This window comes from Acinonyx jubatus, chromosome B2 (genome assembly GCF_027475565.1).
Source record: "Acinonyx jubatus isolate Ajub_Pintada_27869175 chromosome B2, VMU_Ajub_asm_v1.0, whole genome shotgun sequence".
NCBI classification, from domain to species: Eukaryota; Metazoa; Chordata; class Mammalia; order Carnivora; family Felidae; genus Acinonyx; species Acinonyx jubatus.
In genome coordinates, this window is record NC_069385.1 from 21,946,907 (window position 1) to 22,091,085 (window position 144,179).

Consider the following 144,179-nt stretch of genomic DNA (forward strand, 5'->3'; position numbering starts at 1 on the left):
CACTATTTGTTGAACAGACTGTCTTTTTCCCATTGCCTACTCTTGCCTCCTTTGTCATAGATTAATTGACCAAATATTCATGGGTTTATTTCGGGGCTTTTTATTCTGTTCCACTGATCTATGTGTCTGTTTTTGTGCCAGTGCCAAACTGTTTTGATTGCATACCATTGTCCTAATACCCTTTAATTTGAGTTAGATGCTTCAACATCCAGTTTATTTTTAAACCCATTCTTTGTCTCAATTAGATTATTAAGAAATAGAGATTTTCATTATTATTTAAATTAGTGATCATAAAATGTTATCACTAAACACCATCAGCACTAGGATATTTTTCTCATCTAAAGGTAAGAATGAAAAGCCATCTGTTTGCTTACATTGGGGATTACCAAATACTTTCTGAACAGTTTTACATACCTAGGCCTGCTATTCTTCTGGATTCCAAAGAACAGACTGGCTGTGCAGGTGTGAAGTCAACCCCAAAATTGACTCTCTCCCAAAATTGTTTGTGGTGAGGCTTTTTCGGACAGCTTTGGGTCAAAGTTACCACAAAGACATGTGAGTTGACAGGGAACATGGCACAAGGAGCAGGGGGAAGGGAGCTTGTATTGGCTGTACCTCCTATTTCCCAGTGAACCGGAAGTCAACTACTGAGAAGTCTCTGGGGGAATTTTGCCAAAGACTCGTATCTTGCTTTCAGTGGGGCTCTTTACTCCCTCTCCTTTTTTGCACCTCATCTTTTGTTTTCCAACTTTATTATTAGAGACAAATTTTGTTTTAGGGAGTGGTGTCTCAACCTCATGTCATTATGAGAAGCACTTTACATGTGTTACCTCATTTAATTCATTTTATCTAATGTCCCCATTCCTAGTTTAGTTCTTCATTCTTTACGTGTTCAGCCTCTATCTTGTTTGCCTTCCAGTGTCTTTATTTTATATTTCCTTTAAAAAATATTATTATTTTTCTGTCCTTTAGAATTTATACTTATTTCTAGTTTAGTTGAGAATTGTTTTTACAGCTGTGTTCATATTTTTATTTTACTTTACATATTGTAGCTTCTCATTTTTGTTTTGTAATTAAATGTGGTCATTGGATCTTCTAACAGATTGTTTTAATTACATTTGTATTTTAACCCTTATATTTTAATTTCAACATTTTCGTTTATTTTTCTCTCTTTCTTGTGTTATTTTACTTCAAGTTTTTCACTGTCCTTAGGAATATTTATTTTCCTTTGCGTTTTTGGCTAGTAAGAAATATGGCCTCGGGAAGAGGCAGTGAAGAAAGAAAGGACACATCCTCAGTCTCCATGGGCTTCACATCAAGGAGAGGGACAATCTTACAAAAGGCAGGGTCTTCCAGCAGCCGCTCAGGATGAGGGCTCAGACTAGATTGGTTAGATATTACAGGGCAGAACAAGCTTAGAAAGTGTCCAACAACGGTACATCCAAAGTATACATAACATATGTGTTGGGTGACCATATAATTTGTCATCCAAACCCAGACACTTGTGAAAATGAAAGAAGGAGCCATTAAAGATGATGCTGGGCGGGGGGGGGGGGGGGGGCTGTGTCGCTCCATCAGTTAAGTGTCCGACTCTTGATTTCAACTCGTCATGATTTCACGGTTAGTAAATTCGATCCCTACGTTGGGATCTGTGCTGACAGTGTGGAGCCTGCTTGGGATTCTCTTTCTCTTGCCCCTCTACCCCTCTTCTGCACTCTTTCTCTCAAAATTAAATAAATAAACTTATTAAAAAAAAAAAAAAAAACAGAAACATGATACTGGGACACCAGGCCTGCAGAAGCTATCCTGAGTAGCTGACATATGTAAAAAAAATATGTGTGAAAGTTCAAACCAAAATAATTAATATCAGCTCTGCACCTGATAGATATTTACTGAATGATCAACCACATTAATATGAGAAATTACACCAGTTTAAATGTAAATAAAAATCTAGGGATGTCTGGGTGGATGAGTCGGTTAAGCTTTCAACTCATGATTTGGGCTTAGGTCATGATCTTAGAGTTCATGAGACTGAACCCTGTGACGGGCTCTGTGCTGATGGCATCGAGCCTGCTTGGGAATCTCTACTCTCTCTGCCCCTCTTTTGCTCTCTCTCTCCAAAAATTAAATAAACTTTAAAAAAATGTAAATCAAAGAAACAGTTCCTGATATGCGAAACACTTTCTTGCTGGGTCAATTAAGAAAGTCCAGACAGGAAATTGTAGCAGCTCTAACACCATGCCTCAAGTATCCGGTGCACATTTTGGATTACACTAACCACAAAATAGCCCACAAATACTAATCTCTCTTTCCTCCTCTTCTTAGTACTGGCAACAATTTAAATTTCATTTCACTGGGTTGTGAACAGTGAAGGTGATCCTGATGTTTGCCTCTGGATCTGGGAGGATAACGATCCCATTAGCTGAAGAAGGCCCATGGGAAGAAGAACAGAAGGCAGAGTCTGAGGAACCCGTGGGACATCCACGAAGAGAGGGCAAGTAGACAAGAAGATATTAAAATCTGGAGCTCAGGTGACAGATCTAGACTAACGGTGCAGATTATTGAGTGAATGGCTTTGGCAAATGTCCCAGGGTCACGTGGTGCAGGATGGACTTGCGGGCAAAGGTGGGGCCCCACGAAGATGCCCCTGTCCTCTTGCACCACCCCATAGTGTAGTCTGCAGGATGCATCGGATACAGTATGAGCCGAGCCCTACTGCGCACACACACACACACACACACACACTCAAACACAATACTTTTCAAAGGTGAGAATGAGAGCGGTCTGGCAAGCAAGAGAACAAGAGTCTAGCTTGGGTGCCAGCTGCTGGAGGGGTGGCGCGGGGGGCGGGGGAGTTGCCTACTCACGCCAACAGCACTGGGGTCCCTTGGGTCAGACTGAGCCTGTGCACTTGCTCCTTGTTAGACAAATTAAAGGGAGCTGCTGGAGCCACCGGTGGTCAGTCTTCTCTCCAGAAGGTTTGGAAATTATTACCATAAGATAGCAAAACCTTGGGATGGATGAGACAGCCCCCAAAGAATGTACAGAGAAGAGAGACTCAAGGGCAGAATTCTTGGCCATTTCACATGTCAGCGTGTGGGCTAACTCAGCTGACCCAGTATCCTGAGACATACGAGGTAACTGTGTTTTTGTGCTACCAGGCACTGGGGAGCAATAACTTCCCTCCCCCTTTTCCTCAGTTGCCTTAACCACAGGCATGATTTATTAGAGCTGTGTGGTGGGCAGGTGCAGGGGTGGAGAAGGCCAATACCGTCAAGCAGCCCACATGGGGTGTGTGGCCTTTGGCAAATTGTTGCCTCTTTCTCTTGCCAAAGAAATCAAAGGGGTTGGTAATATAAATCTAAATGCATGAATTTTCACTTTTATTTCTGCAATACATTTGAAGGAGGTAACTCAGTTGTTCAGTTGCTACGTGACGTACCTTTAATTCCATGAGCTTTCATCTGAGGCATAAACCACAAGTATCGACTTTAAGACTTTGTGAAAATTTGGGGCGCCTGGGTGGCTCAGTCGGCTAAGTGTCTGACTCTTGCTTTTGGCTCAGGTAACGATCTCATGTTTGGTGAGTTCGAGCCCCACGGTGGGGTCTGTGCTGACAGTGCTTGGGATTCTCTGTCTCCCTCCCTCACTGCCCCTCCCCTCCCCCCCCCACTCTCTCTGTCTCTCTCAAAACAAATAAATAAAACTTAAAAGAAAAGATATAATCTTTAAAAAAAAAAGAGATACTTTGTGAAAGTTTTGAAAATGGAAATATATGTTTCAATGTTTCTTCTGAGTAAAATAGTAGACCAAACGAAGAAACAACAGGCTAAATGGCTTTAATAGTATCCTTCTGTTTTATTTTTTGTTAAAGAATAATGCAAGAGTAAGATGAAGACAGGGTTGGCACTTTTATTCTATCAAACTGTGAGAATGGGCTTTTCATTTTATTTTATTTTTTTATCTTTATTTTTTGTTAACGTTTATTCACTTTTTGAGAGACAGAGACAGAGTGTGAGCAGGGCAGGGGGCAGAGAGAGAGGGAGACACAGAATTGGAAGCAGGCTCCAGGCTCTGAGCTGTCAGCACAGAGCCCGATGGGGGGCTCGAACTCACGGACTGCAAGACCTGAGCCGAAGTCGGACGCTTAAGCGACTGAGCCACCCAGGCGCCCCGAGAATGGGCTTTTTGTAAAAAAGAAAAAAGGAACAGGAAAAGAAATTAATATGCAAATGAATATAAAGGCTTTGAATTATCAGAAATCTGCAAAGACTTTTAGGTGTTAAGACAAATTTCTGAAATTTTCATCCCATTTATCACACTGAAGTTAAGCCCAAACAAATTATATTAGAGGGTACCATAATACACAATTTTCCCATGTTGTACTCACCAGGCATACACAGAGGGAAAAAAAGGAAAGCCTACCAACCTCCAGTTTTAACCACTGCCAGCCAAGCAAGTCCTTGATGCAGAATTTCTCTTTGTTAGCACATCGGTGAAAGTGAATTGGGTTAGTTCACAGGAAAGTCTACTTTTAGTATTTGCAGCCTCCCCCGTCTAACTTTTGGTCCCCTTCTGACATGTCTGCTAATTCCATTCTGCACTTCTGGATGTCCAGGGTTAACTTGCTTTCTGACCGACCTTCCATCTAGACAGAGGTCATCCTTTCTCCCTTTCTTTTTATTTTAAATGTAAAACTCATTCACACTACTAGATTATTCCTTCCAAAAATATGTCCCGTAAGCCTCTTGTTTTCTTATCAAGGAGGAAAAGGTTGCTCATCACCACATTCCCAACGTCCAGTGTGTTCAGCCAGTCCATTTTTATGTGGCACTGAAACTCTTCACGGTGTGAAGAGAGGCAACTTTTGCTAATTAAGCTTTGTGGAAATGAGAGAACCCTTTGCAGCGCGCCGTCCAATATTGATCATGGCCAATGCAGGGTGTCAAACACAAGAAGTTTCCCTCGTGATGAGTCTGTAACATTAAGAGAACAGGCACTTTCATTTCCCAGACAGTTTTTACTCTCTCCTGGAGGAGTGCATGTTTTAACACCTGCCCCTGCGTCCCACTTCTTGTTTGACAGGTTTCTTCCATGAACCGGATTACAAAATGAGACGAAGATTACGAAGAGAAACGCTGTTACCTCATCGCTGCCCTTTTAAGGGTGCGTTAGACCAGGGTAAACCGTAGGGCAGGGCCAAAGAACGAGCCAGTTGAACATTCCTAGCGGCAAGAGAAATTCCTCTCTTTGTCACATGGTGGTTAAATAATTTCCTTTTATCTAGGGGTGGCATTCCTTGTATATCCTCTCTACCCCTGGAGGCTCTCTTCTTGATTGCTCCCCAACTGTATTTGGAAAGAGCTCGAGCACCAGCGGCTGTCGGCTGGAAGGCACCTCAGCCCCGCAACCGCAGGCCTAGATCTGCGAGGTGGGCTTCAGCAAGGGCAGAGTGGGGGCCTTGCAGCCTGGCCGAGCTCTCGGATAAAAGGAAGGGTAGTTTAGGGTCATTGCAGTCTCTTCTCGCTCTTCAACTCTGCAGGGAAAGGAGAGGCTCACAGTTATTTCTCTCACAATGTACGCGTAGTTGGACATTTTTTGTACTGGATAAGCATTATAGATCCCTAAGGAGTCTGTATGTATGTCTCCTAAAATACTTAGAATGGACTGAGCCATTTCAAGGTATCCTCATATATAGAGAGATTCAGTGGCTGAGGACAGTTCAGGGCTGATGACCAAAGCCATCACCCTGAAGCAGCCTTCAATGACCAGGAATCAGGAACTGGGTATTTTGTTTCAATTACCCTGCTAGAAACCACAGTGGAGAGGAAGGTGTACAGGTGAAACTCGAGCCAATACATTTTGTCACAAAATTTAAAAAATACTATTTGTTTTCTATGGCTGAAAGAATAAAAAGAAAATAATGCCTTCCAAAGAAAACTTACTTTTACAAGTTTCTTTGCATCCAGCCAGAATCTGTACCTTGAATAAGGCTCTGCCTCAAAATGTTCAGTCCTGGCCACAGTTTGCCATCCATCCCGCTGCCTTCACTCCCTGTGACTCAGACCTTCATTCTCTCTCTGCGCAGCCCTTTCAGATTGACCATTATCTTGGATGATCTGCTTCCTCCCATGTAGTTTTTTTCCAATCCCATTGCCTCCCCCTCCCCACCAAGTCCTACCCCTACTCTGAGGACACTGCGCCTCCACGGTGGGCCCAGCACCTTGCTCGCAGCACTGTGGGCAGGGGGGACTAGATATTGGGCTTTATGCTATAAAATAAATGCAGTTTTTAAAAGTAGACGCAAATTCATTCGTAACAGAAAGCAAATTCTGAATATTTCTATTTCTGCATTTAAACTACAAGCACTTGAATACCTATGAAGCCAGATACTATGCAAAACACTAAGATCAAAACACAAATAAGATGACATGGTCTGCTCTTAAAAATCAAAAAGCAAGGGCGCCTGGATGTCTCAGTTGGTTAAGCATCCAGCTCTTGGTTTCAGCTCAGGTCATGATCTCATGGTTCATGAGATCCAGTCCCACATTGAGCTCTGTGCTGACAGTGAGGAGCCTCCTTGGGAATTCTCTCTCTCCCTCTCTCTCTCTCTCTGCCCCTTTCTGGCTCACTCTCTCTCTCCTTCAAAATATATAAATAAACTTAAAAAAAATCAAAAAGCAGTCTAGCAGAGGAAGCACAGGCTGCTTGGTGAAGAGAGGGACAACATTGGCCAGAAGAATGCCCCTCTGTGAGCACACCAGCATAATGAGGGATGGGCGCTGAAAACCATCCATTTCTGCAGAGCCCCTCTGCCCGCTCCATGACTAAGTACTGCAGGGACACCGAGGCAGGCGTGATTTTCTCTGTTCCTCTCTAACACATTTCCCCATATAAAAGTTTTGCATGTGTAATCCCTCCCTGGAGTCAGTTTCTCAGAGCATCACACTTACACAGGGGGCAAGTCCTGGGAAGTGGTCCAGGCAGAGAAACAACCCGCAGCAACAGTCAGAGCTGGAGAAGAGAGTGGATATAATGAAGGGTGAGAAGGTGAGGCTAAAGAAGCAGCTCGGGCCTGAATACTTATCCCAACAGCAAAGCACAACCATCAGAGAGTTTTAAGCAGACTAAGGACATGAACGGATGAATGCATAAACAAAAATGTGGTCTACGTAGACCATGGAGTATTATTCAGCCATGAAAAGGAAGGAAATTCTGGCACAGGCTACAACGTGGAGGAACCTTGAGGATGTTATGCTAGGAGAAACTATCCATTCACAAAAAGACAAATGAGGTATGTTGAGTGGTCAAACTCATAGAGACAGAAAGCAGAACCGTGGTTGCCAGGGATTGAGGGAAAGGGAATGGGGATACGTTGTTTAACGGGTACAGAGTTTCAGTTTTGCAAGATGAGAAGAGTTCTGGAGACTAGATGCACAACAACATACGTATACTTCCCACTGCTGAAACTATATACTTTAAAATGGTGAAAGTGGTAAATTTTGGGTTAGGGATATTTTGCCACAATTAAAAAAAAAAAAAAACCCAACATAGTAATGACAAAAAGAGAGAGAGAGAGAGAGAGGAAAAAAAGAAAAAGAAAAAGCACTATGGCTATAGTGTACAGACTGGATTAGGAAGGCAAGACTGGAAGCTAGAGACCAGTTAGAAGCTGCTAAAGTAACTGAGGCAAGAGGGGACGGCTGTCTGATCTGGGCAAGTGGTGGTGTGCATAAGTGAAGTGTGTGGCTTCCAAGAGAGCCAAAGTGGGAGAGAGACAGGCTGCTTCAGCAAGGGTGCTGGCTTGGGCAGTGGGTAGAAAGTGATCGATGATGCCACCCGCTGCCTGCATGATAGGGTGAACAGGAAGAGGTGGGGGTCAGGGAGCGGGGAAGATGGCAGGATCCGTAGCATTAGAAGCTCCAGTCGGACATCTAACTGCTGATGTTTGCTAGGTGGTTGGACGTACAGACTCAAGCCTCAGCTGAAAAGTCGGGGCTGGAGATACAGATCTGTAAACCCCTAGCGCTTAGAAAGGTGGTATTTGAGACCCTCGGAGTGAAAGAAATAGCTCCGGGAATTTGGCCTTGGATGCAGACTCAGCAATGACAGCTGGGAAGGAGAGACACCTGTGAAGGAGACTAAAAAGGGAGAGCCAAAGGTAGAAGAAAAAATGCAGAGCCAGAAGGCCAAGAAAGAGCTTCTTTTACTAATGTTACGGAGATCAGTCAAGGAAAATGATTCTTCTCTTCATGCAGTTTGTACTTCTAGGCTGACATCGAAATGAACATGCACAGAGAAGCTTAGTAATATGAGAGTAAGAAATAGACCCTTGCAAATACGTAACTGTCAAATATTAGAGGACTGAATTCTTAGTTCCCACCTCTTAGAAAAAAATGAAGTGTTAGTAATACTACTTCACAAGATTATCATGAAAAAAAAAGTAAACGGAAAGGTGTTATACTGATGGATATTATGTCTATCTGTTGTGGGATGGGACCACTTTTGAGCAAAGTGTGGTTGGATTCAGACTCGTGCCAGAAGTGTACATAAATTGAAGGTCAGGGGGGAAAAGTCAGCCAGGAAGGCTTGCAGACGAACAGCAGTCAGGTTGTGAAGTCAGAGCAAGCCGCTGAACAGAAACTAGACGATCAGATAGGAATGCATGAATAGTGGAGAGTTAGGCAAGGTGTAAAACCCACACACACAGTGGACAAAACAAGGAAACAGCGGGGGATTGAGTGTAGAACAGATATGAGGCACCATCTGTCTCCCAAGAACGCCTAGAAAACAAGCACTGCTCATCCTCAGCCAGTGAGCTTTGTGGTAGGTGTGGATACTCACTCCTTCTTTCCCTGCCTCCTTCCATAATACATTTATAGTGGCTTAGAAGAAATTCCCATATCTGTAGGAGATATCAGGAAAAGGGGACACATAACTGGAGACCACACTGATGGAGGAGTGTAAAGATCCTGACACAGAAATTTAGAAACACATGCATTACATGTCTGTTCCTGTTAAATGGCTCTTAGCGCTCTCCCGTTTGGGATAGCAAAACTAAGCACATGCGAAGCACTGGGCCCATCTGAAAACACAGAGATAAGGATATATCTAATTTTCATGCTCTGTTATTTGTATCCACTAGAGAATATTATGAGATGCTTGGATGCAGAAGAAAGGATATGTCTAAAGAGTTGGCTATAAGGCCTTGAAAATGTATAGATACAGATTCGGAAAAGTGAAAAAGGTCCAAGAAGTGGCTTAAAGATGCTTTTAATTAAAATGGGATATAAAAATACTTTCAAAATACCAACAATGAGAAAATGATGGTGTTGGGGAGTTGTTTCCTACTCCTCACTTTTCAAGATATCATTGGTTTTAAAGCATCGTATGTAGTCTCACCCAGATCATCAGGTCAGAAAGCTGTTTCTCACCAGTATACACGTAATCTTTACAACAAAAGCTTCTAGTGTATATCAGGACGTCACATCCATCCTTTATAACAAATGTTGGCAATAAAGATGCTCAATAGTCATATGATGGTGAGTTTGCATTCCAGATCCTACTCATTTCCCATTTCTAATAGCCCCTTTGTATTAATTGCAAGGTCTTTAATTCTTGCTATCAAAAGCAAGTTAACTGTTACTTTGATGGCAACTGGATGTTTCAAACCATTATCCTGACTACAAATGAGTGAACTGCATGCTGCACTTAGAGGCACCTTGCATATTTCAAAGAGAGGTGTAGAAATATGTCTTATGATGGAAAATAGAGTGGTGGGATTTATACATAAAATCCAAGACTACAGCTGCCCTTCTTTTATTATTTTTAACCTACACACAATCTTCAGTAGTTTCCTGTCAAGATAGAAACTTTACATTGTAAAGCTGGAAACATATGTGCATGTGACGTTCAACTATAAAGCACCGGGACTGCTTTTCATTAAGTATGAAGCACTGGTACAAGAACAGAGTTTTCTTTCAAGGCCATTACCTTGAAAGGCCATAAATTTCCTCCCATGATGTCACGGTGCAAACGCTTTTGAGTTATTGATCAGCTTTTAAAAAATTCAAACTTATGTTATCCTGGATACTAAGGCATCCTAGTGAGCATCTCTCCTATTTCTGGTATTTCTGGAGTTGTCACCACCTATAATCTGTGGCCGTGACTGTAAGGTTTGTCATTTGGCTGGTAAGGAGGTGTCAGCGCATATGTTAAAATAGCTTTAGAAAAAGATTTCCACCTTCAGCCGCTGGAGGATCTGTTGCTCTTTGTGATTGGTTCTTTCATTTTATACATTAAATGGTGTGAGTGGATGAAAATTAGCAGCTTTGCCACAAAGTTTTCTTCTTGCCCAAGGCCAGCATTCAGAGTTCACCAAGAGAGCATCATGGGATTGGGTAAAGCGAACTCTATGCACCTGTTGGTGGCACTGGAGCACCCTTTCCAAGGGAAAAGGCCAGCATTGCATACACTGTTGGGCATGGCAGTCAGAGCCACGAAGGGCTGCAGGGAAACAGGACAGGATGTGGGGAAAGCCAACAAATCCCTTCCCTTTAGTCTGTTGTGACCTGGCCTCCACAAGCGAACGCTTTCTGGGGCTTTCTGACTCATAGCTTGGGAAGATCAGGGGAAAGCACTTGCCACACTGAGCAGAGCAGCTGCTTCCTGCTTAACTGTTTTTCGAGTGGAACATCTACTACTTTTTCAGAAAGTGTTTCGATATAAGAAGGAATATAAATGCATTGTGAAAATGGTGTTTTGTTGTAGGAAAAAAAGCCCTAATATTCAAAAAAGATAGGTCTTAGTTTCTTTATTCCATTTTATTAAAGACTATCAACAGAAAAATACAGTTATTTCCCCTCAGAAGCGAAAAACTATTAATTTACTAAGTCAGTATCAGCTCTCCTAGTCTACCAGAAAGTTATATCATAACAATAATTAACATAAATAGAGTTTATTTTGTACAACAACTGTATGAAGTAGCTCCTATGATGTCCATTTTACAGATGAGGAAACTGAAGCACAAGGAGGTTAAGTAATGTGCCCAAGTCTTAACAGCTAGTGTGCGACAGGGTCAGGATTTAAACTGAGTGAGTGGGGTCATGAATCAGTGCTCTTAACTACTATGTGATACTCAGAGAGTTACTAATAAGCAGGAAGAAAAATTCTTACCTTGTCATAAGCAACAGTTCACTAATCTCTTAGTATATGAAACTGTATTTTTTACCTAATTTTCCAATGTGAAATTTGGGGAATTAAAAAAGACACACAGCCTGCAAACTCGTTTACTTTTATGACTAGTTCTAGGCAAAGGAAATGCTTTGTGGGTTTAAACAAGTCAAATTCATGAACTATTCTGTCTTGAGAAAACTAGCTGGTGGTTTGTATTCATAATATCGCATCTTTACAATGAAAGAGCAATGGAGCTGTGTGAAGACTTTTTTCCCTTAGGGAAAGGAAATTCAGTTAAAGGTGAAACATATCCCTGGGTGAGCTGAGAAAGAAAGTTGGAGGCATCTGAGAGGAACCCAGCGGAACTTGGTTTCCACAATTCTCGTATTTAACCACGAAATTAAAATTAGGCGCAGGGCTAGATTTTCACGGGCATCTGCAGGTTAGTCAGTGAGTTTCAAAGAGTTCACACACTCTTCTTTCTATTCCTTTAAAAATTTCACTGTCTGCAGGACCTGAGAGTTTTGGTTGCTGAGTAAACTTGCTCCTGTATTAAATAATGACGTAAAAACAGTTAAGAGTTGACTCCGAAGAGAAACAGGAAATATGGCAAATGTGGGTAAGGGCATTACAAAGTTTGCCAACAAAACCAAACTTCTAAAACGTGACGATTTGCTAAGCTATTTTAAGTAACTCAGGAGAGAAAGCTAGACACCCACAAACTAATTCTTTTTCATTTTGTCCCCTTTGAATCAGAGTTCCAGCCAGATGTTGCAGCCTAATGCAGCCAATAGAAGAGTTCTTAAGAATAATAATTGAAAAAGTAAGATTTAAACGGTCAAGGTACAAACACACAAAGGGGTTATTATAATGTAATGTTTATTAAACTAAATTGAAAAAAAGATTATTTTATTTTAAGTTACTCCATTTCAGTACACAAAAGAAATGGTCCACAGTAAAACAAAAGTAATAGTTTCAAGAATGTTGTTTTATTACCTGTAGTTCTATATGCATTTTAGCCTTTGATGCCTGTCTCTACCACCATAACCAACGCAGAGGGGTTCAAAAGAAAACTGTGACACAAACTAGACCACCGAGATGGGAGTCAGGTAAACTCAAGCAAGCAAACCAATACCAACGACTAGTAAAAGTGCTGCTCTGGATATTTATAGACCATATTTACAAAAGTCAAGTTAAACTAATTGGTCATTGTGTATATGCATTAATATTAGTCCTTTACATTTATATATTTATGTGTATTTGTATTATCAAGTAAAAAGATACGTTTTCAATTATTTATGAAAAATATATAAAATGTGAGTGATACATACTTCCATTTGAGTGCCTGTTCAAAACTCAGTGCTTAAAAATATCCAAAATATATCCTGACAAGAGATATTAAAAGTGAAAAACATAAGGAAATAATGAGTGTTAAATATGATTTTAATAAGTAGGGAAGGTGGACAGAAAGAAGATATACATCTAGGCAGGAACCACACAGGATAAACCAGATGAAGAATCAGAAATGAAAGATGTACGGTTTTCCCCAAGATCGATGTCCTGTGAAACTGGACAGAACCAAGGGACTTTCAGGATAAGGTAAATGAATTTTAAGTTTCGACAATGAGTTCATGCCATCACCAGCCGCATCACCAGCGGATGCAGAACCGACTTCCTCCTAGAGTTTCATTAGGAAGCGTTCGTGCCTTGGACATTTAGCCTACACGGTAAGCTGCAACGTCAGTTCCTTATTTCCTTCCGTTAAGAGGAAAAGCGTGCCATGTGCCATATAATGACCTCACCCAACTTCAGTAGGGATCTGCTTTACTGAAGAAACACTGGATGGCATCAGCCATCCTCCCAAACACAAGCTGGGCTGGAATTCTCGCACCTCAAGATTTTTTCTTCCTCTGAGGACAGAGGTCCAGAAGGATTGGGGCAACTCACTCCGGTGCAGAGGGCCCCCAAATCTCCCCCAGTGTGCTTCCCAGCCATTTCGGTCGGCGGTGTGGTGTGGTGGCCGGGGCCGACCTGCTAGTTGAGGCAGGGGCAGCAGAAGCAGCAGACGGTCCGGCAGGGCTTTTTCTTCGTGTGCTGCACGGCCTTGCGCACCTGCACCTTGGCCTGGCCGGTGTAGTCGACGGTCTTCTGCACGTTGAGCTCGATGACGTTCACCGTGTCGGCCTGCTCTTCCACCAGCACGGCCATCTGCAAGAAGAGCTCATGCACGTCGCGGATGCGGCTCTCCAGCCGCAGCAGCTCGCGGTGGCGGCTCTCGATCTCGTTGAGGGCCGCCCGCGCGCCCTTCACGTCGGCCAGCAGGTTCTCGGAGAAGACATCCCACTTGCCCTGCTCGAACATGTCCTCGATCTGGTCGCCGGAGACGTCCTTGCCCATGATCTCCAGCTGGCGCTGGATGCGGATCTTGCAGTTGTCGCGCTGCTTCATCTCGGCCTGGTTGTACTCGTACATGGCGCGCTGGAAGGTGCGCATGAGGGCGCTGTACTGCGCGCGCGCGATGCGCGCCACCGCCGAGTGCGCGCCGTGCTGGGCCTCGGCCTCCTCGCTCAGTGCCTTCATCGCGCACAGCTTGCGGTGGATGTTCTCGCCCCGCGCCTTGATGTCCTTGGCGATCGTGTTGGTGTCCCGCTTGATGCTGCTGAGGCGCCGCATGGACGTGAGGAAGCGGGCGTTCTGCTTCCCCAGCCGCTTCACGTCGTTCATCAGCTGCTGGTTTTCATCCTGAAGGTCCTGGATGTTTCCGTACAAGGACTGCAGGATGTGGTCCGTCTCGAACACGATGTCCTCATGGGGCGGGTCAAATTCGTCGTCCCCGTCTGGGAACTGCTGGTCATAGTTCTTGGTTACCTCCAGAAGTTCGGCCAGCCGGTCCTTCATTTTGCCTGCAAGTAGAGACTGGGGTTAAATTCCTCCAGAGGAGTCCAATATTTGCATCGAGAGAACTGAAGCTTAAAATAAAGAAATGTTCTGCACAGCACTTCCAATTCTTTATCGCTGGGTGTAGGTAACTAACACACTAAAGGAGGTAAATATTCTCTGACATGTTGCTTACAAGTAAAGGACTAGTATGACAGAGAGGCATGAACACAGTCATACTTTATAGCCCATAAAGCATGTGCAGTTCATTATTACAGGTGCCCAGAACTCAATCAGCAATTTACAATTTTAGATTGCATTGAGAACCAATCACTTTTTCTTGCTTTATGTTTTCCAATAATTGCAAATCAAAACAGACAGAGAATAAGGAAAAATAAGAAGAAAAGATTTGGAAGGATAAAAATGTTTAAATAAGGGCAATCAAGGTTACTTACAAGGCTGTGGGGCTAGCTCTAAGTGCCCTCTGGTTTTTTGTTTGTTTGATGTTTGTTTGTTGCCTTTTTCAGCACCAGGAAGCATCCCCAATCCCATACATCATGACGATTCTTAAAACAGTTACCATATAAATCATGACTTAAATTTTTTTCTCTTAAAAATGCTATAAAAGTAAAACATACTTGAGTAAAACAACAAAATAAAGACTAAAATATAATAAGGCAGTACAGAATTTGAGAGTTGAAATTCCCTTGCTCCTCTGTTCATTGATACATACTTCAGTTTGTTTGGGAGGAAAAAATCTGAGAATATATTCTGATGGAAGATATTAAAAGTGAAGAGACAAGGAAGCAGTTAAGTGTTTAATGTAAGTTTAATAAGTAGAGAGGTGAGCAGAAAGACGACACACATCTAGACAGCAATCACATAGCGTAACCAGATGAAGAGTCAGAAATGAAAGACATTCAGTTTTCCCCAAGGTCCTTAGTGGTTAAGCGTCATTAACACAACTACTTAACATTTTTTTATATGGGAAATTTCAATCATGCATAACCCTCGTAGCAATAATATAACACACTCCCATTTAACGATCACACAGTAGCAATATTTGCCACTTTAAATGGCTTTTTGAAACAAGTCAGCAGCTCAGGCAGAATTTCCATGTTCTCATAGGGTGGTTCTGATTATCTTTCTACTTAGCAAGTTAAAATAATGTTCTCTATGTCCACGTTTTTTTCCAGGGAGTGAAAAATTTTAATTTTTAGTTGCATGTATATATGCCAAAATAATGAACATTTTCCCCTCATGAACAAGATTTTGTGGCTACAAAGATTCTTTCTGCTGTATAATCTGCAGAAAAGAAGGAAAACATAGTAGCATGTAATGTATACTCCATCTCTGAGGCATCTTGATCTCAAATTAAAAGCTTCTCCCAAATTGAAGTAATTAATTTTATTTCGCCATGGAATGCTGACAAGTTGGATTTAGTGATAAATGGGAAATGGGTGAAATATTAACCATAGCCTCTCATCTTCCATAAGCATTATTTACACAAATTAAGCAGAAGTTTTATTCCAAGATGGTGATTTTTTTTAATTTTTTTTTAACGTTTATTTATTTTTGAGACAGAGAGAGACAGAGCATGAACGGGGGAGGGGCAGAGACAGAGGGAGGAACAGAATCGGAAGCAGGCCCCAGCCTCCGAGCCATCAGCCCAGAGCCCGACGCACGGCTGGAACTCGCAGACCGCGAGATCGTGACCTGAGCCAAAGTTGGACGCTCAACCGACTGAGCCACCCAGGCGCCCCTAAGATGGTGATTTTTAATATAACAAATTATCCTGCTTAAAATGCCATTTCTGCTATCTGGTGACAAAAGTCAATACCCGATCTCCCCAGTGATAGGGGAGTGACTCTTCCAGAGGCAGGACTGAGGGGCAGAAAAAAGACCTAGGCTGAACCAAAATGATGCCATCCCATAGTTTGAATTTCCTAATATTCAAATATTTCCTCACTTTGAACAAAATTTAAAAACAAACCACAAATTGGGGGAAACTGTAATATATGGCAGGTAATGGGTTAACCTACTTAATACATTAAAACCTTCTGCCATAACCAAACAAAACCAAACCACTTGCCCAGACAAAGAAAATGAAAAGGCAACTCCTACAGGAAGAAATATAAATGCTCGAGAACATAAGAGGCGCTGATATGTATCAGGTGCTTACTGTAATGCCAAGTACTTTCTAGGCACTTGTCACATGATACTCTCTTCACTCTTCATACAGACTCCATGAACTAAGTGTTGTCATTATCAGAGATGGTAAGTGAGCACAGGGAGATTAAGGAACCTACCCTTGGGTGCCAGGAAGTGAACAGCTGGGCCCCAGAGCAGTCCCACTTAACCACTCCATGAAACTTCTTCAGGAAATATATAAAAGTGAATCAGGATGGACTTTACTACTAAACAAGGAAATGCAAATTAAACCACTGAGATTTTTTTCCCCACCAAGTTGGCAGGATTTAAAAACAAAAAAATGATGATGATGTTTAAAAATTGGTGAGGATTCTGGGAACTCCGAAAAAATGCTGGTAGGAGAGAAAATTGATAGAATCTTTCTGGAGGGGAGGTTAGCAATTGTATCAAAAGCTTTTAAAATGTGTATTTGTTTTGTCACATATACATTTATTCTAAGGCTACATGCAAGAGTGTGTGAAGCTCATTGCTGCAAGTATCCCCCTCACCATGCAGTTTTTACGGAAATTCAGAAATATTTTAAATGTGTAAAAATGAGCTATTGGCTGATAAACGGTGGCAGTTCAGGAGGCTGTCTAACAGTATGGGAGTGTAAATACCATCTCAGGTAGACAAGGTAGGTAAAGGGAAGAGCCTGTGCACAACCACGCACACATCCTGAAACAAAGACTTAAGTAATATATGTCAAAATGTTAATAGTTGTTTTCTTTGAATTGTGGCATCATGAAAGACTTTAATTACTCCCTTGTGCTTTTCTGTGTTTTCCAAAATTTTTACGATGCCCGTGTAGATTTTATAATTAAATAAAATCCCACAAGACTATAAATATTATTTGCTTGAAGGATTAATTCCTTAAGGTCCTTCTTTAAGACACATGCATTGCAATCAGTTAACACCTGATGTGACCTGGGAAAAGTGCTCCAGCTAGAAGGTGTGGAGTTAAGATGTATCTATCTGCTTAAGTTAGTATCTAATACAGTCCACTATGCAACAGGTAGACAGTACAGAGAATGGATGAATTTTGATGACCAAGGTAATAATAGGTGTCATCCTTGCTTTCTGGCCAAAAATTGGTTGGCACTACTGTAGAAGGTAATTGGGTGGTTAAGGTAAAGCAACACACACCACAACATCAGGAATCTGTTTGTTGGTTTCCCACTAGTCCTAGACAGGTCCCATGCTCTGTATTACTACCCTAAAGCCAGCAAAAAGCTACTGGGGGGGAATCATCTCATTCATAATATGAAGAGAAAAACACACTTTGATCACACAGAAAATGGCCTTGGAGGAAGATGTTTAGAGGTAGTCATTCCTTCTCAAGACCTCAAAACCATAAAGGCATGGATTCTAAATCAAGTGAAGGCCTGAGTTCATCTGAACGCTCAAGTCCATAATCAGGTAAGGAGACAGAAAGAAACAGTGTGGAGAATTAAAGATTCTCTATGGGGGTGTAGACAAGAAGGTGGTCTTTACCTTGCCTTCCTGCCCACCTGGCCTGACCCAACCCACCCCAGATGAGTTACTCCCACTGACCCAGAGGTCTTCTGCCAGGGAGCAAGCATTAGGAAAACTACAAGGAAGTCAACCAAAATCCTAGCAGAGAACACAAGCAGTAACCTGTTTGACATTGGCCATAGCAACTTCTTATTAGATATGACTCCTGAGGCAGAGAAACTAAAGCAACAATTACCTATTGGGACTTCATAAAAATAAAAATCTTCTGCACAGCAAAGGAAAGAAACAACAAAACTAGAAGGCAACCTTTGGAAGGAGAGAAGATATTTGGAAATGACATATCCGGTAAAGGGTTAGTATCCAAAGCATACAAAGAACTTATAAAACTGAACACCCAAAAAGCAAATAACCCAGTTTAAAATAGGAAGAAGATATGAATAGACATCTTTCCAAAGAAGACATACAGACGGTTAATAGACACAAAGAAAGATGCTAATCACTCATCATTAGGGAAATACAAATGAAAACTACAATGAGATATCACCTCACACTAGTCAGAATGGCTAAAAGCAACAACACAGGACACAACAGGTATAGGTGGGGATGCAGAGAAAGGGGAACCCTTCTACACTGTTGGTGGGAATGCAAACTGGTGTAGTCGCTCTGGAAAACAGTATGGAGGTGCCCGAAAAAAGTTAAAAATAGAACTACCCTATGATCCAGCAATCGCACTACTAGGTATTTACCCAAAGAATGCAAAAATGCTGATTTGAAGGCATACATGTACCCCAATGTTTATAGCAGCACAATCAACAATAGCCAAATTATGGAAAGAGCCCACGTATCCATCGACTGGTGAATGGATAAAAAAGATGTGGCCTATGTACACAGTGGAGCATTACTCAGCCATCAAAAAGAATGAAATCTTGCCTTTTGCAACAACGTGAATGGAGCTAGAGAGTATTATGCTAAACAAAACAAGTCAGAGAAAAACAAATATCATGTTATTTCCCTCATATGTGAAATTTAAGAAACAAAATAGATGAACGTGGGGTGGGCGGAAAGAGAGAGGCAAACCAGGAAACAGCTTCTTAACGATAGACAACAGAGGGTTGGAGGGAAGGTGGGCAGGGGGATGGGTAAAACAGGTGATGGGTATTAAGGAGGGCACTTGTGATGAGCAGTGGGTGGCAAACATAAGTGATGAATCACTAAATTCTACACCTGAAACTAATATTACACTGAGTATGTTAACTGACTCGAATTCAAATAAAAACTTGGAAAAATTAAAAAGAAAAAAGAAATTTAAAAAACACAAAAATACGGGGCACCTTGGTGGCTCAGTCAGTTGAGCATCCGACTCTGGCCCAGACCATGATTTCACGATTAGTGAGTTCGAGCCCCACAGGGGGCTCTCTGCTGTCAGCACAGAACCCGCTTCAGACCTTCTGTCCCCCTCTCTCTCTGCCCCTTCGCCACTCATATGCTTCCTCTCTCTCTCTCAAAACCGATAAATAAAAAAAAAAATTAGAAAAAAACAAAAATAGAAAAAAATGTCAACCAAGAAGCTATTTCTAAGACTGTCCCCCAAAAGGTTAAAATGTATTCCTTGCTGCAGTCACACCAAAATATAGAAGCAGGTACGGAAAGAACTTCAAACTAACCTACACATCCAGTGGCTTGATTCTGTACTGTGAGATCCTAAAAATGAAACTAAGGAAAACAAGAAGGGAAAATCAAACAACTCTATTGACTGTCCTATCTCGCTGTGACGAAGAATAACGTAATAAATTTTAGTAAACTGTATTCATAAAGTTGCTAAAATAATGCTAAAATGTGCTTTGATTCACAAAGAGATGAAGAATTCAAAAGAAATTTTATGACCAACTACCAGAAATCTGCTTATGTCTTCTAACTTTTTCAGGCATGCATATCATCTGTCTGGAGAACAAGATCCCACAGGGAAGGAAGGGGAAGTTTCCTAAGCCTTCTTTCATTGGGCAATTAGACAGAACTTATGTACAAAAATATATAGGAACAGAGAAGTGGTGGTAGCTCAGTAGTTCTCACACTTTAGGAAGCGATAGACTCTTCTGGAGAGCCACAAACAGTACAGATGCCTGGTCCCCTGGAGTTTCTGACTCAGTACACTTAGGGTGATCTCCAGGTGATGCCAGTGCACACCCAAACTTGTGACCCATTCCATAGATAATTATCATGGCAGTTTTTTATTCATGAATATAATGCAGTTCTGGACAACTTAGAATAGCAGGTCGGGGGCAATCTTGAACAAACTCAATAGGGAAAGATTCAGAAAGACAGGAAATGAAAGATTCAGAAGGTAGGTCTCTGCATACCTCCGAAGGTCAATGAGTGGGGGGGTATAATACATACATAGTCTGTATACTCGATGCTACAAAGAACTACTATGAAAGTTCCTACTCGCCTGTAAGGGAACCGTTGTAAACACAACACATGGTCATATTTCTGTAAACACAACATGGTTATATTTCTGATCATAAAAGAAAAACTTTACGCCTACTTATTCTAAGGGGAACAAGAACAAACCCATTCATACATGGTTACAGCTAAATTGTATAACCCACCCAAATTCACATATTGAAGCCCTAACCCCAGCACCTCAGATGCAATTGTATTTGGAGATAAGAACTTTAAAGAGGGAGTCAATTTAAAAGGGCTCTATAGGGGTGCCTGGGTGGCTCAGTCGGTGTCTGACTTCAGCTCAAGTCCTGATCTCAGGACTATACACAGTTTGTAGGTTCAAGCCCCACATTGGGCTCTGTGCTGACAGCTCAGAGCCTGGACCTGCTCTGGATTCTGTGCCTCCCTCTCTCTTTGCCCTTCCCCTGCTTGTGCTCTATCTCTCTCTCTCAAAAATAAAAACATTAAAAAAATTTTTTTAAGGTCTTTATATAATCTATACATTATACATTAAGCAATACATACATTAAGCAAATTTCGCCTATTACCAGAAAACAAAACCTTTCTTTGTTTCACAGCAATATGTTAAAGTATCTTTGCAAGCAGTGAGAAACTTCAGACATGGGGATACACAATTCCATGCAGGGCAATGTACCAACCATGTGAGGTTTATTATGAAACTCAACTTGTAGATTTCAGGAGGGGAACAAACCCAAAAGCACAGAAGGGCCGTCCTTTCTGTATTTATGACAAAGAAATGTTTTAGAGATTTTATTTCTCTTTACTTGAGTTCAGAAAGTTTAGGATTCTTGTTTCAATAGGAACTAAATAAAACACATTTAGAGAGAGAGACACATACGCACACATAGGCTTTGTATACAGTTATAGCTATTAACGAAACTAAAAAGATCCTGCCCCAAGATAGATGTTCCAAATGAGGACTTTTGAGTAATGACTCCTTACCGCAATAATGAAGTGCCCGTGGTCTTATTTTCAGATTGTACACTCTATAGCTCCTAAGTCCTGGTTTTAGAGCAATTTTTTAAGTCTTGTAAACATAAAGTGACGATTACAAATCAGAATGTGTCTTTATGCCTAGGCCCACCACTGCTCCATATGGCACCTTCATGAGCCTTTGCGCAGGGACCCTATGACATCCTCGTGAATGCTAGAAGAGTGCCCCCTTCTCTGAGCGATGCAGCCCTACACCAGGGCACAGCATCTGGCAAACTGGGCATGGGATGGATTTCTAGTCTCTCTCTGTGGCGAATCATCTGGGTATGGGGTGCAGTCTGCACAGCCCTGTATGGTTACCTTGAACACTCCTTTCTTGGCCACCTTGTGCAGTCCCTCCTGTCCAAGCGGCACCACAGACATCTGGTGGGGCCAGGAGTCCCATAGGTCCTATGTCACAGTAAGTTAGCAGTCACCTTTCCGGACACACCATAGGAACACAACCCTTAACCAGCAACAAGTGTACTTTCCCAAACAGGTGGATTCAGATCCACAAATAATTTCACTCAAACGAGTAAAACCTGGTATTCTGCTCTGTTTCCTGATTTAAAAAAAAAATGGCACATCTAAGAGGTAAAGATCATTCTCTGAACTTCTGAAAATTATAGGCTAAAATAGAAAGAGTTCCTAAAAGGTCTTATCTTTTTGCTGCTGCTCTAAAACAAAAAGTTGCGTTGCATCCAAAGTGCATTGGCAAGAACACAATTATTTAATTTCTTGGGGTTCACTCAAAGCACAATTTCAGAGTCTGAGGAGTGGGAGTCAAGATGGATTACAATTATAAAACTCTGAGGCTAGAAGAAATAATAATAAATGTCGTGTTTCCTCTCTAAAGCAAAGCCAAGAGTTTTTCCAAAGCATTTTGGGAGAATCTAATCTAAAAGAGCAGATAGTCTCTACTTTTCAATCACTCTACTCATTTGATGCTCCCTGAAATCTTTGCTTTTCAGTTCCATCATACTTTTTGGCCAGTGTCTGAAGCGAGGGCAGTCTGATATGCATGGCCAATAAACAACCAGTGGGGATTTTACTTACAGCAATATGCTTTTGAATGCATTCTGCAGATACACACTGTACATCAAAGCAGCCACTCCTGTATTCAAATCTGCATCTGCATTCTGCTCTGTGGCTAACATTTATCAGGTATTTGTAGAGTGCCCAACACAGCACCAAGCACCGTGCAATCCCTTTGAGGCCCTATTGTCATCCCTGTTTTTACAGGTGAGGAGGAAACTTGAGGCCTAATGAGTTAAACAACTTGCTTAAAATCACAAATTTCATAAATGTGGAGCTGAGGCCTGAATCCAGAAAATGTGACCACAAAAGCTACACTAGCTTCTTTTTCCAGAGACTTATAGTGAACGCTTTGAAATCTTTAATCTTCTGGGAACTGTTTCCTGTCTTAGTGCGTTTGAACTGCTATCACATACCACAAACAGGGTGGCTTATAAACAACAGAAATTTATTTTTCACAGCTTTGGAGGCTGGAAGTCTGAGATCAGGGGGCCATCAAGGCTCCTGGTGTGGCCTGCTTCCCGGTTCGTAAATGGCTGTCTTCTCGCTGAGTCCTCACAATACAGTAGGGCCAAGCAAACTCTCTGGGGCTAATTTTATAAGGGCATTAATCCCATTCATTAAGACCTCATCCTCATGACCTAACTGCCTTCCAAAGTCCCACTGGGGATTAGGATTTCAACATGTGAATTTTGAAGGACACGAGCATTCAGACCGTATCCCCTTCCCTAGTTGAGGTTTTGTAGCTGCAACAATTATCCGCATCTAATAACCTAGATCTGAATGAACACATGAAAATCTTTTCACCATTAGAACCATCACCTTCTTTCTCATAATAATTTCCTTACATCAAGAGTTTCCCCAACAACACTGCAATGTTTGGCTATTAGAGCCTCTGTTACTCTATCAGGCAAGAGTAACTCATCACAACTTGCCAAAAGTCCACGGAATTAACATTCGTAGATAATTCTCTTATAACTGATTCACTGTAGTTAGGACTGACCTAAGTGCTTGAAACAACAAAGCACTGATACTTGGAAATACGAGTTTTACAGTCAGGAGCACGAAAGTGATAACAGAGGAAAACCTAACGAATGAGTTTGGTAAGGGAGGGAGTGAAGAGAAGAGCACTCCAGGATCAAGGTTCAAATCACCTATACAAGTTTTTCCAGTCTTATCTGTATTAACATTTACAAACAAAAACAGCTGCTGTATCCCATGATTGATTTGGCTTTGGCCCTGGAATGTGAACCAAACTTGTGCCTAGGAAAGACAAAAGAAAACATCAAGGGGAATAAATGTAGGAAGAAAACATCAAGGGGAATAAATGTTGAGTCCAATATATCTTTGATTAAACTTTCATATTTTATAACTATTCCATGGGGTATTTTTTAAAAAAGGAAAACCGATCGAGTTTTTGAGAATCATTAATGACCTTTTCTTTCCCAACTCATAATGTCGGTTAAAGGACAATCTCACAGAATTTTTACATGTTTTTTTCATATTCTCTTTCTCGTAGACAAAGTCCTATGAGCCACTGATTCTAATCCTGTTGGCTGTTTACTCCTCTTCAATTCTTCAAGGAAACAAACTGTTATTTTTAGTTGACAGTTTTTACACCCGCACAGAAAAATCTCAGCTATCCAACATCATCAATGCAGGTTTTTCCATGTAAGTGATTTACTTAATTGAAACTCTCCCTTCAAATGTGAAAGGTGCTCACTCATTTTTTTGTTGGAAATCCTCTTCTAACATGCGTTGATAGGGGTGTCTAGGTGGTTCAGTCCACTGAGCATCTGACTTGGGCTTGGGTCATGAGGTCATGATCTCAGTTTGTGGGTTCGAGCCCCGCGTCTGGCTCTGGGCTGATGTCTCAGAGCCTGGAGCCTGTTTGGGATTCTGTGTCTCCTGTCTCTCTACCCCTCCTCTACTTGCGTGCTCGCGTGTGCGCACTTTCTCAAAAATAAATATACATTTGTAAAAAATACATTGATGTATTTCATTCCTTGAAAGAGGATACTGGATACAATTTATTGATAACTCAGCTTGTCATTACTAACATTGAACTCTGTGGTGATACACTTTCATTTGTTTCCAAATGTTTCTCTTGCCTCAGGGTTAAAATGTCAAACCTTTCCTCAGATATTTCCATATATATACTGCCACTGATATTCCTCTCATTCCCTTTACAGGTTGTAGCAGAAATTTGGTAAGAAATTAGATAAAAGCCAAGCATTTATCAACGGTAAGCTGCACGTGGGTCAGCAGCCCTCTGGAAGCAAACCTACTAAGTAAAGAAAGGAAGGAAAAACTAATGTCAGTGACAAACTGAGTGTCCAATATGAGTCAGCCTGTGTACCAGACAACTGATACGCAGTCCATCAACAATCTTCACAATAACTTTGTGAAGAAGGTAACAAAATTTTCAGTTGACTAGGAACTGGATCCCAGAAAAGTTAAGTTCCTTATCCAATTCAGCCCATCAGTAAGTTAAGAAGGCTGGGATTTAAGCCCACATCTGTCCAGATCCTATGTTCATGTTCTGTTCACTCAATCCTGTGCTGAAGCTGTGTGAAAATAAAGGAAGGGAAGGAAAAATAAGATAAAAACAGAGAGGGAGGCAAACCATAAGAGACTCTTAATACAGAGAACAACCTGAGGGTTCTTGAAGGCGGAGGGGGGTGGTTAAATGGGTGATGGGCATTAAGGATGAGAGCTGGGTATCATACGTAAGGGATGGATCATTGGGTTCTACTCCTGAGGCCAAGACTACACTGTATGTTAACTAACTTGAATTTAAATAAATAAATAAAAAGGGGTTGAGGGAGGGTATGTGGTATAAGTGTTGTTAAGAAGAAACATTTGTCATCACTTGGACATTTCCCTCCCTGTAGACATCTCTCTCCACCTCTGCCAGCCAAGAGGCACAGAGTTGCTTATCCAGTTGGTGAATCTGGAAGGAGAAGCTGCCCATGGGCTTTTCTTCCTTCTTCCTTTTGAAAGTCGGCTTACCACCGAGAACCGAGAACTGGTGTTCTCTTTTGCTCTGCTCCTGGGTGGGAGCGCAGAGGTCAGCTGCTGCGGAGCGCAAGTCCATCTAAGTCTAGGTTCAAGGACATACAGCAGAGTTCCCCACCAATGAAGCCACTTCCTCCAACCTGGTCTTTATTGATAACAGAAGTAACACTTTGGCCTCTGGGTGCTTTTTCCTTCTATTTCCATTGGTATGGAAATCAGATGGATAAAGGGAAGTGATTTGTGTTTCCTCCTCAATCAACCCCATAATTATGTCAGATAAAATCAGAGAAGCAGAAAAAGACTTTAGTGACTATCTTGCACCATACCTTAGTTTTAAAGATAAGGAAAGAAACGCTCATTGTATTTAAGTAACCTACAAATAATGGTGAAGAGATGGCTGTTAGCAAGGGGGGAAAACTCTTATGGAATAGACATTTCCATTGATAGCAAAAAGATTCTACCATATATAAAGTATTTTCATGAGCCTGGCATATGCTGGAACCTCGATAAAGGAAACTTGATAAATAATTGCTATTAATTTTACTAATTTAATACCACATAGTCATCATTTCCATGAGGTGATGACCGTCCGTTCACATGCTATTTTCCTGACCCGACCTCCCAAGTGCCCCATTCTTTCTCCAAATTTGTACATATTCTTTGTGGAAGATTGAAACAAAAATTCACTGCACATTCTGTGCAGCTCTTCCAGTCAAGATGTATAGACTATTTCTCAACTCCTCAAATTTGTGGCTATGGGACTTGCTTTGGCCACTGGGACAAGAGCAAATATGATGATGTAAGTAGCATCTTGGAAAGCATTGTGCAAAAGGGCTTTGCCATGGGGAGCCCCAGTGCAACACAGCAAAAACTACCTGATACAGAAACTGGTACCTAGAAGTAGCACACTGCGATAACAAAAACCTAAAACATTCAGCAATGGCTCTGGGACCAGGCAGTGGGTGAAAAGCAGTGAGGTAGCATTTAGCAAAAACTGGGAAAATGGCATGCAAAATGTTAGTGGAGGTGGGGAAGGTGATGAGGAAACTGCAGCAGTCAGGGGAAAGACAGCACACATTACGACATAGCAGCAAGACAATGGGCAAAGCCACTGCCTGTGGCAGCACAAAAGATCGAAAATGCACACAGTGAATGTTGGATCCAGCTGCAAAGCTCTCCAGGCAGAAGGCTGAAAATGTTCGTTGAGTGCTTCTAGCTGCATATAAGGTTCTGCAAGGGAGACATGAGCTTAAAAAAACAAAAAACCAAGAAAACAGAGTGATCTAATTAGTAAGCATTATGTAGAGAAAACAGAGAAGAGCCAGAATTCATGAGTTTGGAAAATAAAACCGTTTACCTCTAGTCTCTTCAACTGGAAGAAAAGATTTTTATAGTAAGAAGTGGCTTCAGAGTAAAGACCTTTGTAAAATTAAAAATTTTTTTTTCAACGTTTATTTATTTTTGGGACAGAGAGAGACAGAGCATGAACGGGGGAGGGGCAGAGAGAGAGGGAGACACAGAATCGGAAACAGGCTCCAGGCTCTGAGCCATCAGCCCAGAGCCTGATGCGGGGCTCGAACTCCCGGACCGCGAGATCGTGACCTGGCTGAAGTCGGACGCTTAACCGACTGCGCCACCCAGGCGCCCCTAGACCTTTGTAAAATTTAATGTGGTGCCTAGAAGGCCTTCTCAGCTGGGCAAGAGAAGGGCTCTGAGACTCCCAAAGGTGTTATTACCTCATGGCAGCCTGACACTCAGCCCAAAGTAAACAGAGATCTGTCTTGAAAACAAATGGGGAAGTGATTTTAGGGGCATGGACTCTATGGGATTCTTGGGAAATCCAGGTTGGTTTTTTTTTTTTAAACGTTTATTTATTTTTGAGACAGAGCATGAGTGGGGGAGGGTCAGAGAGAGAGAGGGAGACACAGAATCTATAACAGGCTCCAGGCTCTGCACTGTCAGCACAGAGCCCGATGCGGGACTCAAACTCACAGACCATGAGATCATGACCTGAGCCGAAGTGAGACACTTAACCAACTGAGCCACCCAGGCACCTCATGGGAAATCCAGGTTTTAAAGAGAGTTTTACTGATAAATACAGAAACAAGACAGAGATCATTCAGAGGAAAGAGGCCTCTGGGTGCCTGCTTTTCTATGAACAGAAAGTAGGCTAAAGAATCTATTTAGAAGCAGAAATAAGCCATTTCTCATGGGAAAAGAGGAATGTTTCAGAAGGTGGAGCCAAGAGCAGGGGAGAAAATAGGTATCAGTGAACTAGTCCTGAGAAGCAGAACTGGGTCTTAATCAACCACCCCCTGGCCTAGGAATGGAGGGACCTAGCAACATGGACCCGGACAGAATTGCCGTGGAACTGTGATTGTTGTGTATCCTGTTAATGTGCTTCTGGTTTTGTTTTAACGGATTACGTATTTTGGTTGTCCTTTCCCTATTTCATCATTATAGGTTAGGTGTGTATGGGGAAACATTGAAAGATCTGTACCTGCAGGGGTCCCATCTGTGTCCAGATTAATGCAGATCATGGATAAGTCTCGACTTAGAAGCTGATGCCATAATATGAGACTTCTGGGAATCCCAGGGTGAAGGGGAGCATAGGAGAAACATGAACAAACTTTGCCAGAGGCAGACTACACATGATTGTACAAAAAGGGCCACAAATTCTTAGCTGTACTTCTCAGCAAGAAGTTGCGTCTATTTCTCTACCTTTTGAATGTGGACTTGGCCATGAGACTTGCTCTGATCAAGAAGACAGTAGAACGTGGCAAAGAGAAAGAATGAAATATGGCCCTTTGTAGCAACGTGGATGGAACTGGAGAGTGTGATGCTAAGTGAAATAAGCCATACAGAGAGAGACAGATACCATATGTTTTCACTCTTATGTGGATCCTGAGAAATTTAACAGAAACCCATGGGGGAGGGGAAGGAAAAAAAAAAGGTTAGAGTGGGAGAGAGTCGAAGCATAAGAGACTCTTAAAAACTGAGAACAAACTGAGGGTTGATGGGGGGTGGGAGGGAGGGGAGGGTGGGTGATGGGTATTGAAGAGGGCACCTTTTGGGATGAGCACTGGGTGTTGTATAGAAGCCAATTTGACAATAAATTTCATATATTGAAAAAAGAAAGAAAGAAAGAAAGAAAGAAAGAAAGAAAGAAAGAAAGAAAGAAAGAAAGAGAAAGAAAGAAAGAAAGAAAGAAAGAAAGAAAGAAAGAAAGAAAGAAAGAAAGGAGAAAGAGGACAGTAGAACAGTAGAAATCATGATGCAAACAGAGGCTTGAAGAGCATAGCACACTGGGGCTTGCCCTCTCTTGCTGCGGGGAACATGGAAGCCGCCACGTGGAGGCTCAGGCCAGTCTCCTGGAGGAGGAGGACCACACGGAGAGAGAGGCAGCCCCCAGCTCACACACCACTGCCTCTATATGACTGAGCTCAGGCGACCCAAGTGAGAGAAACACCCAGGACTTACTCTCTGCCACACAGTGCTGTGGAAGCTTTATATGAATTATCTCATCTAATCCTATGACTGTAAGAAATCACAGTATGATTTGGGGGGTGGTTCGTTATACTGACAAACCATCTCTTCTTTCTTTTCACGTCAGATAGGTAATGTGCTGACGTCGTAACAAGGTTTAAGGGTGGTGCATGTCACAAAACAGCGTGAGCACCCAATCGTCATGCTTATGACCTACAAGAGGATCTCAAACCACCTCTCCTCTAAAGAGAACCTAAGAGAATGACATGAATCCTGGATAAATCATAATTTTTAAAAAGCAAATGTTCAGGCATTAAAATGAAAGTTTGGGGGTGCCTGGGTGGCTCAGTCGGTTAAGCGTCCGACTTCAGCTCAGGTCATGATCTCACAGTTCGTGAGTTCGAGCCCCGCGTCTGGCTCTGCGCTGACAGCTCAGAGCCTGGAGCCTGCTTCGGATTCTGTGTCTCCCTCTCTCTCTGCCCCTTCCCTGCTCATGCTCTGTCTCTGTCTCAAAAATAAATAAACATTAAACAAAAATTTAAAAATAAAATAAAATAAAATAAAATAAAATAAAATAAAATAAAATAAAATGAAAGTTTGTTGCTCTGAGTTTTAAAATACAAACATAAGTAGCATGGACCAATGGACTGTCCTGATGGTGTATGTCCCCTACTTGGTGATCGTGGCTCCCTTGCCTACTTGGATTTTAATGCAGTGCACATTTACAATATTCTGTTCATATTGTACACAGACATTAATATAAAGCATACCCAGAAAGGAGCATGTGTCTCTTACCATGTCTGAGGACAGCCTTTCTTTCCTTTTGAAGACTGTGGTCATAATCATAGTAAAGAGAGAGAGAAAAAAAAGATGCTAAAAAAAGGTTATCTCACACACAAGCAGCCTCTGCAAGAAAGGGCCTGCAGAAACCGTTTAGTAATGAAGGGTGCTAAGTAGGAGTTCTTGAACAGTGGGGGTAGGACAGTGCAAAGAGACCAGGCACTTTTAACCTTGGCTGAGTTTCAGTCTGATAAGAGATTCTGAGAACTTGAAGAGCCAGTTCTGAAATGGAGGTAGATGGTTTCCAGTGTATCACAAGTCTGCCATTCAGATTGCCAAAATAAAGAACACTGGGCAGACAAAATGCGCCTTCCAAACATGACTTTACTGCCATTTCCCACACCTTCCTTTGTCATCTGGGACCAGAGACGTTTCTGGCTATCATGCTACAAAGAATAAAAATTAGTGCGATGTGATTGAGGTTTCTAAGGAGCATCGGAAACTGATGATGACCCTATTAATCTCTCAGCGTGTTAAAGGCAATCAGTTTATTTCTTTTCAGAGTTGTAGAATCTGCTTCGAATTCCACAGACACTCCGGGAAATGTAGGAGACTGGCAATCCGCCCCTGGGTCTAGCCTGGACTGCCTCACTGCCTTCAGGATTCCCAGAAGTGAGAGAGGGGGCAACACCTAATAGATGAGTACTTTTCAAACCTCCGCTTATGTCACATTTCTTCTCTCCACCTTATCTTCCCCAGGTAGAAATATCTTCTGCATGGGATGGTGGACAGAATTAAATGAGACAATCCACATAAAGCTCTTCAAAGAGTGCCGGGTCGAGTAAGCTCTCTGCATACGCTACTTGCTATTGTCTCTTCTGTGATTTTTAATTCACTCAAAAACCCAAAGGATGTTCAGCAACCATTAGTATAAACAGTGCATTTACTGATACAGTATCAACAGTTTATTACCCATCTCGCCTACAATTGTAAGTAAACATTAATATCTGTGCATTACTGTGTTATTTAGGGTTTTAAATAATTTTTGTTCCAATTCTTTCACTGTAAAATCTCTTTTTTCTGAGTATGAAAGCAACAGATGCTCTTTCTTTTAAAGAAGGAGGAGGAAGAGAAGTCAAATGATACAGAATGGAAATTTAAGAATTCATATCCTCTAATGCTACTATATGTAACTCTATAAAATAACCAGGGATAAGTCTAAAACATTTTCTTCCAGACTCTTCTCTATTTATAGAGTTGTGAATACTTAAGATGCAGGCTTCAGCACTGACCCTGACCCTGTGACATATGCAATGGCTTCTTGCTAAACCATAGGAGTGCCTGGGGTTTCTTCCCACCTGGGGCCTCCCTCAGGGATACAGGCTCACAGGCAGGTCGTGCTGTACTCTGTACCACCACCACTTCTGTGCAGGTGAAATCAGGAACAATGAAGACAACTTGGAAAGGGGAAGGAAGTTCTAAAAAGAAAGAGAATCCTCTTGTTTTGCTTTCACATTTAAGAGTCTCAGAATGGTTTCCCTAATTTCACATACCCCAGAGATTGTGAAAGAGTCTAGAGGTGACTAAGTCGGTCTGAGGACTGACATCTTCAAGATTTAGAGTTTATAAAGTCAGTGACCAGGTTTTCTTTGGGGAGCAGATTACCAATTAAAAAAATTTTTTAATGTATTTATTCGTTTATTTATTTTGAGAGAGAGACAGACACATACAGAGCATGACCAGGGGAGGGGCAGAATCACAGCGGGAGACACAGATCCGAAGAAGGCTCCAGGCTCTGAGCTGTCAACACAGAGCCTGACATGGGGCTCAAACTCGTGAATCGGGAGATCATGACTTAAGCCAATGTTGGACGCTTAACTGACTGAGCCACCCAGGTGTTCCAGATTAACAATTTTAATTCAGTAAACATCCATCGAACATCTCCCTCATGTATGTCTCAGAAAGGTAAGCCCTATTCCCCACTCCACTAGTAAAATTTTGTTCTTAGTAGTGGTGGGCTTTGTTTTGCCTTTCAGTTGGATACAGGAACATGTAGGGAAAAGTCTGGCTCCTCAGCCCACTGATATGAGTCCTGACGGCAAATGTGGTGTGGGAGAGAGGGTACTCAGCCAACTGTCAGAGGACTTATGCCAACTTCCATCCCCAGCTGTATAAAGTTGAGCAAAACATCTCATGACTCCCAGTGTCAGGTTCCTCACCTATAAAATGGTTATGACACTACCTGCCTCATAAGGGTCTTTGTGGGGGAGGGGATCATTAAATGATGTAAATAATACATGCAAAATCACTCTATAAATTTTAAACTATTTTACAAACATGGTATTAGACATTATTATTTTGCACCATTGCCATGCATAGTTTATTTCACCAGATTATTTATTCAAAATACTATAAATACTACTCCTTAGAAAACATATACAGACCACGTGATCTAAAACCATCCTATAAAACCACACAACTATTCTATCACCAGTTTCTGTATTATTCTGATTACTCAGGAGATAGAATATTAATGCCCTAATTTTACTCAGAACCACAAGAAAGTATGAATTAGATGTTTTTCTTTTTTATTTTTAATATTTATTTTTGAGACAGAGAGAGAGAGAGAGAGGCAGAGCACAAGCAAGGGAGGGGCAGAGAGAGCAAGGGACACACAGATTCCAAGCAGACTCCTGGCTCTGAGCTGTCAGCACAGTGCCTGACCTGGGGCTCGAACTCACAGACTGAGAGATCATGACCTGAGCCGAAGTCAGAGGCTTAACCAACTGAGCCACCCAGGCACCCCCGATGTTCTTCATTCACTGTATGAAGGAGGGCCAAGGAAACAAACTCATTTACAATGAAAATTTTTATTTCATGGTGAGTATCTTACATTTTGCCTATCAAAGAAGACAAACAGCGGCTCCTTGCAAACAAAACTAACAAAATAAAAAGCAGGATCTGATCAAGTTTCTTACACATTTACCCCAATATAAACTCTTCCACAAAAAAGCCATGCTGCTTATTGCTATGTAGAATCAATAGCTAAAGGTGTTGACCTTTTAATATTAACAGAATTTAAAATTTCCCTTATTTCAGAGCTTCTTTTTTGGATAAATGGAAAGTTGAATCTTTACAGTGATATTGGTAACAGTCATAATTGGAATCAAGAGATAAACTCCTACCTGCCCAAAATTGCAGAAAATTCTATACTGAAGAATAACTGGATCTATTCTCCTATGCACAGACTGTCAATACCCGCGTAGAATAATTTCAACAACCATAAAATGCGTAGAATTTTAAATATCCTAACTTTCTGTTGAGCATTCATGATAATTCGATTTTAACATTATAATAAAATATCTCAATCTTATTAGCTAAAATACATATGTCAGCATACAAACGATGGCACGTTAGGCTTATTTTATTTGTGTAAAACAAGTCGGGCATCCTGTTAGCTAGCTTTTAAGTAACATTCATAAAATAGGCTATGATTGCTGTTCTTGTGCACATCAATCAAGACACGTGCGTTTGCATGGGCTACTGTGACAGACTTACACGTTTCTTCAACAAGTGTTTAGTGAGCACCTACTATGTGCCAGGCAATATGAGAGGACAAGGTTAGCCCAATGAGCAAAAGAGATGTGGTCTCAGTTCCTTAAAAGGATTTTTTAAGATAAGCAACAACGGCAACAAAAAAAAGCTTATAGAAAGCACTTTTAAAGAAAGACATGAAAATCCAGACATGTGAAATAGACCCCTGAAATATTTAAAGCTGAAACCAAAACTGACTTAGGCAACTTCCTGATTTTTGACACATTTAAAGACAGGACTATGAAGATGATAAGGGAGACACATCTTCAGTTTTCTGTGCAATGACAAAAATTTTCTTAGTTTCAATACTTGGTGTCAACTATGACACAGAGATATAATAGCTGTGCATTTAAAAGAGGTTGCAAAGTCAAATAAACCTGCACTGGACTCCCAGCTCTAAGCAAATTGGAATAACACCACCAATCTCAAGGAGCACTCGGTAAGATGTCTGACACACAGTGAGTGAATTCTCAACCAAGGCAATGCTTAGGCTTTTACTCCTGGTGGGGAACATACATGCTTTCCGTGAACATCAATAATAAAATTTGTACATGAGAACTGAGATGTTTGCTTTTAACTTATTGCGGCCTAAAGAAACTACACTATGGCCATTTTATCCTGTCCTCCTTCTAGACATGCTCTCCAATCAGAGATGACCCTTGCCCCTCCCCATCCCCTATGCAAATCCAAACTTGCCCACTTAAACAGCCCAGTCTTATGTTCCAGTCTCTATTTTTTAAGGCAAAGGTAGCTATTTTGATGAATATATCTGCTGTTAAGTGCTTTTAGCTTAATCTACCACTTATTCCAGAAAACACATTTCTATTTTCAAAGATGACCCCTATATTCTGGACAAAATGGCAAAGTAAACATTATTTCTGCTCCTTTCCAAAATCCTACCCAAAGAACTTACACAAAGGCATACACTGACAAGGAAAAAGATCAGAGAGAACAGAGCAACAATAAAATTCTGGAAATTGTAAAGCAAGTGGACAAGGGATTACTAACCTAGCAAGGAGTCAAAACATCGAATCTTAAGCTAACAGTAGAGAATGCCAAGAAACAACCTAAATTACACCATTTGATAAATACCCAGGAATCAGAATTAAAGCCTGAGTACCTGTGAAAAAGGAGGTGATGGTGGGGGCTAAAAACAGAGTTTGGTTAAAGCCTTTTTAAGAAGGGAGAGGACCTATCATCCTTTGTCCTTCCTTAGCAGGTCATTAGACAGGCTAGACTCTGAATCTATACCAGGTGAGAGGTACTTTATCTGTAAAGAGGAGGATAAGATTAATGTTTTTATATGGAATGTGGACCTCCAAGTCCTCTTCCTTCACCTACTGTCCAGCACATGGACCCATATCATAGGCAGGAGGATGAAAAACCTTTTTCCATAAAGTACAAAAGAAGAAACAGGGGTGCCTGGGTGACTCAGTCAGTTAAGCATCTGACTCTTGATTTTGGCTCAGGTCATCTCATGGTCATGAGTTCAAGCCCTATGTCGGGCTTCACACTGAGCGTGGAGCCTGCTTGGGGCTCTCTCTCTCTCTCTCTCTCTCTCTCTCTCTCCCTCTCTCTCTCTTTCTCTCTGTCTCTGTCTCTCTCTCTGCCCCTCTCCCCACTGCCTGAAAAAATAAACAAACATTTTTTAAAAAAGAAGAAAGAAAGAGGTGAAAAACAATTTAAAAAGGGAATTTGGAAGTCCAGTACTTTAAATTCAAATTCTGAATAACAGAAATTTCAGAGAGAAGACATCATACTGTGGTGGTTGGGGGTAGGGGTAATAGAAACAGATCACCTACAAAGTATCTAAGGTCAAAAAAGCTTTGGACTTCTAAACAGCAACGCTGGAAACTAAAAAATAATGGAACAGTACCTTTAAACTTTTGGGGAAAATGTATTTTCAACCCAGAATTCTATACTCAAGCCAAATCATCAATCAAATATGAGGTAGAATAAAGACATTTTTTTGGATATACAAAGTCTTAAAAAAATATTTCCTATAATCTTTCTCAGAAAGAGACAGGGAAATGCCTTACAACAAAACAAGGAAGTCAAGCGAAAAAGATACAGACTCTAGAATCCTAACCTGAAATTCAACAGAGGAGAGAGGCAGAGAGCACCCCCGGATAACAGCAAAGGGAAATTCTGTGATGACAGCTGTGCACTGGACTGGGAAGCCATCTGTCTAGACTAGGTATAGTAGGCTATAGGAGAGATTTCTTCAGAAACATGAAACTCAGAATTCCTGATGGGTCCAAATTTCTTGGGAGGAGATTTAGACAATTTGGGATTGAATAGGTTGTAAGTATAAATTAAACTAACAACAACAACCCCAAACAATTATGTAGTTATAGGAGAATAATCCTGATATAAAACATGGATCTGCTGTAATTGGTATTTCCATAACCACAAGCATATAATCGTTACATACTGATGTAACTCAAATTAGGATTCAGCTGTGGTGGGAGGATGAATACAGTTCTTGAAGGAACAAGAGTGGTGCCTGTCTCTGGCAGCAAGGGCTGAAAATGAGCTAAATCATCACCTTCTGCACAAGGAAATCAATAGATGATGCCCAAAATGGAAAAATCAAGAAATAGTAATAGACGCATATTATTTAGAGATACAAATATAAACACCAAAAGAATAAGTAAACGTAGTTGAAAGTGGTTGCCTTTGGGGAGAGGGAAATAAATGAAATAGAAAGGGACAGACTTTTTTTTTATCAGACTTTCATTTTTCATTACTCTTCAATTATGTGTGCATGTTTGATACAATTAAAAACTAGAGAAAGGAAAGAAGGAAGGAAGGAAGGAAGGAAGGAAGGAAGGAAGGAAGGAAGGAAGGAAAGCAAGCAGGGAAAAAGAATGATATAGGCTTTCTGGAAATCCAAAACACCACCTACAGGGCAATGCTGTGAATTCTGGCAGCAGGTAACCAGGAGCTCTTCATCCTGCCTGCGTACTTCTTTCTCCCTGTCTTTCTCACATAACCACCTCTTTACAGATTCCACTTGAGAATGAGCACTTAGACACATGTATTAGTGGAATCTGGAATTCCCCCCAAGTTAATTTTTTGATTGCACTAAATCCAAAATTCTGACCAAGGTTTAAAAAAAAATTCTAAAAAATAAAATGATCCTTAAATAAAGTTCAAATAATAAATGATTAAAGTTTTTTATAAATTGAAAAGAATATAGCACTGGTAAAAAGAGGAAAGCTCTTGCTGATATTACCACTTGCATAAGACCATAGTTAAAAGCATAATAATTTTGCAAACATAAAAATTAGATTAATGGACATGAATACAACACTAAGAAATAGACCAATTTTATACAAAATCTTAGTATATGGAAAGAAGCCATCAAGAAGTAATAGTGGAGGGGAAGAAAATAAGCAACTAGGCTGGTATAATTGACTAGTAAGAATTGATTCCTCTCTTAATTGGGTGATGGTCATTGAGGAGAGCACTTGTTGGGATGAGCACTGGGTGTTATATGTAAGCCAACTTGACAATAAATTATATTCATACAAAACAAGAATTTATTCCTCTCTAATACTTACTGGAGACCCTACGATACACCTTAGGGACATTAAAGAATTAAAAATGCAAAATCAATAACAGAAACACTAACAGAAAGTGAAGTTGAATATCAGTACTCTGGGAAAATGATAATTTTCTTTTTTTTTAATTTCTTTTTTTTTAAGTTTATTTTATTTATTTATTTTGAGAGAGAGAGAGGGAGAGAGCAGAGAGAACATACATGCAAGGGAGAGGCAGAGAGAGAGAGAGAGAGAGAGTCCCAAGCAGGTTCTGCACTGTCAGCACAGAGACTGACTCGAAGCTCAGTCTCACAAATTGTGAGATCATGGCCTGAGCCCAAATCAAGAGTCGGATGCTCAACCGACTGAGCCACCCAGGCACCCTGAAAATGATAACTTTTCATGAGATGTGAGGCTATGGAAGAAATCTCAGAGAAAAAGATAACCAAATTTGACTAAATAAAATGTGAAATCTCTCTGCAACAAAAAGGAGTAACAAATACTAAGGATTAAAGCAAGAGATTGAAAGAAAATATTTGCACAAAACATAACAGACATTGTGTAGGTACTCGGTATTGTATGCAGAGACACCCCAACTGGTAAAATAACATGGCAATAAATTATCGAGTAAAGTATATAGAAAGACATTTCACAGGAGATAAAATATTCTCAATAAAAATATGAAATATTTATTATCTGCTATTTGGAAAATACATGCAAATTAAAAATAACATATTAGACTTATTAATTTAGCCAGAAATGAGTGGGAAAATCAGAATATAAGATTTATCTATGCTTTAGCTACTAGGACTAGATGAAAAGAATACAAATGAAAAAACATATTGTGTACGTGGATGGCCCTAGCAGGCAGTATATTAAGCGAAATAAGTCAAACACAGAAAGACAAACACCACATGATTTCACTTGCATGTGGAATCTAGAAAACCAAACAGATGAAAAAACAAAAACATACTCATAAATACAGAGAGCAAACTGGTGGTGCCAGAAGCCTGGGAGGTGCTGGGATGGAAGAAGTGAAGGGGATTAAGATCTACAAACTTCTAGTTATGAAATAAATAAGCCACAGGAATGTAAAGGACAGCATAGAGGATGGAGTCAATAACACTGTAATAACATTGTACAGTGACAGATGGTAACTACACTTATTGTGGTGAGCATTGTAATGTATATAAATGTCAAGTCACTATGTTGCACACCTGAAACAAATATGATAGTTCATGTACTATGGTTCAATTAAAAATAAAAATTTAAAAACCCTTATGCTGTGCTCACGCTGTTATCCGTGGTATGTATAGGTATCTAGATATCAACAAAAAGGAGAAAATATCTATAGCACTCTAAGTTTCGGCAAAGGGCAATTAATAGCTTGACAAATTTTCCAACTAAACAACAACAAATATACACCGACAGGATGGAATGTTCCTCTTTTCAGATGAGTTGACACTATTATAATTTTGATTCTTTAGGGAACAAGTTGTAAAGAGTTTCATGTTCTAGAGTTCTCCATTTTCTTTTTTTTTTTTTTCCCAACGTTTTTATTTATTTTTGGGACAGAGAGAGACAGAGCATGAACTGGGGAGGGGCAGAGAGAGAGGGAGACACAGAATCGGAAACAGGCTCCAGGCTCCGAGCCATCAGCCCAGAGCCCGACGCGGGGCTCGAACTCACGGACCATGAGATCGTGACCTGGCTGAAGTCGGCCGCTTAACCGACTGCGCCACCCAGGCGCCCCTAGAGTTCTCCATTTTCTAAAGGAGAAAATATTTCATTTCACCACCCTAACCTTTTATTTAAAAATTCCAATTCTTAAGGAAAATATCAAAGTTGAACGAATTTACAGTTAACAAAGTATTCCACAAAATTCATAGTGGTCTAACTTATAACCTATACTTCAGCAATAAACTAAGTTTGAACTATACAAAATAGAAGCAAAAGAACGAATGTCAAGAATTATTTCCAACCACTCAGACACTCCCTATATATAATATTCACTGTAAAAGCAAGACAAAAAATTAGAACATAAATTAAGTCATACTTGAAATAAACCAAGGAACATGCCAAGGCATGGGAAGAAAGACGTAAGAAAACATGGTAAATGGTCATCACAGGACATCACATGCCGTCAGAGTCATATTTTGAGCCTGAATTATATTGTCACTTGCACAATGATTTTTAATTCTGATTTTTAGTATCAATGTTATTCTAAGATGTTGGATGGTGTAGACATGTGTTTAAGTTGACTTAGGTGAGACCCAGCAGAACATTCTACACTTTTGTCTACATCTAGTAAGTGCTGCTTCATGATGACTTAATCCTCCCCTCCCTGCCGTCAGTCAAGTGACTGGCATTTTTAGTACTTAAAGGACATACACAAGATAAATATGCCCATGTTAGCCCTTGGTGTCTTTGCTTTGCAATGTCAGGTTAAACAAGACATATGTTCTCAATAGAGAACCAATCTGGTTACTTTCTCAACCCAAGGATCCCCTCTTAACTCAGATACCACATTCAAGGTTGTTTATTAAATGTAATTAATGTAAATAAATTATAATAGAAGAGCTGCAGGAGATTCAAAGATTGAAAAATCCAGAAATCACAATCCCTGCCCTCAACTAAGTCTGTAAGTTATGGGGAAAAACAAGCAGGTACAGAAATAATACAAGGGAAAGAACGGGCCAGAAAAAGACAGAAGAGCCCAGTAGGAGCTCCCACACCAGGCAGAGGCCACATACTACAAAACCCACTGCTGCAGGAAGAAGAGAAGAACAGACACTGACCACTGAGCAAATGTGCCTCAAACTGGGTCTGTAACAGAACCCAAGGCAAATCTGTCAAGCACCCTCCTGGGCCAGAATCCTCAGATTCTTAAAATTTACTTTTAAAAAGTTATGATATAAAGCTCATGATTTTCAGAGCTCTAAATTTATTTTATTTTACTACATATTAAGATATTAATTAACTTTGGGCAATGGCACATCGAATGAAATGCAAACCGACTTCCTTCTCTGTTCTTTGCTATCTATTTTAGTCATTAAATGAAGGAGTGATTTTCTTGATCTCTCTTCGTCAACACGTGTGCTTACACACTGGACAGGCAGAAAGACACAGACACACACGCGTACACGCACACACATACACACACACACACACACACACATGTGTGAAGGATCGGCCGATTTTGAATTAGACAGACCGAAAGATTTTCCTTTGTTAAAAAGAGGTCCTTTGTCTTATCACCAAAGCCAGCCTCATAGCTTCTATTCTTGTATGTTTCACAAGAATGGGAAACTCTCTGACCTTAGACTAAGCTGGAGGACTGATTCTATGATCTCACACTTTGTGGCACTTCCTCTTTCCTGATATTTACTGTATTCTATTGTTAATTGTTTTACTGCCTATCCTGTCTGCTCGCCCATAAGTTCCAGGGGGTCAGGGGCTATACCTGCTGTGTTTGCCATGTACCCCCAAGTGCCCAGCATATAGCATCATATTGTCCTAGGAATTTATCAGACTCTTCTTTAGGTGACTAATACTTCCTGCAATGACCGGACTTAGAATCAGTAGGTTTAAAAGTGCTTTTCCCTTTGAAGAACAATAATTATTCCCAATTTCAATGAATAAGATAATATATTTTCCTGTTCATAGTTCTCTCTCTCTCATCCTTTTGTATGGTCATTTAATTTAAAAAAAAATTTTTTTAAGAGAGCATGTGTGCATGCCCATGCAAGAGTGGGAGAGGGGCAGAGGGAGCAGAGGGATTGAGAGAGAGAGAATCTTTTTTCCTTTTAATTTTATAAACATTTATTTATTTTTGAGAGACAGAGAGAAACAGAACATGAGCAGGGGAGGGACAGAAAGAGAGGGAGACACAGAATGCCAAGCAGGCTCCAGGCTCTGAGCTGTCAGCACAGAGCCCAATGGGGGGCTTGAACCCATGAATCATGAAATCATAACCTGAGCCAGTCAGACACTTAACCAACTGAGTCATCCAGGCACCGAGAGAGAGAAAGAGAGAGAATCTTAGGCAGGCTCCATGCTCAGCACAGAGTCCAATGTGGGGCTTGATTCCACAACCCTTGGGATCATGACCTGCACCGAAATCAAGAGTCAGATGCTCAACGGGCTGAGCCACCCAGGTGCCCCTGTATGGTCATTTAAAGTTAGCAGACAGTACCTCAAAGCTTTATCTGACCTAAAACTTCTTGGAACCTTCTTATTCTCCTAGAAAGTTTTCTGATTCCTATAAATTCACTGATTTCCCCCCTGTGACTATTCAAGGAATTTGGCATCTCTCACCCGGCTAGTAAAAGGCCAAGTCAGAATCATCACTCTCTTTCCAGCAATCTGGGGCAGACGCCAGCCAAAGAATTTGGGGCAGGCTCTCTTGGCCACACCAGGATTTTGCTATGAAAGATTAGGGGTGAGTGTCATTATATGAAGCCTGCCAGGCGGCCCCCTGGTTTTCATTAACTTCTTGCTAATTTGAAAAATCTCAATAGGCTTGGTCACCAGCAAAAGCATAAGAGTTTGGGTCTATGGCTCTCAAACTATAACATGTATAAAAATCAGATGGGGGAGTTTTTTGAAAATATCAATTCATAGGCTCCACTCTTAAATATTCTGTTCCAATAGATATCAAATGTGGGCCTGGACTCTCTGTCTTCTATTTTGTTGTTTGGTTGGGGGGGGGTGTTGTTTTTAGAGATCCCAGGTAATTCTGGTGATTATCATCTATAGGCTACATGTTGAGAGTCACTGGACTGTTCTGGGGTTTTTCAAAGGCACAGAAAAATGAGAAAGGGAAGAAGGAAGAAAAAAGAGAGAAAACGTAGCTTAGTATCCATTCAACAATGTTACGGCCCTGAATTACAGCAAAGACTAGCATGCATTCCACTTCTGTTCTGGGTCCAGACAGACAAGGGCTTCCCGTTAGCTGTGGCGTCAGAGGTTACTTCTCTACCAGGTACCACCACTCCGCCCATCCCGACCCTCCTTCACCAGGCTCCTAACCTTCCTGGGATTAAGGCTACTTTACCTTCCTGCTGCCCGGTCAGCCATTCTAAATCTTTAAGGGCCTTGGAAAAAATGCCAACTTTCTGGGTTCCACTCAGCAGGGCAACCATCTGGGCCAGAAAGACACAAGCGAGGCCCTTCCAGAGAAAAACATTCCCTTCCGTACAACAGTTGTGGATGATGTGATACTCTGATCCCTTTAGGACCAAGGCCCTCATTCTCCCAGTTGCCAGAAATGTTGACTACCGAAGGCTCACAGCTCTAGGAACTGCCCTTGACTGAAGGAAAGCTGCTCGCTCCAAGACGGCACCTTCTGCCTGGTGTGGCCTGCAACCAATGACCTGTTTAGGCAGGGAATTCAGATGACCAGCTCGTGTGCTGGCAGAGCAATTCTGAAGGGCCATTCCAGCTCCCAGGCTGGGCCCACCACTGTACCTGCACGGCGGTTCAGTTCCTCCCTCTGCATAATCCTGCTGCTCTCTCTCCCTGACAATAAACCCCCTGTACGCAAATCTCACAGTCTATTTTCAGGAAACGTGAACTAAGAGAGTGAAGTTGCCTTTTTCAGTCAGGTAGCGACAGCACAGGGGAGTGGGCGTCTGTACCTTACTTCTAGAGAAATCGGGTGGTCACTTAATTTCTCCAAGAGTGTCCCTCCTCATGTATAGACATCAAATACAGATAACAACAATAATACTTTTTGCCAGGCTTTTATGAGAAGGAAAAGAGGAAATATATATGAGAGTATTTTGTAACTAATGAAGAGCTGTATGTATTATCAGCTAGGCCCTGGTTTACCATGCAGTAATCAGGGAAGGCAGGAGGGATTTACCGACATGATATGATTCAGCTTACACACTGTGTCCTACTTTCTCAAATCAACAGATCTGTGTCACTAATCAATACACCTGGGCACATAATAAAAAAAATTAGAAGTAAAACCAGGTGACACATGCGTTGCTGCAATCCTGAAACTGAAACAGAAGACAGAATAATACTCTGTTTATTGGAAACACTCTGTTTCCATATGAAGATAGCAACAGAGCAATTTCCACTACTCTGTAAAGTCGGAATTCACATTTTTGCCCAATAAGTTACGCAATGAGTAATGGAGTATCACTTTACATCCTGGAGCAGAGAAACAAGTAAAACAGCTGGGTATACAAAATGAGGAATACTGTTCCAGGCCACTTAGTATTTTCTGCATTACCTGGATACTGTAGCCACTGAAAAGAAACAACAAAACAAAACAGTACACAAATCAAGTTGAAAACATTGAGTTAGCTCAAGGAGGATAATAAGAAATTACCAATTCTAAAACTATGCTTTATGTTAAAAGTTACCAAATTATTGAATGTTACCAAGAACTTACATGAGATATACAAATAACGTCTAGTATTTACAGATGTAGAAGGCGTGGTTAACAAATGACTTCATCTGACAGATGATTTTATTATCAGCAAAAGTCACGGAATGGTTAAAACTGGAAGGAAGCTGACAGACCTATGAAAGCCCCCAGCCCCAGTGATTCTCTGCTCGCAGAGAAACCACAATGAAAATGAAGAAGCAAGACAGACCCACGTAAAATATTAACCCAAACTCTTCCCTTTCTTATTATTTGAGCACTGAATGAATTACAGACAGGTATACAGGCATTCAGACCAAGGGGTAAACATGTGGGCTAGATCAATCCAGAAGGCTTCATGTCAGTCTCATATAATGAGAAGCTATAAATACCTTGATTTCCTGTTAAATCTGAAGAAATGCTGAATGAAACATTTCCTTCATGCATGGAGAAAATATTTTAAAACTTCAAACTTAGAGTTTGCTGATTCAGTTTAGGTAGAATAATAATTCAGTGTTTACAATCTTTAAATAGTCCAAAGTGAGGCTTGTGAGGAGCAGATAATTAGACCTTGATTCCTGAACAAAAATCATAGTCTTAATCCAACTCATGAAACAATGAGAATGGTGAAGAGCTGAGGCCAGGTTTTGAGGGGAAGGAGGGAGTTGGGGTTGTTTATCAAAAATACCCTTATCAAGACCAAAGGAATCTACCTGAATGCTGAAAACAGAAAACAAGCCCTTTGGGGCACTTGGTGGCTCAGGCGGTTAAGTGTCCAACTTTGGCTCAGGTCATGATTTCACAGTTTGTAAGTTTGGGCCCCACGTAGGACTCTGTGCTAACAGCTAGAAGCCTGGAGTCTGCTTCGGATTCTGTGTCTCCTTCTCTCTGCCCCTCCCCTGCCTGTGCTCTGTCTCTCTCTCTCTCAAAAATTAATAAACATTAAAAATAAAAAGAAAGAAAACAGGCCCTAATCCCTAGAAGTACGAGCCATTTTGCTCAGTTAAAGTCAAGAGGACAGGGACACTGCCGGCCAGCTTCACTTAATAAGATTCTGGAAGTTAGAGACAAGAGAGGCAGGTAAGCTTCAGGGTGAAACCAGAACAAAACAGGCCCTAGAAGGCAGACCACAAAACAGGAGTGTAAGACTTGAGTTATGCACCTGCCTGAATTTGTTAGTAATTCTTGTACCATTGGACCCTGCTCTGTAGATTAATACCCCCGGGCCAGCCTTTCTATTTCCCCTTTCTATTTCAGCCTTTCTAGTATCCCCAGAGGAATACTACAGATTTTTAGCAACAGATCATTGACTGCCTCTAAGAAACACAAAGCAGTGAACATTCAGTGTCTAGGGAGAGTAGTAACCAAGGCAGCTCGGAAGACGTAGTTGTGGAAGCTCTGGGAACTTTCAGCGAGAGTGAGTCTTCATAAAAGTGTTTTAATTCCCAGGAGAAATTTTCTGATTATTCTAGGTCTATTCCTAGATCAACCAGATATTCCTTAGGGGTGAACCAAGGGGGAGGGGTGCCATGCAGCACAACAGAGCCTCTGAGGGCCCATCTTATATATCGGGCTAACCCTGAATGAGGAACAATTGTTGGCGTCAAGACAGTGACTCCAGTTTGAGTTTGCCACAGTGTCTGAGACTTCATTCGTTCACTCATTCATTCATTCATTCTTGGAGATACCATAGCAAAGCAGTGTGGTTCAGAATGTAAGTTCTGGAGCTAAGCGCTTGGGATCAATTCCTACCTCTCTCAATTACTAATATTACACTTCATTCACCTGTCAAAAGCAGTCAATTATAGCACCCATCTCACAGGATTTCAGTGAGGAGGAAAAGACCGAGTTCATATAATGAGCCTAGAATTGTGCCAGGCACCGATAAGCATTTTAGCTATTATTGTTGTTTTTTTTGTTATTAATTAATTCATTCAAAAACTTAATGAGCACTGATTATGTGTCAAGCACTGAATGAGGCCCTCATTTAGCACACCTATTCTTTCACTTACATCCCACTCCTAGTCATTAACTAGGAATGTAGGAGTCATCCTAAACTCCTTCCTCTCACTGCCCACCTCTAAAGATGTAGCCAAGTTCTGCCTATTAAACACGTCAACTCCTTCCCTCTTTTCCACTCCTCACCATCACTGCCTGACTCAAGCCTTCTCCAATTTCTCTTCTCAAATATTATAGTAATCTCCTGTGTGTGTCCTAAGGCTAGAGTTGTGTTCATCCAATCTGTTCTCCATCTTGATTCTAAATTGTCTTTCCAAAACACATATCTGACGATATCATTCACCTGCTGAAGTCTTCCATAGGGTAAAGTCACAGGTCCAGCATGGCACATGGACCTTTGTGATGAGGCCCAATCTGTCTCCCCAGCTCTCACCCCGTGCCCACACTAACCAGGCTGGTGTTCCCTGACAACACAATGTTGATCCTTCTGCTGGGCTGACTATCCCTCCACCTGCCTGAAAACTCCCCCTTTTACATTAAGGCTCATTATTCAGTTAATAAATACTTCCTAATACCTGCCACGAGTAATGCCTGTACCAAGGCCAGGGAGTACAGTGATGAAGAACACACTCAACCCTTTCTTCCCCATAGATAAAGTTAACTTAGAGGCCCTCAAGAGAGAAAAGAAATACGGAAATTAGAGTTATCTCAAATTTAGTATTGTTTCCCTCACTAGCTGCATACCTTACAGAATTGTAGAAATTGAATAGATTTTGGCATCAAGTCCAAAAGTACCTCAGGAGATTTCAGTCTCAACAGTAAACTGTGACGCAGTGGGTTTAGTCATTTTGACTTGTGCGGCAACAGTGTGTTAGAAAAGATTGATTTGAACTACAAAAAACAATGATCAGTAGGTTGCTTCAATATGGTGTTATAAAATTGTAAGCCATTAATTAGCTACTCTGTTTTTACTTAAAAAATTTTTTTAACGTTTATTTTTGAGATATAAAAACAGAGTGTGAGCAGGGGAGGGGCAGAGAGAGAGGGAGACACAGAATCCAAAGCAGGCTCCAGGCCTCTAAGCTGTCAACACAAAGCTGACATGGGGCTCAAACCCACAAACTGTGAGATCACGACCTGAGCCAAAGTTGGATGCTTAACCAACTCAGCCACCTAGGCACCCCAGTACTTTATTTTTAAAAGGTGAGTAAGGGGCGCCTGGGTGGCTCAGTTGATTAAGCGTCTGACTTCGGCTCAGGTCACGATCTCACGGTCTGTGAGTTTGAGCCCCGCATCAGGCTCTGGGCTGATGGCTCAGAGCCTGGAGCCTGCTTCTGATTCTGTGTCTCCCTCTCTCTCTGCCTCTCCCCAGTTCATGCTCTGTCTCTCTCTGTCCCAAAAATAAATAAACGTTAAAAAAAAATTAAAAAAAAATAAAAGGTGAGTAAATTATAAGTACCTGTGATTGTCTAGGGGTAATACCAGGCTGGGTTTCTTTTTACCCACGAAATAATATGAAATATGGTTACCAAACACTTTAAAAATCATGCCTTTCCAATTAATACATTTTTAAATCATTCACTGAATGAAATGCTTACTGAATAAGCACAACAGGCTGTCGACAAAATAGGTGATTAAATTTAAAACTTTACTCATTCTTTCAGCAATGAGGAAACATCAAAAATCTGTTCATTCAAAATCTCAGATCTGCACAAACACCAGTCGTATTGGGACAGAAGCTCTACTGTGGGCATAGATTGGTCATAGCTCCCATCTCCCTCGTTGGCTCTTCCAACCTTCCACACTAGTCTTTATGGCCCTTTTCAGCAACATCCTGTCGTATTCACAATTACATAACCAGAGCTCTGTGAAGAGTGTGGCACAAAGAAGGTGCCTGAGAACTGTTTGTTGCACTGACCTCAGCTCAACTCGCCTCCAACAGAGATGCTGTCCTCTTCTCTACTAAGCATGGAGACAGTACAGTTCCTTCCCAAGAGCCATGGGACCTCTCAGCTTAAATATTTTAATTTCTCAGCTCCAACTGGTATCCACCGTCTTCAAAAATCTTCACGTGGCACTAACTTACTAAAGACAAACTGTCCAAATTATTTGGATTCAGAGAGTGACGTTCAATCACTTTGTATAATGGCATATTTCTACCATACCATACCATTGAAAGTAATAACATACAGTTATTGAATAATGAACTTCATTTTCTCTTGGGCCTCTGTGGCAAAGCACATGACTTCAATGGTTATCTGACATCAGCCTAGTGACCCTAGCTGGTATGCTGTACCATCAGGCACTTTAGGAAACTGAAAACTTGAACTGTTACTTCCGACACCACTAGCTCGAGTTTAACACTGAATGCATTTCGCATCTGAATCTTCCTTTACACACACCCAGAGCAAACCTCGCTTTTCAAAAGTTCATTAACAAAGACTCAACTTAAAACAGCAGCCCTGTGACTCATCTTTGGATACCCGGGTGGAAATAACAACTCCTCCCTTTGCTGAGAAACGGCTTAAACAAGTGCATGAGAACCACAGGAAGTAATAACAGATCTCAGCTAGTGCCAGCGAAGTCTAGAATTCCCTCCCGGGACGGTGTGGTTCTTGAAGTCACGTTGCCACTACTTGTCTTCATTCTTCTATAAAAAAAAAAAAAAAGTCTTATGTGGGCTTGGAAGGAACTATTTCAAGGCAATATCAATTTCTTCGTATTTCCTGGCTCCTGAGTCATTATGTCAAGTTCAAGTCAAGAAGCACGCATTCGGGTGTTTTTGAGAAAGCGCAAGCTAAAATAGGGAGTGAACAGACGATCACACCGAAGTAATGTCCCCAGTAATTCCAAACAACCTCAGCCTTTCGACTTAAAACAAAAGTAGTCTTACTTAGAGACGTTGTGCCAGAAGCCATCAACAGGTATCTGAAAGAATTTCTGTGAAGCCCTAAATGCGCAGTCCCTTGCCCACTGGGAGAAAAAAAAAATACTCCGATGTGCATAAGAAACCCAAGGCCGTGTTTCTCCAGGCGCGAAAAGGCGGCGTGAGCACCGGGGCCACACCCGAAATCCCTCCCCCGGGACATCCCTCGACGCCCCATCCAGCGAGGCTACCCCGACGCCCCCCCGCAGCTCTCGGCGCACAACTCAGCGGGGCGCGTCCTCGCTCCTCCTGGGGCGCTTAGGGAGGGGAAAAAGAGGCACAGGGGGGAAAAACGAACCAGGTACGGGACCGAGCGTGCGAACCGAGAAGCTACGTCCTGCGCGGGCGCCGGTCCCACGCTGGGTGTCGTGAGAAGGAAGGAAACCTGTCGCGCGGCTCCTGGCGGCGGGGATCCCAGCGCCTCCCGCGGCCCCGGCCGGGGTCCTCCGCGGCCCCGCGAGCACCGCGCCGCTGCCGCCGCATCAGGGCGCCGCCGACCCAGCCCCCAGCAGCGTCGGCAGCACCCACAGCTGGGGGAGCAGGCCCCGCCCCGGGACGACGGCGCCGGCCGCCCGCGCGCCCGTCCCCGCCCCGCCCGGAGTGCGAGAGCCCGGGGGGCCGGCAGCCCGGGGCCGCGCCGCTCCTGCAGCCTCACCTCGCCTGTGCGCCCGCGGACGGTCTCCGCGGCGGCCCGAGGCGCCTCACCTGCTCCCCGACCCTCCTCGCGGGGAGGGGCCCGGGGGCGCCGGACTTTCCCCAGGAATCCCCCTCGCGCCGGTGACGTTTGCCGGCCGCTGCGTTCCGCGGGGCGCGGCCGAGTGCTTGGGTTCTGAGTGTGGGTGTGGCCCCCAGCCGTGCACCTGCGGCGACCCGCGAGGCGGCGGGCCGCGAGCCTGAGCGTATAAAGCGAGACTGAGCACCGCCAAGTCAGATCCCTCTTGGACTCACCCGCCTCAAGTGGGCCAGAAGCCCAGCTAGAACCGCAGCCGGCTTCATTCATTCATTCATTCAGTACCAAATGAGGGTCCACCCAAGGGCTGAGGATACTTACCGTGGTTAAAAATACCAAGACCGTGACTTCGAAGACCTGGCATTCCAGTGGGGAAAGACAGACACATAAAGTGTACATTACGCTAAATGGTGGTAAGTACCTTGAAAATCAGACTGAGACTTAAAAGTTAGGGAATGTTAAACACACACAGACAATACAGTAGTATTAGACTACAATCCGAAGTAAAAAGAAAATCCATGAGTTCCTAATGGTATAAGTAGTTGAATAAATAAATAAATGCTAAAGAGATCAATCTCCCCTGCAGAAGAATTCGTAAAAGTTTATGTAGATACTCGACCCTTAAGGACAAGCATAACTTCCCACTCCTTAAGTATGGCCTGCCCATAGTGACTTCTCCCAAAATATAAGGCGTAGAAAGGAGATAAAGAATAACTTCCCAATGGAGACACCACCTCAGCCAGAAGATCAAGGTCAATATTCACAGCCATAAATCATATTGACAGTATGCACTCATGATATGATGTGATGAAAATGTCACTTTACCTCTGTGGCTTTCCTCCCCCAAGCCCATGACCCCAGTGCTTATAAGAAAAACATGACAACAGAGGGACACCCTCCAAAATACATGGCCAATATTTCTCTGAGCTGTCCATGTCATCAGAAACAAGGAAAGTCTGAAAAACTGCTACAGTCTAGAGGAGCCTAAGGAGACATGTCACCTAAATATATACATGAGATCCTGAATGGGATCCTGGAACAGAAAAGGGCCATGAGGTAAAAAGTAAGGAAATCTGAATAAACGATGGACTTTCATTAGCAATAGAGTATCAAGATTTGTTCGTTAGTTGTGATGGTGTGCCATATTAATTAGAAGATGGTAATAATAGGAGAGGTAATAATGGGTACGAGGTTTATGAAAACACCCTATACTGTCCTTGCAATTTTTCTGTAAATCTAAAACTGTTCTAAAAAATAACGTTTATTTAAAGTAAAGCTACAGGCACCTGGGTGGCTCGGGCGGTTAAGCATCCGACTTTGGCTCAGGTCATGATCTCAGAGTCCGTGGGTTACAGTCCTGCGTCGGGGTCTGTGCTGACAGCTCGGAGCCTGGAGCCTGCTTCAGATTCTGTGTCTCCCTCTCTCCCTGCCCCTTCCCTACTCATGCTCTGTCTCTCCCTCCCTCAAAAATAAATAAACATTAAAAAATTTTTTAAATAAAAGTAAAGCAAATTAAGAAAGATTGAACGGTGCTATAATAAACTAAAAAAAAAAAAAAAAGTTTATTTCAAAGGCTTCCAAGATAAAAAACAAAACAAAACAAAAACAGTTGAAGGAGGAAGTAATGTGGATACTTGGGTATGACCATTTCAGGCAGAGAGATTGTAGGTGTAGAGGCCCTGAGGCCGGAGCATTTTTGGCTTCTTGGATTAGTATCAAAGCAGGTAGAACAGAATGGGGGGTGGGGGGAGAGCAATGGATGGATGGGTGATGGAGCTAGGGTTGGAGAATGGAGGACGTACGGCCTTGGTGGTCATGATAGCTTTAAAAGTTTACTCTGATTGAGAAAGGAAGACATTGAAGAATTTGTAGTAGAGGAGTGACCTGATATGGCTTTTTTTTTTTTTTTTTAATTTGCTATTGTGTTGACCAGTTAGGGGGAGAGGATGGAAGAAGGCCGACCAGTTAGGAAACCATGCTTGTTAATTTTATCTGTCAATTCCACTAGGCAATGGGGTGCCCAGGTATTGGGTAAAGATTATTCTGGATGTGTCTGTAAGAGTGTTTTAGATGAGATTAACATTTGAATCTATGGAATGAGTAAAGCAGATTGCCCACCCTAATGTGGGTGGGTGTAATCCAATCTGTTGAAGGCCTGAATGGAACAGCAGGCTGGGTAAGGGAGAATTGATCCTCTCTAGGCCTGTCTTTGAGCTTGGATATCAACTTTTTCCTGCCTTCAGACTTGGCCTCAAACTGGAAGTTATACCATTTGCTTTCCTGCTTTTCAGGCCTTCGGACTCAGACTGGAATTATACCACCAACTTTCCTGGGTCCCCATCTTGCCTACTGCAGATCTTGGAAGTTCTCAGCCTCTGTAATGTTTCATATATATATTTGCATACAGTTCTGTTTCACTGGACAACCCTGACTGATACAAAACCATAGCAATAGAGCTGGTAAGAAGTGGGCAGGTTCTGGGTATATTCCCAAAGAGAAGCTGACACGACTGGTTGATTAATTGGGTGCAGGACATGAGAGAGTAAAAGAAGTGAGTTAAGGTTTTTACTCAGAGCAATTAGAAGAAAAGAGGTTCCTTACACTAACCAGGAAGACTGCTTGAGCAGGAAGTCCTGGGGTGGGGGGAGGAGAGGGGAGATTGCTGGGAACGAAGAGTTACATTTTGGACACTTTAAGTTTGAGTTGTCAAGAAGGCATTTGGATAGATGTGTCTGGGATGATGATATCAATTGGGAAGTCTTTAGTGTATCGGTGGTGTGCAGGTAGAATTTAGATGTCTGCAGTCTGAGCCATGGGGCACTCCAAAGGTCAGGGATCAAGGAGGATGAAGAAGCAAAAAAAGGAGAATGAAAAGGCATAATCAGTGATACAGGAGGTAGACTAACAAAGAATGGTGCTCCAGAAGCCACGTGAAAGAAAGCAATGTTTCAAGAATGAGCAAACTCTATCAAACACTGCTAAAGTCGGTAAAATTAGAACTGAAAACTGAGCGATGGGCTTGGCCATGTGGAGGTCAATGCACACTTGATAAGAAGGATTTGGGTGGTGTGTAGTTATCAACGCATGTCTGGATTGGGCCCAGAGAGAATAAAAAAAAGAGTAAATGGAGACAGAAAAAAGAGGCAAAGGCTGGAAGGAAATATAAGGTCAAGAGGGAGATTTTTATTTTTTATTAGAAGATACACCTGTTTGTATGCTCATGGACATAAGCCAAAAAAGAAGGAACAAGTGATGATGCGGGAGACAAAAGATCATTACTGAAGCAATGTTCTTGAGCAGATGAGCAACGATGGAATCTAATGCACATGCAATGTTGGGGTTAAATTGGAGAAGATAGAATTTTTTTCTGATTGCAGGAGGAGAGGCAGAATATAACGGGCACAGATGCTGGTGAATGTGAAGGCACGAATATGTTTTCTCAGTGAAGAGGCAAAGTTATTGGTGGAGAGTGAGGAGTAGAGACGGAAGTTTGAGAAGAGGGTAGTCAGCTTGAAACATCATCCAGGGGTTGTGAGAGAGTAAATGAACTTTGAAAATATAGTCAGATTGCTGGATAACAGTAGGGTCCATTTGAAGTCACAGATCATGGATATAAAGGGAGACCAGTCAGAATAGTTACGTGTTCTGACCAGTCTCATTTGCCTACTTGGGTACAAATAATGCTAGGCAGAGGTCTAGATACAAGCAGAGTTTAGTGTTGGCCAGCTGAATAGGATGGAGGAGAGAGGGACAAGAGCATGGAGCATCTATGCAAGAGAATAATAAGGAAGGACCGTTGCATTTAAACCAAGGAGGGAGAGAAGAGAAGACATGAATGATGGTGTTGAGGCAAAGTGGAAAGGTGTTAGGTTAATGGATTGGACGTTCCAGGTGTCAAGAAGTTGTGCAGTGAGGGGGTTAGAAAGATTCAGTTGGAAAAATGCAAGTTGGTTATGAGGGAGTGGTATCTTTGAGACTTAGATTATGAAGGGATGAAGATATTGGTAATGACAAAGTCTAGACTGACCTGGCTTTTCTGCAGCTGATGTGCCCACCTCCTTCTAGGCTTCCAGGTAGGTCTCCTATGTTTTATACATTTTTTTCTGGAAAGGTTGGCTCTCACCTCCAGTCTGAACTATGAATATGGAAGAGGACTCTAGGGTAAATCCAGATAAAGCAGGGAAAGCACTTGGAGAAAGGCATAGCTGCCTCATGATGCCTTGCCTCTGTATACACTATCTCATACCCTACTGCCATCCCAAATTTGAAGCGCTCATAAACCCATTGAATCTCAGGATTGGAAGGACATCTACCCCCGCTACCCCCTCAGATGCAACTCCTCCATAGCCCTCAGCTAAATAAACATTTTTTTATCCCCACACCATGTACCTATCACCAGCCACCGTTTCTCTTTGCCACGCTAGTTTGTAAACTCCTTGAGGACATATGTTTCACCTGTCTTTTTGTGTGTGTGATAAAATATATGTGACTTAAAATTTACTATTGTAACCATTTGAAAGTGCAAAGTTCAGGGGCGCCTGGGTGGCTCAGTCGGTTGAGCATCCGACTTCAGCTCAGGTCACGATCTCGCAGTCCGTGAGTTCAAGCCCCGCGTCAGGCTCTGGGCTGATGGCTCAGAGCCTGGAGCCTGTTTCCGATTCTGTGTCTCCCTCTCTCTCTGCCCCTCCCCTGTTCATGCTCTGTCTCTCTCTGTCTCAAAAATAAATAAAACGTCAAAAAAATTTAATAAAAAAAAATTTAAAAAGAAAGTGCAAAGTTCAGTTGCATGGGTACATTCACACTGTTGTGTGACCATCACCATCCATTTCCAGAAAATTTTATCTACCCGAACTGACAACTCTGCACCCATTAAACACTAATTCTCCATCCCCGCCTCTCTGCAGCCCCTGGCAACCATCATTCTACCTACTGTGTATATCATTTTGACTACTCTAGATACATCATATAAGTGAAATGGCACAATCTTTGTTCCTTTGTAACTAGCTGGCTTGTTTCACTCAGCATAATGGTCAGGATTTATCTACGTTACAACATGTGTCAGAATCTTTTCCTTTTTCTAAAAAAATATTTATTTATTTTAAGGGGGGAGGTGCAGAGAGAGAGAGAATCCCAAGCAGGCTCCATCCTGCCAGCGCAGAGCCAAATGCAGGGTTCAATCTCACAAACCGTGAGATCATGACTTGAGCTGAAGTCAAGAGTCAGATATTAACCGACTGAGCCACCCAGGTGACCCAAATCTTTTTCCTTTTAAAGGCTGAATGCTATTTCTTTTCAGTCTTTTGTTTCATTTTTCTGGAGTCCATACCCAGAAGTGGAGTTGCTGGATCATGTCATTCTCTGTGTAATTTTTTGCGCTGTCCTCACACCGTTTTTCACAGGAGCTGCACTAGTTTACATTCATAACCAGCAATGCACAAGGGTTCTGATTTCTGCATCTCCTTGCCAACACTTGTTATCTTCTTAAACCTATCTTTGATTTCCTCTCTATGGAAATTCCTCTCTATGCTGCTAGGCACATGATGGTGTATGAGTAAATGAACAGCTGTTGTTAGCCCTGTCAAAAAACGAAATGAGGTTAAATGAATCAGCAAGCCCCATCTTGCACATCTTGTTCTAGATCTTCACTGTCCATTATTGTAGCCACATGTAGCTATTTAAATTTAAATTAATTAAGATGAAGCAAAATTTCAAATTCAGTTCCTTAGTCTCAGTGACATTTTCAGTGCATAAGAGCCACCATAACTAATGGTTATTAGTGCCCACTGCATTAGACTGTGCAGAGTAGGAAATTAGCATGATTGCAGATGGTTCTTTGGTTACTGTATTGAGCAGTGCTTTCCAGATCCTGCTAGCACCCTGTGCTTTGTCTCACAATTCATATTTGGATCAGCTTTTCCAGAATTGGACACCTTAAAATTTAAGATAAAGGTCTTTCTTTTGGGAGGGAGGGACTATGCTGCCTAAAAAGTCTGTGGCCCCTTACTACGTAAATGGCTGCTATGCAAAGTCTCAGATTTTTATGTTTTAATATTATATTTGGACTTTCAGTGATCACATGGTTCTGTCCCTTTTGATTATCTTTATGAACACAGATTTACTAAACTATTTAAATCTTTCTCTATGTGATTCAAAACTATTCTCTACTAAACCATTGGTTTAATAAAATATTCTTAGATTCAGAATGGAGATTATGTCTCCACTTAATACTTTGCCAGTTTACTACTTTTTACCCAAAACTTAACACAATAATTAGAGACTGTCAGTAAATATTTGTTGAAAGATGAGTGAATGAATGACACAAGTGAGCACTGAGCTGAACTTTGGAGCTCAGGGCACTGAGATGACATTTTAAGGGTGGCACCCAGGCATAATGAGATTTAGGAGATCTAGCACTGTTTGTTTGTTTGTTTGTTTTTAACAAAACATGGATTTTAAGCTACTGTCTTTTCTTCCATTGTTCAAAAAGTAGCTTAAAATTTAATTCCTGTAAGGATCTTGTGCAGTGCATGTTTATAAAGCTTCAACTCTTTTATAAGCCCTCACCACCAATAAATATAATAACAAGAAAAAATAAATTCTGGATTTTTATTATGTCAACATGTATGCAGGCATCTTCTGTTTGCCCCTTCACGTCTACTTTCTACCTCTCACCATCCTACGCTCTACCCTGGGTGGTTGATCTCTATGGGCTATTGCAATAGTTTCCTCTACCCTTTAACTTCTCTTGGGCTTGGCCAATAGGGAGATCTAGCAGGAGAACAGAAGCAGCCGGATGGGGTCCAGGAATTTATTTGAAACAGAAGGGCTCTCTGTGTTCTCCACAGGTCACTGTTCTTCTAAAGTGGTCTGTTCTACATGATTCCCTCTCCTTCCTGGTTCTGAATATCTCTCCCTACTCGTGATTCTCAGACCTGGGGTATCACATATAGAATACATATAGTTTCCACTCTGCCTATGCCTTTAAATATTACCTTTCTTTATAAACCTTCACGGAATTATTCTAACTTGAATGTGCCATCTGTTTCCCGATGGGACCCTGATACAGCATCCTTTATCAGTAGCTAGACCACAGTGCCCAAATCCCTGCTCTGAAAATTTTATACCTACAGTCCTTAGAAAAATATTCCCTGATAATTTTAGCATCTCCTTATTTCAGTGCACTGGTTAGCTTTATGAAGAAATCATGTTATATGTCATATAATATACATTTTTCTCCAGCACACTCAGATTAGAAAAATACTGATTCATAAGCGAATCTTTTTGCATTTATCTTCTCTACATAAAATATTATTTATGGAAATACATGTAAATAAGACTATAAAACAAGTTGGTTAATTTTTAAGATATTAAATATTTTAATATCTAATAAGCTTTAAATTACTTCTTGATATGGGAGAAAATCTATACCTCAGTACTACAAACCAGCCATCATTACTCAATATACACAGCTTACTGGAGTTTCTAACCCCTCCCTCTACACCGAATAATGGTGCCTGCCAAAAATTCATGTTGTAATCCAATCCCCAATGTGATGGTGTTAGGAAGGAGGACCTTGGGAGGTGATTAGGTCATGAGGATGGAGCCCTCAAGAATGAGATTCATGTTCTTATAAAAGTGGTCCCATGGAGCTCTCTTGCCCCTTCCGTCATGTGAGAACACAACAAGTAGACGGCCATCTATGAACCAGGAAGCGGGCTCTCACCAGACACCAAATCTGTTGGCACCTTGATCTTAGACTTCCCAGTCTCCAGAACTGTGACAAATCAATTTCTGCTATTGATAAGCCATAAAGTCTAGAGTATTTTTCCTATATAGCGTAAAGCCTACATGGACTAAGATACCCTTTGAAGCTCGGTGTTTAACTGTACAATTACTAGCAGACATCAGCTCATTTAAAAATATGTAAACCCCATAATGCTAATACCTATATTAAAGTTAACTGATACTTATTCATCAGTTGCAGTGTGCCAAGCACTATGCTAACATTTTCATATATTATCTTGTTTAATTTTCATCACAAATTGATGAAGTGTGTACAACCCAACCCCATTTGACAGGGGAAGAATGAGCCTTAAAGTCTCCTGTCCACTGCCACAGCACCAGCAAGCAAAGGACCCTAGATTCAAATCCTGGTGTCCAACACAAAAGTTCATGCTCTTAACCACCAATAAAGAATCCAAGAACAACATCAAAGACCACAGAAGAACCGAAAAATAAGGACTATCCAAAACAAAGGATTTCTCTTATCCTGTTACCTACCCTCAAAGAGCAATGTCTAAATCTATACAAGCTTAGAAAACTTACAAAAAAAAATATAAAAGAATGCAACAGATAACTCATAGAAAAGTAAATTTCTTATTGTCTAGTAAGCTTATTTTTCTGTGCATGGTATATAGGAAGGGTAGAAAATTAGTGGTGAAATTGTACTATTTTGGTATTAGCTAAATCTTATTCCTGCCTACAATTCGTGAAATGACATAGTTGTATTGTTTATTTTAACCCAAATTGCAATTATGTGAAAATTTTCCTCTGATATATTGCTATACTTGCAAGAGGCTTGAAGGTGAGCATGTACTGGCTGCTTTATTCATACAAATAGAACATTCTCTGTGAAAGAGAAGGGACTAAAAAATACTAGGTGTAGAGATAGTATAATTGATCTGCTTAATGACACTAAATGGTTTTTTTCTCAACTGTGATTTTGCATAACAAGTTACAAAACTATTTTAAGATGAGACTGTTACTCAATACTCACTTCTGGTAAACCCCTTTTTACACCATCCTCCTGTCCTGAGGAACTGATAAAAGTGAAACAGAAAAGCATAAACAGAATGTAGCAAATGAGCCATGCCTTTTATAGGTAATAGTTTAGTCGTAAGCCTTTAAATATTGATTTTTGAATTTGAATAATTAAATTTGTTCTCAACAAGCATGATTCTCACAAATAGACTAAACATTTTTATAATCCATACTTTGTTCATTTAGATGAATTTGTATCATCCATTTAGAATCTATGTATGTCTACACCAAAAAGCCTTACTTTGAGGCTGAGACATGGTTTTCTTCTCTTTTTCTTCATCCATTTCATCCTCTTCTTGCAGTTCTACGACTTTGTTTTACTTTTCCTTTCAACACACTCTTCAGGTAGACTGAGTCCTTCCTCAAAGATGGTTTATAGTTTCTGTGAGTGCACGGACCACAGCCGGCATCCTTCCGTGACCCTAAAGAAAATTTAAAAGTACAATCTTGGAACCACAAAAAAACAAACATGTTTCAAATGATGAAGATGTCTTAAAGATGGACATACCAAAAGTGACACTGTGAAAACAGATCAAAGTCTCAGGTATAAATTCACAGATTCAGTGGACAGACTTCTTGCAGGTATCTACTCTTGGGATGCTGATCTTGTTGATGAGAACTTGGGGAAGCTGATCGATGTTCTTCTCAGTCCGCAGTTCCTTACCTTACTTATGTGCCCCGAGCGTGAGTAGGAATCTTTGGTAGGAGCTGACATGGCCTTGCATCACTAACTCTCAGTGTTGAAAGCAGGCCACTCTAGCTGATTTCTTTAAACCCTATTTTCTACAAGTTGGTGATGGACAAAGTTGAATTATGAAACAGGAAGAATTGCCACAATTCTACATCCCTAGTCACAAAGAAACATTTACAAAACATTTAATGCCCTCATGCCAATAGGAATCCATAACTGATTACAATGCAAATGTGAGTGCTGCATATAATCTATTCATGCCCTATTTCTTTCAGGGCCCCAGGACATCATCTCTCCAACTTCAGTAGTGAGTAGACCGCTTTTAAGGAAAAAGAATATATGGTACCCAGTGTTGACAAATTACCTGAATATGACATATATTCAAGTATATGTAACTTACATAAACATGGTATAAATTCCTTATGGTTACAGCCTCATTAGGAAACTGTAAAATTTAAGCAAATCATATGCAGAATTTAAAAAACAAATGAACAAAGGACGAAAAAGAGAGAGACAAACCAAGAAAGAAACTCTTAACTATAGAGAACAAACTGATGGTTACCAGAGGTGGGGGTGGGGGTGGGGGGAAGGATAGTTGAAATAGGTGAAGGGGATTAAGAGTACACTTACCATGATGGGCCCTGAGTAATATATAGCATTGTTGAATCACTGTACTATAGTGCATCTGAAACTAATATAACACTGTATGTTAACTATACTGGAATTCAAATTAAAAACTTTAAAAAATTGAACAAATCTACATATTAAAAGTATAAACTTAATATTAAAATAAGCAGCATTGATTTATGTTGTTTTGATGAAGCAAAAAAGTTATATTCTCTTAACAAATGTCAATTTTATAAATTTAGTGTTATCAATTATAGTCACAATGTTTTACATTAAATCTTCAAACCTTATGCATCTCATAGCTGAAAGCTTGTACTTTTTTACCAACCTTTCCCTATTTCTCTCAACTCCCAGCCCTTGGCAACCACGATTCTGCTTTCTCTTTCTACTCTTTCTATGAGTTTGACTTTTTTTTTTTTAAGTTTCCATATATAAGTGGTACCATGAAGTATTTGCCTTTCTCCGTCTGGCTTATTTAATTTTGCATAATGTTCACAAGGTCCATCCACATTGTCGCAAATGGTAACATTTCCTTCTTTCTCATGGCCCAATAATATCCCATTGTATCTGTATAACACATCTTCTTTCCCCATTCATCCATTGATAGGCACTTTGGTTGTTTCTAACATTTATTTATTTTTGAGACAGAGAGTGCGAGAGGGAGAGGGAGAGGGGCAGAGAGAGAAGGCGACACAGAATCTGAAGCAGACTCCAGGCTCTCAGCTGTCAGCACAGAGCTGGACACAGGGCTCGAACCTACAATCTGTGAGATCATGACCTGAGCCAAAGTCGGATGCTTAACCGACTGAGCCACATAGGTGTCCCTTAGTTGTTTCTATAGCTTGGCCACTGTGAATAATGCTGCAAGGAACATGGGAGTGCAGATATCTCTTCATTATTCCATTTTCATTTCCTTTGGATTTATACCCAGAAGTGGAATTGCTAGATCATATGGTAGTTCTATTTTCAATTTTTTGAAGAATTTTCATACTATTTTCCATAGAGGGTGAACCAACTTCCATTTCCACCAACAATGCACAAGGGGTCCCCTTTTTGCATATCCTTTTCAACTTGTTATCTCTTATCTTTTTGATGGTAGCCACTCTAACAGGTGTAAGGTGATAACTCGTAATTTTGATTTGTATTTCCCTGATAATTAGTGATGTTGAACACCTTTTCATATGTTGGTCATTTGTATATCTTCTTTGGAGAAATGTCTGTTTAGTACCTCTGCCAATTTTTAAAATATTTTGTTTTGTTTTGTTTTGTTTTGTTTTGTTTTTGATATTGAGTTGTATGAGTCATTTATATGTTTTGGATATTAACCCCTTATAATATATATGATTTGTAAATATGTTCTCCCATTTGGTAGGTTGCCTTTTTATTTTGTTGATAATTTCCTGTGCAAAATCTTTTTATTTGATGTCATTTCACTTGTTTATTTTTGCTTTTATTATGTTTGCTTTTGGTGTCAAATCCAAAAAAAAAAAAAATCATTGCCAAGAGTGATGTCAAGGAGCTTATCCCCTATGTTTTCTTCTAAGGAGTTTTATGGTTTCAGGTCTTTCATTCAAGTACTTTGACTTGGTGTTGTGTATGATGTAAGATAGAGGAGAGTTTCATTCTTTTACATTTGGCTGGCCAGTTTCTCCAACACCATGTATGGAAGAGACTAGCCTTTTTTCCATTGTATATTCTTGGCTCTTTTATGGAAAATTAGTTGACCGCATATGCATGGGTTTATTTCTGGGCTCTCTATTATGTTGCATTGATTTATGTGTCTCTATTTATGCCAATATCATACTATTTCTGTGAAAAATGCCACTGGAATTTTGGTTGTATTGAATCCCTATCAAACTGCTTCCGGTAGTATGGATATTTTAACAATATTAATTTTTCTAATCCATGAACACATATTATCTTTCCATTTATTTTTGTCTTCTTCAATTTCTTTCATCAATGTCTTATAGTTCTCAGTGTATAGATCTTTCACCTCATTGATTAAATTTATTCCTCAAAAATCACTCATTTTGATGCAATTGAGAGTGGATTGTTTACTTAATTTCTCTTACTGGCAGTTCATTGTCAAGGTGTAGGAACGCAACTGATTTTTGTGTATTGATTTTGTATCCTTCAACTTTACTGAATTTTTAAATTAGCTCTAACAATTTTTGGTGGAGTTTTTAGGATTTTCTATCTATTATATGTAATCTGCAAGTAGAAAAAGTTTTATTTCTCCCTTTTCGATTTGGATGGCTTTTATTTCTTTTTCCCACCTAATTGCTGTGGCTAAAGCTTCTAGTGCCATGTTGAATAAAAGTGACAAGAGTAGGCATCCTTGTCTTGTTCCTGATCTTATAAGAAAAGCTTTCAGCTTTACACCATTGAGCCTGATGACAACTATGGGCTTGTCATATGTAGCCTTTATTATGTTAAGGTATGTTCACTCTGTACTCAGGTTGTTACGAGATTTTATCATGAATCAATGTTAAACCTTGTCAAACGCTTTTTCTGCATCTATTGAGGTGATTGTAAGATTTTTATCCTTCACTTTGTTAATGTGGTGTATCACGTTGATTAATTTGGAGATGTTTTATCATTCTTGCATCTCTGAAATAAATTCCACTTGATCATGGTATGCCATCTTTTTTATATATTGTTGAATTCAGTTTGCTAATATTTTGTTGAGGATTTTTCATCTACGTTCATCAGTATGGCCTGTAATTTTTTTTTCTTGTAGTTGTCCTTAATTGGATTTGGTATCAGGGTAATGCCAACTTTGTAAAATGGTTTGGAAGTGTTCTGTGCTCTTCTATTTTTTTTTTTTTTTTTTTGGAATAGTTTGAAAAGGATTGGTACTCAGTTTTAAAATATTTGGTAGAATTCATCAGTGAAGCCACTTGGTCCTAGACTTTTGTTTGTTGGGAGGGCTTTTATTACTGATTTAATCACCTTATTTGTAATGGGTCTATTCAGATTTTGTATTTCTTCATGACTTAGGCTTAGGCTTAGGAGGTTTCTAGGAAATTTCTTTTTCTTCTAGGTTGGCAATTTGTTAGCATATAATTATTCATCTTAGTTTCTCATGATCCTTTGTATTTCTGTGGTATCAGTTATAATGTCTCTTTCATTTCTAACTTTGAGTCTTCTCTGTCTCTTTTTTTCTTGGTAATCCTAGATAAAGGTTTATCAATTTTGTTTGCTTTTTCCAAAAAAACCCTCCCCTTAGTTTCATTGATCTTTTTAATTGTCTTTATAGTCTCTACTCCCTTTATTTCCACTCTCATCTTTGTTATTTCTCTCCTTCTGCTAACTTTATGTTTAGTTTATTATTCTTTTCTTATTTCTTGAGGTGTAAAGTTGTTTATTTAAGTGGGTTTTTTTTTTTTCATTATGTAGGCATTTGTTGCTATGGACTTCCCTCTTACAGCTGCTTTTCCTCCATTAGTTTTGGTAGGTAGTGCTTCCATATTTTTTTGTCTCATGAATTTTTAATTCTCTTTTGATTTCTTCTTTTTTTAATATTTTTTAATGTGTATTTATTTTGAGAGAGAGAGAAAGAGAGAGACAGTGCACAGGTGGGGAGGGGCAGAGAGAGAGGAAGACACAGAATCTGAAGCAAGCTCCAGGCTCTGAGCTGACAGCAGAGCGCCCAATGTGGGGCTCGAACCCATGAACTGTGAGAAAATGACCTGAGCCGAAGTCGGCCACTTAACCGACTGAGCCACCCAGATGCTCCTGATTTCTTTTTAAATACATTGGTTTTTCAGTAGCATGTTGTTTACTCACCACGTATTTGTGAATTTTTCAGTTTTCTTCTTGCAACTGATTTCTAGTTTTATACCATTATGTTCAGAAAAGTTGCTTGATATGATTTCTATCTTTTTAAATTTATTAAGAGATGCTTTGTGGTCTAACATATGATGTATCCTGAAGAACATTACATGTGCGCCTGAGAAAATGTGTATTCTTCTGCTGCTTGGTGGAATGTTCTGCAAATGTTAAGTCCATCTGTTACAGTGCATAGTGTAAGTCTAATGTTTCCTTATTGATTTTCTGTGTGAATGATCTATCCATTGTTGAAAGTGTCAAAACAAGCTCTACTTTTCATTTATAGTCATCTGGAAGAGAAAAATACATAAATTAATAAACACAATATAAAGTTCCATTTCAATTGGAAATAAATATTTCAAAATAGTTGTGTTTAATATTGCCCATTTTACTGTTGCTACTGCCATAGAGAATCAAGGTACTAATCAAGTAAAGTGAAAAAAAGATGTGTTGATAGAAACTGCTTTTAAATTCTGCTTCTGTCACCCCATTTTCATCCTTTGACAACTCCTCCTTGCAGGCCCGCCATCTTGTCTCAATCTAGGTCTTACTTGTGTCTTAATTTGACACTGGATGTAGGGAGGAAAAAAATCTCCCCTGAGAAATGTTTCAAGTTGGATTTGGCATCAGGGCAATGCCAACTTTGTAAAATGGTTCGGAAGTCTGAATTCATATTACCTGTGTGGGACAAAAAGCCTCAAGCAGATATTCATTTATAGGGAATGGATTGATTATGCCACTAGATGACCAGCTAAAACAAAGGCACACCCTCTCTGAAAATACTAAACTCTCCATATTGACAGTAACTGTAACTATACCAATAGTCAAAAGATGCATCCTGACTTCAGAAATGCCAAAATGTGAAAAAAAAATGTGAATTGTAGACTATTTTGTATATGCAAGTTATTACAAATTAATGAGATAACTCATGCAAACCGCTTAGAACTGTGCCTTGAATGTAGTAAGCTACTATAATTATCATCATCATCATCATCACTTTCCAGCTTTATTTGTAATAACAACAAATTTTCATCATGATAAATCAGACAGACTCACCTTTCTCCAAGCACTCATTTCTTCTTTTATTTCTGTGGTTCATGCAGGATGAAATGAGAAAGTACTTTGCTTGGTGTAAAATAATGAACATTATCATTGTCATCATCATCATGCTATCCCCAACATAGCTGCATACCTTTCTTTATAGGATTTCCTATTCTGTAAAACCAAAGAGTTGGACTGCATAATTTTTAAAATTTTTTGTTATGGCAAATGTTGGGTCTGTACAAAAGTCTTTAGAATAGTTAATTCCTAAGCAAAAGTATTTATTAACTCATGGTCAGTATATTCCCTCATATTTATGCCTTCTACCCTAGACTATTCCCAGGCATCATATTCTCTTAGGACAGATAATTTTTGTGTACCTTTCTAACTCTACAAGTTTGTAGTAAATCCAGAAATTCATGGAACCCCACTGTAAGTCTTGGTTATTAACAGTCATTTTTCTACTCCTGCCCAAGCTGAGTAAAATGAGTCTAGATACTGCTCTATTATTTGGTTAATACTTATACATTGACTTCTGCTTCCAAACATGATGGAGTAACAGGGACCAGATTTAACCTCCCAACTGAATAACAACAGCAAAGACAAAATATATAAACACCAATTTTCAAGATATTAAACATCAAATAATGAAGGACTGTGATCCCCAAGATATGGAAAACATGCAAAGTAAGCCTCACTTGTCCCAGCTTGCTGCTTTGGGAGAGTTTCTAGCACATGGCATGGAGAAGAAGCCAGGCAGATTCCCTGAGTTGAGATGAAGCTGAATCCAGGGAAATGAAGGTGACTAAAGTTCATAGGATAGAATACTGGAGATAGAGAGATGACTAGAGAGAGATGCGAGCAGATTTGCACAAGATCCCCCTTGAGTATTCAGCAGAGGATTTATCAGTTAATGCATGTCAGAAAACTACCTGGGGCTGGGGGCAAAACCAACTAAAAGGATTGGAGGAAGCAGTAACTACTGTCTACACACAGCCAGAAATGGTGCCTGTTCTCACAAACCAGACTGGAAAACCTCATAATTTACTGGAAGGAGTGGTCAGAAAATTTTTCTCTCAGTGGCATCAAACTGCCTCCAAGTAATTTAACATAACGAAGTTCAAGAACAGTTATGGGAATTCAAAAATACCTAGCACCCAACAAGGTATAATGCATAATCTACAGCATCTAATTAAAAATTACCAGACATAGTAATTTATCTGTTCTCTTTTTTTTAATTTTTTTTAATGTTTATTTATTTTTGAGACAGAGAGAGACAGAGCATGAATGGGGGAGGGTCAGAGAGAGAGGGAGACACAGAACCTGAAGCAGGCTCCAGGCTCTGAGCTGTCAGCACCGAGCCCGACGTGAGGCTCAAACTCATGGACCATGAGATCATGACCTGAGCCGAAGTCAATGCTTAACCGACTGAGCCACCCAGGTGCCCCATTTATCTGTTCTCTTTAAGAGTAAGAAATCTCAGCACCCCCCCCCCCGCAACATACACACATGTCACACACACAGTTGGAATTCCCCAAAGGAAAAGAGAGATGGAAGAAGTATTTGAAGAAATAATGTCCAAAATTCCAGATTTATTGTAACCTATAAACCCATAGATCCAAGAAGCTCCGTGAACCCAAACACAAGATACATGAAGTACACTAAAGCATATCATAACTAAATTACGCAAAACCAATGATAAAGAGAACATCTTAAAAGCAGCCAGAGGAAAAAAGACACATTATGTAGAGAAGAAAAAAAGATAAAAAGATGAGGAGAACAGCAAATTTCGCATCTGTAATAATATAACAGAGAAATGGTGGAGGACTAAAAGGTAAAAATATTAAAGGAAAATACTGTCAGTCTATCATTTTATACACAATGTATCTTTTACAAACAAAGGTGAAATAAATATTTTCTCGGACATAAAAAACTGAAAGAATTTGTTACCAACAGACTATAAAATTTATTACCAGAACACTGTAAGATATATGAAAGGAAGCCCTTCAGGCAACAGGAAAATGATGCTAGATGGAAATACGGACATCTACCAATAAAAAAGGAAGAATACCAGAAATGGTAACTACATAAATAAATATGCAAGTTTTTTTTCTTATTATTAAATGTCTTTAAAAGATAATTAGCTATTTAAACAAAAATAATAAAAATATAGTGTGGGATTTATAAAATATTCAAGTGAAAAATGTATGACAATAATAGAACCTTAAAATAGGCTGATAAACTATTTGTAAAATGATATAATATCCCTTGAAAGTAAACTGTAATAAGTGAATGAGGGATACTATAAACCCCAAAGCAACTAAAATGACAAAATAACATGCCAGGAAAAGAGAACAAAAATGGAACCATTAAAATGTTTAATTGATCCAAAAGAAAGCAAAAAAAGAGGGAAAAGAGAACAGAGATGGAACCAATAGAAAACAAACAGCAAGATTAGATGTCAATCTAACACAAAATAATCACATTAAATATAAATGGTCTAATCATTCTTAATTAAAAGGCAGAGATGGTCAGATTGGATTAAAAAGCAAAGCACAACAATATGCTGCCTACAGGAAAATCTCTTATTAAATATAAAGATTCAAACAGATTGAAAACAAAAGAATAGAAAAAAGATAGCTAACACAAATCAAAAGAAACCAAGAGTATTTCCATTAATGCTAGACAAAACACATTTCAGAGCAGAAATATTAGTAGTGATAAAGAAAGTGATTTCTTAATGATAAAGAGATCAATTAATCAAGAAGAAATAATCTTAAGTTTATGTATCAATATCAGCTTCCAAATGCATGAATTAATAAATTAATAGAATTCCTTTCTATTTAAATAATTTTTAAGTTTTTATATTCATCATCATTTGCATTTTGCCTTTAAGTTTTAAATTAATAGACTTTATTTTGGGGGGTAGTTTTATATTTACAAGAAATACTGAGCAGAAAGTATAGAGTAACCCCCACCCAGCCCTCCTCTGGTATTAGTGGGTACATTTGTTACAACTGATGAGCCACTATTAATACATTATTAACTAAAGTCTATAGTTTATATTAGGATTCACTGTGTGTTGTACATGCTCTGGAGTGTGTGTGGGGGTGGGGGGAGCATGTGAATGTGTGTGTGATTTTTTTTTTTGAATTGAATTCAAATAAACATATCCACATGTATCATACTAAATAGTTTACTGCTTTAAAAATTCCTGTGGCCCACCTATTCATCACCCCCTTCCTTCCTGGAAACCACTGATTTTTTTTTATGTCTCCACACTCTTGCCTTTTCCAAAATGTCATATAGTTGGAATTGTATAGTATGTAGCCTTTTTAGAATGGCTTCTTTCACTAAGTAATATGCATTCAAGTTTCCAGTGTGTCTTTTTGTAGGTTATAGCTCATTTCTTTTTTGTTGTTGAATAATATACCGTTGTCTGGCTATGCTCAATTTGTTTATCCACTCACCAACCAAAGGGTGGGATTGCCAGACTCTATGATAACAGCATGTTTAGTTTTGTAAGAAACTGTCAAACTGTCTTCCAAAGTGGCTGCATCATTTTGCATTCCCACCGGCAGTGAATGAGATCTTCTGTTTCTCCATATCCTTACCAGCATTTGGTGTTGTTGGTGTTTTGGATACCTACTAGCATAGGTACGTAGTAGTATCTCATCATTATTTTAATTGCTTTTTAGTTTTTAATAGGTAGTTTTTATATATAGTTTTTAACATATTTAATATTTTGAGGTTTTAGTATTTACATTAATTTACCTTTTTATAAAAGTAAATTCAAAGTAAAATTTGAATATCATTACTGTACTACATATTGTGAGGTTGAAGAACATATTTTATTCAACAGTTTAACTTCATTTATAATATTAAGATATTTAGATGTATGGAATTATGGTATCTATTTGGATGTTTGCCTTGTGGCTGTCCTGTTTGGGGCAGGGGGGTGGTCACAATTTTTGAGAATCATTGAGAGGTTGTAGACAGTCTCAGTAGAAATATGTACATAAACAAATACAGACAAAATTTTGTGTGCCTTTCAGGGATTCACAGACGTCCTAAGACTCATTCATGTATTCATTCATTATAGGTCAGCAACCCCTGCCCTGAATTTCTGACACATTACTGCCCATTCAGTTTCCCAAAAGCATAGTCCCAAGATTGTCATCCTTTACATCTACATTTATACTCCTCTGGAGGCATCCAGTTCTTTAAGCAGTGATTCCTTCAGCCTGCTATAAAACATTCAGTACGTCTTTCTTTTTGCGGCCATCGCTGAAGTGCCAGTGGCCAAGATGAAGTCCAATCCCTCTGTGACTTCTGAGCGGAGCAAGAACCATAGAAGGCATTTCAATGCACCTTTCCCACATTTGCAGAGAGATTGTATCTTCCTCTCTTTCCAAAAAGCTGAGACAGAAGTACAACATTTGACCCGTGACCATCCGGAAGGATGATGAAGTACAGCTTGTGCAAGGACACTACAAAGGTCAGCAAATTGGCAAAGTAGTCCAGGTGTATGGGAAAAAATATGCCATCTACACTGAATAAGTACAGCGACAGAAGGCAAGTGGCACAACTGTCCATGTGGGCATTCACCCCAGCAAGGTGGTTATCACTAGACTAAAAGTGGACAAAGACCACAAAAAGATCCTTGAACGTAAAACCAAATCTCACCAAGTAGTAAAATAAAAGGGCAAATATAAGGAAGAAACAATTGAGAAGATGTAGGAATAAACTAATACACAGCTTTAAACAAAAACTATTAAAATGAAAAAAAAAAAAACATTTAGCAAACTAACTTCAAGTTAACCTGATCAGACCTCTCCCTGCATTACCTTCATTCATGTAGCCCAAGAATAAGCCACTGCCAATTTGTTCAACTTGCTGTTCTCTGACTGTATCTCCAGGCTTTCCAGTGTCTCCAGCTTTATATAATTTTTCCACCTGAAATTCCCTTTTCTTTATCTCTGCCTTTTGAAATCCTACCATTATTCAAGGCTCTTTGATGTAACCTTTTCTTCCTACCCCACCTACTCTAAAAGAATCTCTTCTTTTTCTGACCTCTCAGAACACATTTCTATACTCATTCTTTCATTCATCTGTCCCTCCTTCATTCATTCTATCAATTATACAATGAACTCGGCTGAGCATTCACAGTACTGGACACTCTACTGGTACAGGTGCTTGTGCTCTGGAAGATTTCAGGTGAACAGGAATGCATCTAAGGGAACTGATGAAGGCCTGAACTGGAGTACAATAAGACATAGAGGTTAAGAGTCAGACCATCCAGGGGCGCATGAGTGGCTCAGTCAGTTAAGCCTCTGACTCTTGATTTCTGCTCAGGTCATGAACTCACAGCTCATGAGTTTGAGCCCCACCTCAGGCTTTGCACTGACAGCACAGAGCCTGCTTGGGATTCTCTCTCTTTGCCCCTGCCCCGCTCTCTCTTCTCTCTCTCTCTCTCTCTCAAAATAAATAAATAAACATTAAAAAAAAAAAAAGAGTAGAGGTGCCTGGGTGGCTCAGTCGGTTAAACATCTGACTTTGGCTCAGGTCATGGTTTGTGGGTTCAAGCCCCGCATTGGGGTCTGTGCTGACAGTGCAGAGTCTGCTTGGGAGTCTCCCTCCCTCTCTCTCAACCACTCCCCCACTCTCTCTCACAGAAGTAAACGAATAAACATTAAGAAAAAAGAGAGAGAGAGATTGTCTGGGCTCAGAGCTTTGCTGAGCTGGGTGACCTGGGCCAAGTTACTTCACCTTCCTCTGCTTGCTTGGTTACCTGAAAGTCAAGATAAAAAGGGCACCTATGTCATAGGGCCTATATGGGGATGAGTGAGTTTACTACATAAAGATCTAAGAGTGCTTGGCATGTAGTAAGAACTCAGTAAATAATATTATCATTGTGAATGAAAGGAAAATGGCAGGTAAGAGTAGACTTTCCTAAAAATATATGTCTGAGAAACCTTTCACACAACCTTGTGTTCTCCAGTGTTTGTTGAAGAAGATTAAATAGACAAACACAAGCTTCTGTCATGGTTCCTTTTCTGAGCTGACTTTGAGCTGGTTATCTGTGTTTCAGGTACCTTTGATGACTTCTGTCCTTGTAGCCATCAGTTGATGGTCTCTTAACCTAAAGAGTAGCTTTCAAAGGTCACTACTACCACTTGAGTTGGTTTTGTCTGATTGTTTGTTCATTTTTAATTGCTGTGGACCTGATAAGTGTGCAAAGAGGTTTAAAATGTTAAAGGCTTTTCTATATGACTGTACTAACACTTCCTCCTGACAAGGCAGGGCCCTCCCAGGAGTGAAATCAAAAGACCGATTTTTAGGACGACAGGTCACAGAAAGTATAGGTTACAGAGTCAGCAAGCAGGTAAATGGCCTTTTAATATATTGTAAAGTATTTTATTAAAGTTGGAGTGTTTGAAAGCACAGTACCTGCTTTCAATTGATGGGTTGTTAGCTTTCCCAGCTGAATAGAGTGAGCAAGTCATTTAAACTTCCTGGGTTTCAGTTTTGTCATCTGCCTTATGGGGATAATTCCTCTATTCGGGGACAAATAAGATGACGTACATGGAAGCACTTGAAAATAGAGAGGAGGAAAGTGTATACTGAAAATGAGCATACACTTGAGGAGTATTTGTTATGGCACAAACTTTATGAGTCTAAATCCACCAACTTTTTGAACTAAGTGCATGTGTGCTTTGACTTTGTTGAGCCGCTCACTTTCTTATATTATTACTTGAATGACATATCAACCCATTATATGTGTTCACCTTTCGAATAGTTGAATTGCATTTCAGTGCCTGACCATGAGTTATTGTGACTCAGAACACTTAAAGAAGTTTGACTACATGCAGAAAATTTATGAGTAGCAGAGTGAGAACATGGCAGATTTCCATAAATCACTTTTATTGAGAGTTGAGTCACTCTTTGCTGTGAAAATAATTTATAGGGCAATGTTCCATTTGAAGAAAAATGAAAATTAATGGCATTTGTCAAGATGATGATGAATATATTTCAACACCAGTGGAAAAGAACAAGTTTCACAGAAAATGTAAACCTTACACCAGATTATTTATCATCATGACTATTTCAGGCTCTTTGGTAAATGTTAGGAAGTTTGGCTGAATTAGATACCGTTCACTGAGCTAGCTGCTCTCTGTGCCTCCCACATCCACTTTGAGCCATTGTATCTGCTGCTTTCCGTCCCAGGAGGCTTTGGCAGGAAACCCAAAGTCAGGATGAGACTGGGCCAGGGAATTTCTTCTCTGCTTCTCTGGGCGACGCTGAGGCTCTGGCTGTAGCTGCTGCTGACCATCACAGTTCCTGTGGAGCTCAGCCTGCCAGAGCTGTGGGGAAGGAAAGGCTTCCTGCCAGTCCTGTTCTAGATACCCCAGTTTTCCTTCCTGGTTCTCTTCACTTAGATAAATTTAACAGATTTTCATCAAAATCTCACCTCAAAAGGACTTGTTTCCTGCTGGGGCCAAGCCAGATATATTCTCCATTAAGCAAAGTTTATAAAACTTCTGGAGTATGGATCTCACAATAAGCTAGATCTTCATCTACCAAAATGTTTTCCAGGTATCTTTATCACTGTGTTCCCTTTATTAAAATGTTTCTAAAATAAACCAAAACATCATGTGTGGTGGCCAGGCTAAATTATACTTCTCAGAATTCCCCTGCCCGTGTGTTTCTGCATAGGGAGGGGCACAGGAGAGAGTCTTGCATGAGATTTGGAGGGAATCTTTGTAGCTCACGCACACCGTTGTTTACCTGCTGGATGACCTCATTGGTGTGAGGCAGCAGCCAGGCTTCCAACTGTTTCCACCTGCCCCGGGATCCTCCTTCACCTTTTCTGACTCCCAGACCAGGGGTGTGTGATTAACTCCATCGTGAGGGGACTCAGATTCTGCAGGACACTCATAGCATCAAGATTGGGGCAATGAGAATTGACAAGGGTTTCAGTCTGTCCTTGTGAGCCCCACCTTGTTTTTGCTCTTCCCCACTTTACATCTGTCTTTCTTTCACATCTGCCTGTGCTCTGGACTTCAAGCTCAGGCATCAGCCTTACAGAGTCTGCTTACCCAGCAATCTAGCTGTGTAAGGACACCTCTTTTTCCTTCTTTATCCTCTCAACTGGCCATTCCCTGAATATACCATGAGCCTTCAGTTCTCCATAACTTTGATCCTGACAGACCCTCTACCAGAATGAGCTCCCTAAAAGCCCAACACGAGCTTTTGAAACACTGCACAGACTTCCAATTCTATCCCAAAATAATATTACTTTTATAAACTCATTTTTCAACATTTCAATTAAAAATAGCCTACTCATTCTAGGAATAGCCACTGTATTTATGCTGCCTTTCATTATAGTAAATTATAAATTTTCATATTCATAACTATGATTTTACTGTAAATTATATAGCCTTCACTACATATGATTCACTTTGGTAGTCCTGGGAGCACCTAGTCTCTGAATTTTTACCTAACAACTGCACAACACATATTTATTAAGTGGAATTGGTATGTAAGCACTAAATTTATAGAAGGAAAGAGAAAAACCTCAAGTCAGTGCTCTTTGGATAAAATACTCATTTAAACTGGAGTAAATGCTTTATCAACCATCTAGTATTATTCATTACATAATTCTCTCTAAATCTATATGTACTTACTTGGAATTGTTTTGAGTGATTTGTATTAATACACAAAGCTTAATATGGTTTTGCATCAGGAAGAACAACTTGTAAGAACTATTTTCAGCTCTAACAAGGAAGTGACAGTTTTTCAATTTTTAGCAGAGTGTTATAACTTATCTCAGTCAAACACTTGCTAGGTCATTTAGTTTGTCACTTATGTTACCTTACTTTCTCTTTTAACTCTCAGGCCTGTTCAGAAATAATAATAAAAAGAAAATTATAGTTTGATTGCTGCTAATTTTCTCATGACAGAAGATAGAAGTGAAAATAATTTCAACATTGAATTGTCTGTGTTAAATATGACCACAAGACCTATTTCATATCAATCTTTTGTCCATGTTGGCCAATTTCTGTCAATTTCTCAATTAGTTCTCTGTGTATTTGATTCATACAGGAAGATACAGCTATAGAATTTGAAATAAATAATAAATTCCCAATTAAAATTAATAAGTTATTTGAAAATAAACCCCACATTGGCCTTATAAGGACACCGATTCCTGAAAAATCGATTTCATATTAACCTTTTTGTAATTTTATGTTGTTTGTCCTCTTCCTATCCTTCTTCTGTGCCCTCTCTGACCTCTTTTTTGTGTCCATATTTCTTGTGTCTGATCTGATTCAAACTATTTCATATGTTTTGTACTAACCCTACTTGTACGGGAAGCGTTGGGACACCAATCAGAGCTCAGAATCACACATCACTCCAGCTGAATCCTAAACTGGAAGAAGGCTTAGGAAAGTATATGGATGGAATGAAAATAAACTATTAGGTTAATATTTTTAGTTCTAATTCTATATCCGAGTTTGAGTTGTTTTTTAATACAAAGAAAGTCAATTAACTTTCTAGAGCAAGGAAAACAAAAGAAAAGACAAAAGGGGGGCGCCTGGGTGGCTCAGTTGGTTGAGTGCCCGACTTCGGCTCAGGTTATAATCTCACAGTTCGTGAGTTCGAGCCCTGCGTCAGGCTCTGTGCTGACTGGTTGGAGCCAGGAGCCTGCTTCCGATTCTGTCTCCCTGTCTCTCTGCCCCTCCCCCGCTCATGCTCTGTCTGTCTGTCTCTCTCTCTCAAAACTAAAATAAACATTAAAAAAAATTTTTTTTTAAAAGAAAAGACAAATCGTTCCGGCAGTGACTCGTGGAATCATTCAGGTTCAACACAAAGCACAACAACAAGAACAACAAAGCTATCTTTTTGCAAAAGTTAGTTTTGAAAACTAGATTTTCTAGGTTATTGATTCCTCTGCCCACTTTGAAAAAATTAGCTGCCCTTTTGGAATTTAATAAAAAGTAACAGATTGTCACAGTTACTGTCATTAAATGCAAGAATATGCGAGGGTGTGTCAGGAAGCAACAGTTCCTCAAACTGACAGTAATTAAAATGTGTATTCAGGGTGGCCTCCTTGGTGACAGAAGGGCAGCAGGGTCAAGGCACTGAATTGGGGAAGGATGAGTGGAGAAATGGGTTGAGGATCTGCTAAGTGTTTGCACTCTGCTGAGTGTTGTAGATATGCTAGAGCTATAACCAAGCTTCCCTAGGCTCTATCAGCCTTACACTGGGTAGGCAGTTCCAGACAACTTTTGAGAGTTCCCAGAGGGTTTACATATGTACTCATGAATGTCTGCAACTGTTACTTGTCGCCACCATCCTGCAGAATCCCAGCGCTATCTACTGACAGGTCTTCCCAGCATAGCTGTCTCCACCACAGTGGAGATGCCCTCAAGATGACAAAGCAGTTGATGTCCTGCTGTGAAGCGCGAAGGGATTGTCCCACTCCACACCCTCATTCATGTGCAAGACTTACTTAGGTGAGTTTCTAAGCTGTGCTCCTCATTTCCAACATGCTAAGAGTTTTTAGCAAAATACCCTTTTTTTTTGTAGAGAGAGGACTCAAATTACCAATATCAGAAATGAAAGAGGAGACATTACAACCACACCATAGAAATACGAAGGATTATAAGAGAATATTATGAAAAAGTATATACCAACAACGTGGACAACCTGGGAGGAAGGGATAAATTACTAGAAACGCAAAACCTCCCAAAATAGAATCAGGAAGAAATAGAAAAATTTGAACAGACCAATTACCAGCAATAAAATAGAATCAATAATCAAAAAACTCCCAACGAGCAAAAGTCCAGGACCAGATGGCATCACAGATGAATTCTACCAAACATTTAAAGAAGAGCTAAACCTCTTCTCAAACTATGCAAAATATAGAAGAGGAAGGAAAGCTTCCAAATTCATTCTATGAAGGCAGCATTACCCTATACCAAAACCAGCTAAAGATACTACAAAAAGAGAGAGAGAGAGAAGAGAACTACAAGTAAATATCTCTGATGAACATAGATGCAAATATCCTCAACAAAATATTAGCAAACCAAATCCAACAATACACTAAAAAAAAATCATTCACTCACAATAATTGTGAACTCACATTCACCCACAATAATCAAGTGGGATTATTCCTGAGATGCAAGAGTGGTTCAATATTCACAAATCAATCAACATGATACATCACATCAGCAAGAGAAAAGATAAAAAGTATATGATCATTACAATAGATGCAGAAAAAGCATATGACAAAGTAAAATATCCATTCATGATTTTAAAAAATCTCAACAAAGTAGGCTTAGAGGGAACATACCTCACCATAATTAAGGACTTATATGAACAACCCACTCATAAGTCAATAAAGAAAAACTGTGAGCTTTTTTTTTCTTGTCATATTTTTTTTTTTATTATCAAGTTAGCTAATATACAGTGTAGTCTTGGCTTCGGGAGTAAATTCCCGTGATTCATCACTTACATAACAACAACCAGTGCTCATCCCAGCAAGTGCCCTTCTCAGTGCCCATCACCCATTTTTCCCAAGCCCCCCCCCCCTGCCAACCAACCACCCCATCAACCCTCAGTTTGTTCTCTGTATTTAAGGTCTGTTATGGTTTGCCTCCCTCTCTGTTTGTATCTTATTTTTTTCTTCCCTTCCCCTATGGTTTTCTGTTAAGTTTCTCAAATTCCACGTTTGAGTGAAATCTTATGATATCTGTCTTTCTCTGACCTATTTATTTCACTTAACATAATACCCTCCAGTTCCACCCACGTTGCTGCAAATGGCAAGATTTCATTCTTTTTCATTGCTGAGTAGTATTCTATTATATATAAACCACATCTTCTTTATCCATTCATCAGTTGATGGACATTTGGGCTCTTTCCATAATTTGGTTATTGTTAATAGCACTGCTAGAAACATTGGGGTACATGTGCCCCTACAAATCAGCACTCCTGTATCCTTTAGGTAAACTTCTAGTAGTGCAATTGCTGGGTCATAGGGTAGTTCTATTTTTAATTTTTTGAGTAACCTCCACACTGTTTTCCAGAGTGGCAGCACCAGTTTGCATTCCTACCAACAGTGCAAGAGGGTTCCCCTTTATCCACATCCTTGCCAACATCTGTTGTTTCCTGAGTTGTTAATTTTAGCCACTCTGACAGGAGTGAGATGGTATCTCATTGTGGTTTTGATTTGTATTTCCCTGATGACAAGTGATGTTGAGCATTTTTTCATATGTCTGTTAGCCATCAGGATATCTTTTTTGGAAAAGTGTCTATTCATGTTTTCTGCTCATTTCTTCACTAGATTGCTTGGTTTTCAGGTGTTGAGTTTAGTAAGTTCTTTATAGATTTTAGATATTAACCCTTTATCCTGTATGTTATTTGCAAATATCTTCTCCCATTCTGTCTGTTGCCTTTTAGTTTTGTTGATTATTTTCCTTGCTGTGCAGAAGTTTTTATCTTGATGAGGTCCCAATAATTCATTTGTGCTTTTATTTCTCTTGCCTTCAGAGACATGTCAAGTAAGAAGTTGCTGCGGCTGAGGTCAAAGAGGTTGTTGCCTGTTTTCTCCTGTAGGATTTGCATGGTTTCCTGTCTCACATTTAAGACCCTTCATTCATTTTGAATTTATTGTTCTGTATGGTGTAAGAAAGTGGTCCAGTTTCATTCTTCTGCATGTTGCCATCCAGTTTTCCCAGCACCATTTGCTAAAGAGACTGTCTTTTTTCCACTGAATACTCTTTCCTGCTTTGATGAAGATTAGTTGGCCATATATTTGGGGGTCCATTTCTGGGTTATCTATTCTATTCTATTGGTCTATGTGTCTGTTTTGGTGGCAATACTGTACTGTCTTGATGATTACAGCTTTGTGATACAGGCCAAAGTCCTGGATTTTGATGCCTCCAGCCTTGGTTTTCTTTTTCAACATTACTTTGGCTATTTGGGGTCTTTTGTGGCCTTTTGTGGTTTTTCTAGCTCTAAGAAGAATGCTGGTGCTGTTTTGATTGGGATTGCATTGAATGAGTAGATTGCTTTGGGTACTATTGACATTTTAACAATATTTGTTCTTCTAATCCATGAGCATGGAATGTTTTTCCATTTCTTTGTGTCTTCTTCAATTTCTTTCATAAGCTTTGTGTAGTTTTCAGTGTATCGATCTTTTACCTCTTTGGTTAGGTTAATTCCTAGGTATTTAATCAATCTTGGTGTAATTGTAAATTGTAAAAGGATTCATTCCTTTATATCTCTTTCTGTTGTTTCATTATTGGTGTATAGAAATGCAACTGATTTCTGTACATTGATTTTATATTTTGCAAATTTGCTGAATTCATATATTGGTTCTAGCAGTTTTTTTGTGGAGTCTTTTGGGTTTTCCATGTAGAGTATCATGTCATCTGTGAAGAGTGAAATTTTGACTTCTTCTTTGCCAATTTGGATGCCTTTTATTTCATTTTGTTGTTCTGACTGCTGAGGCTAGGACTTCCAACACTATGTTAAACAACAGTGGTGAAAGTGGACACCCCTGTCTTGTTCCTGATTTCGGGGTAAAGCTGTTAGTTTTTCCCCATTGAGGATGATATTAGCTGTGGGCCTTTCATATATGGCTTTTACAGTGTTAAGATATGTTCCTTCTATCCTGACTTTGTTGAGAGTTTTAATTAAGAAAGCATGCTGTTATTTTGTCAAATGCTTTTTCTGCATCTATTGACAGGATCATATGGTTCTTATCCTTTCTTCCATTAATGTGATGTATCACATTGATTGATTTGCAAATATTGAACCAGCCCTGCATCCCAGGAATGAATCCCACCTGATCATGGTGAATAATTCTTTTAATATGCTGTTGAATTCGATTTGCTAGTATCTTATTGAGAATTTTTGCATCCATGTTCATCAGGGTTATTGACCTGTAATTCTCCTTTTTAGTGGGGATTTATCTGGTTTGGGAATCAAGGTAATGATAGCTTCATAAAATGAGTCTGGAAGCCTTCCTTCCATTTCTATTTTTCGAACAGCTTGAGAAGAATGGGTATTACTTCTGCTTTAAATGTCTGGTAGAATTCCCCAAGAAATCCACCTGGCCCAGGACTCGTATTTGTTGGGAGATTTTTGATAACCAATTCAATTTGTTTGCTGGTTATGGATCTGCTCAAATTTTCTATTTCTTCCTTTTTGAGTTTTGGCAATGTGTGGGTGTCTAGGAATTTGTTGATTTCTTCCAGGTTGTCCAGTTATTTGCCATATAATTTTTCATAGTATTCTCTAATAATTGTTTGTATTTCTGTGGTGTTGGTTGTGATCTCTCCTCTTCATTCATGATTTTATCTATCTAAATCCTCTCTTTTCTTTTGGAGAAGTCTGTCTAGGAGTTTATTAATTTTGTTTATTTTTCAAAAAACCAGCTCTTAGTTTCATTGATCTGTTCTACTGTTTGGTTTTTTTTTGTTGTTGTTTTTTTTTTTTATTATGTATTGTTTATTTCTGCTCTAATCTTTATTATTTCTCTTCTTCTGCTGGCTTTGGGCTTTTTTACTGCTGCCTTTCTAGTTCCTTTAGATGTGAGGTCACGTTATGTATTTAAGACCTCTATTGTTTCTTGGGTAAGGCCTGAAATGCAATGTATTTTCCTCTTAGGACTTCTTTTGCTGCATCCCAAAGGGTTTGGAGTGTCATGTTCTCATTTTCATTTGCTTCCATATATTTTTATTTCTTCTTTAATTCCCTAGTTGATCCATTCATTCTTTAGTAGGATGTTCTTTAACCTCCATGTATTTGGGAGCTTTCCAAATTTTTTCTTGTGGTTGATTTCAACTTTCATAGTGTGGTGATCTGAAAATATGCATGGTATGATCTCAATCCTCTTATATTTGTCGAGGGCTGTTTTGTGATACAGTGTGTGATCTATTTTGGAGAATGTTCCATTTGCTCTTGAGAAGAATGTGTATTCTGCTGCTTTGGGAAAAGTTCTGAATATATCTGTTAAGTCCATCTGGTCCAATGTATCATTCAGAGCTGTTGTTTCCTTATTGATTTTCTGCCTAGATGATCTTTCCATTGTTGTAAGTAGAATACTAAAGTCCCCTATAATCACAGTATTGTTATCTATACATTTATTTATATTTGTGATTAATTGATTTATATATTTGGGTGCTCTCATGTTGGGCATAAACATTTACATTTGTTAGCTCTTCTTGATTGATAGACTCCTTAATTATGATATAATGCCCTTCTTCATCTCTTGTTACAGTCTTTGTATTAAAATCTAGTTTGTTTTGGGGCACCTGGGTGGCTCAGCCAGTTGAGCATCCGACTCTGGCTCAGGTCGTGATCTCGCGGTCTGTGAGTTCGAGCCCCACATTGGGCTCTGTGCTGACAGCTCAGAGCGTGGAGCCTGCTTCGGATTCTGTGTCTCCCTCTCTCTCTGACCCTCCCCCGTTCATGCTCTGTCTCTCTCTGCCTCAAAAAAATAAATAAACATTAAAAAAATTTTTTAAAAAATCTAGTTTGTCTAAGTATGGCTACTCTGGCTTTCTTTTGCCATCCAGTAGCATGATAGATGCTTCTCTAACCCCTCACTTTCAATACGCAGGTGTCCTCGGGTCTAAATTGAATATCTCATAGGCAGCATATAGATGGATTTTGTTTTTTTAATCCATTCTGATACCCTATGTCTTTTGATTGGGGCATTTAGTCCATTTACATTCAGACTGATTATTGAAAGATATGGATTTAGTGTCATTGTGTTATCTGTAGGTTTCATGCTTGTAGTGATGTCTCCGGTCCTTTTGTAGTCTTTGCTACTTTCCACTAAGAGTCTCCTTAAGATTCCTGCAGGCTTTGTTTACTGGTCATGAACTCCTTTAGGTTTTTTAGGTCTGGAAAAGCCTTTATCTCTCCTTCTATTCTGAATGACAGCCTTGCTGGATAAAGGATTATTGTCTGCATATTTTTCCTATTCAGCACATTGAACATTTCCTGCCACTCCCTCCTGGCCAGCCAAGTTTCAGTGGACCGGTCTGCTCCTACCCTTTTGTGTCTACCCTTATTGGATTGTCCCTAGCTGCTTTCAGCATTCTCTCTTTATCTTTGTATCTTGCCAATTTCAGTATATGCCATGGTGTTGACCTGTTTTTGTTGATTTTGAAGGGAGCTCTCTGTGCCTCTTGGACTCTCTTGGACTTGGATGCCTGTATCCTTCCCCAGATTAGGGAAGTTCTCAAATATAATTTGTTCAAATAAATCTTCTGCCCCTTTTTCTCTCTCTTCTTCTGGAACTCCTATGATACAGATATTATTTCATTTCATTGAATAATTTAGGTCTCTAATTCTCCCTATGTGGTCTAGTAATTTCCTTTCCCTCTTTTCATCATTTTCCTTAATTTTATCTTCATATTCATTCTCTCCTCTGCTTCTTCCATCCTTGCTGTCATTGCATCTAGTTTATTTTGTATTTCATTTACAACATTTCTTAATTCATTGCGACTATTTCTTAGGTCTTTGATCTCTGTCTGTGGCAATAGATTCTCTGCTGTCTTCTATGCTTTTTTCAAGCCCAGCTATTAGTCCTATGACTGTTATTCTAACTTCTTGTTCAGATATATTGTTTATATCTGTTTTGGGCAATTCTTTGGCTGTTATTTCTTCCTGAAATTTCTTTTGAAGAGAATTCTTCTGTTTTGTCATTTTGGCTAGGTTTCTGTCTTCGATGCATTTTAATAGCTTGTTATGTGCACTGCAACTGCAAACACTACTGTGTTAAAAAGGGGTCATACATTGTCCAGGGCCTGGCATTTAAGGAAGTGTTTTTGGAGTGTGTTGCATACACCCTGTTATTGCATATTTGGCTGCTCTATCCCACTGCTTGTAGTGGTGGATTGTATGGACCTTCCATCAGGTGTGCTTTGATTTGTTTGTTGAAGTAACCCTGGGAAAAAGGAAATGGGAGCACCTGATCCCATACAAAGAGAAAAAATGAAAGATGAAAAAACAAAAAACAAAAAGACCAGGCAGAGAATTAAAGAAACTATAAGACTTAATCCAGAGAGAGAGGAAAATAAAGAAGGAGGTACAGAAAAGGTATAAAAAGAATAAAGTAGGAGTGCCTGGGTGGTCAGTCGGTTAAGTGTCCAACTTTGGCTCAGGTCATGATCTCATAGTTTGTGAGTTCAAGCCCTACGTTGGGCTCTGTGCTGACAGCTCAGAGACTGGATCCTGCTTCGGATTCTATGCCTCCCTCTCTCTCTGCCCCTCCTCCATTCACACTCTGTCTCTCTGTGTCTCTCAAAAATGAATAAACATTAAAAAAATATTTTTTTAAAGAATATAGCAAAAATGCCTGATTAAACAAACAACCAGAACAGAAAAATAGAAAAAATATATATAATAAAAATTGGCCAAAAATCAAATCAGGAACTATATGAATATCATTAAAATGTCCTTCCTACCCCAAAGCAGTCTATACATTTAATGCAGTCCCTATCAAAACACCTCCAGCATTTCTTATGGGCCTAGGTCAAATAATCCTAAAATTTGTATGGAACCATAAAAGACCCCAAACACCAAAGCAATCTTGAAAAAGAAAAGCAAAACTGAAGGTATCACAATCCCAGCTTTCAAGATATACTAACAAAGTTGTAGTAACTGAAACAGTATGGTACTGGTACAAAAGTAGACATGTAGATCAATAGAACAGAATAGAAAATCCAGAAATAAACCCACAATTATTTTTTTAATGTTTATTTATTTTATTCTTGAGAGAGAGAGAATGCAAGCAATGGAGGGACAGAGAGAGAGAGAGAAAGAGACAGAGTGTCCCTCTGCTGCCAGCACAAAGCCCCACATGGGGCTAGAACTCACAAACTGTGAGATCATGACCTGAGCCAAAACCAAGAGTCAAACACTTAACCGACTGAGCCATCCAGGTGCTCCTAAACCCACAATTATATGGTCAATTAATCTTTGACAAAGCAGGAAAGAATATCCACTGGGAAAAAGTCTCTTCAACAAATGGTGTTGAGAAAATTGGACAGCCACATGCAAAAGAATGAAACCAGACCACTTCTTACACAATATACAAAAATAAATTCAAAATGGATTAAAGACCTAAATGTGAGAACTGAAACCAAAAAAAATTCCTAGAAGGGAGCACAGGCAGTAATTTCTTTGACATCATCCATAACAACATTTTTCTAGATATGTCTCCTAAGGCAAGGGAAACAAAAGCAAAAATAACTGGGACTACATCAAAATAAAAAGCTTCTGCACAGCAAAGGAAACAGCAAATAAAACAAAAAGATAACTTACTGAATGGGAGAAGGTATTTATAAATGGTGTATCCAATAAGGGCTAATAACCAGAATATTCTGGTTAATATCCAGAATATGTAAAGAATTTATACAAGTCAATACCCAAAAAACAAATAATCTGATTAAAATTGGCAGAAGACGTAGCAGATATTTCTCCAAAGAAGATATACAGATAGCCAACTGACAAATTAAAAGATGCTCAGGGCACCTGGGTGATTCATTCAGTTACTCTGGTCATGATCTCATGGTTCATGCATTCGAGCTTTGCATCTGGGTCTGTGCTGACAGCTCAGAGCCTGGAGCCTGCTTCAGATTCTGTGTCTTCCTTTCTCTCTGACCCTCCCCTGCTCACTCTCTCTCTCAAAAATAAACATTAAAAAAATGTTTTTAAGTTTACTTTCAGAAAAGATGCTCAATACCACCATCATCAGGGAAATTCAAATCAAAACAGAAATGAGATAACACTTCACACCTGTCAGAATGGCTAAAATCAAAAACACCAGAAGCAAGTGTTGGCAGGGATGTGGCGAAAGGAACTCTTGTGCACTGTTGGTGGGAGTGCAAACTGGTGCAGCCACTGTGAAAAAGAGTGTGGAGTTTCCTCAAAAAATTAAAAATATAAATTAAAATAAAATAAAAAATAAAATAAAATAAATATAAAATTAAATTAAATTAAGTTAAAATTAAAATTAAAAATTAAATTAAATATATATATTAAAAACAGAATATTACTTAGCCATAAAAAGAATGAAATCTTGCCATTTGCAACAACATGGATGGATCTAAAGGCTATAATACTAAGTGGAATAAGTCAAACAGAGAAAAACAACCATACGATTTCACTCATATGTGGAAGAAACAAAACAAATGAGTGAAGAAAAAAATAGACCAAAAAAAACCCAAAAAACCCAGACTCTTAAATATAGAGAACAAATTTGTGGCTACCAGAGGGGAAGTGGGTGGGGGAGATTTAAGAGTACATTTTTTGTGATGAGCACTTAGTAACGTATAGAATTATTGAATCACTATACTGGATACCTGAAATTAATATAACAATGTATGTTAACTTTACTGGAATTTTAACAATCATTAATAATAAGCTAAGAAATAAAAAGAAAACTGCTGTCAACAACAAATATACTTTTTGTTTTCCCTTACTGGCTCCCATCTTCCTGGGTTCTCGGATTTCACCAAGCTCATCATGCTTGATTCATGTCCCAGTACTTCTTAGCTCTGAGACAGAGAAGAAAGGACTTCTAATGGGTTACCTCCCCAACTTCCACACAGTTAAGCCAGTCAGAACACTCACAGCCTAGCAGTGTGCTGCTGAATGAAGAGCACTAAATATTTATGAGTGAATAAGTAAATGAGTGCTAACAACCATAGTTTGAATCTCCTCCCAGGAAGATTTTCAAGCTATGTGCCAACAGGCTACTGGCAGGCTTAGTCAATCCACTTTCCAGACATCCTGGCTGGTCCAAATTCCATAGATTCACACAACCTTTCATTTAACTTCATTATACCTCACAAATAAGTCTAAACTACGTATTGATATCCTTATCTTATAGATGGAGAAACTAATACTCAGAAGATTCAGGATCCGCCTCATCCAGATTGCTTTTATCAAACCCCTGTGTCCATCCTCTGGCTGCTCTAGGCATTGGCTGCTATCAACTCTTGGAGAAATACCTTCTTCTCTAGGGCGTTGCCACCAGTTAAATAGGAGTCATTTCAACACAAACACAGCCAGTGATTAGCACTGGGATACTAAGTGCTGGGAACCTGGTCTCAATATGGAACTACCTCTGTGGGGCAGTGAATGCACCAGAGTTCCCACAGGATCAGGCTGCAGTGCATCTCTAGCTGACACTTCATCATTGTTTAGCCTTCCCTCTGCCCTATCCTTCTTCTCTTATTCCTTTTCTTCAAAGAGTGCTCTTTCAATAAATCACCTGAACAACATCCTGATCTTTAGTTCTGCTACTTGGAATTTCAATCTGAGATAACTGGTCCTAGAAGTAATCCTAAGAAGTAGATTATTGACTGTGGTTCTGGAGTTGATTCACTTGCTGGTCAGCTGGCAGTGACCATAGAGATGACACTGCTAAGACTTTCACTTGGGGTGAATTGGATGAGGCATAAAGGGAAAGAGATCCACTATCTCTGTAGTTTGAGAAATGTGAGGAAGTAGTAACTATAAATTATAGAGTTGGGAGCCTGTTGCTAAGTACCACAGATACATTTAAGAGAGGAAATAACAGGGTTTTTGAGATGCTCAGTGGTGACTCTCCTCTGTAGGCCGGAGTTGATAAGAAATGCTGTCACAGAAGCAGGAGACCTAGTAGCCATGACAATGATAGGATCCCAGAATCACAGAAGCCATGTGGTAGCACTTAACCACCAAAATCTACATGCCATAATTTCCATCATGGGCAGGAAGTTTGGAATGGAGTGAACAGGAGGCTGAGCTCTAGAAATCTGTGGAAATGTTGAATAGAATAGGGTGTTGCTGGGTGCCTGAGTGGCTCAGTTTGTTAGGTGTCTGACTCTTCATTTTGGTTCAGGTCATGATCTCACCATCATGGGATCAAGCCCCTCATCAGACTCTGCACTGAGCATTGAGCCTGCTTGGGATTCTCTCTTTCTCTGTCTCTCTGCCTCTCTCTCTCGAACTAAATAAATAAATAAATAAATAAATATTTTTTAAAAATAAAGAATAAGGTGTTAAAAGAAGTAACGTAGATGTACTTCTACCAAGGATATTGCTTAATGTATATAATCAAAAGAGATCAAGAATAGATGAGCAGAAGACTGGCCAGCTGCCCCAATGGAAAGCCATGATCCCTTTCCCATTTTTCTAATCCAAGCCAGTTTTCAAACCCACTCCAGAATATCTCTGTTGACTGAAAAAAGGCTAGGTCCACATGAGGAAGGACCCTGAAACATCATGGCAAGTGTATACAGTAGTAAGTCCCCTAATTTTTCCCCAAAGGGTCTTATGGCAATATATTAAGGTAGCCATGCGCTGGAAATGGGGAATGAATGGCTTTTTAAAGGACTATTTGATATAGAGTCTGAATTGATGTTAATGTCTAGAGACCAAAGGCACCTTCTGACTCTCTGGTTAGAGTTGGAGTATGTGAGGGTCGAGTAATTAACAGACACCTAGCCACGTGCACATGTTCACTGATCCACAGATCCATACAGAGATCGTTCCCCCAGTTTCTGAATGTATAACTGGAATGGGCACATTAGGATTTTACAGAACTTTCATATTAGTTCCTTGATTTGTAGAATAAGAGTTGTAGTAGTAAGAAGGACAAGTAGAAGTCCCTGAAAATACACCCTCGACTCTCGGCCAAGACTGTAAATCAAAAACAATTTACATTTAGGATGTAGGGGTGATGGGTCTCACTATATCCCACATTTAATCCACCATTCTGGCCTAACAGGTGAATCAGCATGCCATTGAGTACCTACAAACTTATCCAAGTAGTAGCCTCATTTGCATCTGTCATATTAGATGCAGTGTATTTACTATAACAGATTACCACATACTCTCGTGTATGTATGGTTTCCAGCTCTGTCTATATCTATCTGTCTTATACCTATCAGAATGAGAATCAGAAACAGTTTGCAATCACACAGGATAGATAACAGATAGATAGATACATTCATGGTCTTGCCCCAATGCTATATTAATTCTCTATTAATTCTTTGCCATAATGGTCCAAAGGGATCCAGGCCACCTGGAATTGCCCACAGAACTTCACTTTAATTCTCTAAATGGATGACATATTAGAGGTTCCCCCATTTTATCTTGAATGGGATAGACACTTATTCCAGATATGGATTTTTCCTACCCTTTTTGCCTCAGCTATCACCACTATGTGAAGATTCATAAAGCATATGATAACCTGACATGGGATTGCATCTAACATCATCTTTACTTTCTTTGTAGTAGAGGAAGTATGGCATTGGGCATATTATTATAGCTCATGTATGTGCACCACCAAGAAACTGCCAGCCTGAAAGAACAGTGCAATAGCATCTTGAATGTACAGCCAAGGCAAAGGACAGAGCATTATCCTTTAGGATGCAGAATAGATCTTAAGCCATCAGCCACTGTATAGCTGTGTTCCCATTAAGTAGAATACATAGGTCTTGGAACCAATGAATAAAACTCAGAATGGCCCCACCATTACTTCCTATGACCCTTCACAATTTTAGGCTTTGTGAATCTAAATGTCCTGGTTCCCAGAGGGGATGCTTCCACCAAGGAACACAATAAGACAACCACTAAACTTAAAGCTATGACTGCTGTAGACCTGCCAGCAAGGAAAGGAGTTACCATATTGTTAGGGTTACTTGACCCTTATCATCATAAGAATCTGATATATTGGGCACTCACGTAATCTACTAAAGTGTCCCTTGGTTTTCTTATACCCAGAAGTACAGCAACCACAGCCCAATAATAGTAGGGTAACCTGTAGGTAACCTGTATGATATGAGAGTCGACATCAGCCTACCAGGAAAGCACCTGGACCAACATAAATGATAGCTGGAAGGGAGGAGAATCTGGAGTGTGTGGTGATGAAGGGAGATGATAAATATCAGTTACAGACTTGGGACCAATTGCAACAGTGGGAAGCTACATTTGATCCACTGATCCTTCTCCTCTTAGTTTTCCCAGAAATTGTAAATACCTGGTAAGAAGGAAGTAGAGCTAAGTAGTATGAGGGGTGGACTGTAGTAGATGCTGTTGTTGTCCAGATGTCCTTAACCAGGCAATGCACTGATCCCTAGGCTGCTGGGAGTTTTGAGTTTTAAAGGCCCACAGCTGGCTAGTTTTCTGGAGAACTGACCTTAGCCAAGCAGAAGTCCCTTGCCTGGGAAGTTATCTCCCCTAGGATGGATAGCCCATTCCAATAATTGACTGGCATGGAAATACTGACTGTAGACCCTCTTGTTTCAAGATGAGATGAGCAGTCTGAGCTCCATCATCTCCTGTGGGATCAGCCAAAGCTGCACTTATTCCCCCTGCCTTACCATACCTCTTCCTGCCTTTCTCCTGAGACTACTCCCTCACCAAATTACTTACCCAAGAATCCCCACATGTGGCTGTGCTTCTAAGGGACCTGATCTGGGGTGCCTGGGTGGCTCAGTTGGTTAAGCATCTGACTTTGGCTCAGGTCATGATCTCACAGTTCATGAGTTCGAGCCCCACGTTGAGCTCTGTGCTGATGGTCCAGAGCCTGGAGCCTGCTTCAGATTCTGTGTCTCCCTCTCTCTCTGCCCCTCCCCATTCACACTCTGTCTCTCTCTCTTTCTCAAAACTAAACATTAAAAAAAAAAAAAAGAGTCTAAGGGGCCTGTCCTGAGAATTGCACTTTCCCAGAATCAGAACAACTGTTAAGCTGTAGAGTCACTATTATTAAAAAAAAAAACCTTTTTTTTTTTTTTTTTTTTGTTTATCTCCAAAGACCTTCCTCTTTCATTGAGTCACACTCACTCTGGTGTGCTAGCCACCATTTTCTAACCTTCCATCACTGATTTAATATTTTTATTGAGCAGCTGTTAAAAAATGTAACACTGTGTTAAGAGTGTTAGAAATGCCACTTGCTTCTTCAACAGAGTCAACCACTTGAAATAACTAGTTTACAAAGATTGGGTGAAGAATATGAGTAAGTGCCAGAGAAATAACAGAAACGAGCCCTGTATAAAGCAGTTCTGTGCAATTTTATCATTCCTGAACCCACTGCAGTAGGTTCCAAATGTGCAGTTAGAACTGGGCTGCTCAACATTTTAACCCAGGCCGCTCATAAGATATTTCAAACCTTCATAACTCTCATGCCACCTAACCCATCCCTTCCCTTCTGCATCCAACCCTGATTCCTAACAAATAAAGAAATAGATACTCTCATGGATGAAAAAAACTCCTTGAATTCCTCCTGTTCTCCCTTGAGTAAAATTTTAGCATTCCTTCTCTAATCTCTGAGAAAGACTTTTCTTTTCCACCTCAAATAACCTCCCCAGTTATATTTTACCTGATCTTCAACTTATTCCTTGAAACTATTTTCTCTTGTAACTCCTGCCTTTGCTCTCCTACTTGTTCCCAACTCTGGGTTTATAAAGATACTTCCTTTATTCCCAAATTAAAAATGAATTTCCTGTTCTACTAATGATAGACATAAAGGCTGTTTCCTTTCTGGGATCATTATGAATAACTCTGCTATGAACTTTCTTGTTGATGTGTAGTTAAGTATACATGCACACAATTCATCAGACCCGTCTAGAGGGCTTGTTAAAACACAGATGACTGGACCCCATCCCCACATATCAGTAGGTTCAATAGATTGGGGGTAGGGCCCAAGAAGTGTCATTTCTAAATGTTCCGAAGTTGTACAATTTATAGTACGTTCCTACCAAAAATTAGAATTCTTCACCAATAGTTGGCTTTATAAAACCTAAAGTTTGATAATATGGTAGGGGTGCAGTGATATCTCATTGGTTTAATTAACTTTTCTCTGTTTATTAAACTTTTCAATGTTTACTAGCCATTTGGATAATCTCTATTGTGAAATGCATAATCAAGTCATTTGTCTGTTTTTCTATTGGATTTTCTCCCCCTTTTTTAAAAAGCCAAATTTAAAGAGTACTTTATGTGTTCAGAAACAAGTTTTCTGTCATTGTTGGTGATGGTGGTGATTGTTTACTTAGGCTGTAAATGGGTTCTCCCAGTCTATGGCTAATATTTTTATTCTTTTAATCATATTTTTTATAAACAGAAGTGTTTTGTTTTTATGTAATTAAATGTACTAATCTTGACTTTTTTTTTGAGTACATGATTGCTAAGTTTCATTCAACTGTTATAGCCAGTTCCACTTTGTAAAAATAACAAAACATTTCTATCAAAATTATATTGTGATGTGAGTACAGGTTTGCTGCTTTTCTTTTGGTATAGCTTTAGTAAAAAACGTATGCCAAACTTCTTAAAAGTTTCAAGGCTTAATAAAAATACAGAGACTAATAATTTCTCAATGCAAACTAGAGGTTGAGAAAAGGATGCTAAGAGCTTTTTAATCTTCCAAATACAGATAGTCCTCAGTGTAAAGAACATTTTCTAAATACAAATGCAGCAGATTCGCAGGTGACCAAACTACCCATGTACACTGAACCCACTCCTACAGCTTCAGGGAGGGAAAGAAAGCAGGAAAAGATGGGAGAAAGGAACAGAAAGAGTTCTGTCACTACTGTTGAGAAGCTCTTGCTATAGTTCATGTTCTCCCCATTCCCCAAAGCTTCTATTCCTATCTCTGGTTTCCCCCATCTCCACCCCAAATTCCTTGTCAGCAGAGAGAACTAGAGAGCATTTTCCTCCTATTTGGCAGATGGCAGGGGATTGGGGACGCGAGGGACCACAAGAGCCAGCACTACAATGTCAAGTTTCTTCTTGGCAATCCAATTTGGAATTCACAAATTATTTTTTATATATTAAAAAAACACAATTATAAATGGTAGTTCATTTCTACCATTAGAACATTTCATTATAAGTCAAGCAAGTTAGTGTGTTTGGACTTAAAAAGCAAAACCACCATAAATGACATTTTTTAATGGAGAAAAAATGTCCTGGAATCTAAACACCTTTCCGATAACAACTTTTGAACTGCAAACCATTTAATGGAGACAGGAAGTACCTGATAGACCCAGTTACAGGGAATGAGTACACAGAATGAGTGCTTCTTGGCTCCAAAGTCAGCGAGGCAACTGAAAGGGGACGCCTGTTTTTGGCTCTTCTCTGCAGGAGGAGCTCCTTGCAGCTTTCAGGTCCATTGAGGGTCTTCTCCTTCACATAAGAAAACAGGATCCTTGGGTTTGATTGGCTGTGCCAAGGGTGAAGTGTCAGGGATTGAGGACCCCAAAACATCACTGGTCTTCCCACCAGGTGGGTTCAGACACCACTGATTTTCCAAAAAATAATACTTCTCCTTCCAGGGATTTTTGTCCTTGAAGGTATGTCCTGAGGTTCTTCAACTGGTCCAAAAATATTAGATGCCTTCCTCTTGGGCCTACTTGAAGGAACAGCTTCTTCTGGACTTACAAAACAATTGCTCAGTTCTCCTCCTGAAGGCTTCACAGCCCTGGAGCTGGCCAGCCACTCTTTCTAGCCCTCGAACATGTTGCCTTCTGCTGAAAGCCTCCCTCAGCCCTCCTAATTTTAACTTTTATATTTAGTGCATTTTGTCTCATTAAAGAAACCCTTCTCTACCTCAAAGTCATGAAGATATTCTCCTATATTGAATAACTTCATAATTGGCCTCATATTAGATTTCATGTGCACCGGGAATCGACTATTGTGTACAGTGTGAGTTAGAAGTCCAATCTCATTTTTTTCTTACATGTTACACAGTTATCCTAGCACTATTATTAGGTAGATTTTCTTTCCTCCCTCCTCCCTGTAATATGCCTCTGTCATATATCAAATATCCATTTGTGTGGGGACCATTTTATTTTCTTCTTGCTGAAATACAGAAACATTGTTACTTTTTTTATGTTGATTTTGTATCCAGCAACTTGACTTCCCTGAATTATTGGGTTTCATGTGTTTGATTTACTTTTAAGTGCTTCAAAACTTCTGACCAAGCAAGCACACGCTCCCAGTAAGAAAAGTGTTCCAAAGCGCCTCAAAGGCTCTTATAAATCTAAATTTAACTTACACATTTGCTAAAGCCATTTCTTTTAAATATTACAATGCCACTTACAAACTTGGTCACATTCTTTTTTAAATTTGAAATTACAAGTCAGTTACACATTTTAAATAAATAGAATCACAACATTAATCCGTCAGATCATCTAAAATGCCAATGTCTTTTAAATATTACAAACACTTTAACATACATCGACAGGCTATTCTTAAACCTAACATACTAGTTCTAATTATATGATTTAATTCATCATCCTTGTATTATAGATCTTCCTTTGATTGAAAAGTCAGTCACCTTCTAAATGAAGCAGCTTTAGCATTGAAGGTGATAAGAAGTTTCATTTCAGGAGAACTAAGGTTACCACCTGGAGCAAGTCATTGTTACTAAGTATGTAATTTATGATCTAAGATACTGGCCAGTAAGAAATTTGAGACTGAATGGGAACCTGGGGAAGTGTAAGTGCAAGATAATCTACAGGTGGCACCCGGGTCTTTCTAAAAATCATCTCTAAATTACGTGGCATCTAAACTCAAACTCTTCAGATGGAATTTCTCAACCTGCCTCTCTGAGTTCACAAGGCAAACATCCCAGTTAAGAATTGGGCCTGGGGCCGTTTGTACGTGGAACTTGTGTTTCAAATCTTTGTCTGTGTGTGCTTGAGCCAGGGATTGGGGAAGTGGGGGCATGGATGAATGTCTCCTTGACCTATGGACTTTTCAGTTCTTGGGAGGGTGGAGCTAGTGGAAAGCCATAGCAAGACCCCCTGAAGTAAGGGGGCCCGGGACAAGGCCCACTCTTGTCTTGGTCTCGGGGCAAAACTGCACTAAAACTAGGACAGAACAGCAGTTGCTTTTCTATCCTTTTCAAGTAAAGCTGTGCAGCCAAGTACAAAGATTATCCTAGCAAATCAAGGGAAATGAAAAGGTATATGGGGTGCCCGGCTGGCTCAGTCAGTCAGCGGAGCACATGACTCTTGATCTTGGGGATGTGGTGGGTTCCAAGCCCACATTGGGTGTGGAGATTGCATAACAAGAAAAAAATCTTGGGGGGGGGTGGGAAGTATACCAAAAGCATTTAGCTGTCTTGAGGGTTCCAAAGATGAGACTTCAGAAATATTTTTATATCTCAACAGAACAAATCAGTTCCTCAAACCACAAAGGCCGTTAACTTACTGAAACTTATTATTAGAGCAGTTCTCGGTGGCCGTAATGTTAGAATTTCTTTACAAGAGAGACTTTAGAGGCAGATACCTAGTTGGAAGTGGAGAGAATTGAAACTGCATTTGCACAGTGGTTTCCGTAAACTGAAGAAAAAAATGAGGGAAAGCGGCGGGCCAGTGGCACCATTAGTGCTTTGCCACGGCTGCGTGTGCCAATGTGTCCCACCTCCCAAATTCCTGTTTGGCCTTAAGATACTAGAAACAAGTCAGCAGCATTAAAAATACGAAGTAGCTTCTGTGTCATTTTCTTTTCTCGGCCATTGTACACACCATATCAACACAGATCCTTTGGAGTACCTCTACGTTAGGAAACACTCCTAGGTGACACATGAAGGAGATAAGCTACAAATGAATAAATTCACAAAAATACACAGATCTCAATACACGTTCTGTTTGATGAGCAACTTGTGGAAAGTGAAAGAGGCCAGACTGATATGGATGTCATCACTTCTTTTACATACATACCTGTTCCAAAACGTCAAAAGCGAACAACTTCCCCGTCGTTGATTTAAAACCAAGAGGCATTAAAGCTTCCCTAGGAACCATGCATACCTTACACTTGCTCAAATTCAAGTCAAAGGAGAGTATAGGCTCATCTCCTTTCCTCCAGTTTCACCTACGACTTTCACTCTCGGTAGACTTCAAGGAATCATGTGTTTAAGGTACTTGAGGGGCGCCTGGGCGGCTCAGTCATGACTCTTGATTTTGGCTCAGGTCACGACCACACGGTTTGTGAGACTGAGTCCCGCGTCAGGCTCTGCACTGACAGTGAAGAACATGCTTGGGATTCTATCTCTCCCTCTCTCTCTGGCCCTCCCCCCCTTGTGCTCACTCTCTCAAAATAAATTAAAGCTTTAAAAAATTTTTTTTAATTGGATACTTGAAATGTTGCATGTATGGTCAGTCCCATCACTTCTTGTTCTTAGATTCCATATTCTAATTTGTGATTACTGATGTTCAAGGACCTGGCTCAGCTATGAAAAAACTGTTCCTTGCAACTGAAGCAACCCTATAACAGTTAAAATTTAGTATATTTGTAGTTTTGTAAAGCTTTGTCATAGGTCTCTGCCATTAATGCTAAAGAAAATATTGCCCGCCCCCCCATCCACATCTCTTCAAGCTTAGGGTAGAGAATGGTAGAATTTCGAGGTGGCTAATCCCCTGGGAGATGTTTTGAGATTTTGGGTATCTCCCTAATACCAGCAGGAAAACACTATTATAATTCAACAGTTTTTATGGAGTGCCAACAATGGGTAAATCATTATGCTAATATAACGGAGAAAAAAATTACATATTTCAAAGGAACTTACATTCAAGTGAGATGAGTCATATGTACCCAGATTACACCATAATTTATGTAATTATTCCTTTATTGTTGGCACTAAAGTTGTTTCCAATCCTTTGCTGTCACTCAAGACATTGTCACAAACATTCATTCATTCATTCATCCAATAAATATTAATTTAGTGTCTCTGATATGTCAGTCACTAATCTTAGTGCTGCAAGATTTCATATCACTGCAATGAATGGAATATGTATATAATACTTCAAAGTTCCTTTGTGAAATTTCTCCAGAGAAATTTTTGTTCAAAGATTGCACCAGCTTGTGATTTAATGTAATCACTAAAGAACAGAGAGGGATGACCTATTAAATCTCAAATGAAGAGTTATAGAATGCATGTCTGTGGTGATCATATTCTCCCCAGGAGCAATTATAAAAAAGATACAATACACTTTAGGCTTTTGAAATATATGCCCAATTAGAGGCAAAACCCTTCAAAAATTGAGTTCTAGATCTGCTCAGATACATGAAACCCAGGATAGCCAGAAAAGAAAACCTGAAGATAAAGGCATTTTTAATCACAGGAAAATTATGTCTAGCAACCTTCTTTTTAAAAATTCCCTAAATTCTATATCACCTAAATTCTCCATTCCTGGTTTTTTTTTTTTTTATGTTTATTTATTTTTGAGAAAGAGAGACACAGAGTGTGAGCGAGGGAAGGGCAGAGAAAGAGAGAGACACAGATTCTGAGGCAGGCTCCAGGCTCTGAGCTGCCAGCACAGAGCCCGATGTGTGCCCAAACCCACAAACTGTGAGATCATGACCTGAGCTAAAGTCAGTCGCCCAGCTGACTGAGCCACCCAGGCCCCCCATTCCTGTTTAATCCAATTAAATATAAAACCCCAAAGTAAAAAATTTGCATGATGAGAAAGGAAGGGCTGCTTATTTTCCTCCTAAATTATCAGAGTCTTATTGCCTTTGAGGATACAGCAAACCAAAGTTTTGCCTTCAGCATCTCAGTCACAGGTACAGTTTCCTCTTATTGTGGTTGAGAAACTCCGGTCCCTACTTACAAAATGTTCTCAGTCATCCACCTATTTGTTGGCGTTAAGTACTGTTTTGGCGACCCCTAGTGTGAAATGTGGTATCAACACTGCACGTGTTGAAAATCTTTATAATATTTTAAACTTGCTTACAGACAAAAAATGGTAGCTAAAATAATTTTTCACCAAAGGAAATGTGACTTTATCTCATGTCAACTTGAAATTCATATTTTTCTGCAATAATAAATTTAATGTAATTTCTGGGTATAGAAGGCATTTGACAAGAAGAGGGTGGTTAGAGAACGATATATCCATACAATGAAATATTATACAGCTGTAAAACAAGACCAAAAAGAGAGAATGAGGAAGCTCTTTCATGTACTCCATGATACATAAAAAAAAAGCACTTTGCTACCATCTACATTTTAAAAGGAGTAAAATATCATATATATTTGTGTTTGCCTATATACCTCCACTAAAAAAAGTCTCTGGAAGGATATACAAGATACACATAGCAATGGTTACTTACTGAGGATGGGGATGGAAATGGGTAGATGTTAGAAACTGCATTCCTTTGTATACTTTTTTGTTTTTGAATGATGCCTTGGCTATTCAAAATATTAAATGACTTTTAAAATATTTAAAGCCATTAGCACAAGACCGAGAAAATGAAAAGATAAAATACTACCTGCATTTCCAGACTTAAAAAATACACAAAATATAGTTCTGTCTAAAAATATATATGTACTTTTTATTCTCCTTATGCATTTTTAATTCTATAGTCTTTTCCAATAGAATCTTTTCTTGCATATTTTTCTTACTCAAATGCCAAGTTATAAGATGGTATTTGATAGTTACATAGATGTGACTAACAGGCAGGATTGACTTGAGGTAATAATAATATCTTGGGTCAGGAAATATTAAAGGCTCTCCTGGAATGTCTTCCCATGCCTTCTCCAAGGTCACTGGTTACAGACCAAAATTCTTTATTGCCAATACGCATAAGAAATTGTGATATTCCTTAGTAGGTCACAAGGAACATCTTTAAGTATATATAGCAGATACTTGGGAATAAATCTAACAGAAGATGTGAAAGACCTTTATGGGGAAAATTGTCCAAGCTTTATTTGAAGTAAAAAAAGTAGAAGTAAAAAACAAAATGTAATGCTTCCTATGTGCATAGATAAGAAAGCTCAATATAGTTAAGATGACAATCCTCTCCAAATAAAATTAAAATTAATTTAATTACAATTCAAATTGAAGCAGGGTTTTTGCGTTATTTGCAAGCTGGTCTTGTTAAATGGAAGGTTTCTTGGTGACTTTAAGGGTCATTTGGAGAAATGTACAAGATATCATCCAGAGATTTGTTTAGATTTTAAAACTTAATCTTTAGTTTATTAAAGTTATAAATCAAAAACCTGCCTTTTTTCCTTAAGCTTGTAAATTCAGTTAAAAATCCTAGACTATTCATGGGGCGCCTGTCAGTTAAGCATCTAACTTCGGTCATGATCTCAATGTCCGTGAGTTTGAGCTCCGTGTTGGGCTCTGACAGCTCAGAGCCTGGAACCTGCTTTGGATTCTGCGTCACCCTTTCTCTCTGCTCCTCCCCTGCTTGCGCTCTTTCTCTCTCTCAAAAATAAATGAACGTTAAAAAAAATTTTTTAATCCTAAACCATTCATAAGTCTAGCAAAATTTCACAATCACTCTTAATAGGCCTTTGGATAAAATTTAGATCCACTCCAAATTTTGACTCTTAAACATTTTAAACCACATTTATTAATGTAATATGTTGCATTTTCCTTGTAAATATTGCAATTGTCTGAGGACAAATAAAGGTCTTTCACATAAAGTGGTTTCACAAATCTAATTAAATTTACAAATATGTAAAAAGGAACAAGTTTTCTTGCATATTCCTCATTACTGTATAAAACCATTACCACTAAATTGCGTCCCCCCACCAAAATTCATGAGGAAGTCCTAACCCCCAATAACTCAATGTGACCACATTTGGAGAAAGGGCCTTTATATAAAATGAGGTCATATACGTGGACCTTAATCCAATATGATTGGCCTTTTGATTAAATTTTTAAATTAATTATTTTTTTTAGAGGAGTTTATTGAATATACTGCAAGGCAGTGGCAGGCAGGATGGGAGAGGGGAGGCTGTCTGCGTTATTAGTCTTTTTATAGGAGATTAGGACACAGATATACAGAGGAACACGGAGGGAAGATGGCCATCTGTAAGCTAAGGAAAGAAGCCTCAGAATGAAACCAACCCTGCCATCACTTTGATCTTGGACTTTTGGTCTCCAGAACCGTGAGGAAATAAATTTCTATTGCTTCAGGCACCCAGTCTGTGGTACTTTGTTTGCGCAGCCCCAGCAAATTAATATACGTTAGCTGTTAATTACTACATGTAAATGTATTTTCCATCTAGTTCTTTTTTTCTTTCCAAATATTTATTTATTTATTTATTTATTTATTTTTAATATGAAATTTATTGTCAAACTGGTTTCCATACAACACCCAGTGCTCACCCCAACAGGTGCCCTCCTCAATACCCATCACCCACCCTCCCTGCCCTCCCACCCCCGATCAACCCTCAGTTTTTTCCATCTAGTTCTAAAGGCCTTTGAATTTGAGGAATTCTTTCATATCCTTAGAATCATTCTTTTTAAAAAATTTTTCTTAATGTTCATTTTTTTTTTGAGAGAGAGAGAGAGAGACAGAGTGTGAGCAGTGGAGGGGCAGAGAGGAAGACACAGAACTGGAAGTGGGCTCCAGGCTCTGGGCTGTCAGAACAGAGCCCAACGCGGGACTCCAACTCGTGAACTGTGAGATCATGACCTGAGCCGAAGTCAGACACTTAACCAACTGACCCACCCAGGTGCCCCCTTAGAATCATTCTTAATGAAATGGAAATAATATTAATTTCTGTGGCTCTGTTTGACTACTCAATCACAATTTCCATGTGGATTTTACTGACAATTCTAAATTCATGTAGAAGAGCAAAGGATCAAGAATTGTTAAGACATTTCCAAAAAAAAAAAGAAATTGTACAGGTTTCACCCTGCCAGGTATCAAGACTTATTATAAAGGTATAATAAGCACCATCTCAAAAAAGTTTAAAAAATTATAATTACCGTGTTACCAATGAGCATATAGACAAAGAGACTAATGGAACAGAATACTTAGAAACAGATCTGTGCATATACAACAGAAGCATTAAAGATGAGTAGGGAAAGGTTGTACAATTTAATGAATGATGGTTATCACTATGAACTAGTTAGCCATATAGGAAAATATTTGAAAATTAGATCCCTAAAGCCAAACAAATCAAAACTTTCAGGTAGATTAAATTTCAAAATATAGAAGTCAAAATTATAAACCTTTTAGAATAAAATAAACTATTTTTTATGGCCCTAGGGTAAAAAAGTGTTTTGCTTCATTTCATTTTTTAATCCAATTGCAAAAAGCACAAACCATAAAGGAAGGCTGATACATTTTACTACTTTAAACTTAACCTCTTACAAGTTATCATAAAGAAAATATAAAGATGAATTAGAGACTGGAAAAAAATATTTTCATTGCATATAACTAGCAAGGCTGGTATCCAGAATATACAAAGATCTCCTAAAAAATTAGTAAGAAAAACACAAACATCCCAATAAAAAAAATTGTCAAAGAATATGAATATGCACTTCACAAATCAGAAATATAATGGACCAATAAACTCATAAAAAACATGCCATCTCCCTAGTAAGCAGGGATTGCAAATTAAAGACAATGAAATTCTGCTCCATCCATCAAATTAAAAAAATATATATTAAATGTCTGAGGACCCCAAGTTTTGGGAAGGATGTGGATCAAAAGGAATTCTCATTCTCTTCTTGGCAGAACCAATTGGTATAACCAGTTTGGACAACAATTTGGCAATAACTAGCAAAGCTTGAAGACACTCATCCCTATCTCAACAAATTTTTACCTATATATATGATTCCCTAAAGAAACTCCTTCATGTGTATAAGAATATATGTACAAGAATATTTATTGCAGCATTGTTTCTTATGGCAAAAATATAAAATTAAATGTCCATTATTGAGATAATGGATATATTATGGTATATTAATTCAATAGCATACTACATGACAGAAAAAATGCATTAAAATTGCATATATCAGGGGGTCTGGGTGGCTCAATGGGTTAAGCGTCTAACATGATCTTGCAGTTTGTGAGTTCCAGCCCCAGATCAGGCTTTATGCTGCTGGCTCAGAGCCTGGGGCCTGCTTCAGATTCTGTGTCTCCTTCTCTCTCTCTCTCTCTCTCTCTCTCTCTCTCTCTGCCCCTCCCCTGCTCTCGCTCTCTCTCTCTTTCAAAACTAAACATTAAAAAAATAATTTTTAAAATTGCATATATCAACATGGATTCTGACGAGGGAAAATACCCACAGGGTGTCATTTTATGTAAAGTTTCAAAACACGCATACCAATAACACCTTGGATACACAAACTTTCAGCAATTAAAAAACAAAAACAAACAACCAGACTCAGGAAAGATTAACTCTCAATTCAAGCTAGTTTCCTGAAGTGAATAGATTAGGAACACAGAGAACTTCATGTTTATTTAACAACGTTGGAAACAATGGCAAAATGGCAAGCTTTGATATATCTGGATGGTGAATCCACAGATGTTTATTATAATAGCTTAAACAGAGTAAGACTTTTTTTTTATTCATTTTGGCACAGGCATTTGATCCCATAAGGAACATTTTTTTTGTCATTTTCTTTCCTTTAAATCTTTTAAAAAAGAAAACTTAAATTATGTTTCAGGTGTACAACATGATTTGATATGTATACATAATGAAATGATTGTACTATAGTCAGGCTAATTAACATATCCATCTCTTAAGTTACCTTTGTGTGTGTGTGCGTGTTCGGAGCACCTGAAATCTATTCTCTTGTGCAAATTTCTAACATTCAATACAATATTAACTTCAGTCATCATGCTGTACATTAGATCTCTAGACTTTCTCATCTGTACATAGCTGGGATTTTGTATCAGAATAAAACTATTTTAAAGTTCTCTTTCTCCCAGTAAAGAATTCCTTCTATTTGGCTGCCATGCAGTTGTTTATCCATTCATCAAATGTTTTTCGAGAATACAATCTCTGCCAGGCCATGAGGATATCATAAAAAGATAACATAAAAGAAGCATGTGACAAAAGATACCATCAAAAACGTAAACTACTTTTCCCAAGTGTTTGAATTCACATGAGGAAGTTCTTAAACCAAAAAGTAGCATATAAAGCGAAAATATGAAGAGAGGCGGACAAGACGCGAAAAGGAGGCACAATTTACATCTGTCTGGCATGGCCAAAGCCGATTTCAAGGAGATGCTTTTGAGCTGACTTAAAGAGAGAAGTCGTTAGCCAAGGGAACAAAAGCATTCCGAGCGGAGGGAACAGCTAGTACAAAGAATTGGACAGGCGAGCTGCACGGAATGTTGAGAAATACAGGCGGGGGGTGTGTAGGGTGGGGCGAGGGGCTGGCGGGAGACTATCAAATTAAGAAGCCGGAGAGGAAGGAGGGGCTTGGTGAGGAGCCGGAACGTGTCAGAACTGGTTTAGCACTTCGGTCACCGGGCAGGAAACGGCGGCCCTGCAAACGTTGAAATAACGTTCACTCCACATAGCTTACACGACACAGAGCTGGGGCCAGAACTCGGCGGCGATTGATTTCAGGGTCACCCACCCCTGGCTGGGAAGGGACTGCCACGCCGCCACATTCGTTCCGAAACCAAAATTATACCGACTTTATTTTCACAGTTGCCTGTGGCCCCGTCCTACTTGAGCTTCCCATTTCTTCTCAGCTCTCAACCTCCAAGTATGCTTCCCGCCTCCCCTACACCACACTCCATTAGGCCGCCGGCGGCCTCGTAAACTGCGACGACCGTTCCCAGAAACGGACGTGCACGAACCCTCAGAGACCACAGGTCCCAGCATGCAAAGCTCCCTATTAGTAAAAGGCTCACTAACTGAACCATAATGCAACGCTCTACGAAGGGGGCGGGGCTCTCTTTGGCGGGGGCGGCCGACGTGTAGTATCGCCTAGGCAACTCCAATTGCAGGGCAAAAAACACAGCCGCTTCCGCCTCTGAGCCCTAGGACCGCGAGTCCACGCAACTTCGTCGCTGTGACGCCATTCGTCTGCGACTGCGCGGGCCTGTAGGTTCCCTGCCGCGGCTTGTCTCCCGCGTGAAAATCTAGAGCTGTTGGTTCTCATCTGTGGCCTCTGACCTGGGAGCAAAGGGAAAGCGGGGAGATGACGGACCGCTACACCATCCACAGTCAGCTGGAGCACCTGCAGTCCAAGTACATCGGCACGGGTCACGCCGACACCACCAAGTGGGAATGGCTGGTGAACCAGCACCGCGACTCCTACTGCTCCTACATGGGCCACTTCGACCTTCTGAACTACTTTGCCATTGCGGAGAATGAGAGCAAAGCGCGAGTCCGCTTCAACTTGATGGAGAAAATGCTGCAGCCTTGCGGACCACCAGCCGACAAGCCGGAGGAGAACTGAGAACACTGTGCGGGAGCATCTCCTGAGTTCCTCCCTTTTTGCCGTCATTCCTGCCTGTTCCTGTACCAAGTGGACCGATTCTCCATGGCTCCTATTTCTCGTGCTTTCCTAGTGCAGAAGTGCTTACCCGAGGGCGTCCCGCCTGACCCGCCGTCCTGTGGACCCTTTGGAACACAGCGCTGGGATACCATCGGGATCCCTGAGAACTGAGACGGTGGAGAGATCCTGAAGCCAGCCAGAGAGGAGAGAAAGCACTGGAATGAGACGGAATTTGGAGGCTCGTTTTTGGCTAGTTGATTGTTGTCGTTGCTTTTTCTATAAAGTTTAGAAATTTTTCAGTCACTTGGTGTGGACTACTTGTGTTCGGGTGGAGGGGTCCAGGGAGGGCTCTGGGGACTTTGGTTTCGTAGGAGACGGGAGAGGCTGGAGGTATGGGAAGTGGAGAAGGGGATGAGCGGTGGCGGGGTTGAGCCCAGGGCCAGTTCATTGCCAGACAGTTAAGTCCGCCTTGCACAACCTTTATAATATTCCCCAGCCCTGACTTCTTCCAAGAGCTTTTTTCAGACCCATAATGCCTTCAGTATTGAGGTTTCTGATCACTGTATCCCACCCTCGTTTTTTTCTTCCATTCAAAAAATCTTTGCTAGCATTGCCCACTCCTATCCATGCAAGTTGCATCCTTGGGACTGTGAAAAGTAACAGGCTGTCAAACGAGTTCTTTCATTCAGCATTCAACAAATATTTGTTGAGCTCTATGTGGTGGGCATTTCGCTTATGTTATACTTGGGCGAGGGAGACTGCACAAACTGTAGGCATAAACAGGCAAGTATTAGAAGGTGTTGTGCAGGATGGGAGTAGCAGTAGGATTGCAGTTTTAAACACGATGCTTATGTTAGACTAATGAGATGGTTACACTTGAGCAAAGACTTTAAGGAAGGGAGGGAAATAGCCCTGTGGAAAACTGCGGGAATTGCTTACTAGGCAGAGAGAACTGTCAGTGCAGTGGCCCTAATAATGAAGTTTTGTCTGGCTTACTGGAAGAACAGCAAAGAGGCAAATATGGCTGGAGGGAGTGAGCAAGGGGAAGAATAGAGGGATTGGTAATGGAGGAGGAACAGATAAGAATAGAGCCTGGTAGGCCAACGCAAGGACTTGAGGGAAATGGGGAGTCATTGGGAGTAACAGTTTTATTAAGTAATGTGATCTGATGTAATTTAGATCAGCAATTCTCAAACAATTTGGCCTTGGGACTTGATTACATTCTTAAAAATTCTTGAAGACCACCCGCCACACACACACCCCCAACCCATAGTCTGTGAGGCTTATAGTTGTTGATACTAACCAAATAAGAAATTAAAACAAAAATTTAAAAGGTTTACTAATTCATGTAAAAATAATAATAAAACCATTACATATTAGAAAAAAACCTTGTGAAAAACTTTAAAAAGGGGTGCCTGGGTGGTTTGTTTAGTTGGTTGAATGCCCACCTCTCGATATTGGCTCGGGTCATGGTCTCACGTGCATGAGATTGACCCAGCATCTAGCAAGCCCCGTGCTGAGCATAGAGCCTGCTTGAGATTCTCTCTCCCTCTCAACGGCTTCCCCACTTGCATTCTTCTCTCTCAAAATAAATATTTTTAAAGATAAATAAATAACTAATATTTTTCCAAAACTAATTTAGTGAGAATGGCTTTTTTTAAAAAACTAGTTTTGCAGATGTCTTCAATGGCTTAATAGAAAACAACTGGGGTTTCCTATCTGCTTCTGTATTCAAACTCTTGTGATAATGAAGGTTTTTTTGAATGTTTATTAGTATTAGGAGAGAGAATCCATGTTGCCAGTGCAGAGCCCGACGTAGGGCGTGATCTCCTGATCTGTGAGATGGCCTGAGCCAAAATCAAGTGAGGCGCTTAACCCACCGAGCCACCCAGGCACCCCTGTGATACGCAGTTTTGGTTGAAGTTTGAGAAGTCCACTTCACATAAATATGTGGTAAGGGAGGAATATTCTAATAGCCTTTTCAAATAATTGTGGCTTTACTTTAATTCTCTAGCAAAACCCCAACAAGTGGTAATTTCTTAAAAGTTATGGACTTTGATCAATGAACTTTTCATTCTGTTCATTCTGTTATGTTAAATTCTGTTATGTTTCATTCTTCATTTATCTATCATGAACTCTGAAAGGATCCTTTACCCATATATGATTTTGTAACACCATGCATCTGTTGTTTGGAAAGTATTGGCTCACTGAGTTACAGAGGCCTTCCAATGTTGACACATTTAGTTATACATCAAAAAATCACATTTATTAATATCACCACTGATGTCATTAGGAAAGCCTCACAGTATTGGGAAGCTGAAAAACTCACCATGATGGTGTAAGTTTTAAACAATTTTAAGTTTTGCTTGATAGCTTCACTGTGATCACTGGTAGCAAATACTGTCTTCTGTTGTCCTTGAAGCAACAGGCCCACTCGGTTCATTTTCAAGAAAATGTCTGCCGAATACCCAATTCTGAGTAACTATGGTTTGTCAGTCGTTCAAGTAAAATGGTTTTCCTTGAGTGGGGGCGGGGAGAAAGCCAGTTCAGTTTGTAACTCAAATAATAAGTGCTTTTCCTTGAGAAAACCATCGTCCTTTGGAAGCAGCAGAAACGCTTTACGCATACCACCAATTTTGCCACACGAACCTTTCAAAAGATGTGCCCTCAAGGACTAAGATTTCATAAAATTACTACTTTTTACTGCAGAGAGCACATTTTTAAGTGAAACTGAGTTGACTTTGTGGTTTTGTTTGTTTTTATTGAGAGCGCGTGGCAGTGGAAAATACGAAGACTGCCAGTAGTTTGGTGCCACTACCTTGATTCGTGCAGATTTGCTAGTTTACTTTCTGTTGCTTTTGTATCATCTGTACGAATGTTAAAGTGGCTAACAATGGCAAACCTCAGTATTATGAAAAGTGTTAACTTCACAGATTCCCTGAAATCCTTTCCCATCATTTTTGCTTGGAAAAAAAAAAAAACAAAACAAAACAGACAGTAGATTGAACTATGGTTATTTAGACTTGAGTATTTGGCAGGCATTTTCTCAAGAAATGAATGAAGAGACACATCACTTCTAAGAAAACAATGCACTGTTTCAGAGGATCCTTCTGGCTGCTGTGTTGAGAATAGACTGAGGTGGGGTAACAGAAAATAGACTGTGATTGTCAGCAATCCAATAAAAGTATCCACACTAATGCCTTTTCCCCCAGCTCATGTTTGAGAGTAGGAGAGATTCAAGTTTTAAGTCCCCATCCTTAAAAAACTTGATAAAGGTTTACAAAGTGGCATGAGGGTGAGCCCCCATCCCTAACTGGAGGCTATAGCAAGACAGCAAACCAGGAGAGGTGACAACCTGCACTGGAGATAGAGAGGAAGGGACTGGATACATAGTATGGGGTAGCTTGTATGAAGAACCCAGGGGCACCTGGGTGGCTCAGTTGGTTGAGCCTCCGACTTCAGCTCAGGTCATGATCTCGCAGTTGAGTTCAGGCCCCGCATCGGGCTCTGTGCTGACAGCTCAGAGCCTGGAGCCTGCTTCAGGTTTTATGTCTCCCTCTCTTTCTCCTTCCCACTCACATTCTGTCTCTGTCTCTCTCTCTCAAAAAAAAAAAAAAAAGAATCCAATAAGTAATGTGCACAATTAAGAACTGCAAGAATTTAAAAGAAAGTTAATAACTTAGCGAAAGATGTCATGAAGTGGTAGGATTTATTTTTTTTTAATTTTTTTAATGTTTATTTATTTTTGAGAGAGAGAGACAGAGTGTGAGTGGGAGAGGGTCAGAGAGAGAGGGAGACACAGAATCTGAAGCAGGTTCCAGGCTCTGAGCTGTCAGCACAGAGCCTGGTGTGGGGCTTGAATTCACAAATCGTGAGATCATGACCTGAGCCAAAGTCGGACACTTAACCAACTGAGCCACCCAGGTGCCCCTGAAGTGGTAGGATTTATATTGTTAAGTTGTACAAGGGCAAGTGTTTAGAATGGTGCCTGGCACATCACAAGTGTTCAATAAATATTGAGTGTTGAATATGGAAAGACAGAACTTAATCCAGATAATACACTGGGTCCATTCTAATTCATGTCCTTTTGCAGTCTTCAACTTCACCAAAATAGGTAATTCTAAAGAAAAAAGATGTTTGAAAACATGCTTCCTAAATAGTAATAATAGCTAACATATTGATTGCTTTTATGATGTGTTAAATGTTTTATCATATGTGATCTTTCAGCGGTATTACCTTTGTTTTATAGAGGAAAAAGTGTAAGGCAAGAAATTTACCCAAGGTTATACAATTACTATGTGGCTAAGTCAGGATCTGAACCAGGTCTTTCTAGCTCCAAAGTACAGTCTTAAATATACAGTTGCCCAAGCAGGTCTAATATATAAAAATCACACTAGAATAGTTTGAGATTAGTTCTTGTCTCAGATAAAAAAAAAATGGAAATATAAAAAGCTTAGTACATTAGATTTAGTAGAAGGAGTATCAGACCAATATGAAAAGTTCTTATATACCATATAGATCTAAGTAAAAAAATGTAGCTTGAAATGTATTGAATGCTGATAATTTTAATGGGAAAAGGAAAAATAATTTGTATGGGAAAAAATTCATTCAAGGTTCTGAAAGTAAACAAAGTGCAGTCCAAATATATTTTATTGAGCCTGTTACTCTTTTTTTTTTTTTTTTGTTATAGTTCTGGTAAAAAAATAATACTCTTATCAAACACAGGAGGGCAGCAAATAATGCTCTGATAGAAACTACTTTTGGAAAAAGCTCCAGACTTACAGATTTCTGCTAATTGGAGAAAATCAACTTTCTATATTTATTTACAGTGATGTTGTAGTTTGAAAGCCACTTTGTGAACTGTAAGGTGATAGCATGTTTTTAATTTGACAAGTATGTAGTGAATACTACAAATCCCTGTAATTAACGCTTACAAAGATGAGACAAGATGTGGACCCTGCCCTTAAAAGGATGCTTGTTAGGGAAGTAAATACAGCAGCACATTAACAACTCCATTTGTCATAGCAACTGGTAAGTGCTGAAGAAAGATATAGGGAAAAAAGGCTATAGAGTTTACAAGAAGAGATGATTGCAAACTGCCAGTGAGGGAGTAAACGAGGACATTGTCAGGAAAGAGGCTTGAGTGATAAGTAGGACCTTGAGTGAGAAGTAGGATTTGTATGTGTGAAGACAATGGCAAGGCATTAGGAGCCTCTGGAGATCATACCAGCTGTCCTAGCAAGGGTGGGAGAATTCAAACCACTCATTCCTATTTAAAACCTTTCCATTACTTTCATTAACTTCTTGTGGGTTATAAGATTTCCCACTCTGGCTCCTGCTTTTTTCATAAGGCTGGAAAAGCAAGTTAAGTTTCAAATTCCAGAATAACAATGAGATAACAGCTACTGTTTGCTGAGTACTCACTATGTGCCCAAAACTTTTATATATTATCTCAATAAATCTTCACAACAACCCTGGGAAGGTTATTATCCCATTCTACCAGTAAGCAAACAGACACAGGAAAACTTAAATTGTTTGCTAAATATCACTGAGCTAGTTAAGTTTTAAGGCACTTACACTTAGATCTGGTTCCAGGATCCAGGCTCTCATAGGGTAGGTCAATGTTTCCAAAACTATGTTTTGCAGAATTATAATTCCATAAAAAGTTATAGACTTGGGGCTGGGGAAGGGGGAATAAAGAGAGGGGAATATCTTGGTCAAATAAGTTTCAGAAATGTCCCACTGCTTGGAGATTCATGCTTCAGATTAGGTTTGGTTTTTTTTGTTTTTTTTTTTAAGTTCTGCAGTAAGAAATTTTTCTTAACTCATCACTTCCTAAACTTATTTGATCTTGGACTTTCTTTCCTCAAGAAACACTTGTAAAGGTGATTCTGAGAAATACCTTTGGGATATACTGCTTTTGTAAGGAAAGAAATTTGAATAGAGAAATGTATTCAACACTGGGCATGAGGAAAATGAATTTGGTGGCAATGTGTAGATGGAACTCATAGCCACAGATAACTTCCCTTTCCTTCTTAGATTGTAATTCCCTCAACTGAAAATGAATACCTTTTGTGAGTAAAGCATTCTTAGTTCTCAGCTCTGATTTTTTTTCATCTCTCCAGGACTAGCAACTTTAAGATATTAGAAAGAAAAGAGACTTATATTGTACAAATTAGTTACAAAGCTATTAAGTTTATTTTCAGGGCAAGTGCATAAAAAAACCAATATTTTTGAGGAATTTGGACATTTTTGTTCTCTAATTTTATTATTTCTGGACAATGTATACTGATCAGGGATCAACAGTGAGTGATACGGCAGCCAACAATTGTTCTACTTTAGAGAGATGATAATTTGTTCTTAATTTAACTGGCTTTTTATCTCACATCCCACATTCCTTTCAGACTCGCCATGTCCTTCATTTTCTTTACATGCAACATACACATCACACATACCTGCCCACTCAATCACTTAGCACAGAAGTAGTGAAAACTGAGAAAGGGTGAGGGGCACTGGTAGGACACCAGGACATGGAAGAATACATCTCATCTCTCACACGGCACAAATGGTCTGCTACAAATGGCCCTTTGAACCTCTGTCTCTTTGATCTGCATGACCTCAGAATCCCTTCTTTTCTCCACTTCGCTCATTTCCTAGCCACCGTTCTCAGTTCTTATCTTGTCTCCGAGCCTTTTCTCTTATCATGCTATCTTTCTGCTTTAATGAACCTTATCTTTTCTTTGTCCATGTTGCCCCACAAAAGCAATGGCCTTCGAAGCAGAAATGTCATCATACCATTAAGAACGGGGGGAAAATTAAGTAGGTATATTCAGAGGATGTGATACACTGCATCAAAGAGTTTAGGGTGCCCACCTCCCCAGCTTCCCTCTCCTCACCAAGCCCTCCCACCGGTAGCCCAGAGCCTTAGTCTCTGGTTCTGGTCCACCGCCGTCCTTTTCAGAATTCTGCCTTCACAATGAGGATAATATCACGGTCCTATCTCCTTCATCAATTTTAATACGAGGATCAAGTGATAATGTACATTTTAGAAAAAGTTGTCTTTTTTTTGGGACACCTGGGTGGCTCAGTCAGTTAAGCATCTGACTCTTAATTTTGACTCAGGTCATGATCTCATGGTTGTGAGACTGAGCTCCATGCCCGTTGTGGAGCCTGCTTAAGATTCTCTTTCTCCCTCTCTCTGCCCCTTCCCCAATCTCACACACACACACACACACACACACACACACACACACACTCTCTCTCTCTCTCTCTCTCTTTCTCTCTCTCTCTCAAAAAAAATTGTCTTTTTCTAATTAAAAAAATAAAAAAGGTACAAAGAATAATGTAACATGGATATTCCTTCTACCTCAAATTTACAACTGATTATATTTTATCAAATGTCCTTTCCTCTTAACTATTTAAGATAATTCTGCAAATAATGTATGTATATGTAGCCCTTCTAAAAAATAAAAGAAGCATTACAGATAAAACTGTTTCCTTTGATCACTCGTAGCCTAGTTTTTTCTCTCTCCTTATGTGTATCCCATCCTTATGACAAAAATAATTTCTGTAAGTGTTCTTCCAGTTTACCCAGTGCACCAAACATATTTATCATCTATCTATCTATCCATCTATCTATCATCTATCTATAGAAGTGTTTTGTAATTTTGTATTTTAACAAATATACCAATGAAATGATTTGGCAGTTTCTCAAAAAGCTAAACATAATTATATATGAACTAGCAATTTCATTTCTAGGTATAGACCCAAAAGAATGGAAAGCAAGGACTCAAACAGATATTTGTACACCAATTTCAATGCATCATTTCCAGAATAGCCAAAAGGTGAAAACAGTCTTTAAGTGTCCATCAACAGATGAATGAATAAACAAAATATAGTATGTAATATATGCAATGGAATATCGTTCAACCATAAAAAGTAATGAAGTTCTGGTACATGCTACAAACATAGATGAATCTTGAAGACATTATATTAATGAAATAAGCAAGACACAAAAAGACAAATATTGTATGATTCCATTTATTTGAGGTATGTTGAATAGGTGAATTCATAGAGACTGAAAGTTAATTGGTGATTACCAGAGATTGCAGGGAGGCATAAGGGGAAATTATTGCTTAATAGTTACAGAATTTTTGTTTAGGGTAATGAACCAGTTTTGGAAAATACAGTGGTAGTGGCTGCACAATATTGTGAATGTAATTAATGTCAATGAATTGTACACTTAAAAAAATTTTTAATGGGAAAATTTATGTTATATGTATTTTACTGTAATTTTAAAAAATTAATAACATCAAAACCATTGAATTGTATACTTTAAATGAGTGAATTGTATGGTATGTGAATTACATCTTGATAAAATTGTGTCTGTGTATATGCTGTGTGTGTGTGTGTGTGTGTGTGTGTATATATACACATGTATATAGTATTATATTGTACATATAATTCTATGCTTTTTTCACACATTTTATTTTAGAGATATATCCCAATTGAGAGATATAGATATGTACTTTATTTTTTTAATGCTACACTATGGGAATATATTACAGTTTATATATCCATTGCCTGATTCAGGGCACTTAGACTCTTTCCAGGATTTCATTATTTCAAATAGTGGAACACCCCCACTATGTCCCCTTAGGGTGGGCAAGGTGTCCTACTTGGGGGAAAGATGTGTATCATGTGTTTTGAAATGTAGAAGTTGTAGAGTTCTTATTTTCAAAACCTTTACTATTAACCGTTCACTTAATGAATGCACCGAGACACAGGGTCACAGCCTTTATGGGTCTGACAGTCTGGAGAAGAAGGCAATCAGTGGATTGAAATGAGGACTGACAGACTCTTGAGCAGACTCTCAACTGTCTCTATAAGGCAGCTCCTTCTACTCTGTACTTTTCATTTGGGCCCACCTCAGCTGCTTCCTCTCTCTTCCTCCGTGTGCCCTTCCCCTCCTACTGTTTTCATTTGTTGTCTAACCACCCCACCCCCAAACACACACAGCATTTTAATCATCCCAACCTCTTGAAAGAGGATTTCTTTAAATTTGTTTTGTTTAACCTTTAATAGTGAATTATAAAATATATCTCATCATTTTTTATAAACTTTTTTTAATGCTTATTTGTTTATTTTGAGAGAGAGAGTGAGCACAAGCAGGGGAGGGGCAGAGAGAGAATCCTAAGCAAGCTCCATGCTCAGTGCAGAGCCTGACACAGGGCTTGATCCCACGACCCTGGGATCATGACCTGAGCCCAAATCAAGAGTCGGAGGCTTAACCAACTGCACCACCCAGGCGCCCCATATCTCCTCATTTCTTATAAAGTATAACTGGCATACAATATCTTATTGGTTTCAGGTGTACATCATGGTGATTTGATACCTTAAGAAGTTATCCCCAAGCCCCACGATCCCCACAAGACATCCAGTTACCATCTGTTACCAAAGAGATTACAATATTATTGACTATACTCCCTACGTCAAGAGCCCTTCCTTTATCCTTACATACTCCATCCGTCTTTCAAAAAACACACACAAAAAAGGATAAACCTTGGAAGAAATTTTTCTAAAAATGAGTTCAAAAGAACACAATGTAGAACTTGGCCATCTCTTCATAACTTGTGTCTTCCTACTAGGTTATCTCAAACTTTAGGTAATAAAGTATTATTAAGCACGGACAATGATTTTAGCTGATATTGTTCACCAGGTAGTTTAGTATCCAACACACTGTAGACACTTTAATAATATTTGTTGACCATCAACCTAGTAGAATCCATCATCAGACCATGTAAATCACAGTCCTGAGCACAGAAGATATATAAATATGATAAAAATAAGGTCACAGTTAAATAAGGAAAACACAGTACACCCATGGATCTCCAGGTTCTAGAACAGTGGGTATTCAATAACTTTATGTGTTAAATGATGAGTAAGTGAACGCATGAGCAAATACACAAGAAGCAATGGAGATTGGGTAAAGTTGAGATGGACTTAAACAGAAATTGATTATGCATCTTTCCACCCTTTAGGCTCAAAATATAACTCTTATGTATTGTGATGTGTTAAAAACCTCACCTAAATGATTTTAGTACTATCAAGTACAATAAGCGTGATAGGTTTTTCCCTCTAGTCTCAATATCTTTCAAAGAAACGCACACTTGTTCCTATCACTTGACATATAAATAAGTGATGTGAAAAATATCAAATACCCAAATAACTCGACATTTCACACAAAATGAAAGACTTAAGCAAAGTAAATCTCAAAATATATTTGTGATTGAATAAGCAGTTTCACAATATCCATTTTTATAAGATTACATGGGAATTCTTGCCCTTAATTTCTTGGGGAAAGGATATTTTGCTAAAAATAAAGTATCCCCAATATGTAGTAGAAAATGAAATCAAAGATAAATACATCTCAGAAAGGACCCACTTTGGGGTTGATGAATACAATGTGGTAGCAGAGGACTAAATATGCACCTTGTCTTCTACTTAATTTAAATGGACCTGTAATTATTAGAGTCTGAATTATGAAAAATTAATATATTTACACTCGTGAGGTTGTAAGCTGATTTGACATTCATTTTTTCTCTCTCTCTTCAGTATTCTCTCTGGCTTTTGTTCTATCTCCCTTCCCATTTATCTCCTCATGATTCTTGCTCTTCTGTGATAAGATAATTAACAGATAATTAGTGTAGTGAAGCTAATACATCTTTAACTTTTTCTCTCAGCCCTAGAACTTCTTCAGGATTCACACACTGAAACAAGTGGTGCTAATTAAATTTCACACACTCTGAAGTTTGTGTCACAGAGACAGGATTTATTAAGGTAGTAAATATGACATATTTCTGTAAAGATTCCATAGTTTGAAAACACACATTTATTTTTATGCAATAAGCATTATTAATGGAAAATAGAATATTAAGTAATATTTATATACTTTTATGGGTTGGTATAACAGAAGGTTGGAGAGGTTACTCATTTGTATTAGGAGTACTTGAGTACATTTAATGTACTAATTATATTTGAGCTGGTTTCTTATGCCTCTATATCAAATCTCTGAAAAAAAATTAAGGGTGGTGAATTTATTTAACAAAAGTGGTGTTTTTTTTTTTAATTTATTCACTAGTGAAGCCAGTAAGTTTGCTCACTACAAATTCAATAACGAGAAACAAGCTATAACCTTACCCAGGCCAGTTCTTTTGGAAATATTTCTAGTGGGAAGGCAGATGGAACTGTCTAGATGCTGTTACCAGAGAGCCATCCAAAGGGCATGCCTTTGCCACAGCATGAGGTATGCAGTAACAGTCCAGTGTTTCTCCTAATAGCCACCCTTGAGAGAGTCAATGTTTGGAGACAAGTGTTATTGGTTCTGTATTTCTGGCAGGATTATTTTAATTTTTAGGATATATACATATATACATATACATACATATATACATATATACACACACACACACACACACACACAAACACACCCCTAAATAGGTAGGTATAGATACATAGATACAGATATGTAGATTGTAGATATCACTATACAGAAAGTTTCTTTCCTATTCAAAGCCTGTTGCCTCAAACTTATTCTTTATCAACTTAGGCCTGCCTCATGCCTATATTTGTATGTATATATTTGTACATATTCAATTTACCCTTCCTCTATAATGAGAAGTTTGCTGTACATCTAGTTTACTTTAAAGAACTTTAAGGTCCCTTTCAATTCTAATGTATCATTTTTTTAAAGTTTATTTTTATTTATTTTGAGAGAGAGAGAACAACCTGGGGAGGGGCAGATAGAGGGAGAGAGAATCCCAAGCAGGCTTCACACTGTCAACACAGAGCTGAGTGTGGGGTTTGAACTCATGAACTGTGAGATCATGACCTGAATTGAAATCAAGAGTTGGTCACTTAACCGGCTGAGACCCCCAAGTGCCTCTCTAAAGTATCATTTTTAATTTTTATAAAAGCCTACTTTTGCCTTAGACAGAAGGTCCTAGGCAATTACCACGGTAAAAATTGGTTCTTACTGTATGTGCATGTCCATTTGAAAAAAATTTTTTTAAACATTTATTCATTTTTTGATAGAGACAGAGCGTGAGTGGGGGAGGGGCAGAGAGAGAGGGAGGCACAGAATCTGAAGAAGGCTCCAGGCTCTGAACTGACAGCACAGAGCCCGACATGGGGCTCGAACTCATGGGCCTTGAGATCATGACCTGAGCTGAAGTCAGACGCTTAACCGACTGAGCCACCCAGATGCCCCTGTGCATGTCCATTTTTAAGTTTCAAATAATAATACAATACATGTATGGATTTCTGCAGAAACTTTGTTTTCACTTAGGCTTTGAGTTTTAAAATTCCAATTAGTATTAATAATAATCACCTCATTTTTTTCAAATTTGTATGTGATAATATTGATTTTTATGAGCTTTAAGTGGTATGATTTCTTCAGACTAACTCTAAATTGCTGAAAATTTTGGTGTCAGACTATTTGTGTCAATGCTAAAATGCAATTTTATATGCCCAGCATGTTAATAATCAACATCAGTTGGCTTATTTCTGCCATGTTAAGCATTGAAATGAACACGACACATGTACACTAAGTGTTGTACCCAGAATGGCACATCTTCTCTTTGTTCTTCAGCCTAATTTGCTGACTATTTTCTCTTCCAGATTTCCACCAAGTAACTGAATCTTGAATATCAGTAGTGCATGGCACATAAACCTAAAAAGTATTTAATTCAAACTATCCTCTAATTTCTGTGTGAGTATCTTTACTAACAGCTTCCTTGAAACAGCACTGCTGGTTTTAAGAGATAATGTTAAGTCTATATTCTAAATTGGTGTCATGGCTTAATTTTTTGTAACGAGAGATTATGGTTTTCAAAAGGATAGAACTTACCACAAGTATGTGATTAATAAAGTCCAAATTTTATCTGTTACATAGTATGCTTACAGAAATCCTTCCTGATTAAGCCACATACATGAAATTGTATTTATTCCATTCAGGGTGAACAAAAGAATCCAAGTAGAACGCCAAACTTACCTGGGCAAGATTGGTGAAGGATTGTCCCTTCCTACCCAAGAGGAGCTAGAATGGAAAGACTACTTTACTCATTTTTAGCACAGTGCTAGTATGTGATAGGCAGGTAATAAATGTTTGTTCATTGCATCTTTATAGCTAGGGATTTGTCTCCCCTATTGTAAGTCAGGATTGTTTTAGTTGCAAAAGAAGATGTTGAGATCCATCATCTGAAGCAGAAAGAGAACATAGGGGCTCATGTCACTAACCAGTCCAAATGCTTCTGTCTTGGTGATTTATGATCCAAGACTTAAACCTGTGACCAGAACTTTGGTTTTCTCTCTTAATTTATTGTTTTTAAGTTTATTTATTTAATTTGAGAGAGAGAGAGAAAAGACAACATGAGCAGGGGCAGAGAGAGAGGGAGAGAGAGAATCCCAAGCAGGCTCCACTGTCAGCACGGAGCCTGCTAGGGTGCTTGAACCCATGAACCATGAGATCATGATCTGAGCCAAAATCAAGAGTTGGTTGCTTAACCAACAGAGCCTCCCAGGTGCCCCTCTCTCATAATTTCTTATTTCTGATTCCTTGGTGCTGCCTCTATTTCCTGAAGGCTACCAGTAGCTCAAGGGGCTATTAGTTCCAGGTTCAAATCCCAAGTCTTTCCCTAAACCCATCATTCTGGTCAGGGGTATTAATACATTGACTAATTTATCCTTAATCACGTATTCTATCCCTGGCTTGTATGTGGACCCAAAGCTTCCAGAAGTACCAAATCTCACGGTAGGCAAGGGGATAGACCCATTGAGAGAAAGAGGGGGACAGTTATCAGGAAAAGATCGAATGGACACTGGACAAAAATAAACCATAGTTATCCTCTGTAGATGCTTATACTAAGGCTGTTAAACAGTCAACTACATGCAACACATTGCATTTTGTTTACTTTAAATGCACATTTTATCCACATTGTTATGTCTCTGAAATTAGGCTGCACATGTAATCAGAGACCCTCTTCTGAAAGAAATGGGTCTTGAACTTGGCATTTCAGTAAGGATGTGCCTCAGGTAAACCAAAAGGAAGAAGAGAGAGGTATTTCTAGAAGAAATAGAATAGATGGCAAGAAAATAAGTGCAGGTAAAAGTATGTATTTTAGAAAGATGCCCCTTTAGGAGGCCAGAATGAGTTATTCAGGGAAAGTCAAGAATGGAAGGTTTCACTGTGTTAGAGGCTAGATTGTGAAAGACCCCTAAATCCCAAACAAAGGAGTCAGGACTCCATATTATGAGTATTGGGGTAATGGGGATTTCTGAGCAGAGATTTACTTGTTCAAAGTTATACTGTTAGAAGACTAGCCTGCAATCAGTATGAAGAAAGGATTGAATAGAGAGAAAAGGGTGAAGGAGGCAGAAGGGGCAGGATAGAAACAGAGGAGAAAGTTCTGTCACCTATCATTGGAGAATGAGACAGAGCAAGTATTCTGATAAAGAAATAGAATTGAAAATAATAAAAGGAGAGCAAGTCCATTTCAAGATGGCAACGTTGGAGGATTTCGAACTTACATCCTCCCACAGGCACACTGAATCTAAAGCCACATATGGAAAAATTTCCTCTGGGGAAAAAAAAAAACAAAAAGTAACTACCAACACCCACAGATTGGGTGAACAAGAAAAAAGCCACATCGAAGTGGGTAGAAAAGGCTGAGACATAGTTTTACTATAAACCTCACCCCCTTGTGTATCAACACACAATCAGAAGGGAACTCACAACCCCAAGCTTCTCCCTGAGGGGTGAAGGGTTTGACCCTACATCTGGCAACCCAACTTTTAAGACCTGCATCTGAGGGACAAGCCCCGCAAACATCTAGCTTTGAAAGCCAACAGAACTTGCGTTCACAAGATCCACAAGACTGTAGTGAACTGAAAAACTGTACTTAGAGGGCCCTCACAGACTTACCCAACCCCAGGCCCAGCACAGAGGTAACTGACTGAAAAGCATCCAGGCTTTCTGCAAAAGAGACTTATTTGCTTACCTTAAGGTGTCCCCCTAAGGAGCGGACTTGTAGTTTAGCACACTTCTAGGGGCTTCCTGATGCACTCTCCAAAGACAGAGGCCAGTGGGCACCACCTTTACTCTCTCCCTCTGCCTCACTCCAGCTCACCAGTATCTCCTGAAAGCAGCTTACACATTTGTCTGGTGCCCTGACTTTTGTGGCTGCAGCCCCAGGGACACTCTAGATGGCTGGGATCTAATGGCCAGCAGGACTTAGTGTCATGGATCCCAAAGGACCGTAACATACTGAGAAAGGGTTCTTAGACAGCTACCACCCCCCCCCCACCCCGCCCAGGGCACAGCAGAGAGGAAACCACAAACTGAGGCACCCAGTCTTGCTGTGATAGAGGCCTATTAGCTTATCTTCATAACTGTGGTCCGAAGGGTAGGCTTCTAATTAAACACACATGTAAGAGCCAACTTAATCCTCTCCAGAGACCTCAGAAGGCGAATGCTACCTTTGAGCTTTCCCTCTGCCATGCTCCAGAGCATTGGTATTTCCCGGAGTGGAGCTTCTACATGTATCTGGTGCCCTGGTTTTTGTGGCCACCACCCAGGAGGCTCCCCTTTATTACCTGGCTCTGTGGGGCATGCATTTGGGGGTTCCATGGAGCTGTAACATATGGACAGATAGTTCTTGGCTGACTCCCACCCAGAGGGCACCGTGCAGAGACAGCAAACTGAAACACCACGTCTTCCTGCGAAAAACACCTATTTGCTTGTTTTGAAGCTTCAGCATGAGGGGCAGGCTTCTGGTTTGGCACACATCAAGAAACCTACTGAAGTGCTCTCTGGGGATGAAGGCCAGTGGCGCTATGTTTGTGCTCACCCTCTGCCTTACTGTCGGTCGCTACTGTCTTCCAGGGCTGGACTTGCACACTCCTCTGGCACCCCAACTTTTACAGCTGCTGCTCCGGGGACACTTCTTAATCACATGGCCCCGGTGGCCAGCAGGCTTATGATTGTGGGTTTCATGGGACTGTTACAAATGAAGAAATACTTCTCAACCAGCTACCCCCTAACCCAGGGCACAGCAAAGAGACCGCAGACTAAAACACACCCCCAGTCTTTCTGTAAAAGAGGCCTATTATCTTGTCTTCATGGCTGTGGCTTGAATGGAAGGCTTCTAATTAGACACACATCCAGGGATGATTACAATCCAATCCAGAGACCAGGGAGGCCTGTGATACCATCATTATGCTAGCTCTCTTCTGGGCTCCAGGTGATCAGTGTCCCAAGAGAAGAGCCTGTGTGCATGCCTGCTGCCCCAGATTTGGGGTCTGCCACCGAGAGGTCATATTCCTTGATAGTCTGGCTCTGGTGCAAGTGAGGCTTGGGTTCAACAGGACACAAGGCTTGGGTTCAACAGGACAGTAGCAAAGAAACAGTTCTTAACTGGCTATTATCCCCAGGGCTCAGTGCAAAGGGAGAAGTCTTCTCCCAGTCTTCCCCTGGAAGAGGTATATTTGCAAGCTGCTGACAGAGGGTCTGGATTCTAATGAGCCTGAATCTAGGTGCTGCCTGAGTTCTTCACCTTTGGGACACTAACAGGTCTAGCCACACCCTCAGATACTGGGAGCCACTAAAAATAAAGTTGGATGCCTGGACAATCACAGAGGTTTGAGAGACAACCAAGGGCTAGGACAAGGTTGAACAGTAAGGTTTATGTCCTACACAAGGCTACTCCTTCAAGACTGGGAAAGGTGGCTATCTTATCTAATGCATTGTAACCAACAAAAAGAGCCAAGGAATCTGCATAAATGGAACAGTATATTCCAAATGAAAGAATAAGGTAAAATTCCCAAAAAAGATATGTAGGTAAGTGATTTACCTACCTTATGATACCTATTTTACCTTATGATATGTAGGTAAGTGATTTACCTGATAAAGAGTTCAAAATAATGGTCATAAATATGCATCCTGAGCTTAGAGGAAGGATGGATGAACAAAGTAAGAATTGCAACAGAGAGACAGAAAATCTAAAAAAGTACCAAAATCAAAGTCACAGAGCAGAAGAATACAGTAACTGAACTGAAAAATACCCTAGTGGGGTTCAACAGCAGACTGGATGTAAACTTAAGGCAGGACAGTGGAGTTTGCCCAGTCAGAGCAGCAAAAGACCAGAGCAATGAGAAAGCGTGAGGCTGGTTTTATGAGGCTTATAGGGTAACATGAAGTAGAACAGCGTTAGCATTATAGGGCTCCAGAGGAGAGGAGAGAGAGGAAGGGACAGAAAATTTATTTGATGAAATAACAGCTGAAAACTTCCCTAGCCTGGGGAAGGAAACAGATATTCTGATCCAGGAAGCCCAGGGAAGCCAGATAAGATGAACCTGAAGAGACACACACCAGGGCACATGCACATTATAATTAAAGTGTAAAAAGTTAAAGACAAGGAAAGAATCTTAAAAGCAGCAAGAGAAAAACAATTCAAGTAAAAGGGAACCCCCATAAGTCTGTGAGCAGATATTTTTTACCAGAAACGTAGGCCAGAAGGGAATGGCATGACGCATTCAAAGTGCTGATGAGACAAACACCCAACAAAGAATACTCTACGAGGCATAATTATCGTTCGGAATTGAAGGAGAAATAAGGAGTTTTCTAGACAAGCAAAAGCTAAAGGAGGTCACCACCACTAGATTGGCTTTATGGGAAATGTTAAAGGGATTTCTTTAAGCTGAAATGAAAGGGCACTCATTAGTAACAGGAGAGCATATGAAAGTCTAAATCTCACCAGAAATGGTGGCTGTATAATAAAATTCAGAATAATCTGATGTTGTGAAGGTGATTGGTTAATCACATATAAAGCAAGTGTGTAGGTTAAAAGACAAAAGTGGTAATAGTAGCTACAGTAATTTGTTAAGGGATACACAAGATAAAAAGATATAAATTGTGATCTCAAAACCATAAAATGTGGTGGTGGGGGAGTAAAAATATAAATTCATATCATTTAATATAAATAAAATAGAATGTGTTCAAACTTAAGTTTCAGATATATAGATGAATTTTTGCAACAAACCAACAAAACAAACCCCTACCAAATCAATTGCATCTTTAATACAATGTCTTTTTATTCTAGAAAGGTTTCCTTTACAGAGTCTTTGAAGATCTAAAGTGAGGTGTTGAGCATGAAGGATAAAAAGGCATGTGTGACAAGCAACTTTTCACCTAAGTTCCCTTAGAACTGATCTTCAGAATGCAAACTTTGTTCTGCTGAATGTTCTTGGAAGGCACGGTAGATCTAGGCAATATGGTCTTCCGCAGACTAGATCTGCAAAAGGATTTATGTCCACTTGTTTCTTGACCTGCTGCCGTCTCTGTAAACTAGCTCTGGCTAGTTCTGTCAGAAGAGACAGGGAGGGAAATGGCTAGACTCTTTCAAGTGTCTCGGTGGCTGGGGCTTTCCACTGCTCTTCAAGAGTATTCTCAGATCTATCCCACACTGCTTTATTTGGATGGGGATTCCCTGAAGCCCCCCTGAAACTGGAGAAGTCCCCCGGAGCCACGAGGAAATTGGCCACTGGCCTGTACAGGCTGAGAACTAATTAGTGATTTCCTCCTCCTCCCTGCTTAGACCACTTTAATACAGGCTTTGCACAGCATGGAGGGTTAGGATCTAAGGCTCAGGATCAGGTCTCTAAGGATCAGGGGGTTAAGCCGCCTAGTTTCAAATCCTGTCTTTGCCATTTGCTGGCTATAAGAAAAAACTTGGAAAGAAACCTAATTGGTTTGTGACTGATTCTTCATCCATTAAATAGGAATAATTCTAAAACCTATTTATAGGCTTGCTGTGGAGTCTAAACAGTTATTATGCATAATGAGCGTACACTAATACCTGGAACACTGTAGGTACCCAATAAATGTGACTAATTATAATTGTGCCATATCCTTTATGAAATTTCCATAACATTGAAAAATTATCAAGCCTAGAAAAAATTTATAAAACCCATATACTTATTAAAAAGTTATACATATATGATAAAATATAAAACTAATATCTATATTTACTTGGTAAAGACACTGAACCTTACTGAGCTCTGGTTTTTAATCTATGAAACTCAATATTCCCCACATACACCATTAAAGATAGCATGTCTGTACACAAATAAGCTGAATTCCTCTAATTATTTTAAAATAATTGCTTCTATACATCTAAAACTTTTAAAACATAGCCCTCATAATCAAGAAAGTTCATTAATATATGGGAAGGTTTTATTTCTTTTAAAATCGGTAAATTTGGGGACCCCTGGGTGGCTCAGTCGGTTAAGCGTCTGACTTTGGTTCAGGTCATGATCTCACAGTCTGTGAGTTTGAGCCCCGCATTGGGCTCTGTTCTGACAGCTGGGAGCCTGGAGCCTGCTTCAGATTCTGTGTCTCCCTCTCTCTCTCTGCCCTTCCTCTCTCTCTCAAGAATAAATAAACATTGAAAAAATAAATTAAATAAAATCAGTAAATTTTTAAAGAGAGATTACTCTTATAGCAGAGCATACTGAATCAATGAACATAGCTGTATATATAAACAATGATAACTGGTTGTGGAATTTCTTCTAAAATAATTTCCTTTTATTTAACTCCTGTTGATGTATCTTCAGATCCTACCTTATGTCATCATTCTAATCTTAGGGAAACCACTAGAATATGACTAACTCATCACAATTTGTATACCTATTAAGTAAAATTTTAAACACCAACTGAAATGAATGCAGGAAAAAAAGGCATCACTGCAAGCCATGTGTTTTTGTGAATGACCCACAAAATAGAGAAACAAAATACAGAATGTAAAAAACAAACTGAGTGGCATAGGTTTACAGGAAGTACGGGGATAGAGGAACAAGTACCTCTAGGAAGGAACTAAACATACAAAGGCAGAATGTGGGACAGTCAGACATTATGGACCTCCTTTCTTCCACAAGTCAATGACATGGAAAATAAAAAGATTAAATAGAACTTCGGAGACATAATAATTAAATGCAATGGGTGGGGCTGTACAGATCTTGAGGAGAACAAAACAAAATACAAGAAACACACACAATACAAGAATGTGTGAAAACACATTTTTGAGACACTTGAGGGTTTGAGTATGACCTCGGTTTTATACAATTCCGAGTTACTGTTAATTGTGTTAGTGTGATAATGGCATCGATATTGTGTCAGAAGTGCATAGTGAAGGAAGAAGGGATGAAGTAAGGGATGTCTGGGGTTTGCTTTAAACACGTCAGCAGACGAAATAAAAGAAAAAATATGTGATATGCCTGTGGCCAAATCTTGGTAACTAGTAAGGTTCAGCAATGGTTTGGAGAGGGGGCTCATTTTACCATCTTGTCTTCTTCGTATGTTTAAAATGTTCACAATGTATTAGTCTGCTAGAGCTGCCATAATAAAAAAAAAAAAGCACAGATTGGGTGGCTTAAACGATAGAAATTTATTTTCTCACTGTTCTGGAGGCTGGAGATCCAAGATCAAGGGTTCAACAGGGTTGGTTTCTGGTGAGGATTTCTTCCTGGCTTGCAGATGGTGCCCTCTTCCTGTGTCCCCACGTGGCCTTTTTTCTGTGCCTGTGCACCTCTGGTATCTTTCTTTTCTTAATAAGATACCAGTCATGTTGGAATAGAACCCCACCCTGATGACTTCATTTTACTTTACCTCTTTCAAGGCCCTATTTACAAATACAATCACTTTGAGGGTTAGGGCTTCCACATATGAATTTTGAGTGAACATAATTCAGTCCATAACACATAATGCCATTAACTCACCTTGTAAAATGATGGATATATAGTTTGAAAATGTTACTAATTTTTTTCTAGTAGGTAAAAATACTACAACTGCATATTATTTTAGCCTACTAAAATTCAATTTTAACAGAAGTTGAGTTTTACATCTTGTACTTGCCATAAATAACTTTTTTACAGAGTGAACATCATTGATATTAAGTATCTAAATAATACTATTTAAATTTCTTTTTACAGATTTTTCTCTTATAATTGTCACATACTGTAATTCAAGACAAAGTAAGATAGGTATCATAAGGCTATATATGTCAAGCCTATTCTAAGGGCACTTTTGATAGAATTTAGAAAGTATGAAATGGGAGAGAAGGAACAGAGAAGAATCAAAATGCATTGAGGTTTCAAATATGGGTGTGTAGGAGAATGTCAGTGCTGTTAAAATTACAAAAATTGAAATAAGACACTACTTATAGTGATATGATACTGAGTTCAGGTTGGAATGTTGAGTTAGAAGGACTGGTGGATCCCAGAAGAACATGACTCAGGATCTTTCAGGGCTAGAGATTTGGAGTTTGTGTGCCTACAAATGGTTTATAATAAGCTTATTCGGAACATAAGTGGAGGGGTGCTTGGGTGGCTCAGTCAATTAAGCGTCTGACTCTTGATCTTGGCTGAGGTCATGATCTCACAGTTCGTGAGATAGAGCCCCACGTTGGGCTCTGCACTGTCAGTGTGGAGCCTGCTTGGGATCCTCTCTCTTTGCCCCTCCCCCACCCATGCTGTCTCTTAAAAAAAAAAAGGAACATAAATGTAAAAGAGAAGGAGAATAAGAGAAGACAGCTATCTCCTTGGGGTTATTTACAATTCTTCCTCCCTCTCCCCAGGAAGTCTGTAGATATGGAATATTGAAAGAGTATATATAATATAGGTATAGAAAATCTGCCAAAAACATTTTGGGTTATTGATGTATGGCATGGGTTGCCCAGGAGTGTGGCTTCTTTTGAAATGTACAACCTGATGGATTACCAAAGGAACTAAGACCTCTAAATAAGGGTACCATCCTGTAGTTGTCATGTAGCCAATAAAAAATCCTCCAAATTTCTTAGGAAAAAAAAAGCTTTGGGGAAAAAAGTATGAAGGAGGAAGATAAATGGTTCAGAGAAGTGTAGGATGCTATGACTGAGACCAGTGGATGTGACTATATTGATTTCTAAGGAAGAAGGCAAAGTAGAATGGTTGGGTAGCTCAGATTCTGGGGGCAGGGAGTGGGTGCAGGTGTTCTAAGGAGTTCTACAGTGGGTAAGGGCTAGAATCTGAAGCAATGAGAATAGATACTCATTGACAAAGTTTGATGATGAGGGAACATAGACTACAGGTCAATCGTTTAAAGGAATAGCATAGATGTTGGTAAACTTTATATTAATATTAATAATTGTTATATAATGAGTAATTGAGGCCTCAGCTTAAAGGCAGAGACCCAAGGGCCAACAAAGTGGAGGACTTTGAAAATGCAAGTAAAAAGTGACAATTTTTTGAAGTTGAGGGTTTCAGGTGTAAGGCACAGAGAGTAGCTTTTGCAAGGAGGAATTGTTTCTCAGAAAGAAGAAAGATAAAGAATAGAAAGATGCAAAGATATCTGTGGAAGCTCCAGGGGGAAGTACTTTTCTACTTGAAGGCAACCCTATCTCAATCCCATTGAGAACAAGAAAGGGCATCAACTGAGGTCTTGGATGGAAAAGGCTTAGCATTGAGGAAGAGCATGTAATGGAAAGAGGAAGAAAAGGATACTAAAAAGTGCTAAACACCCTTCTCAGATTGTATGAATTCACGGTGGATCCAATCTACATACTCCTCTGATGTTATAGTAACATGTAATAATTTGGGAAAGTAACAATGAAAGTAGATAGGGTGAAAGTAGATGGGGCAAGTTTCCTGACTTGGAATGGAGGGAGGTCTAGGGAATGAAGAGTCTCACGGTGGTAAGGAAACGTGCACTAAAAAAAATTTTAAAACACAACACAAAAAAACAACTGACCACACTGGGTAGGGAGATAAGGGAAGTCAGAATGGAGGTAATGGACTGAGAAAATAGGAAGGGGTTCTAGGGATTAAAGGTCATAAATTTAAAAAAAAAAAAAAAAGGAAGGAAGACAGGCAGGGGCATAATAGACTGTTGTGTGAGAAGAGAAATCTATACCCTTGGAGTAATGTATTTGCTAAGACAGTCCCTTATATTGGTAACTAATGAGTTCCTGGAAAAGTATTCAAAAGGCAAATGTATAAGGAAAGAAAAACCATAAATGTTACAAATGGCTCTCATTACTATAACAAAGAAATGATTATAAAATCCCTCATTATGATTTCAGTTCAGCCCTGGCTCCTTCAAGCCTGAGCAGCCTAGGAGACAAGTGAGAGCTATGGTCTCCCCACCCCCACCCCGCAATGCCAAGAAGGGAGATAGATAGGTTGCTGGTGCCAGGTTCCCCTACTCCAGACACCTAGGGAGATTAAACTAGGCTTCCAGGGTCATACTAGGTTGTGTATTTGCAACAGAAAAGGGGACAGGAGTTGAAGATGTCACTACTGAAGAGAGGTTGTCTGCCAGAACTACCCATCCCCCCATTGGGTGGAGTAGGTTCCAGGCACTGGAACTTGACCCCCCAGCCTCCTTCCAGATGCCATCTGTGGGGAGGCAGAGGTTAAGAACACTATCATTCAGTATAGCGTAACTGGCACTGGGGCCACAAGCCCCCAGCGCAACTCAGGCTTCCCCAAAAGCCTGACCTTTTGGTAAGAAGGGGATAGCGCCGCCCATCACTCAGTAGCTAGTGTCATCTCTCAGCAGATGATGTCCCAGAGTGGAATTAGGTGTATGAAAGGTGGTTGGCGGGGGGGGGGGGGGGGGGGGGCTGGGTATAATGTAGAGTGCACAACCATGCCAACTGTACACAACTAAGATACTGCAGGTTGAGGACTGCTGGATATGCCAGTGAAATTTGATGAGGAGATGAGGGTTGTCCTAACAAGGTATATAACTAAAGAGAGCTATTCTCTCAATCTGGGTATAGGGAATAGATTTGTTTAATTTACTATTTTTTAAAATGTCTGTCTAGCAGATCATGCCCGTTAATTATGTTTTTCAAACCTCCTATATCCTTGCTATTTTTGTCTGCTTAATCTGACAATAATTTAGAAAGATTCTGTTAAAATTCCAACTATGGTAGTTGTAAGAAATAAGCCCACTGCCTCAATCAAAGGAGGGATTCGGAGACTCAGAGCACTTTGAAGTGAGGCTTTAATCAACGTTCTTGCAAGAGCAGGTATCTGAAGGACAGGCATACTTGAGGCAGTTACAGCAGGCAATTTATCTCCTAGTGTGAAGTCCCTCCCCTGCTTCTTCATTGGCTGAGGACTTGGCTGAGGAATTGATTACCAGAAAGTAGTCTGATTGGAACAAATGTGCATTCCTTGAAGTGATGCAGATACTTCAGTTCTTGGTCGCATGCTCATTGCAAAGCCCCTGAAAAACAAGCCGGCAAAATGGAGAGGGGAAGAAGAATCAGGAAGTAAAGTGTCTAAGGGACTCCACTGGGGGGGGGAGGGGAGGAGGGTTTCATACATATTTCCAACAGGTTGTAAACCTATTGTTAACTAGACAACACAGCTTTTATTTGGTGTTTCTGAAAGTGAATCACCTTACTTCTCACAGTAGTGTTAGTTCACAAACTGGCCTCTGCACATGGAGGGCAAGGAGAAACCAAAAAGAGAGGCAGACCACTCCAGATTTGTAGGTAGCAGGTTTAAAAACAAGGGAACTTCCTTCAAGATGAGTATACCTCCACACCAGCCTACCAGAATCTTAAAAATTCATACGGAGGCTTTAACTGGGTTCAGTCAGGTACACAGTCCAGATGGTCTCAACAACACCTTACTCTTTCAAGGCTGTGTCCTTGAAAATGGCTCTTATTGTGGGAACAGTGGGCAAAGCAGACATTCCAAGGACAGGAATGGGGCCGGTAGGGATAGGAGCCTCCATTTGCCCAGGGCTAGTTCTCAGGTCAGCTGGAGGTTACATCCTCTTGATGACCTCCTTAAATAAGTAGTGGATTTGTCATCTTTTCCAGAAATTTCCACCTTTTTTTTTTTTGCATTTTATGTTTCGGTGTAATTTTAATAGGGTTATTCTACAGTTTTAATGCAATAAAAAAGTTATAATACTTCAGAGTATAACATGTTATGAACCTCATTCTTGAAATCAGTGAGTAGAGACAAGTATCCCTCTTAATCACTGTATGTATATACATACGTATGTATTTATACTTTTTAGTAATACATTTATTTTTGACTTTGTTAGAGAACTATACAATAAGCAAGTGATTTGCTGTTAATCTAGTAAAAACAGAGAAGGTAATTGGAAAAAAATTAGATACTTCAATTGCTGAGCATCAGAGCTAATCTTGTACTCAACAGAAAAAATGTAGAATGAAAGTTATCATTTTGTGTCAATATGCTTAAATTTATGTATTCACGAGTTGTATTCTAGGTTAAAATACTAAATAATATTTATTGAATACAAGTTGAATGGGAAAAGTCAATATTCTTTTCTGGTTTTATATGAGATGATTCCAATTGCAGTGAAGCCAACATATTCATTCATTCAACAGATTATTTTGGTTCTTTGTTTTGTTGCTGTTGTTTTACCTTTTGACCCCCTTCACCTATTTCTTTAAATTTTGCTTTAAACTTCAGGCTCAAGGGCCGCCTGGGTGGCTCAGTTGGTTAAGCATCCGACTTCAGCTCAGGTCATGATCTCATGGTTTGTGGGTTCAACACCCCCCCCACCGGCGTTGGGCTCCGTGCTGACAGCTTGGATCCTGGATGGAGCCTGGAGCCTGCTTCCGATTCTGTGTCTCCCTCTCTCTCTGCCCCTCTCCCACTCACACTCTGTCTCTCTCTCTCTCAAAAATAAATAAATGTTTAAAAAAAAGGGTTTTTTTTTTTTTAAACTTCAAGCTCAAGAGCCTCATATCTTCTGCAGATTATTTAAGAAAGCACCCAGAGTCCTTTCCCTTAGTTTCTATTCTCCAGCCTGCCATATTTAGATCAGATGGTCTCACCTCCTCTACTTCCAAGTACTTACCAGCATGGGCTAACGAGCTGTAATTCCCTTTCTTAGAGTCACCATTTCATCCCCTCCTTGGAATTTCTGAAAAATCACCTATTCCTTGAAAGTTGTATATATGCCATCCTCTCTCACTTCCTTTATTGAGTTTGTTTTTGAAAGTCTTTGAAAGTTCATTTCCTGTATGAACGCTTCCCTGCCTGAGGGAGAGGTAGTGAACTTACCTTCTTTATCTAAACGTGTGACTCCCATCCCCCACCTCATCCAAAGCCACTGCAGAACTAACATGGGGGGCAGGGAGGAATGCACAGATTGCTTCGATGCAGGTTTTGTTTTCCGTCTTAACAAAATATTGCTGTTTTTACACTAATACAATAAAAATAAAACTATAGCTTCAATTGAATAATTTAGGATTTAACATACTTTTGATTTTTTTCTCCTATTTCTTACAGATAAATGATCTTTTCCCTCTGAGGAGCAGGCAGAAGAAAGGACGTCCCTCCTCATTCTCTCTCCTCTCTTGCCTATCGTCCTTTTATTTTTCTTCGTTCTTTCCTTCTTCCTCTTGCTCCCTCTTAAACTTTAACTTGCCCATTTTACTGGTTAATAGTGACCCAAAAGCTGGGGCACCTCGGTGACTCAGTCAGTTAAGCATGGCTCAGGTCATGATCTCACGGTTCCTGAGTTCCAGCCCCGCATCAGGCTCTATGCTGACAGCTCAGAGCCCGGAGCCTGCTTCGGATTCTGTCTCTGTCATTCTCTCTCTGCCCTTCCCGCCACTCAAAAATAAGTAAACATTAAAAAAAATTTTTTTAAATAGTGACCCAAAAGTAGATACAGTGAGAAAAACACGGAGGTGGGGGTGGGGGGATACCTCTTTGTTGTACTGTCATTTTGCAAGAATCACATCTATTGAAAGGTTGTGACTTAATAAGCATCACCAAGTACCATTTCACTAATTATTTTATGAATTAGTTCATTCAACAAATTTGCTGTCCATTATGTGCCTGATACTATATTAGTCACTCTTCCTCACTCTAGAAAACCAAATTGCCTAAGCTTTATGTTTTAGTTTTCTGCTATAGAGAGTTTTTAAGAAAATAACGACTAGCATTTGATATCTTCCTTTCCCTCACTTTGCAGGACATAAATGACATAGATTCATGTAGTCTTGCTAGTTTCTTCTCCTTTACCAAGGTGTAGAAAAAAGAGCCACGGTTTAGGACTGAGGCCAAACTAAGTTCAAATTCTGGGTGTCTGTGTGAGCTTGGAGGCAATACGCTTCTGAGTTTTTGTCAGTAAATGGAGGGTAACTTATCTGTAGCAAAGACAGTGGAGCTCCAGTGAGAAAGGTACGCAAAGTGACTTACACACGGAGAGTTCCTTTCATTATGTTATTGTTTGTCTTAGTTTATAAGCCCCTTGCAGACAGATTATAAACGCATCAATCTGAATTGCACTAGTATTAATAATCGATAGAAAAAGTAAACACAGTGCTAGCAGAGCAAGCAAATGTGTAACCTGAACACATTTAAGCAAAGCCATTTATTGATTTTGCAACAGGGTACTTCACATGCGCGGGGTGTGATTTCAAGGGCAATCCATTTGCTGTTGTATTGAACTGGGGGAAATTTTGAAGTGAAAATTCAGAAATACAGGTATTTCTGAAACCCTTTGTTCTCTCGCGGGGGAATTTCTTCTTCTTTCTTTTCTTGCTCAAACAAAAAGTTATAGAGGATATTTACATATTAGTATTTGTGAGGTAAAACTGCGGAAAAACCAGGTATTTGCAACGTGTCAGAATTGGGTTCCGTGTAACCACGAGCAAGTTACAGGACTTCTCTGGGCCTTGGGTTTTTGAACTGTAAAACTGGCACAACGTTTGTGCATAAATTAAGCCCAATATGTATTTAAGACACCTGGCACATAATTGGCAGTGTTATTTCTTCCCCTCCCAGGTCCACCTGACCGGCTACGAGGAAATCATCCCTGTTAACAACACCTGTCGAGTGCACCGGGCCCCATTGTGAGTTTGCACGTGGTTCACTTAATTTCATTCTCCCAAGAAGGCATTTGACATGTAAAGCTAGTGAAGCTTCAGGCCTTGTCACTTGTCCTCATCCCTTTCAAAGCCCTGAGCCTAATTTTAAGTCTTCCCTTGAAGGAGCCCCCCGCCCCGGCCATTTTTTTAAGTTTCAGGCCTCACAAAATCTGGCTTCGCCCTGGATGGGTACTGTATTGTTTTCCTCATTTTGCAAAGAGGGGTAAAGGAAACTGCCCAAGATCACACACTTGTAAGTAGTGGGGCAAGACCGACAACGGCCTGACCCCAGAACCCAAGCTCTTAGCCACTGGAGGTGAGGACAGCCGGGAGAGCGCCAGTGTCGCCAACGGCGGGCCGGAAAATCGGCGCCCAAGTCCCTGCGAGCAGCCAACGCGGGCAGGCTGGGGTCGGAGGGGATCACCCCGCGGAGGCTCCCCGCCCCTTCCTCCCCTTCCCCTTCTCCTTTTCCGCGCCGCCGAGTCGGAGCCGCGTTGCTCGCCCGGCGGCCGTCCAGGCGGCCCGCTTCCCCTCGGTGCCCGCGCCGGGCCGCGGGATCGGGCCCCAGAACTTTCCGAGGAGGAGAAACTTGGCGGCGTGTTGGGAGGACTAGAAGGTGAGGCGCTCGGCAGGCCGGGAGGCGGCGGCGGGGAGCCGGGGTGCGCGCGGGCGGGGGTGGGGGGCGCCGGCGCGCAGGTGGGCGCGCGGGCCCGGCGGCCGCGGGGCTGCAGGTGCAGTTGGCCGGCGGGGCGGGGCGAGGCGGGGCTGTCGCGGGAGTCGAGGACCCCAGGCCCGGCGGCTCCCGCGCGCTGGCCGCCGGCGGGTCGGCTCCGTGCGGTTCGGGGCGCGCTTCCCCTTTCTCTGGGGTCGGCCGCAGCTCGCTACTGCGCGGGGCGGGGCGGGTGACGGTGACGAGGGAGCGGAGGAGCTGCCACCTACCGCCCGCCCCGCGGTCCCCGGGCGGGGGGGGGGGGGGGGCGTGTTTTGCCTTATCCAGGCTCCGTGTGCGCAGAGCGGAGGGTGCGGGGAGGTCTGCGTTTACCGCAGGGTAATTTCTGAACCACCCCAAACGTGAGAATCTCAAGTTCAAGCGTAGCCTGTCCCCGGAGAGACTGAGTTGCTGGGAAGAAAATGACCGAGTGGCGGGGGAGGGGGGGGGAGGGGGAGTCCCCACTGACTTCGGGAGAAAAGGGACTGGGGACCGTGGTGCCCCCGACACCCTAGACAAGGCACAGAGCATTAGGGAGCCGGGTCCCCATGCTGGACGGCGGGCGGGACACGCTGCCGGAGGCGGTGGTCGCCCTAGCTTTTGCAGGTGCGCCGCTGCGTTTTGGTATCAGCGACGGCGCCCCTGCTTGTTTGTATGTGTGCTGGGTGGAGGGTCGTTTTAGTCAAGGGAAAGCGACCCCCGGGTGCTGGTTTCGTTTGCTTAAGTAAGTGTGAAGAAGGTCCGTAGAAACCTCCTCGATTGAGAAAAATAAAGTGACAACTACAGTTACTCCGATGTCGTGGTTTTGAGCGTCTGTTTGGCCACTTGAAGGAAAGCAAATAGCTGCGAGGTGTTCAGGGAACGTATCATGACATCACGAGGTTTATTATATTGTCTGGTGCGGGACGGCCTGAGGCCCCTCCCAGAAGCACCTGGAGAGTTTTTCAAAGTACACCTGTTGGGTCCACCCCAGAGATCCCGAATCAGAAGTGGTGGGGGTGAAGCCCAGGCCTTGGCAATTTTTGTAAAAGCTTCCGTGGGGATTTTGCTGTGGGCGCTTGGTTAGGAATCAGGAAGTGGAAGAACCGGGCTCAACTCGGTGTGACTGTTGAACAAATTTTAAGCACAGTGTTTCCTCACCTGTAAAGTAGCCCCTAAGAACTTGTTATCAAGACCGGAGAGTATAGGATGTGTGGAAGTGTGTTGAGAGGGGGGAAATTGGAATAATGATCCAAAATCCTGGTTCGGTGGCAACAAAGGATACATGCCTTTGGATGTTTGGATTAAGTGAGAGGGGAGTGGAAGGAAGAATGACCTTGCCAGGGAAAAGGAGTGTTTGTTTTCCGGGAGTCCAGTCTGTAACAGAGTTCGTGTAAACTGCAACTCAGAAAATCAGAATCATCTGGAAGAAATGCAAGCAAGCTCCAGCCTGCCCCATCCCTGGATGATGATTTGAAAAATGCACCATGTATATTTCCTCTTCTAAAACACCACAGGCTTTAGATTATTTTCATCTAGGCAAATCGAGAGCCAGTAATCCCCAATGTGTCCTCCCCTCTGGTAACCCCAATCAGGCTGAAGGCTACATGTTTCCCTGCGAAATGTGAATTTTGTTTCCATTACTCAACAGATGTGTGTTGAGGATCTTGATGTACCAGGCATTTCAGAAATACAAAGATGAATAAAATGCAGTTTTAAAAAACTTTTATTCTGGCCATCTCTGTCTAGTGGAGGACACGGATGTGAAAACCACAGTATAACCTGGTTCAGATGACAGCAAAGGTATAGAATGAACAAAGTTCCATGTGGCTCAGAAGAAAGAGCAGCCCCATCAGCCTTAGGGGAAGGGCATCCGTAAGAGGCGACTTAGGATCTGGGTAAACAGCACCCTTCCGTAAAAGCTTTGAGAACTGAAGATTCTATGTGTAGTCAAATCTGTGCTCTTATTTTTCAATCTGATGAAATTCTAGTGTAATCATATGCTGACAATCTAAAGTAGAAATGACTTTTGGTTTCATGATGACTCTCTTTAAAATTTACTAGGCTTTCTATCACTTTATCTTTGTAAGTCTCAGCTGTGTCTACAGTTAATCCAAGAAAGGGTTGTTAAAACACACACACCTTCAATGTGTGTTGCATTCTTACTATTTAGCTCCATTTAAAAATAATATTCAGATAGCCTTTTAGTTATATCCACTTTTTGAAAATGTGATTTTTTTTTTTTGGTGCTTCTCATTGTGTTAATTGGGAAAACTTCAAGTGATTTCGTAGAGGAGAGGGCACAAAAGGAAAGCTGTAAGAGGAATAAACAGGAATAATTAGAAGGAGGTGGGGGCATCTGGGTGGCTCAGTCGATTAAGCATCTGATTCTTGATTTCGGCTCAGGTCATGATCTTACGGTTTGTGAGTTCGAGCCCCACAGCACAGAGCCTGCTTGGGATTTTCTCTTTCCCTCTCTCTCTGCACCCCCCTCCTCTCTCAAATAAGTAAACCTCAAATTAAAAAAGGAGTTTAAGAGGAGAATGAAGTTTGACAGAATTGGTGGAGAGGGGTAGGTACTTGTGGGGAGGGAAGAGTGAAAAAGAAATGGGTAAATCAAACATGGCCACCAGCTTCTTCAGGGATCTGTTGTCTTCTGCATTCTGATCCCATGCGTATGGACTCTTAGTTTTCAGTCACTTCAAAACATGAGAGGAAGCCGTATAATGTGTTAGTTAAGGCGTGGGCTCAACAGTTCTGAGTTTGAATAACTTACTAGCCGGTGACTTTGTGTCGGCTCATTTGTAAAATGAGGATAATATGACCTACCTACAGGAGACTTGTGAGGATTAACAGCTATGATGCTTAGGAGGCACCTGGCTGTGATAAGGCCTCAATCACCAGTGGCTTCTGCTCTTGCTGTTCTTATGTCACCTCACTTGATCCTAGTGGCAACACCTGTCAGCCAGACAGATAGTTCTGTCCTTTTCCAGTTGGAGTTGGGTGTGGCTGGCTTGCAAAAGTCCTCTAGGTAGCTGAACTGAAGAGAGAGGCTCTGTGCTTCGCAACTTTGTGTCTGTGTTTCTCCTCCACCAGGTTTCTACTAGGGTTATGGCCAAAGTCGACCCTCCCTGGTGTTTCAAGGGGCAAAGGCTGTAGTTGTGGGCGTCTGTTACAAGGCTGCCACTAACCCCAGCACCCAGTGCCTGTCCACTTCTCCTTGATTTCTATGGAAATTACATTTTTCTGAGGCTTATGGATGGGACTGGGAGAGGGAGACAGTGGGAAAGCCATGAGGAAGTCTTCTATGGAAGAGCCGTAAAAGGGGGAGCCCGTCTCTCCAGCTTCCAGTAATGTGTTGTCATATTACCAGCAAAGTAGCCTTATTGCTCAGAGACTTAACTGCTTTCATCTGCAGCTGGTGGTTCTGGGGTACAAATAATACTTCCTTGCATATCCCCTTTCACACGAGTCTGGTCCCTGGAGAGGTGGGCGAGAGGATCATGGATCGTGCATGGATCATGGCTGTGTAGGGAACTCGTGGATGTGGGTCAGATTTTTAATTAGAATCTTAATTAGTAACTTGCGATGGAGAAGTATGACCAAGAATCTCTTCAAGGATGTAAAAAAGCATAAAGAAAACATTTTTGAGCATAGACCCCAGCTTTGGTTTATTTTTTCTCCTTAATGAGGGTGCGCCTTTAATCTTCATGGATCATTGTTCTCTTTTTACCTGCAAAGGATTCCCAATTTCGTAACTCTCAATTTAGCATTTTTAACCCCCGTCAAACAATCAAAAATGTAAGTGCCTTAGGGTAGTGTTGGGTGTTGTCGGTGATACGGTAAAAAGTCACCAGATTGCTCAGGAAGCAGTGAAGAAACAATTGGTGAAGTGAATGTAAATGCTAAGTGGGTGCAGCACAGTCTCCCAAAAGGAGGGGACCAGAGTGCTCTCAAAAAGTTCAAGAAAGCCTCCTGGAGATGGGGGGGCCTCAGCCTTCTTGCGGGAGTGAGAATAGCCTTCAAACCCTGGTCACCTGAGGGTGCAGGAGCAGTGAATGGCATTAGGGATAGAAAGCTACAGGAGTAAGAAGAGTACAGGATGGGGCGCCTGGGTGGCTCAGTCGGTTAAGCATCAGACTTCAGCTCAGCTCACGATCTCACAGTTTGTGAGTTTGAGCCCTGCATCGGGCTCTGTGCTGATAGCTCAGAGCCTGGAGCCTGTTTCAGATTGTGTGTGTGTGTGTGTGTGTGTGTGTGTGTGTGTGTGTGTCTGTGCCTCCCCCACTCATGCTGTCTCTCTCAAAAATAAACATTAAAAAAAATTTCTTTTTTAAAAGAAGAGTACAGATAACTGGGACCTTGAGGCTGATTCTCCACAATTGGTCCCAGGGATCCCGAAAGACCAAAGCCAGTTTATTTGCTGGGCAGCCTCCATGGGAGAATACTAGTGGCAAGTCAAAGCTTCCTCTGCCAATTACAAGGCTCCCTGAAATTCGCAAGATGTGATAGAAAATTGGGTGATTAGCTATGATAGGCATTAACTATTGAATATATTTGCTAAATGTATCAAAAATACCTAAGAAAGTTCCAGTTAGAGCTGTGAAGAGCATTTATCAAAGTATAAATGATTCTTCCCTATTCTTAGAAAGGAGGTCAGATCAGGAAGCCATAGGATCCCCAGGAAAGGAAAGTGGAGGGGAGGTGTCTGGAGAGGACTTTGGGACCTTTGTTATCAGACACAAAGGCCCTTGAATCCTGCCCAGATGTCAGTAGGACCTGTGGGTCTGAGTCATACTAAGTAAACAAATCAGAACCTATCTACAGCATCCCATTTTTAGATTATTAATTTACATCTGAAAGATGAAAGTGCCCAGCAGGTCCATTTACTTTTTCAGAAGCAGGGTTAGGCATTTACATTATGGCAGGGGAAACCAGTTAAAGGCTGGAGGGCTACATGCTGAGAAGAGAGAACAGGAGAGTTGACTGATCCTCCGAATAATGTCACGAAGCCACCGCAGCCTGTGATCTACCCTTGGCCAGTCAATGAACCAATGGCTTCACTCTCCTTTGCACCGTGGAAGAGATGCATTGACTGAAATGCTCCTCTTCGTCTCCCTTTCCAGGACTCCCAGATCACCAGCCTTTGCTTCTATTTGTCAACCACGGTCAGGTATTCATGATTTTGATTTAGTTATGACAACCTCTCTTAAATCAGAGGTCATTTTTCTTAGGAGAAATTCTAATACGTGCCAACTTACTTTTGAGTACTATTTGGGCAACTCTGCCAATTTTAGCTTCAGTGTATGTATGTGAATTTCAAGTCACTCTTCTCACAGAGAATCAAGTATTGGCTCAGCCTAAACTTGGAATAAGATCTGGCGAAAGATACAACTACAATGATAAGTGGGTTCTGAATTGGCCATCGGTTTGCACAAGTCCACAAACCTGAAGACTTAAGGCTAAAGGAAGGCAGAAGTAGCATCTGGAAGTAAGAGACACAGGTGAGTGGTGTGGAGGAAATGAGATGGTCTATGGCACCCCCAACAGCAACCCCTGACCCCAGGGGTTAATTGCTTAGACTGGGCTTTTGGGCAGGGGGGACTAGCAGTGTGAACTGTTGAAGCTAATTTGTTGTCATTTTTGCATGAGGATCAAAGGGAATGTAGTGTCGTTAGCAGCTTGAAGGTTTGGAATTTGGGAGTACATTGGAAGGTGGCCCCCAGGGCAGAGAAGGGTACAGTTCTCTGGAGCATTGTGAGCAGGTGCCCGACTGACTCTGGCACTGGGCTCATGCCCCTCTTGCCACCAACGGAACAGCCCTTGGCTGGGGACACGGGTGGGGTGTGTCTGTGATCAGAAGAAAAGTCATTTTTAATATATACATTATCCAGCACAGAACAAGATATTTGTAGTTAATGTTGGGGGGGGGGGCAAAGAAGGGGGGAAGTGAAGTTTTTAGCAAGCAAGAGGTAAATAGAACACTACCCATTATTATCAATTTGCAATGTGTAAAAGGTCATTTACTCTGTATAGGTGTTGACATTGCTTAATAAAGGTGTGAATGTGTCAAAATATATAAAGTTCACATCTCTAGGGCTCAAGGGATCCTCAGGGGTGCCCAAAGGTGGGTGTGGGTTAGGAGAAGGGATGAAGGAAAAATACAGTGAAATCTGTTTTACATGTTGAACTTCTACGATATCATTATGAGAAAGTGTTTCTGCTTTCAGAAGAGTGCTCCTTACAAGAACTTTCACAGGTTAAACTTTAGCCTAAATTATAGGGCTGATATTTATTGGAAATATGAATCTATCTCTGTGAATACAGAACTCAAGACATTGATTATATAATTGTGGGGATCAGATTTTTTTTGATCTTCGGTCCTTAATAATGAAATGTAAATGAAATGCCTTTGGCTTTCCTAAAGGCACCTGTGCTCATGACTTCTCTCTCTGACAACCATGGCTCTGTATCTGGAGACGAGCAGGCACATTTCTCTTCTTGGGCGCTTTGGGACTTTGTTAAGGATGATGTAAAGGACGGGGTTCTGGGCAGAGTGTAGATGCACCAGCTAGAGGGTTGCCCATAGAAGAGGCTGCAGAATCCAGCCTGGAGTGAGAAGGGATGGCAGGCTTGAGGGTAGCTGGGAGTCCTGGGAGAGAGGGATCCAGGGGCTAAGGAGGAAGATATGGGGACAAAAGCAATTGTGTTTAAACCAGGTAAAACTTCATTCCATAATAAATGCAGTTCCTCACATTAAAGAATGCTGAGGCCACGTGGTTTTGCACAGCAAGAGACTGTGGGTTGTGATTCTGGTCCTGCTTCTGTTCTTGGCTTTGTGACCTTTGAATCTGCTTCCTTATATGTAAAATGAAAGTGTTAAACTAAGCACTTGGTGAGCTTCCTTCTTTGCTGACTACCTTGTGTCTCGGCAAATGTGTCTGCATGAATATCTATGGATGTGAATATCTGTGGCTCCTCTCGGTGCTCATTTCTCCTATTTTCAATTTCTCCTGACAAGAAATGAGGCCTTCCTTTTTCTGTGTATGTAGTACCACCATATGCAAAGGATATTTTTCAATAGCAAGTTCCATTTTTTGAGCTTCAGCAAAATTTGGGTGGAATCTTTCATTACAACGATTCAGGTTGTGAAAAAGTGCTGGGTTAATGCATTTTCGCAGTGTTTTCTTTCAAACGCTGAGCTGTGTTAGATACAAAATATAACATTAAATTGGCATGATCCTTCATCTATTAGATACTGCATTTCATTTATAAATTTAAAATTTGTTGGAAATATTTTCATCAAGAAAATAGCTCTGGGGCGCCTGGGTGGCTCAGTCGGTTAAGCGGCCGACTTCAGCTCAGGTCATGATCTCGCGGTCTGTGAGTTTGAGCCCCGCGTCGGGCTCTGTGCTGACAGCTCAGAGCCTGGAGCCTGTTTCAGATTCTGTGTCTCCTTCTCTCTGACCCTCCCCCGTTCATGCTCTGTCTCTCTCTGTCTCAAAAATAAACGTTTAAAAAAAATTAAAAAAAAAAAAAAGCTCTAGTATAACTGAGACGTGAACACACAGATTTCCCTTGTGTAAATGTAAAGGAAGTTTGGGGCACCTGGGTGGCTCTGTCAGTGGAGTGTCCAGCTCTTGATCTTGGCTCAGGTCATGGTCTCACAATTGTGAGATTGAACCCCAAGGCAGGTCCTGTGCTGGGTGTGGAGCCTGCTTAAGATTCTCCCTCTGTCTCTGTCTCCTTCAAAAATAAATGAAGGAAGGAAGGAAGGACATTCACCAAACTTAATCCTGGCTACCTCTGGGGAATGGACTATTAAAGGGATGGTAAACTTCCAATTTTTACTTAGGTACTTTTGTTATATGAACATATATTAATTTTAGAATTTCAGGACACCTGGGTGGCTCAGTTGGTTAAGTGCCTGACTTCGGCTCAGGTCATGATCTCATGGCTTGTGGGTTCGAGCCCCGCATCAGGCTCTGTGCTGACTGCTCAGAGCCTGGAGCCTGCTTTGGATTCTGTGTCTCCCTGTATCTCTGTGCCTCCCCCACTCATAAGCTGGCTGTCTCTCTCTGTCTCTCAAAAATAAACATGAAAAAATTTTATAATTTCGTGTGTGATTTGTTACAGAATTAGCCTTAATGATCATCAAGTGTCTTTATTGGATTTTAGACAATAATCATCATTTGACATAGGTAATTTAAGACCCAAATTTAAATAGTATAATTTTGTTAGATAACATAGAAAAATGAATACCTCTTCCCTGGTAGGTTTTGGAGTTAAAGATGTTCTTTTTGGTGTATATTTGGACAGGATTCATGTGATAGTTAATACAAGCAAAGACTTTTCTCCAACCACTTAAGGAATTTCGAACCCAGAGATGACAAATAAGTTTCATCATATTTGACTGTGGCTGCCTAGAGGGTTGTGTTGAGAAGAATCCAGAGATCCTATCTATGTTCACTAGGCAAGAATACCATGATCGGTAAATGGCCTGACAAAGGTAGTAGAGGGTGAAGAAAATGGCGACCATTTGCCATGTATTTACCATCCTGAAGCCTAGAACTTTAGGTGATGAGTTTCTTTATGAAGGTAAATATGTCTTTTTATCCAAATATCTTAAGGACGTACTGTCTATACTAATTATTATACTTAGTATTTTACATAGTGAGTGGATAGGTTCCTGATAAGTCATGTTAAGATTGTAAGAACAGGAATCTTTTCTATTCCTCATAGAAGCAGGCATGATAGCATAGCTAAAAGAGTTGCTCAAGAAGTAACAATGAATGGAATAAATGATTTATCTTGGCAATATGAGATAATATCTAATAAAGATAATTCAGTATGATTGAGCATCAGTCAAAATAATTTCAAAACATTTACCAATTTAGATGTTAAGCTAAAAAACTGAGTACTGTAATTTACAGTTTTGTTTTGTGGCCCTCTTAAGGCATCTGTTTGTTCCAAGGAGGAGCTAAATAGTTCAGGTGCATGAAAGACTAGCTCAATTTTTACATTTGTGGTTTAAGAGGGCACAATATTACATATATGCTGGATGTAGGAGAGAAGAGTATACATGTTTTCTTAAGGATGAACTGATAGAAAAGAAAACAAAATCCTCCCAATCCCATTTTTTTTTTCTCGGAAAAAAGAGGAAGGCACTTAGTCACTGTGTAATGTGAAGCTTCCAGCATATACTGGGTCTCCAATGATCTCAGACTGATTTTAAAAACTCACATTTGGATGACATCCTGCTTACAGCAACATGAACAAGATATTCATTTATTCAACAATCTCTGTTGAGCATTTACTACATACAAAGCACTGTTCAGGCTCTGGGAATAGAGTAGTGGATAAGAGACTAGCCCCTGACCCATGTTGTTCATCACAGCTGAGAAAATGAAATGTCTGCAGGGTGCCTTGCCCAACATGGTAGAATTGGGACTGAATTCTAAATTTTGTGTTCTATCCTGTATTCTATAGTGCCTCACGTAATTTTGGAGGACTCTGATCAGATATCAACAAGATGGTTCTGTCTACCTTTTCTTTACTCTTACCTTGCTGGTGGTTTATTCTTTTTCAACCTACGTGGCTTGGGATGGATGCAGAGAGAGATCCTGTCCATGGGAGTCACTTATACCCTTTTCTGGTACTCGGGCAAATCCTATTTAACTTCTGAATAGCAACCTAGAATCATGTTATCAAAAATGACTTTTGAGGGGGCGCCTGGGTGGCTCAGTCAGTTAAGCGTGCGACTTCAGCTCAGGTCATGATCTTGTGGTTCGTAAGTTTGAGCCCTGCATTGGGCTCTCCACTGTCAGCACAGAGCCTGCTTTGGATCCTCTGCCCCTATCTCTGTCTGCCCCTCCCCTCCCAAAATAAGCATTAAAAAATATATATATAAGTAAAATAATTGAAGCAGTATTTTTTCAAACTCTTGTTTTAATTTGGTAGAATGAAACCAGTATTAAAAAAAAAAGTGCATCACTATTAGTAAGATAAATATACGAACTTCATGAATGTGTTTGTATTGAGTTGCGACATGAAAATTTTTTTCTTCCTGTTGATTGTGGTCAAAAATATTTGAAACATCGGCTTAAAAGGCCATCAGGTAAGATACTGCTGGTGACAAAAATAAAAGTAGGTGATTATCCTTAGCAATCATTTGAATGTGTTGTTTACCTAAAAGGATCATAGCAACAAAGTAGAATTTGTGTGATGAAAGTCCTAGTGGAAGTTATTTGGCATCTGAATACATGTCTGAACAGATTTTTTTTTTTCATGAAACACACGTTGCAGTTACTGGTTTCCCTGTGTCCGATTCTTTTGCTTATTGTGGTTTCCTGTATTGAGTGGTTTCGTTATTTTTTGAAATATATTTTGCAATTTAATTGCATGGCATATAGAGAAATTTGGGAAAATATCTATTTGGGGCAATGTCATATAATATGATTATGATGAAGTCTACAGGGGGTGCTTGGGTGGCTCGGTTGGTTAAGTGTCCAACTTCGGCTGAGGTCATGATCTAACAGTTTGTGAGTTTGAGCCCCACGTCGGGCTTGTCGGGCTTTGTGCTGATAGCTCAGAGCCTGGAGCCTGTTTCGGATTCTGTGTCTCCCTCTCTCTACCCCTCGCCCACCATCCATCTCTCACTCTCTCTCTCTCTCTCCCTCCCTCTCAAAATTAGATAAACATTAAAAAATTTAAAGTCTATTGCTGATTACTTTAATATAAATTGTTAAATATAACATACTAAGTTGTTTTGAAATTATTTTTCTCACTTAATTTGTGAATGTTTGCCAGTGGATTTTGCCTGAAGATATTATTTGTAGTAAAGGTAATGGATATAGTTCCCTAAATTGGGGGATTTCATAGACTATAGGAAAATGTCATTAATTTGGAATTTGATCATTGGATGATTGGACTCATACTTTGGAAAGATAAGAGCTTACTGCTTTAAAGCCATGTAAAGGATTTTATGAGTTTTAAATCTGTAAAAATACAGTTTTGGTAGCACTTAAGAAAGAAGTCCACTTTTTTGTGTTGTAATTTGTTTCAGAGATATGTACGGAAATTCAGTTATTGAATTAGCCAGGACAGAGATTTAAATATCCTATGCTTGTTCTTTGAAAGGCATGGTTTTATTCCCTAGAATAGATTTATAATCTAATTATGGAGACAGAAATGTAAAAGAAAGCTTGCCTTAAAAGAGCATAGAGATGTTTTGTTTTGCTTTTTTTTTTTTCTCCTCGGATAACAAGAGAACAACATCCAAAAGATAAAATTTAGAGGTTCTAGGCAGGAAAGCTGAGTGAGCTGTGGTTGCTGGTCTCAAAGACTTTGCAGTAGAATTGCATTATGGGCACGTTTGATTTACTTGAGTTCAACCAGTCAAGATCAAGAGAAAGAAAGAACGCCTCAGTCAGTGCCGGAGGTTGGACCTAGCATTCCATGCAATAGGTATATGTCATGGGGAATGTGAATCTCGTGTCCCTTTGTTGGTCTTAGTTCCACTCAGCTCCCATCAGACACACAAATGTTTTTAGTTCAACCCAGTCTCCACTCCACTTTCAACAATCTGACCTCCTACCTCATTTGAAAAAAAAAAAAAAAAAATGGAGACTATAAATTGGGAACGGCTTCCTTCCCATTTGTCCTTCCCCATTCCTGCCATTTATCCTCCTCTTGCCTTGGAAGTATCTTACTTAGTCAAGACCTGTCTTCACACCTGTCGGACTTTGCTCTCTCACTTATATGCCCTTCCTTAGAGGCCGATATAGCACAGAGGATAAAAATCCTGGCTTTGGGGCCAGAGTCTGCCACATTAGAATGTGGTTTTGTACTTCTTAAATGTGTAGCCATGGGCATGTTGCTGAACTTCTCTATGCTTTAGTTTTCCCATTTGGAAAATGGGACTAGTAATAGGACTGCTGTGACATAAGGCAGGTTAAGGGCTTGGAACAGTATCTGGCGCAGGCTTTCAGTGAATGTTAGCTTCTACCATTCCCACTACTGCCACCATTAACCTACCAATCTCTGTCTCTACTCATTTTTATTCCTTAGCCGGTATGTTTGCTGACCCCTTTCCTACTCTGGAAGAGAATAAAGCCAAACCTTCTCTTTACCCTGGGCCCCTTCTAACCACTACCTTCTCTCGCTCCTCCTCCCACCCAGGTGTTCTAAAGAATATCTAAGGTTAGGGGTGCCTGGGTGGCTCAGTCTGTTAAGCGTCAAACTCTTGGTCTTGGCTCAGGTCATGTTCTCACGGTTCGTGAGTTCAAGCCCCACGCCTGGCTCTGTGCTGGCAGCTCAGAGCCTGCTTGGGATTCTTCCTCCTTCCCTCCTCCTCTCTCTGCCCCTCCCCACTTGCGCGTGTGCTCTCTCTCAAACTTAAAATATTTAAGGTTAGTTGTCTCTACTTCTTTACCTCCTATTAGCTTTTCTTTTTGCAAATGGTTTTTAATGAGATATTGACTAGATACACAAATTATAAAGTATTTTCTATTTTTTAAAAGATTTTGTTCTTAAATAATCTTTAAACCCAATGTGGGGCTCAAACTCAAAACCCCTGAGATGAAGAGTCCCATGCTCAACTGACTGAGCCACCCAGGTGCCCCTGAACATTCTTGTACATACATCCTGGCATACATATACATACATTTTCTAGGATTTATAACAAATAATGGTATTTCTGGGATATTTAGTACATTGAATGTTATAAATTGTATTCATTGAATGTTATAAATTGTTCAAAGTGGTTATGCTATTTGATACTTTCATCAGAAGTATATGTGTTCTTGTCAGACTTTTAAATTTTGCAGTGTGAAATGGTACCTGATATTTCCTTCCTTCCTTGTAAGCTCTTTTTTTTTTTTAATGTTTTTTAATTTTTGAGAGAGACAGAGCGTGAGCAGGGGAGGGCAGAGAGAGAGAAAGACACAGAATCAGAAGCAGGCTCAGATACCGAGCGTGTCTGCACAGAGCCGGATGTAGGGCTCGAACCCAAGAACCGTGAGACCATGACCTGAGCCGAAGTCGGACGCTTAACCAACTGAGCCACCCAGGTGCCCCATAAGCTCTACTTCTAACTAGGGCTCTAACTCATGACCCTGAAGTCAAGAAGCAAAAGGTTTACCAACTAAGCCAGTCAGGTGCTCCTGGTTTCTGATATTTTTGAATTATGTTACCTGATTACTAAGGAAGTCAACAATCTTGTCATTTCTTTTTTGCCCATTTCAGTTTATTCTTCAGTTAAGTGCCTATTTATATGTTTTGCCCAGTCTTATTTTGGATGGTTTGTCTTTCTTTTATTTTTAGTAGTTCTTTATAATTCTGGGATAAGAAGCCTCATCCACATTTGTGGGTGGTCTTTTTATTTTAGGTCTTCTTCCCCTCCTCCAACTGCTTTGAAATTTTTTCTTTGTCATTGGTTTCCAGCAATATGATGATGTGCCTTGATGTGGTTTTCTTTTCTTAAAAGAACTTACTAAGATATAATTCATATGCAGCACAATTTAGTCATTTAATGTATGCAGTTCTATGGCTTTTGGTACATTCATAGAGTTGTACGACTATCACCATAATCAATTCTAGAACATTTTCATTACCTTAACAAAGTAACCTCATCGCCCCCAATCCTTCCGTCTCCCCAGCCCTAAGCAACTGCTAATCTGCTTTCTGTCTCTCTATTTGCTTATCCTGGGCATTTCATATAAATGGGATCATACAATATGTGGTCCTTTGTTACTGATTTTTTTTTCCATGTAACAATGCTTTCAAAGGTCATCCATGTTGTAGCATGTAGCATTTCTTTTTACTGCTGAATAAATCTTTGTATGGATATGCCATATTTTATTCATTTGTCAAAAAGACTATTCTTTCCTCCTTGAATAGTCTTGGCACTCATAAAAAAAAAAATCACCTGCCCATAGGTGTATGTGTTTGTTTTGGGACTTTCTATTCTATTTCATTGGTCTATATCTACTCTTACATGAGTACAACATTGTCTTGATTCCTGTAGCTTGATAGTAAGTTTTGAATTTGGGAAGTTACGGTAAGCCCTCCAACTTTGATCTTGTTTTTCAAAATTGTTTTGGTTATTATGATTCCCTTAATTTCCATATGTATTCAGGAGCAGCCTCTCAATTTCTGCATAGAAGTTAGCTAGAATTCTTATAGAGCTTATGTTACACTCGTAGATCAGTTTCAAGTGTGGCATTCTTTATTTCTAATAACGTGTCTTCATTTCCTTCGGAGTCCTCACTGGTCGCATCTTTAATGTCCCTATTTCAACTACAGTTTGTTGAAGACTTTCTATCCTGTTTCTCAGAATTCTTCCAGCTTCCACCTACTGTGTGATTCCAATAGGAATCCATATTTTTATTTGTTATAACTGCATATCACTTCCAGGCACCGAAGTCTGTATTAGTTTTCTATTGCTGCCATAACAAATCAACATAAACTTAATGGCTTAAAACCCCTATTTGTTACTTCACAGTTGTGTAAATCACAGGTCTGAGCTGACCCATCAGTATCTCCTTAGCATTATCTCTCATTATCTATCAGTTCTTTATGTATTCTAAGCTCTGCTGATAACAAGCAGCTGATAGTTTCCCGAAGATACCAGGCCATTTATGTATCCATGCATTTCTTATGGTCTTCCCTTTACCTAGTGTACTGGTTCAAGCT

General features: G+C 40.2%; 2 protein-coding genes, 1 non-coding gene and 1 pseudogene across 6 annotated transcripts; 2 read left to right on the forward strand and 2 right to left on the reverse strand.

The window, feature by feature from the left end:
• Positions 1–12,037: 12,037 nt before the first annotated feature.
• STX11 (syntaxin 11) lies at positions 12,038–58,124 on the reverse strand. Of its 4 annotated transcripts, XM_027056709.2 has the most exons (3): positions 57,934–58,124; positions 57,667–57,847; positions 12,038–14,078 (listed from the first exon to the last, which is right to left on the reverse strand). In XM_027056709.2, exons 2-3 carry the CDS (start codon positions 57,707–57,709, stop codon positions 13,210–13,212), a joined length of 912 nt encoding a protein of 303 aa, XP_026912510.1. In that variant the 5' UTR covers positions 57,710–57,847; positions 57,934–58,124; the 3' UTR covers positions 12,038–13,209. The 4 variants fall into 4 exon arrangements, with proteins under 4 accessions (XP_026912510.1, XP_026912511.1, XP_026912512.1 ...); XM_027056710.2 differs by lacking the exons at positions 57,667–57,847; positions 57,934–58,124 and adding an exon at positions 48,531–48,698; XM_027056711.2 differs by lacking the exons at positions 57,667–57,847; positions 57,934–58,124 and adding an exon at positions 48,199–48,459.
• Positions 28,814–28,917, reverse strand: LOC113599005 (small nucleolar RNA U13). The gene has a single exon (XR_003419756.1). It is a non-coding gene; the product is annotated as a small nucleolar RNA U13 (small nucleolar RNA).
• A 9,798-nt stretch (positions 58,125–67,922) lies between the features above and the next one.
• Positions 67,923–68,355, forward strand: LOC106965808 (60S ribosomal protein L26-like; annotated as a pseudogene).
• A 32,038-nt stretch (positions 68,356–100,393) lies between these two features.
• On the forward strand, positions 100,394–101,135 carry SF3B5 (splicing factor 3b subunit 5). The gene has a single exon (XM_015061873.3). The coding sequence runs from the start codon at positions 100,533–100,535 to the stop codon at positions 100,791–100,793; it is 261 nt and encodes an 86-aa protein (XP_014917359.1). The 5' UTR covers positions 100,394–100,532; the 3' UTR covers positions 100,794–101,135.
• The last annotated feature ends 43,044 nt before the right edge of the window (positions 101,136–144,179 follow it).

What these genes read in the sequence shown, in the direction of transcription:
- STX11 (XM_027056709.2), bottom strand. Translation starts at nt 57,709, where the DNA reads ATGGATGAAGAAAAAGAGAAGAAAACCATGTCTCAGCCTCAAA. An exon ending in AACCATGTCTCAGCCTCAAA is followed by an intron (nt 14,079 to 57,666) that starts GTAAGGCTTTTT and finishes CTCTACTTGCAG; the next exon opens with GCAAAATGAAGGACCGGCTG.
- SF3B5 (XM_015061873.3), top strand. Translation starts at nt 100,533, where the DNA reads ATGACGGACCGCTACACCATCCACAGTCAGCTGGAGCACCTGCAGTCC.